Source organism: Staurois parvus, unplaced genomic scaffold, assembly GCF_062004578.1.
Source record: "Staurois parvus isolate SC_StPar_1 unplaced genomic scaffold, SC_StPar_1.0 ptg000096l, whole genome shotgun sequence".
NCBI classification, from domain to species: domain Eukaryota; kingdom Metazoa; phylum Chordata; class Amphibia; order Anura; family Ranidae; genus Staurois; species Staurois parvus.
The window spans coordinates 2,171,166-2,315,344 of record NW_028317892.1 but is presented as its reverse complement, the minus strand read 5'-3'; the positions used below and the strand labels follow the sequence as shown (position 1 = coordinate 2,315,344).

Sequence of the window (144,179 nt, the reverse complement as noted above, 5' to 3'; positions counted from 1 at the left end):
ACCAATGATGGGACACTATTCCTCCCACTGACACCAATGATGGGGCACGATTCCTCCCACTGATACCAATGATGAGGCACTACTCCTCCCACTGACACCAATGATGGGGCACTATTTCATCCACTGACACCAATGATGGGGCACTATTCCTCCCACTGACTAATGATGGGGCACTATTCCTCCCACTGACACCAATGATGGTGCCCCATCATTAGTGTCAGTGTGTGAGGAATAGTGTCCCATCATTAGTGTCAGTGGGAGGAATAGTGCCCCATCATTAGTAAGTGGGAGGAATAGTGTCCCATCATTGGTGTCAGTGGGAAGAATCGTGCCCCATCATTGGTGTCAGTGGGAGGAATAGTGCCCCATTAGTGTCAGTGGGAGGAATAGTGCTCCATCATTGGTATCAGTGGGAGGAATAGCACCCCATCATTGGTGTCAGTGGGAGGAATAGTGTCCCATCATTGGTGTCAGTGGGAGGAATAGTGCCCCATCATTGGTGTCAGTGGGAGGAATAGCACCCCATCATTGGTATCAGTGGAAGGAATAGTACCCCATCATTGGTGTCAGTGGGAGGAATAGTGCCCCATCATTGGTATCAGTGGAAGGAATAGTGCCCCATCATTGGTATCAGTGGGGAGAATAGTGCCCCATCGTTGGTGTCAGTGGGAAGAATAGTGCCCCATCGTTGGTGTCAGTGGGGAGGAGGAATAGTGCCCCATCGTTGGTGTCAATGGGAGGAATAGTGCCCCATCATTGGTATCAGTGGGGAGAATAGTGCCCCATCGTTGGTGTCAGTGGGGAGGAGGAATAGTGCCCCATCGTTGGTGTCAGTGGGGAGGAGGAATAGTGCCCCATCGTTGGTGTCAGTGGGGGAGGAACAGTGCCTCATCGTTGGTGTCAGTGTGGAGGAGGAATAGTGCCCCATCGTTAGTGTCAGTGGAGGAGGAATAGTGCCCCATCGTTAGTGTCAGTGGGGGAGAGCAGCGGCTGCTCCTTCTTTCAGATTTTCGCGGGGCTGCTCGGCTCCGCCTCCTGGCCGGTGATTGGTCGCCTGTGTGCCTTTCCAGTGCTGGCGCCCAATCACCGGTGAGGAGGCGGAGCCGAGCGGCCGCGCGACCATCGAGCGGCCGAACTGAAAGAAGGAGCAGCTGCGCTTCCTGGACCGGATCGTCGTGGGACCGGGACCGGAGCCAGGTAAGGTACAGCAGCCCCTCTGCCCACCCCTGTACTTAGTGTCCATTGAAGGAGGAGGGGGGGGCGGCGCCACGCTGCCCCGCCCCTCCAAAAAGTGCCGCCCTGACACCGGCTCGCCGTATACCGGCGTATAAGACGACCCCCGACTTTTCAGAACTTTTTCTTGTGTTGAAAAGTCGTCTTATACGCCGGAAAATACGGTATATTTTTTTCTTTCTTCTCTCCTGTTTCCACGATTGCTGTGGCACTTGATTGATTTTGCATGTAGCACGAGTGGCACATTTTCTATTATCCAAAGTTAATACACTATGTTTAGTTTTTGTTTTATTTGAGGTTTATGAAGAATTTTTGGAATTCATTATCGACCCCTTTGGAATCAAGATACATAGATCTGCTTTGAGCATTGTTTTCACATGGTGCAGGACTATTTTTTGAACTGAAAAGTTTTCACCTATATTTATTTATTTATGTTACTTATTGGTGGTTCTATATTTAAGTCTGCTGTATTATATAGTGGTTAGGCTAAGAAGTTTAGACGTAGCAGGAGTGTTAAGATTAACAGGGATGTTGAAGTCACCAAGAATGATAGTGGGAATTTCAGAAGAGAGAAAGTAAGGCAGCCAGGCAGAGAAGTCATCAAGGAAGCTTGATACCGGTCCAGGAGGGTGATAGATCACAGCAATTCTTAAAGAAACTGGAGAGAACAGATGAATACAGTGAAGGAGAGGGACAGAGAGGAAGGAGAATGGAGGACCTGAAAAGTGCTTTGAGGGGATAGGAGGATTCCTACTCCACCTCCTTTCCGTCCACTAGGCCTGGGAGAATGAGTCCAGAGGAGACCACCATGGGAGAGGGCAGCAGGAGAGGGAAAGTCAGATTCATGAAGCCAGGTTTCTGTAATTGCAAGCAAGTTAAAGGAGTTTGTGATAAATATGTCATGGACAGAGGTGAGTTTGTTACAGACAGAGCGGGCATTTCAGGGGGCACAGGAAAAAGGGAGGCTGGTTCTAGGAAGAAGAGGAATAGTAACTAGATTGTGTGGATTGCGGCTGCTGTTGGAGGATAGGGGTTGCCGGGTGTGTTGATCAAAGGAAAAAGATGGCGACCCAGGATTTGGGGAAATGTCTCCAGATGTTAGGAGAAGCAGAAGGGTGAGGGAGGTAACATGGGAGTATGACTTATATGGAGGGACAGGTTTCAGTGTCCTGGAGGTTTTATTAGTATGTGGGTTCAGAATTAGCAGGAGTTGATGAGTACAGTAATAAGGTGAAGAAAGGAGTGAGGGTGATATATATGAGCTGTGGGTGGAGAAGAGGGGTGAAGGAGAGAATGTTTGAAGATAGAGGACACAACTGTGAGAAGGAGGAGTAGGGAGTGCATTTTTACAGGAGGAGTAGGGAGTGGAGATGAAGCAGACTAGATAACAGCTGAAAGAGCTGGATGGAGAAAAGGTCACTGTGTAGTCTGATTAGTATTTGAAGTTGTCTACTGTGGTTTCTTGCTTTGTGCATTCGCTGAAGTGCAGAGCGAAGTGCAATACTTAATCCAAGATCAATATACTTTATCCATGATGATAGTTGCCAATGCTACCCCTGGCTGTGCCTCCCCTAAGGGAGGCCTAACTTTATACTGAGTTGGGTGGGGGAATTGCCAATTAATCAATCAGGAATGCTTAGCAGAGACACAAGACTAGCAGGGCAAACTTCTCACACCAAAGGAGGACTACAAGAGACAACAGGAGAGCAGGAGGGCAGAGTTGTAAAGATTAGGATCAGCTCATAAACTTGGGTTAGACAATAAGAGCAAAATAAACACCACAGTAATATGGAAAGAGTTAAAGATTTGTGAAGCAGTAAGCATTACCAATAAGAACATTGATAGTTATGAATCAGCTTCAGTTAGAGGTGGATTTTAAAAGCAGTATAGATTACCACATAGCAGTGCAGGGTGAATTAGCATTCATACATTACATGGGCGATATTACAAATGCATATTGCTTACAGACAATTACCATATAGCAGTTCAGGGTGAATTAGCATTCTTACATGGCATGGGTGAGTCTAATTATTCATTAAACAGGTGTCCAGCAGACAGTTGATTATAACAGGGCATTACTTAACAAAGAAACCCCCTTCCCATTTCATGCTGTCAGCAATGGCACCACATGGAAGAGAAATGTCAAAAGGCCTGAGAAAGAAGGTGAAGGCTACAAGAAGATCAGCAAAGCTTTACTTATTAGTCAGAATACTGTAGCAAAAGTGATCCAAAAATTTAACCAAGGTGGAACTGCAACCATCTCACAGAGTTGTCCAGGCCGTCCACAGAAGATAACACAGGAGCATCTTCTGATGAGAAGGATTGAAGAAAATTGCCATGCAAGTTCATTGCAGTTAGCTAAAGCGTTAGAAAGTAAAACTGGGGTGATTGTTTCCTGTGACACAATACAGCATACATTGCAGAGGAGTGGCATGCATGGGTGTCGTCCATAAAGGAAGCTTCTCCTAAAACCCATGGTAGAATTTGTCAGGGCCCATGCTGAAAAAGAAGACTACTGGGACTCTGTACTCTGGAATGATGAGACCAAGATAAATGTTTTTGGAACTGATGGCTTCAAAACCATATGGTGTCACAAAGGTGAGGAGTACAAAGAAAAATGCATGGTGTCTACATGGCACTTTTCCAACATGACAATGATCGAAAACACACATCTGAGGCCACTGTTAAGTATCACTCTCCATCCAGCATGCAGGCTCTAAAAGAGGTCGTTCTTGAAGAATGGAAAAAGATAGATGTTACAATATGTCACCAACTTGTTCATTCCATGCCTAGAAGACTTGGTGCTATCCTTACAAATCATGGAGGTCATACAAAATACTAGATGTAGTAGTTTTTGTTGTGGGGTGTTTTCATTTTTGCATCAACTAATTTGAGTAAAACTGAAGATTTTGTCATCTAAGTTATATTATTAACTTTACTTTCATGTAATGAGCTAAACAAATGTTCTATAAAACTCAGTTTTGTCAAAATTTTGGAAACAGTTCTTGTGTTCATTGAGATATTGATTCAAATCTTACTCTTCAAAAGGGGTGTACTCATTTATGCTGAGCACTGTGTGTGTATATATATATATATATATATATACAGTTGTGGCCAAAATTATTCAACCCCCACTGAAATTGAGTGTTTTGGCCAGTTTGACATTGCTTTTGATCATTCAGTCATCTTGCTTACATTTACATTAAAGAGGCACTTGTAGGTCAGACAAATATAACATAACAGTTATAATGAAATAACCACAAATGTCTTTTCTGTGCTCACAGCATTATCAGTTTTATTCAACCCCCAAGTGACATTCAATCTTAGTACTTAGTACAGCATCCTTTTACAGTTATAACAGCTTTTAAACGTGAAGCATAGCTTGACACAAGTGTCTTGCAGCGATCTACGGGTATCTTCGCCCATTCTTCATGGGCAAAGGCCTCCAGTTCAGTCACATTCTTAGGCTTGCGCACTGCAACTGCTTTCTTTAAGTCCCACCAGAGGTTCTCAATCGGATTTAAGTCTGGTGACTGCGATGGCCACTCCAAAATGTTCCAGCCTTTCCTCTGCAACCATGCTCTAGTGGACTTGGAGGTATGCTTGGGATCATTGTCCTGTTGAAAGGTCCAACGTCTCCCAAGCCTCAGGTGTGTGACGGACTGCATCACGTTTCCATCCAATATCTCCTGGTACTGAAGAGAATTCATGGTACCTTGCACACGCTGAAGCTTCCCTGTACCTGCAGAAGCAAAACAGCCCCAAAGCATGATTGACCCTCCACCATGCTTCACAGTAGGCAAGGTGTTCTTTTCATCATAGGCCTTGTTCTTCCTCCTCCAAACATAGCGTTGATCCATGGGCCCAAACAGTTCTAATTTTGTTTCATCAGTCCACAGAACACTATCCCACAACTTTTGTGGTTTGTCCACATGGCTTTTGGCATACTGCAGTCGACTCTTCTTATTCTTTGGAGACAGCAAGGGGGTACGCCTGGGAGTTCTGGCACGGAGGCCTTCATTACGCAGTGTGCGTCTTATTGTCTGGGCTGAAACTTCTGTACCCACATCTGACAAATCTTTTCTCAGTTCCTCAGCAGTCACACGGGGACTTCTCTCCACTCTACGCTTCAGGTAGCGCACAGCAGTCGAAGTCAGCATCTTCTTTCTGCCACGACCAGGTAGCGTTTCAACAGTGCCCTTTGCCTTGAATTTGCGAATGATGCTTCCTAAGGTGTCTCTTGGTATGTTTAACATCTTTGCAATCTTCTTATAGCCATTGCCCTTCCTGTGAAGAGAAATCACCTCTTCTCTTGTCTTCCTGGACCATTCTCTTGCCTTCACCATGTTTGTAACCACACCAGTAAATGTCTAGAAGGAGCTGAGTATCACAGTCATTTTAAAGCTGCCTAATTGGTGCTTATTATGCTTGATTGCTGCTCGGTGACATCCACAGGTGTTTTCAATACCTGATGGAAAGCACCTGTATGAACCTCTGTTCTTCAGAGTGGTAGTCTTTAAGGGGTTGAATAATTGTGGCAATGAAGAAACCACATAAGAACCATTTACTACTGTATTACATAAACAATTGATGTCATTTTAGTTGCATTTGGGTAGTTACAACGTCCTTGTAGGATTTGATTCTGAATACAATTCCAAATGTACACTATAGTCCCTAAACCCCTTTACAGCATTGGGGGTTGAATAATTTTGGCCACAACTGTATACATACATACATTCTGGCCAGCAGGATAATTAGTGTTCAATAGCAAGCAGATGGCAGATGTCAGTAGGAATAAAGGATAGTAAAAGTTCTCCAGGTGATTAGACACAAAGTCAATGTAGGCAATCACTAATGGGTCAATACTCACCAGCTCCTCTGTACTTGTAGAATGAAGCTTCCTTATTGAGATGGAGGGGGGCCTTTAGGATGATGTTGAATCTCAAGCTTCTTCCTGCAGCGATCTGACAAGTGGTGGATTTGCGATGCAACTGTGAACCACGTTGGGACTCTGTGTAGCAGCGGCAATGGTCAGCTAAACTGGTTTTGGCAGGGTTTTTTACATTTGATTTAAAACTAATGTCTTGTATCTGCTTTATAACTTTATGGCTCCATGCACACTGGGCATTTTAAAAATGCTGGTAACATTAGCTCTGTAAAGTCATGTTAAAAACGTGAGTTTTTCAGCATTTTTTAGCATTTTTGTGTTAGCGTTTAGCGGCGTTTTGCCTCTTTTTCACTTTTTTTGTGTTTGTGATTTTTAGAGTTTTATTTGACCAAAAAAACAGATAAAAAACTCTAGAAACCCACTAGTTCTGGGTTTTTTTCCAGGCAAAAAACACCATTGCCAAAAAACATTGATTACAGTCTATGTGTGCATAGACACATAGGATAACATGCTGGGGAGTTTACTTGCTATAGAAAAAAATGTCAAAAGCCAAAAACAGCAGCTGTAAAAAAGTCTGTTAGCTGTTGATGTAAAATCATTGTCTTACAAAAAAAGATTTCATATGTAGTGCACCCATGACACAGGATTCTAAAATCATTATATATATATATCAGTGCACAGCAAAAGTTGTTTGTCTTCGAACTATCCAAGATACTCAATCAGTTTTGTGTGTACATTTTAACGTGAGCTTTTTTCAACAAATCAGTTAAGAATATACAGATAAACCAGGAGAAACAAACAGGTTTAAACTACCGTATTTTTCTCTCCATAAGATGCACTTTTTTCTCCAAAAAAAATGGGGGAAAATGTCTGTGCATCTTATGGAGTGAAAATGGAGCTGCCGGCCCGGTATTCGCCCCATTGTCACCACCGTGTTAGAATACCAGGCCGGCTGCTCGGCTCTTCTGTGCAGCAGAACCTGCTCCTTGGTCGTACCTGTTTCTCGGTCCAGCGGTGTCATCACCGCTGGTTTCACCGGCTGTCTTCTCTCCCTGGTGCCGGCATCTTTAGTGTGGGCACCCAGCTGTGACAGCTTGCGGCTTCATAGCCAGGTGCCCACTGCACATGCGCGAGAAGCGCTGCGCTTTGTGAATGGCCCCGTAGTCTTCTGGGACCTGTCACGTGTCCCAGAAGACTACGGGGAGGGAGGACAACTTCCACTTCCGTTCGCCTAGGCGATCACAGCGGAAATGGGAGTGGGTACCTGTCAAATTCCGGTACCCGCTCCTCAAAAGTCTGCAGTCTCTGGTCATCTCCTGTACTATGTCCGCAGTCTCTGGTCATCTCTTGTACTATGTCTGCAGTCTCTGGTCATCTCCTGTACTATGTCCGCAGTCTCTGGTCATTTCCTGTACTACATCTGCAGTCTCTGGTCATTTCCTATACTATGTCTGCAGTCTCTGGTCATCTCCTGTAGTATGTCTGCAGTCTCTGGTCATCTCCTGTAGTATGTCCACAGTCTCTGGTCATCTCCTGTACTTTGTCCACAGTCTCTGGTCATCTCCTGTACTCTGTTCGCAGTCTCTGGTCATCTCCTGTACTCTGTCCGCAGTTTCTGGTCATCTCCTGTACTCTGTCCGCAGTCTCTGGTCATCTCCTGCACTATGTCCGCAGTCTCTGGTCATCTCCAGTAGTACATCTGCTGTCTATGGTCATTTCCTGTACTATGTTCGCAGCCTCTGGTCATCTCCTGTAGTACGTCCGCAGTCTCTGGTCATCTGCTGTACTATGTCTGCTGTGTCTGGTCATCTCCTGTAGTATGTCTGCAGTCTCTGGTCATCTCCTGTAGTATATCCGCATTCTCTGGTCATCTCCTGTATTATATCTGCAGTCTCTGGTCATCTCCTGTACTATATCTGCAGTCTCTGGTCATCTCCTGTAGTATGTCTGCAGTCTCTGGTCAACTGCTGTACTATGTCCGCAGTCTCTGGTCATTTCCTGTACTGTTTCCGCAGTCTCTGGTCATCTCCTGTAGTACCTCTGCAGTCTCTGGTCATTTCCTGTACTATGTTCGCAGTCTCCGGTCATCTCCTGTAGTACGTCCGCAGTCTCTGGTCATCTGCTGTACTATGTCTGCAGTCTCTGGTCATTTCCTGCACTATGTTCGCAGTCTTTGATCATTTCCTGTACTGTGTCTGCAGTCTCTGGTCATCTGCTGTACTATGTCAGCAGTCTCTGGTCTTTTCCTGTACTACATCTGCAGTCTCTGGTGATTTCCTGTACTATGTCTGCAGTCTCTAGTCATCTCCTGTAGTATGTCCGCAGTCTCTGGTCATCTCCTGTAGTATATCCGCATTCTCTGGTCATCTCCTGTACTGTGTCCGCAGTCTCTGGTCATCTCCTGTAGTATGTCTGCAGTCTCTGGTCATCAACTATACTATGTCCGCAGTCTCTGGTCATCTCCTGTACTATGTCTGCAGTCTCTGATCATCTCCTGTACTATGTCCACAGTCTCTGGTCATCTCCTGTACTTTTTCCACAGTCTCTGGTCATCTCCTGTAATATGTCCGCAGTCTCTGGTCATCTTCTGTACTATGTCTGCAGTCTCTGGTCATCTCCTGTACTATGTCTGCAGTCTCTGGTCATCTCCTGTAATATGTCCGCAGTCTCTGGTCATCTCCTGTACTGTGTCCGCAGTCTCTGGTCATCTCCTGTACTGTGTCTGCAGTCTCTGGTCATCTCCTGTACTATGTCTGCAGTCTCTGGTCATCTCCTGTAGTACATCCGCAGTCTCTAGTAATTTCCTGTACTATGTCTGCAGTCCATTGGTTCAGAATATTTTTTTTCTGGTTTTCCTCCTCTAAAACCTAGGTGCGTCTTATGGTCAGGTGCAGGGGCGGACTGACCATTTGGAAACTAGGGCACTGTCCGAGGGCCCGGGGTCAGTAGGGGGCCCCATGAGATGCCCCTGGTACCTTTTTCCTTTGGGCAAGGACACAGGGGCCCCATGATCCCCTATTGCCCGGGGGCCCCATGAGTTGTCAGTCCGCCCCTGGTCAGGTGCGTCTTATGGAGCGAAAAATACGGTAATCAGATTCACTTTCCTAATTAAGCACACATAGTACTTTTAGTACAAAAAGCTCCTTATGATGCTTAAGCTTACAATACATAAGAAATTCTCCGATCAGTAAACCTATTAATAACTAACTAAAGTAAGCACACCAAACTTGATATTGTTTTTCAGATATGATATGTATTGCCTGCTGTTCAACATAGATGCTAACTTTATAAGAAAGACTGTACAGCTAAATAGTAACTCTGCTTATAAAGCACACAGCACGTCTCTTACCACAGGAGATTGTTGTACTTAAAATTTAGAGTGGATCCTATATTAGAGGGCAACATGGTGTGTATACAGTTGTGGCCAAAATTATTCAACCCCCACTGAAATTGAGTGTTTTGGCCAGTTTGACATTGCTTTTGATCATTCAGTCATCTTGCTTACATTTACATTAAAGAGGCACTTGTAGGTCAGACAAATATAACATAACAGTTATAATGAAATAACCACAAATGTCTTTTCTGTGCTCACAGCATTATCAGTTTTATTCAACCCCCAAGTGACATTCAATCTTAGTACTTAGTACAGCATCCTTTTACAGTTATAACAGCTTTTAAACGTGAAGCATAGCTTGACACAAGTGTCTTGCAGCGATCTACGGGTATCTTCGCCCATTCTTCATGGGCAAAGGCCTCCAGTTCAGTCACATTCTTAGGCTTGCGCACTGCAACTGCTTTCTTTAAGTCCCACCAGAGGTTCTCAATCGGATTTAAGTCTGGTGACTGCGATGGCCACTCCAAAATGTTCCAGCCTTTCCTCTGCAACCATGCTCTAGTGGACTTGGAGGTATGCTTGGGATCATTGTCCTGTTGAAAGGTCCAACGTCTCCCAAGCCTCAGGTGTGTGACGGACTGCATCACGTTTCCATCCAATATCTCCTGGTACTGAAGAGAATTCATGGTACCTTGCACACGCTGAAGCTTCCCTGTACCTGCAGAAGCAAAACAGCCCCAAAGCATGATTGACCCTCCACCATGCTTCACAGTAGGCAAGGTGTTCTTTTCATCATAGGCCTTGTTCTTCCTCCTCCAAACATAGCGTTGATCCATGGGCCCAAACAGTTCTAATTTTGTTTCATCAGTCCACAGAACACTATCCCACAACTTTTGTGGTTTGTCCACATGGCTTTTGGCATACTGCAGTCGACTCTTCTTATTCTTTGGAGACAGCAAGGGGGTACGCCTGGGAGTTCTGGCACGGAGGCCTTCATTACGCAGTGTGCGTCTTATTGTCTGGGCTGAAACTTCTGTACCCACATCTGACAAATCTTTTCTCAGTTCCTCAGCAGTCACACGGGGACTTCTCTCCACTCTACGCTTCAGGTAGCGCACAGCAGTCGAAGTCAGCATCTTCTTTCTGCCACGACCAGGTAGCGTTTCAACAGTGCCCTTTGCCTTGAATTTGCGAATGATGCTTCCTAAGGTGTCTCTTGGTATGTTTAACATCTTTGCAATCTTCTTATAGCCATTGCCCTTCCTGTGAAGAGAAATCACCTCTTCTCTTGTCTTCCTGGACCATTCTCTTGCCTTCACCATGTTTGTAACCACACCAGTAAATGTCTAGAAGGAGCTGAGTATCACAGTCATTTTAAAGCTGCCTAATTGGTGCTTATTATGCTTGATTGCTGCTCGGTGACATCCACAGGTGTTTTCAATACCTGATGGAAAGCACCTGTATGAACCTCTGTTCTTCAGAGTGGTAGTCTTTAAGGGGTTGAATAATTGTGGCAATGAAGAAACCACATAAGAACCATTTACTACTGTATTACATAAACAATTGATGTCATTTTAGTTGCATTTGGGTAGTTACAACGTCCTTGTAGGATTTGATTCTGAATACAATTCCAAATGTACACTATAGTCCCTAAACCCCTTTACAGCATTGGGGGTTGAATAATTTTGGACACAACTGTATATAGCACTGGCAGTTTCTAACAGAAACATTGCCTGTACAATAAAAATACATATGTTATACTGGATAAACGATAGTCTTCATTTTACTTAGGAAAGCCAATGGAACATCTATGTACAGTATGTGTGAGCACTGTATAGCAGTCTTGACAAAGATCAATGATCATAGTGACACTGTTTCCTAAGCACATATGGAACAAGGTAATGAAAATCTATGCTGTTAGCAAAAGGTTAAAATCCTACCTACTGTGTTAGGTATCCCTGAAGGGTTGAAGATCAAAAAGAGAAATAGATCTAAGATTGGAAAGAGGGAGAGAGATAACAGTTTGAAATGTGTTAGTAGGAAAGAGGTGTTTTTAACAGGATGGAGAGTCTCCAACAGCTTTTAATTACCAGTAAGAGCTATGGCGGCAGAGTGAATTAATGCAGTGACACTTCACTAGCGAAAATGCTGTGTTATGGGGATTTCTCAGATGTGTACAGCACTGTACTCTCTCACATTTACATTACATATTAGTGTGTAATTTAGTTTTTCAATTATTGAATGAATAGTGACAATCGCATAATTTTCAGGCTTAAAATGAACCCAAATTATTAAAATTTACTGTAACATATGTCAATTTGCATTATCATCATGAATGCAAACATATAATGCTATAGTCAGTATATTGTTGTTATTATTATTATTATCATCATCTAAAACTGCTGCTACTGAGATTCCAGCCTAGGCACCATATATCCAATGCTCAGTTCACTTCTAGATAGCCAGAGTGGTTGCCCAGCAGTCATCATCACTATCACTAGATTTAATCAAATTTATCACTAGAATTAGAATTTTTTTAAACCAATATGGGCTGGGCTACAGAAGATGGAAGAGATAAAATTCTAGTAGGGTATACTGGAGAATTATAGAAGATTAAAGATCTTGCAATGTAGTAATAAAGGGTTTTTATTATACTAAAATAGTGGGATCTACTTTGAATGTATGGCATGGAGGGTCATACGTTTGTATTGTCAATTGAACCGGGGATGATCAACTGTATATACGTTATGTTTCTTTTTTTCTTGAACAGCAAACTATGCTCTGAAAGATTTTTTTTTCGAACATAAAAATCACACATTAGTGATTTGAAAACTGAAAACTATTTTGGATTTCAAAACTTTGAAATACAAATATTAGTGAAAACTAAATCTTAGTCCATGACATGTTTTTTAAGTATAGCTAGCAAAAAAAAAAATGCCTGTTTCTTGATATCTGATGTTAGGAAAGAAAGTATTGTATCAGTAAGGATTACACAAATGTTATTAGTATCTTCAAATGGTATTATATATATACAGTCATGGCCGAAATTGTTGGCACCCTTGATATTTTTCCTGAAAATCAAGTATTTCACACAAAAAAGGTATTGCATTAACACATGTTTTGCTATACACATGTTTATTCCCTTTGTATGTATTGGAACAAATATAAAACAGAGGCAGAAAAGCAAATATGACATAATGTCACACAAAACCCCAAAAATGGGCTGGACAAAAGTATTGGCACCCTTAACTTAATATTTGGTTGCACACCCTTTGGAAAACATAACTGAAATCAGTCGCTTCCTATAACCATCAATAAGCTTCTGACACCTCTCACCCGGAATTTTGGACCACTCTTCCTTTGCAAACAGCTCCAGGTCTCTCTTATTGGAAGGACACCTTTTCCCAACAGCAATTTTAAGATCTCTCCACAGGTGTTCAATGGGATTTAGATCTGGGCTCATTGCTGGCCACTTCAGAACTCTCCAGCGCTTCTTTGCCATCCATTTCTGAGTGCTTTTTGACGTATGTTTGGGGTCATTGTCCTGCTGGAAGACCCAGGATCTTGGACGCAAACCCAGCTTTCTGACACTGGGCCCTACAGTGCGACCCAAAATCCTTTGGTAATCCTCAGATTTCATGATGCCTTGCACACAGTCAAGGCACCCAGTGCCAGAGGCAGCAAAACAACCCCAAAACATCATTGAACCTCCACCATATTTTACCGTAGGTACTGTGTTTTGTTCTTTGTAGGCCTCATTCCGTTTTCGGTAAACAGTAGAATGATGTGCTTTACCGAAAAGCTCTATCTTGGTCTCATCTGTCCACAAGACGTTTTCCCAGAAGGCTTTTGGCTTACTCAAGTACATTTTGGCAAACTGTAGTCTTGCTTTTTTATGTCTCTGTGTCAGCAGTGGGGTCCTCCTGGGTCTCCTGCCATAGCGTTTCATTTCATTTAAATGTCGACGGATAGTTCGCGCTGACACTGATGCTCCCTGAGCCTGCAGGACAGCTTGAATGTCTTTGGAACATGTTTGGGGCTGCTTATCCACCATCCGGACTATTCTGCGTTGCAATCTTTCATCAATTTTCCTCATCCGTCCACGACCAGGGAGATTAGCTACAGTGCCATGGGTTGCAAACTTCTTGATAATGTTGCGCACTGTGGACAAAGGCAAATCTAGTTCTCTGGAGATGGACTTGTAACCTTGAGATTGTTGATATTTTGCCACAATTTTGGTTCTCAGGTCCTCAGACAGTTCTCGTCTCCTCTTTCTGTTGTCCATGCTTAGTGTGGCACAGACAGACACACAATGCAAAGGTTAAGTGAACGTCTCTCCTTTTTATCTGCTTTCAGGTGTGATTTCTATATTGCCCACACCTGTTACTTGCCCCAGGTGAGTTTACAGGAGCATCACATGCTTGTAACATTCTTATTTATCCGCAGTTGTGAAAGGGTGCCAATACTTTTGTCCAGCCCATTTTTGGAGGTTTGTGTGACATTATGTCGAATTTGCTTTCTTTCCTCCCTTTTTTTGTTTTGTCCCAATACACACAAAGGGAATAAACATGTGTATAGCAAAACATGTGTTAATGCAATACGTTTCGTGAGAAATACATGATTTCCTGGAGAAATATCAAGGGTGCCAACAATTTCGGCCATGACTGTATATATATATATATATATATATATATATATATATATATTGTGGTCAGAGCTGAGAGGCTCTGCAGACAGGCCCTCTGGAAATTTCCCCTTCTCTAGAACTTTGGAGAAAGATATAGAAGCAGTGGGTGGATCTGAGGTGTGCACTTTTGAGGGAGCTGGCCAAACCCCAATAGGAGGCTTGGCAAGGGGCCAGGACAACCCTTAAAAGTGAGTGAGCCTGGACAGTTGCAGGAGGGTATGGGTGGAAGACAGAGAGGATGGGAAGCTGAAGGCAGGAGCCTGGGAGGGGGCCCAGATGGAGAGAGGGACTCACCTACAAGCCATGGAGCTTGGAAGGAAGAAAACTCAGACCCTGACAAGACTCTCACTAGCATCAGAAGGAGGACCACCTGTGTAGCAGGGAAGGAGCAGCCCAGCTAGAAGGCCTGGTAGCAGCCACCAACCCACCAGTCACACAGCAGAAGGACTAAGTGAGTAAACATGCACCCTCTGGGCCAGATAGGGGAAGGAGCACTCTGGTGGGAAACCAGATTCACCACCTACCAGGACTGTCTAGTTTCTTAAAGTGACAGGTACCAAATCTCTTGCTCAGGGATACATTCAGACAGCTGGGTAAAGAGCATTTATCTGGGGTCTGGGGTGGTACTACAGGAGATGCTGGCTAGCTCTCCAAGAGAGAATGTTTTGCTGTAGAGACTTGAAAATAATTCCAGAAAGTTGTCCTCAGATTATCGGTTCCTTTGGACATCTCATACACCCCTTACCCTATCCAAGTTGAAATTCCCCTAATAAAACCCAAAATACCCAAGCACAAGGACTGGTTACTGACTCCTGGATGCAAGTCTGTGAAAAATGTATGTTGCCTGGCTGTGCAGGACTATAGGGGGACCCAAATACTCAGCAACTCCTAAGGGGTAGTGCTACATATATGTAGTACATTAGCAGATCTGTCTTTGCCCTCCCTAATGTGGCGGCAGACAGCCTGAGAATGAATTCATATTATTTGAACAGGTATGTCCCTTGACGTAAACCAATATAGTTGTAGCTTTAGACTGATGTATGGCCTTGTCTTCTTCCCTGATCTAGTTCCTGTCTTCTCCAATACAGTGAAAGATAACCCAGGCAGGGGATTTATCAATTCCTGTGCACACCAAGCATACACAATGCGGCAACTGAGAACACTATAAATGGGTTTTGTGAACCTAATGCTCATATACAATTAGGAAGTTCCTTTATGGGAGTTCTGCACTGCCGTAATTGGGAAGAGTGCAGTGCATAGGCACTGCTGTCAAACTGTGGAGGGCTGTCATGTACGAGCACTTAAAAGCTTTTCTGCTTCAGTTGTCTGCTGCCATACTGAAAAACATTTTTGATCCTAGTCAGGTTATCCAAGAAACAGACTTTTAAATGTGTATGTTTACATTAGAAGATGCTAAAAACAAAAGCTGCATTTATCTACCAAAACCCAGCAGTATTATTATGAACAAAATGAAATGATGTCAAAGGTCCAAGTATACAAACAGTAACACAGAGTTAGCTGAGCTGACAGTCAATCCTTCAACTGTGGAATGCCTGGGATTCCTGGCAGTGGAGTGGTTTTAAATTATTAGGGTATTCTCTGGGTTTCCGTGTGACCTTATTCATGTCTAATGCCATATTTAACACAGTCATTCCAAACATGGTATTAAATATGAAATATGCTATTAACTTGAATAAAGTTGTAGGAAAGCTTTGGGAATGCCCCCTGCAGCTAGAACTGTTACCCCAGTGATGTTGGCCATTGTTGCCCATTTTAATATGGTCCAGCATTTATTAAAATAATTTCTAACATATAAAATTGTTAATTAAAGTATTTTTACATACTACTACATACCTTCTTGGCCTGGGTTTGGGGGCCCTACACTTTTGATGTATTTTCAATAAGGCTACTACTTTTTTAAATTTCTGCATGAAAACATTTAACTCAGCGATCTCAGAGATGGGAGAGCATTGGGTGAGAGCTAATGAATGAATAGACAAAATGTCAGGAGATCAAAGACTGGGGAAGGGGTACTGCACATCTGCAGGTGAAAATTTTCCCTTACAAACCTATTTTTACTATAGGGTGTGAATATTTAACAAAGGTCTGATTACTTTCTGTATGTCCCTTGTCTGCCATCCATCTGAAATCTCCTTGTGTCATTACTCAATGTCAGTCTATCTCCTCTGTGTGTCTGATCAATATCTAGTCAACATTATGTTAACTGAACCCACTTAGGGCATCAGCTGGAGGATAAACAATATTCCTAGACAGGAAGACGCCACAGTGCACTGGTAACAAGAAGCCTGGGTTGCTATAATAGAACCAAGACAGAAAGTTGGGCCAAATGTACCAGTTATTCCCAGGAGCCTGGCCCCATTCAGATGATTTTGACTATATAGAAGCCCCCGATGAAAACCTGGGATTTATTTTCTCAAAGGTTAATAATGTACAAAGCACAGTAATGCACTCTATAGTCACATTAGGATCAGCACCAGCCCAGGAAACCCAACCTAGAAAACCTATCACGTGGTGTCAGTGTCCGTGGTGACGTCATCATGGCAAGCAAAGGGCAGAAGGCAGTGTCCGGCGCAGGGGCGGACTGACAACTCATGGGGCCCCCGGGCAATAGGGGATCATGGGGCCCCTGTGTCCTTGCCCAAACTCAAAAAAGCCTATGAAAAAGGTACCAGGGGCATCTCATGGGGCCCCCTACTGACCCCGGGCCCTCGGGCAGTGCCCGAGTTTCCAAATGGTCAGTCCACCCCTGGTCCGGCGTCGTAACCCTGCATACGCTCCCAGCTGAAGCTGGTGCCAGACACTGCCTTCCGCCCTTCGCTTGCCGTGATGACGCCACCCGGGACACTGACACCACGTGATTTGAAGCCGACAGGAGCATTCTTCGATCTCAGCTCCCTTCAGAGCGGACGGGCCGTCCTTTGGAGTCACACTATTCACTTCAGGCTGGTCAAATTTTATTATATTTGCTACTTTATCTCACTTAATAAAGATGCACCTTCATTAAGGTGCTTGACTGAGAGCATTTTCCACAGCACCTACTCTTTTCAGTTCTCTTCAACACAGTATGTGCAACTGGATTACAGGGCAGGACTAAATATGATTTCAAACTTCAAAATTCTTACAGAACATGTCAAATTCTTCCTCTGTATGAGGACAACTGTGATAAGGAGTGCAGCCATTACTCGTCTATGCCAGCATACAGCAACAGAGTGCAAGGGAAGACAGTGCATTTCTACTAAGAAAATACATTTGAAAGTATTACAAGCAAAAGTCAGACAAAAATTTGACAATAAAGAGAACAAACTGTATAAAAAAGTGGCAACTGCCTCAACCTACCAATGCACACTTACCAATGAGCCTGCAAAACAATCAAATTGACCCTGTCTAACAATTCACGTTAAAAAAAGAGGGTTTTGTTTGCACACATTTGCAAATGTATGCATAAGCCACATTGCCTACATTAAGGCTCCTCTGTGTACCTAGCTATATTTGGTGCATGGACATACTGGATGCTTTTCCTGGGCGTCACGTGCATCCCTGTGCCTTTAAGGAGGGGTGGGCTCCCTTCAGACATACCTGCCCTTAATCTATCCACTGCCATATATGTTCCAACTTGGGAGGCTCTGAAAATTATAGAGTTAGAACCGCAGTACACAGAGGAGCCATGACGTATGCACTGTGGCTTATATTTGCAAATGTGTGCAAATAAAATCCTCTGTTTTTTACGTGAACTATTATACAAGGTCAATTTGGTTGTTTTGCAGGCTAGCTGGTAAGTGTGCTGGGAAATCTTTTGTTTGTGATTACTGGGTATATGAAATTAATTTGGATTTATTGATATGAGTCACCAACTACCATTCCCCAGCCCTCACTGGCTACTAGGGCAGTTAAAGCGTAGCTAAAGGCAGGAATAGTTGCCTATGCTCCAATGGTCTGACATCTTCTCCTTGGCTTCTTCAGGCCCATGCGCAGGAGCTATGCCAGAAATGTAACCTGTGTTTGCTTGCACAGCTCAGTGTATATTTCTTAAAGGAATACAAATAGGCAGGTGGGTTTATTTTATTGCAGAAGAGACAATGCATGTCTCTTCTGCAATAAAGAGCCTATCTGTTTGTAAGTTTTTCTTTTTTGCCTTTAGTTTCACTTTAATAAACACTGAAATGGCCATTGACAATGCTTGACTATGAACTAAGACCCTATTTACAATTACAGTAATACCTCGGTTTAAGACTTTAATTCGTTCTGCAGGACTTTTCTTATAGCGAAAAATTCTTAAACCGAAACGCCGTTTCCCATAGGAATGCACTGAAAACCAATTAATCTGTTCCGGAGATCAGAAAAAAGTAAACACTAAAAAATACTGCATGAGTTATTTTATCAAGTCATGCGGCATTTTAGTAGTGACAACCATGTGTTAATATTTCAGCTGTCAGCGGGGTTCCCCACTGACAGCTGAATGTAAAACAATTGCCGGCAATTAAAAAAATAATTTAAAAAACTGCATGGGGTCCCCCTTCCCATCCATACCAAGCCCTTCGTGTCTGGTATGGATTTTGAGGGGAACTCCCACGCCAAAATTTAAAACAAAATGGAGTAGGGGTCCTCCCCAAAATCCATACCAGACCCTTTTCAGAGCATGCAGCCTGGCAGGTCAGGAAAGGGGGGGGGGAGCAAACAATGTTTATTTTTAGTTTCTTAAAAGAAACATTTCCGTTAACTTTGGGGAAAGTGACAGCTAATTCTGTGAGCTATAGTGAAGAAAAAAAGAAGAGCCAGCAATTGCATTTAAAAATCAGCACTGACATACACTTCCTATTGCGAAAAAAATTCATACAAAATTTGTAAACCGAGGCATTATTTTAATTTGTAAACCGAAAATTACTTTAACCGAGGCGTTCTTAAACCGAGGTATTACTGTACAGTTAAACCAGAGAGGAACACAAAATATACTTTTCTGGCCAGTGAAGCCAATAGTAGGCATCCTATTGTCTCCACTGTCTTTGGCAGGATGTTTATTTTTGAATGTTAAAATGCTGTACAGGTTCACAATAAAGAAAACATGCTGTGAGAGAAACATAGCCACCATAGTTGACATTTCAATCAGGAAATATTGGTTTCCCGGATGCTGTGGCTATCTAATGGCTTTAATACTTCCTAAGACAAACTGGGGGGCCTTATTCTTGTGTTAATGTAAACGTGGTGGCAATTACCCAACTTAACCACTTCCCGTCCGGCCCATGTACAAAAACGGCCGAACTGGAGCAGTGCCGAAGCGGGTGGCCGTTTATAAACAGCCCCCGTATTCACTGTCTGTGCACGCTCCCTGAGAGCGCGCGGCACCGCGATCCGGACACAGCGGAACACCGATCGCTGTACGGGTCCTCTGTGTGAGGTCCCAATCATGTGATCACTGATTGGCCAATCAGTGATCAGATGAATAGTAGTAAGCAAGATGTCACATGGTCACTATTCACAACAGCCTTGTACCATGTGACAAGCTGTGACCAATCACAGCTCTCACAGTATTTCTCAATGGCTGCAAGAATGCAGCCAGAGAGAAGGAGAAATTGATTGCTTTTACAGACTTTATGAGTGTAAAAGAAATCAGAGTAAAAAAAGAAAAAAAAAATCTTCTTCACCCCCCACAAGTAGTACAGTGTCACTATGGTGACACTGTACTGTTAGGGTGACGCTATGTTAAAAAAACAAAAAAACAAAACATAAATAATAATTAAAAAAAAATTAATAAAAATGTAAAAAAAGGTTTTGAAAAATTATAATTTTTGGTTATAAACTAATTTGCCTTTATTTTTTACTAAAAAGATAGCTGAATACATTTTGGCCAAGATTTATGAAGAAAGATTATTTATTTGCAAAATTTTATAAGAAAAACACTTTTTTTTCAAAATGTTTGGACTTTTTCATTTAAATAGCAAAAAAAAAAAAATCTCAGTGGTAAATAAATACCACCAAAATAAAGTTTTATCTGTCTCAAAAGAATGCTAAAAAATTCATATGGGTGTAGTGTTGCATGACCGCGCAATTGTCATTCAAAGTGTGATAGCACTAAAAGCTGAAAATTGGCCTGGACAGGAAGGGGGTAAATGTGTCTGGACTTAAAGTGGTTAAATAAATAAAAGGTTAAAATATTACATTGTAACATGGTAGCTCTTTTTCCCTTCTGGTTTAGACCTATTAATAGCATAGCAGGTACAAGTGGGGGAAAAAATAGGAGAAAATATTTAAGGGATTTCTATGGTCACGCATTCATTTAATAACATAAGCATTTTAATAAAGACACAAATAATAGTTATATTTGATAATCCATCATACGCGTACTTGAAAAATATTTTTTTGTGAGTTCTGCCTGTCTGCTGGTCATCTCTTTCTACAACTTTTCTGAATTCCCAGCATGATTTTCAGCTTCTCCTCTGCTTTTTACTTTTAATTTCTAAGGACTACATATCCCATGGTACCTTGCTGCCTGCAAGCAGTAATTCCTGTACTGACTCAGAAGGCAGGCTCTGTGAAATGTGTGACACAGCAGAGCCTACTCCCAGGACATAGTGAATGTGTGTCATAGAATTCAAAGAAGTGTGTGTCTTCACAACGTGCATTTACAAACTTCAAGATTGTTCAGATTAATAGTAGTAGGCTAGAAATAATTAAAATACAATGTAGAAATCAATATATGATTTCACATTGTGACCATAGCTAGGCTATAAATCCCTTTATACGTGAATGTCACACATAAGGTTATCAGACAGTCTGGTTGCTGTAACTGCTGTGTAGATCAATAATTGCTCTGCGTCTGTCTGGTTTTTCTCTGCATAGCAAACAAATCTTCGTTCATGCTGCCCCTCCTGCTCTGCTGGATGCCATTGCTGTCAGTTTACAGCCAGATCCCACAGTGGCAGTGGGCCTTCTCCTGTATTGAGTGGCAAGTCGTATAATGACATGTAAACCGGGCATAGTCCAATTGTACTGGTGATCAGAGGCAGACTGACCATTTGGAAACTCAGGCACTGCCCAAGGGCCCAGAGTCAGTAGGGGACCCCATGAGATGCTCCTGGTATCTTTTTCATAGGCTTTTTTGAGTTTGGGCAAGGGACACAGGGGCCCCATGATCCCCTATTGCCCGGGGGCCCCATGAGTTTTCAGTCTGCCCCTGCTGGTGATGATGCATTCTCAGACGGTGGATCTATGACACCCTGGGCCCACAGGAACTGGATTGATTGAGGCCAATGTCATTCAAATATAAGACTAATGGGAACAACAGGGTGGAACAGACATTTTGCTCAGGGCAATGTTGGATTAAAGATAAATATTGTAGCAAAAGTTAAATTTTTTTTTAAATGGGCAGAGCGATTAATTATTTCTAATTATTTCTTTTGGAAACTGGAGTTTTGTGTTAAAAGCTGGTTGCTTGAATTTCATAAAACCCACTCCTCTACATAAATGGGAAACAGAACTACAGTTCTTGGCTACATATGCACAGTAGGAAAAGCCATAGCTAATAACTGTGCCTTCTCAAAATGTGTAAATCACTGGGAGACGGCCCCAAAAAAATCCACCTTAGGTTGCACCTTACACCATACTCAATTGCTACATTTTCAAAGACTAGCAATAATCTTTGTTGGAAGGAGTGCGAGCAAGTAGGGACTTTGGAAGACATGTTTTGGTCCTGAATAAATATTTGTAGCTATTGGAACGCAGTGTACAGGTTGATTTCTGGGGTGACAGGTGTAATCAATAAAGGAGACCCAGCCCAAGCACTTATAAGTGTTAATTCAGACCGTTTCCAGTCTTTGGTGAGACCCTTGGCCCTTAATATTTTGTATGCGGCTCACCTAATCTTCATCAAAAAATGGAAATCTAGTGCACTAGCTAACATTTCTGAAGTTAAAAGTGAAGTATAGGTTTTTTTTTAAAATCATACTTACCTAGGTGCTTGCAGCATTGGTCTGATGCTGCATCTGTCCCCCTCTAAGGGTGAGAACAGCAAACACATGCCCACTGATTGGTGAGTTCTCACAGCCGCTGTCTGCTTTGCCCCCCCCCCCCCATGCTCACTGGAGCACTGGGCTGTGAAGGGGGCGGGAACGGCTGGCTTAGGCTCTCAGCAACTCGCTGAGAGGCTGAGCCAGGTACCACTCCAGACTCTGGGTGGATCCGACTTTAAAGTGGTTGTAAAGGCTGTGTGCTGCAGTGCCCCCAGCCCCCTCAATACTTACCTGAGCCCCATCGTGATACAGTGATGTGAATAACCGCCTCGGCTGTCCGGGGTCCCTGCCTCCTCATTGGCTGAGACAGTGAGTGGGAACCATTGGCTCCCGCTGCTGTCAATCAAGCCTGTCAGACAATAAGGAGAGAGAAGGGGCAGGGCCAAGCCACGGCTCTGTGTGTGAATGGATATACGTAGCAGCAGGTGCCCCCATAGCAAGCTGCTTGCTGTGGGGGCACCCGACAGGAGGAGCCAGGAGAGTCTGCGGAGGAACCCGAGAATAGGAGGACCCAGGCTGCACTGTGCAAAGCCATTACACACAGCAGGTAAGTATAGATATGTTTATTTTACAAAAAAAATGAACCTTTAGAATCACTTTAAATTCAGGATCTTTCCCAAGCCTGGGCCATCTGAGTGACATCAACCAACAGTGGGCTTCAGCCTACTGTCAGCTGAAAATAGGTCACAGGAGTGCAGAACGAACTGTTATCCTGTGATCCACAGGAGAAGTACAGCCAAAAGAGCTTTGGCTGTACTTCTCCTTTAAGTCCCAATTGGTTGTGATCTATGCCTACGAAAGACTGATCACATATCTACCATAGATGGGAACTGTGGAAAGATTTCAGGCGTATTTCTTGAATTGTGGAGTATTTTATAGTTTTCTTTAATGGATGGTTATATTACCTTTATCTATGTATTGGAGTCATGTGACAAAGCCATTGGAAATGAACCTTGTCATATAGATGGACAATGATGTCTAACGTAGCATTGCCTTTATTATAGTCATTATTGTGCTGTATTGTACAACCCCGATGTAAACTATTGCTATTTCCTTTGATGATTCCTTGACCAAGTTGGTCATTGTTGTAATTATTTGTGCAAAAATTCAATAAAAACTATTGGAAATAAAACCTGGCTCCTAACATTTTTCTGCTCTATCAAACAAAAAAGTGCTGGCTGGAAAATCATAACTACCTGTTCACACTTTGGGGTTTATTTACTAAAGCTGGAGAGTGCAAAATCAGAATCACTCCAGCGTGGAAAGCAATCAGCTTCTAACTTCAGCTTGATCAGTTAAGCTTTGGGAATAAAACCTGGAAGCTGATTGGTTTCTGTGCAGAAGTGAGCCTGATTGTGCACTCTCCTGCTTTAGTAAATAAACTCCATTCTGTTACTGCTTTCCTAAATCTTAATGAAATGTTTCAATCCCCTACATTAATAGTGCACAGTGGGTTAGATTTACTAAAACTGGAGCGTGCAAGATCTGGTGCAGCTGTGCATGGTAACCAATCAGCTTTTAGCTTCAGCTTGCTCAATTAAAGTGTTACTAAACCCACAACAGTAAAATCATCCTGTACATGCAGTAAAATATGCTTGTTATGTACACTGTGGAACCTAAGGGGTTAATCCTCCACATTGTGTAAAAATATTGTTATATCCTGACATCTCTGATCCTCCCCTTCTTCTAGTGTCGCCCTCTTATCTCTTGATGAGACATAAAGTGTGGAGACACTCTGCTCATGCTCAGTTTGGTGTGTATTGCTGCAGAGGTTTTTTTTTTTTTTTTTTTAGGAGAGTGCATTTGATCAACACATGGCCAATCAGCACTGTCCAGACAGAGGTCAGGGGTTCTGCATCTTCCTAGATCAGAAAGAAAACTCATCCTACAATCTTTAACCAGTTCTCAGCTGAAGTCACAAGACTGCTCTAACTGCTGATGATAAAAGGTATTTAGCAGTTTATATTTACTAAAATAATTGTATTTCCATGTTCTCAGTACTGTGGGAGATTGGATATAGTGAATGCAGGGTCCTGGGTTTAGTAACACTTTAAAGCGGAGCTCCACCCAAAACGGGAAGTTCCGCTTTAAGGACTGCTTCCCCGCTGACCATTAAGGATTGGCACCTTTGGGGAGCGGGGGAGGGAGCGGGTACCTGAATTTGACAGGTACTTGCTCCCACTTCTGATCTGATCGCCTAGGCAATTGGAAGCGGAAGGTGTCCTCCCTCCCTCATTGTAGTCTTTTGGGACACGTGACAGGTCCCAGAAGACTACAGGACCATTCATGAAGAGCAGCGCTACTCGCTCCTTGCTACTTGCGCATGCGCAGTGGGTACCCGGCTGTGAAGCCGCAAGCAGTCACAGCCAAGTGCCCACACTGAAGATGTCGGCCTCCTGGAATAAAGGACGGCTGGTGAAACGAGCTGCAGGGAACACACCGAGGGACAGGTAAGTAGCTGTTTTTTAAAAGTCATCAGCTACAATTTTTGTAGCTGCTGACTTTTATTTTTTGACAGGGTGAGTGGAACTCCGCTTTAAGCTTTGACAAAAAAAAAACTGGAAGCTGATTGGCTACCATGCACAACTGCCACCAGATTGTACTCTCTCCAGTTTTAGTAAATCATCCCCAGTGTGTGCACAAATTCAAATGAAGATCTGTTTGTCATGGTGTAATGTAGATACTCGTGACTCCACTGCCCTCTAATGGTCACATTCAAACACAGCATCTCTAATAGAGATGAATGGAAGTGAACCAACCAATGAAACGTTTTTATGTAAATTTTCCTGATCGAGAGGCTTGGAACACATGGAAATGCAGGTCGCACTTTACGGCAGTGCTGTTCCTGTAAAGTAAGCGGCAGCATGGTGGAGTCTGTGATATGTGCAGGCACTGTGAGCAGGTTAGGTGACATGGTTAGATTCATTTCTAAGTCTGCATAACGTTGTGTAAAGGGCACCACTGGCATGTACTTTGTAATCGTTACAGGAATTATTCCAGGTGTACATATATTTGTAATGTAGGACTGCTAGTTTTTTTCCTCTTTTTTTTTTTTTTTATTTCATTTTGTTTACATATACTTTTATATTATGATTGTGGTAGCAGCTAGAACTACTTGTTGTATTGGGTGTGCAGTATGGGGATCAATGACATTTATTTCCTTTATGCAGTGGTTCTCCTTTTCTCTATCTATATGTGTATATATATCTATATGTGTGTGTGTGTATATATATATATATATATATATATATATATATATATATGTATGTATGTATGTATGTATATACACATTAATTTTTAGTTTGTTTTTTTTTCAAACACTTTTTTCAACTGTCAAAGCTTTCACCATTTTTGGCCTAGACAAGGATGACGAAGCTCCAGCTGCCCACATTCTCCTGCGATACCTACATCCCCCGGGAAGCTTTGGGCACTGAACCCCACTATCTAGCGCACTGCACATACATCATCAAGGGGCCAGCAGGAGGAGGCAACCAGCCCCCAGATGATTTAAAAAGGAAGATGCAGGACGTGACATGCAGCGATGGAGCAATGAAATACAGGAGACAGCGCTGAATTCGCTGGGCAGGTGAGTATGTGTTTTTTTTGTTTTTTTTTTACAAGCCAAGGTAAAATGAGAAAAAAAATGCAAGGGGGAAGGAAAGTTCCTCTGTAGGTTAGGTGCAAACTAATGCGGTGTAAATGCAGACAGTTTTCAAGTACGATTTAAGGAGCACCGCCCGTTCAGTCATTTTTGTAATGTGTTTTTCATGCTATTTGGCTACAGGTGCAATTTGGATGTAGGGGCCTCTCTCTCTCTCTTTTTTTTCTCTCTCTCTTTTTTTTTCTCTCTCCTCTGGAAATCAGGTCAGAAACACAGCAAAGACTTATCCAAAAAATGCTGGACCTTGCATTGTATTTGAACAGAGCAGCATTTCACAGCCAGTTTATATTCAACTCCATGGAACTCTAAATCACATCGCACCCCTCCAAAGTTGTACAAGACCCTTTTTAAAATTGCACTGCAGTTGGACTGCATATATGTGAATGACTGCAGCAGCGTGAACTAGGGCTTAAAGTGTATCTAAACCCAAGAACAAAAACTGTCAGTATTGCAGCTTGCTGGTTCTTAGATGTGGTGGCTGCATTTTTTTTTTTTTTTTTTATACTTTGTTTTCTTTATTTTTATATGTCATACGTCCATTTACACTTCCTGTCCTATTGTGACAACTGTACTGAACAGCGTTGTTAGGACTATATAACATACGTAAAAGGTTTGTGCGTTGCAACTGTATAACACCTTCTTCCCCTCATTAACAGGGGGAGGTGTTTTGTAGTTCACAGAGCTAGTAGGGATCAATGTTAACAGTCTGGAGACAGAGTACAGTACACAAGATTTCTGACTAGATGAACAGATATGTTTTTGCACTTGTCAAACAGATATAATAAAACATCGCACAGTGGCGGAGCACTGAAATACAACAGACAGCATGAATTTGCTGGGCGGGTGAGTATGTTCTTTTTTTTTTTTTTTTTTTTTTAAACAGATGCCAGTAGACAAGGTAAGATGAGAAAAAAAATGCAAGGTGGAGGAAAGTTCCTCTCTAGGCTTGGTCCAAATTGATTTGGTGTGAATTAATTCTGTTTTTAAATGCGATTCAAGGAGCACCTCAAGTTCAGTCAGCTTTGCAATGCGTTTTTCATGCAATTTGGCTGCAGGTGCAATTTGGATGTAGGGGTATCACTCTTTTTTTCTCTTTCTTTCTCTATCTCTCTCACTCTCTCCTATGAAAAGCAGGTCAGAAACACAGCTGAGAAAAAAAAATGCAAATTACTCGCATTGTATTTGAATAGAACAGCTAAATTGCATTGTACCACTCAAATATTGATAGTTTTGCAGTTTGACAGTCCTTTGATATGGTGGCTGCATTTATTTTCTTTTTTTACACATTTTCCCTTTATTTGCACCTGTCATTCTGCCATTTACATTTCCAGGCCTCTTGTGACAACTGTACTGAACAGCATTTTGTGTGTTAGGACTATATAACATACATAATAGGGAGTGTGTTGGGACTATATAACATCTTTTTCCCTCCTTAACAGTTGAAGGTGTTTTGTAGTCCATGGAGCTAGTAGGGAACAATGCTAACTGATAACAGCCTAGAGGCAGAGTACAGTACACAAGATTTTTGCCTGGCTGAACAGATATGTTTTTGCACTTTTCAAACAGATTAAATAAAACACATTCAATATATATTTAACAGACCAAAAGGGAGCAAATAAAAAAGTATTGTTAGAGTTTACATACACTTTAGGTTTCTGTTGTCTGTACATACAATAGAAACCTAAAGTGTATCTAAACTTAGATTGTAAGCTCCAACCCTCTTGTATGGATCTGTATTGTTGCTGTATTGTCTCCCGTTATATTGTAAAACACAGTGGGCTAAATGGTTAGCATTTTCCACCTTGCAGTACTAGGGTCGCTGGTTAGAATCCCAACTACGGCACCACCTGCCTGGAGTTTGCATGTTCTCCCTGTGCCTGTGTGGGTTTCCTCCGGGTACTCCGGTTACCTCCCACACTCCAAAGACATGCTGGTAGGTTAATTAGCTCCTGTCTAAATTGTCTCTAGTATGTGTATGTATGAATGCAAGTTAGGGATCTTAGATTGTACACCCCTGGAGGATTAGGGACCGATGTGATTGTAAAAAAAAAAATATATATATGTGTGTGTATATATATATATATATATGTATATGTAAAGCGCTGCGTAAAATGACGGCGCTATATAAGTACCTGAAATAAATAAATAAAGCACTGAGCAAACTGTTGGCGCTATATAAATCCTGTATAATAATAAACGCTAACAATACTTTATTATACTTTTTTTTTTTTAATACTTTTTTTCAGATGGGAGATTTATTCCCAAATATTTTTTCCCACCAAGTAAATCGGTGTTCTTTTCTATGGAACTGCTAATTTGCTAATCTTACTGCAAATTGTAGCTCAGTCATTCAGAAATTGACTTAGTGAAGCCTTTAGCAGTTCTGTATTCAGCCCTGTGACTTGGCTACACATCGCTGAAGAAGAGCAATTAGTATCAAGTAACATAATGATAAATTTTAGCAACATTGGCTTCAGCAAATTGTAGCGTCAAGTCACTCCTACAACCTCACCTGTATAGAGGCTGCCATTCTTGATGTTTTGAAAATACTAGTTCATAGACTCTTATGTTGTTTCAGCACCAACTCATTGGTGTTGATTTAAAGGATAAGTTTACCTTTTGGACAAAAATAATAAATGCACATTTTTTTTGCAGGTAAAATGTGCATTTATTATTTTTGTCCAAAGGAGCCTGGAAAGCATTGTACCAGCGATCAGTAGATCGCTGATGCCATGCAGGTCTCCTGCAGACCTGTCAGAATATCTGCTTGCCGTATGGATGTACAGGCAAGCAGATTTTCTGACAGGAAGCTTCAATAAACTACCATAGCGCTCCACAGCACCGTGGTAGTTCATTGAAAACTACAAGCTCACAGCTGACAAGGCTGTCAGGACTTGTAGTTCATTCATTCACAAGGTCCATGAATGAATGATGCGGCCGTGTGAGCAGGCCCCCACATGTCCGCACTATTTTCAAATCTGACAGATAGCACGGGGAGACTTCTCAGAGGGAGAGGGGGTGGCGGTGGGCACAGCTGCAGCTATGGGAACATGTTAAATTTTCCACCCTAAAAACGGGTGGAACATGTAACATGTTCCCAAAGGTGACCTTATCCTTTAACCTCCCTGGCAGTATTCCCGAGTGAAGTTCGGGGTAAAGTTTCAGTACCACAAGCGGTAACCCCGAGCTACACTCAGGATTACCATGCGGCGCTGCTCCAGGATCCCTTCTGCACTTACCTTGTGCTGCGCTCCCGCGATGTCCCTCCTGCAGTGTCCCCTGTAATGTCCTCCGGCCGATGTAGGCATCTGTCATCCAGGTTCCGTTCCCTGCGATGTCGGGATGTATGGGAACGCAACGGCGGGAAATTTGTAAATGACAAAAAGTGACATTCACTAAAATCACATAGTAAAACATTACTGTATCAAAGCATTTCACATACATTTTGTCCCAAGTGCTTTGTCCTGTGCCCTGCCTGCATTTTTACTGTTCTTTCTTTCTGGAAACTGAAAAATGTCCATGGCGTCCAAACAGCGTCCCTTTAGGTCAAAATCGGTTTCAGACCAGCGATAGTAAATTAGAACTACTTGCAGAATTGAGTGATAATGATTTGTGGGGAAATTCATCATCAGACACTGAAAACGATTTTGCGACTTTGCTCAGTGATGTGCGAACTTGGCGCTATATTTCAAATTTCAGTGTTTTTGGTTTGATTATATTATTGAATTAAATTTATTATTATATTATTTTTTATAATTATTAAATTATTATAATTTATGATTTCATGTTTCAAATTTTAACAAACCTGGGATGTTTACTAGACTCTTGTTTGGACAGATTTCAGTGAGTTATTCCTAAAAATTACAGGCCTACAATAAAAAAATACACATTTCCATTCAAAAAATGTACCGCTTTGAGCACAGAAATATGGACTTAATCAGACCGCTAGGGAGGTTAAAGAAGAATGCCAAATATGGATATTTCATACATAGTTCCTTGTTCCAGCTTGGATCAATGTAACTATGTATATGACAGGCCTGGCTGATGCCCATAGACCCTGAATGTTCACTGAAGTAGACACCAATACTGCTGTGTATTTCAGTAAATTCCAGCTTCCAAGGGCATCAGCCAGGTATGTCATATACATGATTAGATTGGTCCAAGCTTTAACAATATACGGTAGCTATTTTTAAAATACCCATAACTGGAATTTGTTAAAGGCAAAGAAGCTGTTCAGTTTGCAAGGGAATTTTCCCTTAACTTGGTAAATCTGGTGAAAACGAATTTTGTATACCCATTCATCTGCAAGCAAACATCCAGTTTTTTTTATTTTCCTTATGTGTATTCTTTACAAAATAAATTTTCACCACATTTACTAAGCTAAGTAAAAATTCCCTTGGAAAGCGAACAGCTTCTTTGTTTTTGGTAAATCAGCCCCACTGACTCTTGTTGCCTTGTGCTTTTCTGCCTAGTAAGATTCTGTATTTTCTGTTAAATTCCAATGGAAATCTCTGCAACTCAGCCCAAGTTCATGATCCTGTGCCCTATCTGCTTTTTATCCTATTTTACTTCCATTATCTACTTTCTAGGGTTCAGTGAACCCTACTTTTATGCCATATCCTGCAGCGCTCATATAGACAGCATAAGCCAAAAGCCTATATGCACAGGCCTTTATAATGTTAATACACGACCACTTTTTTGATTTATGGTATAGTTCGGCTCAGGAGGTTTTCTCAGTTTTAGAGAATTGATTTGTGATTTGAGATCAGTCTTTTGTGCATGGTTTGCTTTGAATGGTGGAAGCTTGGATCAGTGAACCACAATGAAAAGAAATAACCAGCCAGATTGTGGAAGCAGCTTGTTGAGCTTATGGTCCATTAATATTCATATATGTAAAAAATGCTAGTAATACAGATGAATTTATAACTGTTTTCAAAATGTTCAGTCTGTGTTCACTTTCTGTTGACCAGAAGACAATGTAGAGCGAGTATCATATGACCACCTGTTAGAACAGATGGTATCCAGACCACAGTTGCTAATATGATTTATAAATATGGCTCATTGAATGAAATGGATGTTAAATACATCATGTGTGTGTGATAACTTTTCTGTTCGCTGTTCATTTCTGTAACTGCAGGGTGAGCTCAGTACTCCAGAGAGATGTGAAGCAGTTTGGCAAACAGTTCCTTTTCGACCACAGAGATGAGACTTGTTGGAACTCTGATCAGGTAATCTTTGGTCTGGCAGGTAATTTTACCACTAGATGGTATATAACTACAAGAGAGCTCCTTAAAAAAAATGATAAAGTCATAACCCCCCCTTTTTTTTTTAAGGGCCCCAATGGCATATTTTTAGTAAGTAAACATTTACTGTAAGAATATAATTAAAGCTAAACTCCGGGCAGAAATATTACGTAATTTTTTCAAAGGTTCTGTCTTACCTTAAAGCTGAACTCCAGGGGGTTGCTACTGCATTGCAAGAGTTAACTGCTTGTTTACGTCTAGGGGGCTGCAAAAAAAAATGATCCCCCTCTCCTGCAGGCTCCCTAGGCACTTTAGATCCGGTGTGTGCATTTTTTTTCTACCTTATGCTCCAGCAGTCTAAGGTCCTTTGATGTCAACAACATCGTAGGACCGTAGAACAAAGTTGTAGCTTGGGGAGCTACAAAATACTGTAGCTGCTGACTTTAAATATAAGGACACTTACCTGTCCAGGCATCTAGTGCCATCGTCACCCAGGCTAGTTCTTCACTAGCCTCTGTGTTCCCGACGTTGGCATTGCAAGTAAAGGAAACCTGCTTCACAGCCAGTTTCCTACAGAGCGAGTCGTGCTGCACCTTGTGATTGGTTGCGTAGTCCTCTCGGACCTTTGAAGTGTCCCAGGAGACACTGGGGGAAAGGAGGGGGACCGAACTTCTGACTCAGTTCACCGAAGCGAATTAAGCCGGAAGTCAAATCCAGGTACCCAAATGTGGCAGTGGAGGGCGAAAGAGTGCAAACAAGCGGAGCTTCCCCTTTTTTTAACCGCCTCCCGTCTGCCATATAAGGAAATGACGGGCACAAGGCGGTCCTCTCGTTCTGGGAGGACCTCACGCTCTAACCGCGTTTGGGTGGCTCTGGGGGCAAGCAGCGCGGCGATCAGTGGTGCGCTGTGTCCCTCAAAGACGTTGGCTTGGTCGTGTGATCAGCTGTGTCCAATCACAGCTGATCGCAGTAAATAAGGAAATGCCAGTTATCGGCATTTCTGTCCTCACGAGCTGTTCACGCTGACAGCTCGAGAGGAGAGCCAGTAATCGGCATTCCTCAGAGGGGACATGTACACTGATCATCAGGGCACTGATATGATCAGTGTAGCTCCAGCAGTGCCACCTGTCAGTGTCCATCAATGCCAGCTGTCAGTTTTCATCAATGCCATCTGCCAGTGCCACATTAATGCCACATATCAGTGCCTACCAGTGCACATCAATGCCACATATCAGTGCCCATATGAGCTGCCTTTTAGTGCCACCAGTCAGTGCCACCAGTCAGTGCTGCCTATCCGTTCCGCCCATCAGTGCTGCCTATCAGTGCTGCCTTTCAGTGCCCATCACTGCAGCCTCATTAGCGCACATCAATAGGAGAAAAATCACTTATTTACAAATTCTTATAACAAAAACTAAGAAACTTTTTTTTTTTTAACATTTTCAGTTGTTTTTGGTTTGTTTAGCAAAAAATAAAAAACCCAGATGTGAATAAATACCACCAAAAGAAAGCTCTATCTGTCTCAAAAAATTATAAAAATTTCATATGGGTACAGTGTTGCATGACCGCGCAATTGTCATTGAAAGTGTGACAGCGCTGAAAGCTGACAATTGGCCTGGCCATGAAGGGGATATAAGTGCCCTGTAGGCAAGTGGTTAAAGAAAAAGTCTATTTGAATGTGACTACTATTAAATAGAAACAAATTTTGTTTTTAAAAATAAAAAAAAGTTTTTCTTTTGCTTGTCAGGTTGTTACATTACATTGTTTTTCAGGAACACTGTTCTAAACTGTTTAGCAGCTCTATTATTTTATTTTTTTACATCAGTGGCATTTTAACAAATGGGAATTTCCAATGAGAATGTTGATTCAAAGGAACAGGGCGCTGTGCACTCTGAAGTTTTTGGGGGCTTGCATAGCACAACTGGTTAATATGTTCATGGTTGGTTTGATCTAATACCATTCGCCTCTGCTGATTTTTTTGGTTTGGGGAGGTGGGGCAAGTGAGTGGTATAGAATTGTTGTTGGATACATGCAGGCTTTGCATAATAAGCAGTGTCAGACCTGACTTTAATAAAGATTTATGCAAGCCATAGACGGGTCGTTTATCGGCCAAATTTTCGTCCGCATGAAAAATCGGCCGATAATCACTCTGTTAGTGGGGCCAGCCCGTCGGCTGTTTTTCGTGGATCTCCTCATTTATTTTTATCGGTCATGCTGGAAAATCCGCGAAAAATGGACGCTTTTCGTGGACATGGGTTGCAGTAACGGGGCTGACCGATTTTTTGTTTATCGATAAACGGCCCGTCTATGGCCTGCCTTAGAAACAACTGGGCTCCTTGTTTGTTTTCTCTCATGATATCTCCCATCAGCGTTCACTTTCTAGGGCACTTTTCCTCTCTCCTTTTTATCTAGTTTCCCTCTTCATCAACAGTGTACCCTAGTTATACAGAGTGAATTCTGTAGGGCAAGACAGGCTGTATATTGCAGCCCACATTTTATGAACTGGCAGGCCACTGTAATGCAATAATACTGCAAAGTATAGCTGAAACCGTTGGATATCTTCTCACTATTAATAAAAAGCTTAGTGTATTAAGCCAGAATGGTCAGGATGAGATACTGTGCTTTTTTTATACTGTAAACCCACTTTGAAGAGAAATTTTGAGGTTGCAAAGTTTGGGCCTGTAAGTCTTATTCTGACTTCACAATTTAGCAAGTCACTGGCCCGGAATAAGTAGACACCTGGAAAAAAAGGCAACAGTCATAGATCCCATATTTTTATTTTTAAAGGTTTCACTTAAGAATGCCATTATGGAAGGAATTACTTCTAAATCTAAATCCATATTATTTTTTTTATGTCTGACCTTTTCATTACCACCTAGTTTACCTTAGTAGACCCTAGTATTTTGGCACTGTGCCCTCTATGCACATTCAACTGTAGTGATACAGTCAATTAAATCTGTGTATCTCTTTCACCTGCAATTTTAACAGATGGAAACTAGTATGCTAGAAAGATTCATTAGCTTATGAATGTACCCTTCTTATTCCAGGGGTCATGTCAGTGGATCGTACTAGAATTCACTCAAAAAGTCAGTGTGTCTGAAATTCACATCCAGTTCCAAGGTGGCTTTTCCAGTAGAAACTGCATTTTAGAAGGTAAGAACTGAACCGTCCTCACACAGGTTTCAAGAGGGGTTACACGAGAGACTAAATGCTAATGAAGTTCGTAGAACACCAGCCAAACATGATACATATGTTGAAGGCACACAAATCAGCATGCAGCATCAGAGGTGCATTCCACCATCAGTAACATATCCTTGTGTGCAGACACCCACACCTTGAAGTTATTGATCACTGTGTTGACAATATGTTGTTAATCGTGTATAATTCAGAGGTGCAAATCACAAGTTCATTAAAGGGTAAGTTCATCTTTTTACAAGCAATAAAAAATGGTGAACTAACTCCAAATTTCCTGACCATTCCTCCAGACTCCTCTAAACATAGTAATCTTGACTCCCTGTGCTGCAGTTGCTGTAATCTGTACACTGCAATATACAGTCCTGCAGTGAGTATCCATTATAATGGTAGCAATGGCAAGCTCTCATTGGTGAGCGTGAACATATGAGAAGCTCTTCTTTCTTGTTTGACACCGTATTCGAAGAAGCCCCAAATGGGCTTCTCATTGGTCAGCATGGTCACATGGCAGCTGTGACCAATGAGTGCTTGTCATTACAAGCATTATGATGGAAACTCACTTCGTGACTATGTATTGTGGGGTACAGACCACTACAGAGGCAGCAGGACCACTATGTGTTGCAGGGCCCAGAGGAGTGGCCTGGATATTTGGAGTTAATTAACGTTTTTATTTATCATAAAAAGCTGAACTTACCCTTTAGTGCACTTTTGGTCTATACACTACTGACAAAATAATGCCAACACTTTGATCAAAATCCTTAGGGTCAGGGTGAAGGTGTCTACACACAATAACATGCTACCCTTTAACCACTTGCCGCCCAGCCACTGTAGATATACGGTGGCAGGGCGGCACTCACAGGCAAAACCACGTTTTAAAACGCGGTTCTGCAAAACAGGTAGGGGGCGCACGCGAGGCGCGTGCACGCCCTACCTGTCCCGCGGGTGTCATCAGCGGGTCCCAGCCGCCGGGTCACGGCCAGTGATTACCGGCTTTTTGGCTGCGATGATCTGTGATTACTGACAGATAACACAGCTGCATTGTTTACACACAGCCTTGTTATCTGTCAGTTGCTCAGCTCATGACAAGCTGCAGAGGGTTTCTCTGCCTCGATCAGCTCCCCCCTCCCTCCCCCCCCTCCAGCACACACCCCCTCCCCCTAGTAAAACACTCCCCTCACACAGTGAACAGTAAAAATGTTAACCCCTTCCTCCCCATTGCCATTTGTACAGTTTCAGTGGTTTTTTTTTTCACTGATCACTGTATTGGTGTCACTGGGGATGTCAGTGACCCCAAGTCAGTTCCCCCCCAGTGTCAAAATGTCCGCCACAGTCCCGCAGTCCCGCCATAAGTCGCTGGTCGCCGTCATATGTCGCTGATCGCCGCAATATGTCGCTGATCGCCACCATTATTAGTATAAATAAAATAAAAAATCCCAGTATCTTTCCCGCCATTTGTAAACGCTATAACTTTCATGTAAACCAATTAATTTACACGTATTGGGATTTTTTTTAGCAGAGACATGTCGCAGAATGCATTTTGGATGAAATTTGTGCCAAAATTAGATTTTTTTATTTTTTTTACTGGACATGTTTTATAGCAAAAAGTCCAAAATATTGTTTTTTTTTGTCTCAAAATTGTCAGCCTTTTTTTTTTATAGCGCAAAAAATTAAAAACGCACAGGCGATCAAATACCACCGAAAGAAAGCTCAATTTGTGGTAAAAAAAGGATGTAAATTTAATTTGGGTGCAGTGTTGCATGACCGCGCAATTGTCAGTTAAAGTAACGCAGCGCCATAACACAAATCTCTTCTGTAACCGCTTTCTTACCACCCTACAGCAGAAATACTGCTACAGGGCGGCATGGGTACGCAAAATCACATATATATATACGTAATTCGCGCTCCCGTGGTTTTCACACCCCTCCCAGATAGCGTCATATTGCCCGACAGTACACCAGTCATCACATTTAACCCCTTGATTGCCAGGAGCACGCCCATGTACAATAAACCTCCATTGCTAGTATAGTGTCTGAATGGGTCAATATCTTTGATCAGGTCAGCACTATACCAGCGTTCACATTAGTATAGCGTCCGCAAAAACGCAGCGTTAGCGGGATCAGCCCCTGCACCTGCCAACACCTGCGTTAAGCCCCTACGCTTACCCCCCCCCTTCTCCCCCAGCAAGTGCAGTGTCAGTAGATCACTGTCACTTGATTCATTGCACACAAAACCGCAGTGTTCCCAGAATCAGGCCTGATCTCTGTTAGCACTTGTCGGTAAATTTTGATGACTCTCATATGCAGCAGAGTGCCAGTACTAGTGCCGCTCTACCTTTTGGTGAACTGGCGAGTACCAGCAGTCTAGTACATCCTGGTCTTTCACAAACCTCCTTGATTTTTGGAGCTGTTTTTCACGGAATATCTGTATGCGTTGATTGTGGATCAAAGCAGTCTATATGCACAACAATTTATCGCCGCCAACCCAAATTCAAACCTTGCCAGACCATTCGCATGGAAACTCATTACGGTTTTCAAATTTAAATTTTTTTTGGGCCTAACCCTCATGGGCATTACTAAAAGAAATGAATTGCGGTTGTATTGGTCCGCAGACCCCATTCATCATATGCCGTGTTCTCTGCTGCCATGACCAGGCATAGATATGAGAGTATAATGTGTTTTATGCATTTCAGCGACAATACACTCTGTCATCCTCGGGGTAACCCTGAATTTGACCGGCTCCACAAAATTCAGCCCCTCGCAAATCACCTTACCCTAAAGTTTGCAGATGTCTATACTCCCCAGCAAAACATCTGCGTTGATGAGTCCCTTATTAATTTTTCTGGCCGCCTTGCATTCAAACAATTTCTCCCCTGCAAGCGTGCCAGATATGGGGTCAAGATGTAGAAGACCTGTGAGAGGGCAACAGGCTATACTTATAAGTTTTGGATTTACGAGGGAAAAGATAGTCACGTGGAGCCCCCCGGATGCCCAGACTACATGGGGAGCAGTTTGGGACTTGGTGTCATCATTTCTCCATACGGGGTACCACTTATACGTGGACAATTTTTATTCAAGCGTGCCACTATTTAGACATTTATTCAATTTTGGAACTGGCACTTGTGGCAGAGTGTGACCTAATGTGTGCCCACCATTAGAAGTGGGTGGATGCAGGGTGGTATATTCTAATGGCGGGCATACCACACACTTTTTCTGGCAGATATTTCTTCTCATTTTTTCATTCTGTCCACAGGCTGCATACAAAAAAAAAGAACATAGCATATATACCCAACAAGGACCAGCGACGTACTGGTACATCACTGGATTTGAATGGTTATACCAGGATGATGCCTACAGCTGCAGGCATCATCCTGGTGTCGTTTTTTTCAGCCGGTGATCGACTTTCACGTAAAAGCAATCCTAGTGGCTAATTAGCTGCAAGATTGCTTTTACAAGCAGTGGAAGATTGTCCCCCCTCCCCCGCTGCCTTCCACGGCCTTCTCGGGCAGTTTCGTGCCATCGGGGGAACCTGAGAATGCAGCCGGTGTTTCTGCCAGCTGACCATAGAGCTGATTGGACACCAGAATGATGCCAATCATCTCTATAGTCTAAGAATTCGGAAGCTACAAGCATTTCATCACTTTAGTTTCGCAGGATATAAACAGCGCTATTTGTAAATTGGGAAAGCATCTGATCACACCGATTTTGGTTTGATTAGATAATGTAAGAGCAGAGGAGATATCTAGAGTCTGATAGACCCCAGATTTCTCAAAAAAGAATATATGACAATGCCCATTGAAGTTATAGGGGTTATTTACATTCCCTGTTATAGCATTAAAAGTGATTAAAAAAAAAAAAAAATGAATGGTACAATGTAAAAATAATTAAAAAAAAATCAAAATAACTATAAAAAAAAAAAAAAAATTGCCCCTCCCATGTGTGCACACCTGTGTGCACAAGCCTTGACTCTGTGCCGTTATGTAAACAGAGGTTGAACCATGCATGTGAGGTATTGCCGTGAACGTCAGATCAAGGGCAGTAATTCTAACACTAGACCTCCTCTGTAAATCTAAAATGGTGGCTTTTAAAGGCTATTAAAGCGCTGCCTATGGATATTAAAAATGTTTGCAGTTTGTCGCCATTGAACGTGGCATGCGCAGTTTTAAAGCATGTCATGTTTGGTATCTATTTACTCGGCATACCATTATCTTTTATATTTTAACAAATAATTGGCCAATATATTGTGTTTTTGTGCATTAAAAGTAAAAAAAGTGTATTTTTTTTTTAAAAATTGCATTTGAAAAATCGCTGCGCGAGTACTATGTGCCATAAAAAATTGTAGTACCCACCATTTTATTCACTAGGGTGCCTGCTTTAAAAAAATATATAATGTTTGGGGGTTTAAATTAATTTCCTAGCAAAAAATACTGATTGTTTTCATGTGAACAAAAAGGCTTGGTCTTCAGGTGGTTAGAAGAGTGAATGAAGTGTGGCATAAACTTCTAATGCTGGGCATAAAACGCCCCCACCCCCCAAAATGACCCCTTTTTGGAAAGTAGTCACCCCAAACTATTTGCTAAGAGGAATGTTGAATCAATAGAAGAATTTATTTTTTTACCACAAGTTTTTGGAAAATGACAAAAATAATTTTTTTTTTTTTTTTTACACAAAATTGTCACTTAAATTATTTACTGCTCACACATGCCATGGTTATATGTGGAATTACTCCCCAAAATACATTTTGCTACTTCTGAGTATGGGGGTACCACATGTGAGAGACGTTTTGGCAGTCTAGCCAAGTACAGGACCCCAAAATCCAATAAGCACCTTCAGGTTTTTAAAGGGCTTTATTTCCTCATTACACTTCCAGACTACCTATCACAGTTTCGGAGGCCCTGAAATGCCAGGATAGCACCTAACCCCCCCCAAATTACCCCTTTTTGGAAAGTAGACACCCCAAGGAATTTGATAAGAGGCATGGTAAGTATTTTGCAGATCTCATTTGTTGCCACAAGTTTTTGGAAAATGAAGAAAAAAAACAAAAACATATTTTTTCTGTTCTTTTTTTATATTTCAAAACCTTGTGAGAAAAAATTAGATCTGCAAAATACTCACCATGCCTCTTTTTAAATTCCATGGGGTGTCTACTTTCCAGAAAGGGGTCATTTGGGGGGGTTTGGGGCTATCCTGGCATGTCAGGGCCTTCGAAACTGTGATAGGTAGTGAGGAAGTGTAATGAGGAAGTTACGCACCTTCAGGCTTTCAAAGTGGTCATTGGATTTCAGGCTCCTGTATGTGGCTAGGCTCCCAAAAAGTCTCACACATGTGGTATCCCCATACTCAGTAGAAGTAGCAGAATGTATTTTGGGGTGTAATTCCACATATACCCATGGCTTGTGCGAGAAAGAAATCATTTAAATGACAACTTTGTGTAAAAAAAAAAGAAAAAAAAAGTTTTTGTCATTCTCCAGAAACTTGTGGAAAAAAATAAATCTTCCATGGACTCAATATGCCTCTCAGCAGATAGCTTAGGGTGTCTAATTTCCGAAAAGGGGTCATTTGAGGGTGTTTGTACTATTCTGGTATTTTAGCACCTCAAGAAATGTGATGGGCAGTCAGAAAGTAAAAGCTGTGTAAATTCCATTATCTATACCATAGTTTGTATACGCTATAACTTTCACAAAAAGCAATCAATATACACTTATTGGGATTTTTTTAACCAAAAACATGTAACAGAATACATTTTGGCCTAAATATATGATGACATTTTAGTTTTTTTAGATATTTTTTATGATCAAAATGAGAAAATATTGTTTTTTTCAAAAAAAAATTTTTTCTTCAAAAATTTTCTGGTTATAGCGCCAAAACTAAAAAGGTGATCAAATACCACCAAAAGAATGCTCTATTTGTGTTAAAAAAATGACATAAATTTCATTTATGTACAATATTGCATGACCGCGCAATTGTCCGTTAAACTAGTGCAGCGCTGTATAGCAAAAAAATGTCGTAAATTGCAGTATCTATACCATAGTTTGTAGACGCTATAACTTTCACACAAAGCAATCAATATACGCTTATTGGGATTTTTTTTTACCAAAAACATGTAGCAGAATACATTTTGGCCTAAATTTATAACCAACTTTGAGTTTACTATATATTTTTTATAGCTGAAAGTAAAAAATATTGTTTTTCTTCAAAATATTTGGTCTTTTTTTGTTTATAGCGTAAAAAAAAAAAAGCGCACAGGTGGTCAAATACCACCGAAAGAAAGCTCTATTTGTGTGAAAAAAAGGACGTAAATTTCGTTTAGGTGCAGCATTGCATGACCGCACAATTATCAGTTGAATTAGTGCAGCGCCAAGTAGCAAAAAGAGGCCTGGTCATTAAGGGGGGTAAATCCTCTGGAGCTCAAGTGGTTAAGGCAAAGTGGTTCCTGTCTAATTTTGATTTGAAATAATGTATTGGAACACCATTTGTGATAGCGGCGTTTAGTATGGAGTCATTGTGTGATAGAGGTATTTGTTAAAACTGAAAAGAAAGGCGCAAAATGCTACAGTTCTGTATCCATTATTACATCATTCAAGCTGAACTTCAAAAAAACAGCTAAATACACTGATGAAATTCACATATGAATGTAGTTTACCTGCCAAGGGATTTGTATTTCTGGCCATCCAGCCGTAAGATTTATACAGCTTTTTCATACTGTACAACCCCTTCTGGGTTGGCAGAGGACCTGATTTTTTTTTTCTGCTGTAGTTAGGTAACACTTACCAGTTTCATCCCAATTCCCAGCCTGTTACTGGATAGTGAGGAAAGTAACAGCAAACTGATAACCTCAATTCTCTGTCACTCTGCTCTGACCTCCTATCAACGTAATCATTGTACTGCAGCACAACTGAGTGGCACCTTGTGCTGCTTCTCCCTCCCAGGGTCTGCGCTCTGCTCTACAGTGAACTGTAAAGAGCAGATACCAAGTCAAATGCAGGTACTTATACTAACATTAAATACATTCAATGATGTATTAATAAATACAAAGCTGCATTCGTTTGTGCCTTTTTTATCTGCCTGGATTTTGGCTTTAAAGTGATTTGTAAACCTTTTTTTTTTTTAACTTAATAAACGTCTCACACACACTTGCTCTGTGTAATGGTTTTGCACAGAGCAGCCCAGATCCTCCTCTTCTGGGATCCCCCACCAGTACTCCAGGCTCCATCTCTTTGGCGGCGCCACTATAGAAAGCTGCTTCCTATGGGGGGCACTTGTGTGGGTTTCAATCCAGAGCAACGCTGCCTGTGTCTATAGACACAGACTGCATGGCTTGACCCTACCCCGCTCCTTCATCACAGAATTTGACAGCAGAAGGAGTTCATGGCTCTTACTGCTATCATTCTGCCCTATGAGGAGGAATAGAGAGGAGAGAGCCACTGCTGGATTGCGATCAGGCTCAGGTAAGTATAACCGGGGACTGGGGGGGGGGATCCTGTAGCACATAAGGTGTTTTACCTTAATGCACAGAATGCGTTAAGTTGAAAAAAACTCAACCCTTTAGAACCACTGTAAGGGCTTATTTAGACGTGTTCCGAAAATTTAGATATCGTGACTGCTCATTAATGCACCTATCATTACGACGCATTCTTTTATGTATTTGTTACATAATGCTTGTCAGGTGCTTCCTCTGTGTTGGTTAGCTATTTTTTTTTAAAGGGGAAGTGATGTGCAGGAAGTGACCAGCTTTGAGGAGTGTTTAGTTTGTGGTGTGATACCTGGCATATTTAGTGCTTCTTGAATTGGCTGAATTTTATAGACCCAATTGTCTTTTTAACCAGCTGCCGACCGCAGATAGCCGAATGATGGCTGCACTGCGGCCGGCCAGTTCTGGGTGGACGTCATATGACGGCCTCCCAGAACGCGCTCTCCTGCGCGCCCCAGGGGGCGCGCACCCGGCGATCTCCGTGATCGCTGTGTCCTACGGACACAGCTGATCACGTGATGTGGTAAAAGGCCAATCACAGCGGCCTTTTACCACCTGATCAGCGGTGTCCAATGACACGCTGATCAGAGGGAAATGCAAGTGCCGGTTCCCGGCTGCACTTTCCTCACGCTGTCAGATCGTGAGGAAAGTACTGCCGAGAACCGGCAGTTGTCAGAGCGGGGATCGGCACCGATCATCAGGGCACTGATGATCAGTGCCCAGCAGTGCCACCCGCAAGTTCCGCCCAGCAGTGCGCCCACTAGCTCCGCCCACCCATGCCCAGCAGTGCACCCACCTGTGCCCAGCAGTGCACCCACCTGTGCCACTGTGCAGTGCCACCTACCTGTGCCCAGAAGTGCCACCTACATGTGCCCAGCAGTGCCACCCACCAGTGCTGCCCACCAGTGCAGCCCAGCAGTGCTGCCAGTCAGTGCCACCAGTCAGTGCCCAGGGGTTGTGCCAGTCAGTGCCGCCAGTCAGTGCCCAGCAGTGATGCCAGTCAGTGCCGTCTATCAGTACCCATAATCAGTGTCACCTATCAGTGCTGCATATTAGTGCCGCCTATCCGTGCCACCTCATTAGTGCTGCCTATCAGTGCCCTTTAGTGCTGCCTATCAGTGCCCATCAGTGCCGCCTATCAGTGCCCATCAGTGCTGCCTCATCAACGCACATCAGTGAAGGAGAAAAAATACCTGTTTGAAAAATTTTATAAAAGAAACAAAAACTTTTTTCTTTTTTTTTCAAATTTTTTGCACTTTTTTTATTTATAGCGCAAAAAGTAAAGCGCCCAGTGGCAATTAAATACCACCAAAAGAAAGCTCTATTTGTGAGAAAAAAATGATCAAAATTTCATATGGGTACAATGTTGCATGACCGCGCAATTGTCAATCAAAGTGCGGCAGCGCTGAAAGCTGAAAATTGGCCTGGTAAAGAAGGGGGTATAAGTGCCTGGTAGGCAAGTGGTTAAAGACAAAATTATGGATAGCTGTACACTGCTTAAAAAGTGTTCCTTTACTTTTTTTGATCAGAGTATAGCATCAATGTCAATTAAACTCCTGTGATATTAATGTGGTCAGTTAAGAAGCAGAGGGGGTTGTTAATCAGTTTCAGCTGCTTTGGTTTTATGAAATTAACAACAGGTGCAATGAGATGACCCCCAAAACAGGAATGGTTTTAAGGGAGGAGGCCACTGACATTTTTATCCCTACTCTTCTCTGTTTTTCACTAGTTTTGCATTTGGCTAGGGTGCATTAGGAGCATGCCCCAACGTTGTCAGCCATGCATACAAGCATGTGGGGCCATACAAACTACTGAGCAACATTTTGAGTTGCTGCAATGAAATTTCAGCAAAATGGACTAGCCTGTTGCATAATTTTTTAACTTTTATTTTCGGGGTGCCTTTGAATTTAGTTCTCTGTAGGTTGATCATTTTCATTTCAAACAAATGATGGGGCATCCTTAGAGTCCTAACACATTACCCAGTCCATATCAGTATAGATATCCAGCATGATATTTTTCCCCATTGAGATCTGATGTGTTTTCAAAGTGTTCCATTAATTTTATTGATCAGTGTACTTGGATTCCTGAACTATCCTCTTCCTTATGCGCAGCTTGACCTATATAAGGGCAACTACAATAAAGATAGCAATGCTGTTTAGCTAGCAGACAGTAAATGGCTGCTGTAACTTTGCTCCAATATGCTGTGTGATTTCAAATAGTATTGTGGGCTACTTGATTCCTCTGGATGTTTTCTTCAGCACCTTATAAACAATTCTCATAAGCATCTCAAACGTGTCGTACATTACAGAGTCTTTGTGGAGTGTTTACTTTGACACGAATAGAGGGGGTTGGGGGAGTGGTAAAGCTGCAAAAGCAACATGCTGGATACATTTTGGTGCAAAACAACTGTGGGGTCGATTTACCAAAATGGGAGAGTGCAAAATCTGGTGCAGCTGTGCAGAGAAACCAATAATCTTCCAGGTTTTTTTTTTGTCAAAGCTTAATTAAACAAGCTGAAGTTAGAAGCTGATTGGCTGCCATGAACAGCTGCACCAGATTTTGCACTAGTTTTAGTAAATCACCCCCCTGTGTGTTCTACATTGTCAGCTGCAATGGACATCATTGGTAGTGTTCACATCTATGCATTTAGCTTTAAAAACAATGATAAAATGTAACATATTTAATAATTCTTACCTTGCAGGATGCCTAAAAAATGAAGAGTTAAAGACAGTAACAGAGTTTTATCCAGAAGACATCAATGCCCTTCAGATATCCTTTTTTAAACATGCCAATTGTCAGATTTCAAAAGCATGATTATTTGTTAGTATTATTTAGGCATTGAAAGCAGCAGAGAATTCCTTGGGCAAGTGGGTAACATCTTAACAAAGAATTCCAGGAAAAGTATAACTTTATACACTTACTTTGGACCCGCTTGACTAAAAAAAATGGCCTTGATACAACCACCGTGTGACCAATGGTGAATTTTTACTCTACTATTACAGCTACTTATTACAGGCAGGGCGTCCTCTGCTGACAGGTGCTACTGCGACATCCTCTCCGCGCCACTGCCGCACCCGAGAAACCTTGTATTTCTTCATTGAATACAAGGCTTCTTATGCTTAGCCAAGGGGGGAGAAGCAGGTGAATGCCATCATAATCTCTGCCTCAGCCAATCAGATGAAGTTGTCTTGGCTGCTTTAAAGGATAAAATACAAGGGATAGTGGCAAATGGAACACATTCAAATGGGATCCACTACTTTTCAATCTGTTAATAAATGATCTGGCTAATAAAATATAAACATTGCTATTTTATGAGGACACAAAATTATGTGTAGGTATTAAAATGAATCATGCTAGTACATGATGTTTATGCAGAAAAACCTCAGCAGAGTGGCAACATGGGAAGTTTAAATAGCACGAAAAAAATAATGCTGGAAAACTGTTGTTTCAGCTAGGTTGCCAACAGCACTGCCTCTGGTAAATTAAATGTAATAGTTATGGAAAACAGAGCTGGAGTAGGACTTGGGAATACTGGTTAACATTAAGGCTCCCACTAGTTCTGGGTTTTTTGGGTTTTTTTTCAGCCAAAAAACGCCCCTGCCAAAAACTTCTGATTACAGTCTGTGTGCATGGACACATAGGATAACATGCAGGGGAGTTTACTGGCTGTAGAAAAAAAAGCCAAAAACAGCCGCTGTAAAAACTTCCAGTGTGCATGAGGACTTAGCTGCAGTTAAGGAAGTAAAAGTTTGCAAAGGTGGCACAAGCAAGTAAACTTTAAAAAAAAAAAAAAAAACCTTTAAAAAAAAAACAAGCTGGGGAGAGGGGGAAGGTCGATGTGTTTTTTTTTTTTCCGAAAACCTTTACATTTGTTAGGAACTTCACTTTTGTATTGCTTGAAAATGGTAAAGACTAGAATTTATTGGTGTGTATCAGGAATGTACTCAGCTACTAAGTTCCGTTGTGGACTGACAGCACACAGTATTTAAGTGGAACTAAAGTCTGATATGAAAAAACCTGCGGGCGATAGGCTCTTTTTTTCAGAGACATGCAATATCTCTTCTGCAAAACAATAAACTGACCTGTCTGCTCCTAGTGTTTTGCAGAATGTACGCCAGGCTTTGCATGCACAGCTCAGTTTACGTTCAGGTACCGTGCCTTTGTGTCAGGATGTCTGCACTCCTATGCGGGAGTCACGTCTTCCCGCTCTGACCAGTCAAGATGGCCAAAGGTCACCACCAGAAAGAAGCCAGTGTCGGCAAGGGACCTTGTGGATGTCGGACCAATAAGTCAAAGGCAAGTAAAGCAGTGTTTAGTTTCACTTTAAGTAAACTGAGTAGTGTCAGCCTTGCCATGTTGTTTGTTTGTTTTTCGCAGCTATTGAACATATAAAACAAAAGGATTTCAATAATCTATTTCAGTGTTTCTCAACTGGGGTTCCGCGAGAAGTTCCCAGGGGTTCCGCCGCAATTCACCATTGTAGAGGATGTATATTCGCCCAATGGTGAATTCAGTGTGTACTGACAGTGAGTACTGTCGGGGCACATTGATACCTGATGCCTCCCCTGTAGTTCCGGCTGCTCCCTGTGACATCACTGCAGAGGGTGGAGGGTGACAAGAGGAGAGCGTGTGTAGCATGTTTTACTTCCTCATCAGTGCCTATTGATTGCAGAATGTTGCAGCAAGGTGAGCTTTGTGCAGCATACAGTACCTGTACTGCTACTAATCCTAACTGTACTCCACTGGTCCCCGCCAGCTCGCCTCTTCTGTCCATTCCAGGCACCTGACATCACAAGGGATGGATAAGAAAGGAGAGCTGGCGGGGATCAGTGCGCCAAATCCGACATGTACCAACAACTGCCATGAGCAGCTCTTCATGTGGAAGAAATTAAACAGTACTACAGACCCCCTGTGACCCGGTGACCCTCCTGCTGTGCTCTACCCTTTTGACACCCTTGCACCCTGCCCTGGTGACCCCTCTGTACCCTGACTTGTTGAATTCCCTGTGCCCTGACCTGCTGAAACCTCTGTGCTCTGCCCTGGTGACCCATCCGTGCCCTGACCTGGTGGTCGATTGTAAATGTTAGTGACTGGCGAGAGTCATGAAGCAGTTTCCTGCAGTCGCAATCTGATGTCATCATGTACAATGCAGGATCAGCAATCCCGAATTGTAAGTGAGGATGCTCAAGTCTTGCGCACAACTCAGAGCATTGGAGGGAAGATGTGAGTGCCAGCTGCTTGGGGAGTGAGGGATAAAGTAAGCAAAAGCTGCATTTAAAGGAACCTTTGAAAAACTGAGCATTTATCCAGGGGGAGCCCCATTGCAAGGGTAGTTTAATTTTTCCCAAAGTACAGCTTTTATTCAGAAATGTTGAGTTTACAAAATCATGCCTAATTTCTATACTTTCATATTTACCATTTGCCTTAACTTCTCTGGTCCACAAATTTGTATTCGCAGAGCGGTGTGTTGAAAAGCTGCGGCTTTCTTTCCCAAGTAGCACGGATTTCTTTGGAAGGATTGTAGTTTATCACCTCGATGTACGTGGCTGCAAGCCTTGAGTATGTTACTCAGAGGCACATATGAATGCAAGTTCATTCCATTGTTACTGAATGCTACAACATTCCCAGGTGCTTATCAACCAAAGGAGTAATGAGCACTCGGTGCAAAGTCAGACATTCTGCAAAGGAAAATGTTTGGCAAAAGGGATCACATGCCTTGTACTTTGTGTACAGTCCTTTGTTTATAACCGTTGTGAAAACATTTTAATGGGTGTGATGCATGTCACAACCTGAAATACTCTATATGTAAACTCAAACACCTACATTGCATATAAGATTTTTATGTATTAATGTCATTTCAAAAGTCATTTTATTATGCATAAATATGCTTTCATTAAAATAAAAATTGGTGATCCTGCCATGACGATCCTTGATCAGGCATGTTTCGTTACAGGATGACCATGCTCTATCCGTCTTCCAGTTCTGCATTGTCACTCTGTCACATGCTCACCCAGTGCAGACTGTAAGCAGATGTATGCAGAATGCAAAGGCATAGTTCACTGTTGTATTCAACTGGAGTACATGCTTGTAGATGAGAATTACATGCAGGAGTGCTGATATGCAACAAATGATGAAAAAGGTGAAAAGTATTGTATCGGAAAAAGGTAATTATTTACGATACAAAGTGCTCATGATAGGTTAACTTTAAAAAAAAAATAGATGCACTTTTTTTGCAAGTATTTTGTTTTTTTCTAAGGAGTCTGTAAAGCATTTCACCCGCAATTTTTGCAAGCATTATGTGTATTTTTTTTTAAGCAGCCTGTAAAGCATTGCACCTCTGCACATTCTGTCCCAGAAAGAAAAGAAAGTAGACACAGTGAGTAAAACAACACACTTGCACACAGAACATTTTAGGACACATTTAACCCCTTGATCGACCCCCCACCCCACCCCAGTTAACCCTTTCACTGCCCTGTCACCAGTGTCATTAGTACAGTGTCCAGATTTTTTGCTGATCTGTGTATTAGTGTTGCCGGCGACTTCAGATAGCGTTAACGTCAGCGTTCCTCCCAGATGGCGTCAGACTGCCCATCATTACACCAGTCATCACATTTAACCCCTTGATTGCCAGGAACACGCTCACATACACAATAAACCTCCATTACTAGTATAGTGTCTGAATGGATCAATATCTTTGATCAGATCAGCACTATATCAGCATTCACATTAGTATAGTGTCCCCAAAAACGCAGCGTTAGTGAGATCAGCCCCGGAACCTGCCAGCACCTGCGTTTAGCCCCTATGCTCCCCCCTCTCCCCCAGCAAGTGCAGTGTCAGTAGATCACTGTCACTTGACACAAAAACACAGTGTTTGCAGAATCAGGCCTGATCTCTGTTAGCACTTTCCAGTAACTTTTTTTTTTTTTTTCTGTAGCAGTTCAAACAGTCCCTGACAGCCAGGTGCTTTTTTTTCCCCATGATTCGCACTAGGTACCTATGAATTTAGTGACCAAAATGTCAATCGAAAGGTAATCTATTGAAGAGGTCTACAGGATTCTGAGCGTGTCAGGTGAGAGCGAAGGGGAAGACTCACTGACACAATTAGCCTCAGAATACGACTCTGTAGACAGCAGCGGCACCCTGACAGCAGCGGCTCAGACGATGGAGAAGAGGTCCCTGCTAAGGTTTGGCGTACTCGACCCCGTTCCCAGGTTGCTGAGACGTTACAATTGCTTGATGACTCTTATATGCAGCAGAGTGCCAGTACTAGTACAGCGCTGTGAGCGAACAATTGCTGCTATATAAATACTGTATATAAATAATAGTGCCGCTTTACCTTTTGGTGAACTGGTGAGCACCAGTGGCCTAGTACATCCTGAACTTATACATACCAGCACTGCAGTATCATTTGGTGACATGGCGAGTCACATAAGTGCAGTACTAGCTGGTGCGGTGGCGAGCAGTGTAGTGTCCCGCAGCCACCAAGAATTTGCACACAGGCCCGTAGAGCCCCTAGTATCCTACCAGATATGCTTGCAAATCCCAGTTTGCAGCCCACAAATTCTGCAGCACCCGTACTTCCCCCATTCACTGTCCAACCCGGAATTCAGGTGGAAACAGCAAATTTAGGTACTCCCCTTGATTTTTTTGGAGCTGTTTTCCACAGAAGATCTGTATGCATTGATTGTGGATCAAAGCAATTTATATGCACAACAGTTTATTGCCACCAACCCAAAGTCTGTTTTTTTATTTCAATTTGCTCTCTATAATGCTTTTGTGCTTTGCAAAGCAACTGGATGAAGTGGATCCTTCCTAAAATTCCAGGAAGAGATCATCACGGCCCTTTTGTATGCAGAAGGTGCTGTGGCCCAAACACCCAACACAGATGCAGGTAGCCGGCTGCATGAGAGGCATTTTCCCGATGCCATTCCTAGTAACTCAACCCAAAGGACACCCCAAAAAAGATGTAGTGTCTGTAGCAGACATGGAATTAGGCATGGCACCTGCTTTTTCTTGTCCCTCCTGTCCTGGCCAACCTGGTCTCTGTCTCACGCACTGCTTCCATCGCTACCACACACTAATGGAGTATTAGTATAGGGTACAGCACGGCACAGTTCAGGGCACATATTTGCACAGGGTCTAGAAAGATGTTAGGTAGTCAGGAAACTGGCTATTGCTTTTTGAGAGACCCTACAGTCTGGTTAAGTTCAAGTTAAAAAAAACGTAAAAAATAAAAAGTATGAATACAAAAAAAATGTAAAATTTTAAAAACCAAAAATAGGTATTTTTTTGTTTTGTTTTTACTGTTCTACTGTTACGATTTTACTGTTTTATTGTTAACCATTGCTTTTTTCTTTGCAGGAATGCCATTCAGCTGCAGCACCAACTTGTTTATTCTGACAGCAACAGGATCTTGCACTAAGAATATACATAAATAGGTGTGTGCAGCGCTGTTGGATGAGATTTTTCATGCACAGTAAAAAAAAAAAAAAAAGAGCATATATGCCAAAGCATGGGGGCCTTGAGTGGCCAGTGGGTGGATGGCCCCTATGCTTCGGTATATTTAAAAAAAAAATGGAAGAGATTTCTTCATCCACATCGACTGATGTGAATAGAGGAATCTGTTAGGTTCTTATTTTTTTGTTGTTCTGCCAGTGGGCTAAAAAAAAAAAAAAACATTTCATGTTTGCCCACCATTAGAAGTGGGTGGATGCAGGGCAATATATTCTAATGGTGGGCATACCACACACTTTTTCTGGCAGTGGTTTCTTTTTTTTTTTCCATTCACACGCTGCATAAAAAAAAAAATAACATAACATACATACCCAACAAGGACCAGCGACATACTGGTACATCACTGAACTTTGAGTGGTTATACCAGGATGATGCCTGCACAGCGATCTATGTGGCACAAAAAATTGCAGCACCCACCATTTTATTCACTAGGGTGTTTGCTTTAAAAAATATATAATGTTTGGAGGTTCAAATTAATTTCCTAGCAAAAAATACAGATTTTGTGAAGAAAAAGTGTCAGAAAAGGCTTGGTCTTCAGGTGGTTAGAAGAGTGAATGATGTGTGGCATAAACTTCTAATGCTGGGCATAAAATGTCCCCACCACCCAAAATGACCCCTTTTTGGAAAGTAGACACCCCAAACTATTTGCTGACAGGCATGTTTTTGGAAAATGACAAAAAAAACATTTTACACAAAATTGTCACTTAAATGATTTATTGCTCACACATGCCATGGGTATATGTGAAATTACTCCCCAAAATACATTGTGCTACTTTTCCCGAGAATGGGGGTACCACATGTGAGAGACCTTTTGGCAGGCTAGCCAAGTTCAGGACCCCAAAATCCAACAAGCACCTTCAGGCTTTTAAAGGGCTTTATTTCCACATTACACTTCCTGACTACCTATTACAGTTACGGAGGCCCTGAAATGCCAGGATAGCACCAACCCCCCCAAATGACCCCTTTTTGGAAAGTAGACACCCCAAGGAATTTGATAAGAAGCATGGCGAGTATTTTGCAGATCTCATTTGTTGCCACAAGTTTTTGGAAAATAAAAGAAAACAAAAACATATTTTTGTTTTATTTTTTATATTTAAAAACCTTGTGAGAAAAAATGAGATCTGCAAAATACTCACCATGCCTCTTTTTAAATTCCTTGGGGTGTCTACTTTCCAAAAAAGGGTCATTTGGGGGGGTTTGGTGCTATCCTGGCATTTCAGGGCCTCCGAAACTGTGATAGGTAGTGAGGAAGTGAAATGAGAAAGTTACGGACCTTCAGGGTTTCAAAGTGGTCATTGGATTTCAGGCTCCTGTATGTGGCTAGGCTCCCCAAAAGTCTCACATGTGGTATCCCCATACTCGGTAGAAGTAGCAGAATATATTTTGGGGTGTACTTCCACATATACTCATGGCTTGTGTGAGCAATATATCATTTAAGTGACAACTTTGTGTACAAAAAAAAATGTTGCCGTTACTTTTCAACCACTTGTCTCTACCCACAGTATGTTTACTGAGAGTGGGCGGCAGCTGCATGCACAGCGATGTTTCCCCCAAAGTAGCGCAGTGTCACTATGGGGACACTGAACAACTCTGATGACAGTATATAAGAAAAATGTTCAAAGGAAAAAAGTTTTAAAAATTCTTTTTCCTTTTTTTTTTTTTTTACATACTGTCCCCAGTCCGTATCCCTGATCACCACCACACCAGTTACATGATGATTGCTGTACTGCACTGGTGACTATATATATATATACATATATACATACATATATATATATATATATATATATATAATAATTCTTCACCTGCCAAAAATTTATGACAAAAAAATTACAGCTTCAAAAAACTTGCCCTGCCTTTTACTAAATACCTGTCTACTTTCCAAAAAGGGGTAATTTGTACTTTCCCGGCAGGTTAGGGCCTCAATTAATGAGATGGGTTGTCAGTACATCAGAAATTATTAATTTTTAAATACATACACTCACCGGCCACTTTAGTAGGTACACCTTGCCTTTGCTTTCAGAACTGCCCTAATTCTTCGTGGCATAGAATCAACAAGGTGTTGGAAACATTCCTCAGAGGTTTTGGTCCATATTAATATGATAGCATCACACAGTTGCTGCAGATTTGTCAGCTGCACATTCATGAACTGTTGATGCAAGGCAGGATGGATCCATGTATTCAGGTTGTTTATGTCAAATTATGACCCTACCCTCTGAATGTCACAGCTGAAATTGAGACTCATCAGAGCGAGCAAAGTTTTGCCAATTTTCTATTGTCCAATTTTGGGGAGTCTGTGTGAATTGTAGCCTCCATTTACTGGTCTTAGCTGACAGGAGTGGCACTCGGTGTGTTCTTCTGCTGCTGTAGACCATCTGCTTCAAAGTTGGACGTGTTGTGTGTTCAGAGATGGTATTCTGCATACCTTGGTTGTAATGAGTGGTGATTTGTGTTACTGTAGCCTTTCCATCATTTGGAACTAATCTGCCCATTCTTCTCTGACATCAACAAGGCATTTTCGTCCACACAACTGCAGCTCACTGGATATTTTCTCTTTTTCGTACCATTTTCTGTAAATCCTAGAGATGGTTGTGTGTGAAAATCCCAGTAGATCAGCAGTTTTTTAAATACACCAGCTCGTCTCGCACCAACAACCATGTCATGTTCAGAGTCACTTAAATTCCCTTTCTTCCTTATTCTGATGCTCAGTTTGAAATTCAGCAAGTTGTTTTCACCATGTCTAGGTGCCTAAATGCATTGATTTGCTGCGATGCGATTTACTGATTAGCAATTTGTGTTACCAAGCAATTGAACAGGTTTACCTAATAAAGTGGCCAGTGTGTACCAGTGTGTAGACTCTAACTTTCACATAGACCAATTAATATACAGTTAGTCGACTACATACAAACGCTCAACTTGCAAACTTTCAAGGATGTGAACATGTGGTAGCATACACACTTTTTTTTTTTTTTTCTTCAACCCAGCGGAATGAACTAAAAAAAATCTAACAGTTTGCCATACAAACACGAGCAATGTTGTGGCTTTGTGTTCTAACGGGTATCCCCCCCATCCCCAGAACACACTGGTCAGCACTTGCAGCTACTGACTGCAAGCGCTGATCTTTTTTGAACTTACAAATGAGCTCCTGGAACAGAACTCGTCCATAAGTAGTGTGCTCTGATTTGGGATATTTTTTACTATATGTATGTATGTATGTGAGTGTGCAGCGCTACACATAAATTATAAGTGCATAAAATATGTGAATACATTAAATAAGTATGAAAAATTCCCAATACATTTCTTCTGAAAAATCTTTCTTGTGACCACTGGAGCTGCAAACACAGAGTGCACAATTCCCCCACCAGATATCTGCTCACCTCCAGCAGTGTGACCTCACATCATATAATGTTTGGTCTAACTGCACTTTTGGTCCCAATAATTGGACTCTGAAGATCAACATAAGTAGTAGCTCCAAATGGCTCACTCTAAAGAACCTCTTTGATCGGCAGTAATCCTCATGAACTAAAAACTTAACATAATGTTTACCCTTTAAAAACTTTATTAATCACAAAAACTTCCATATATGCACTCACATGTGACAGCTGCCAGACCGCACCAAGTATAACAAGCATCCACTGAGAATCTCCACAGACCCAAGAAACCTGTGCTTATCCAAGTCAGCTGACAACAGTAACGTAGGTATATGCTCCAGCCAATCACAAGATCATGAAATACAATAGCAACTGTGGGCCTTAGAATAGTTAGCAAAGTGCCTCATGATCTGGAGAGTCCTGGAGCGATTTATACCCCTGCTGTATTAAACGCCTACCTTCTATGGCCTGTTTTATTTTTTTTTTCCCCCTTTCCTCCTCCTTCTCTATGCCTATGGAAATCAATATTCCTCTGATGTAGGCTTTATGTGACTCCCACACTATTGCCTCTGACATTCCCTCAGTCTCATTTATCTAAAAAAAATTGTTCAATTTCCCTTTTTATCCTCTTCAGGATCCTGTAAAAGTGAATTATTCAATTTCCAAGATAATGTTTTATCTTCTCCACTCCCCATTTGAAACCTCATCGTGACTGGGGCATGATCTGATAATGACATAACTTCAATCTTAGATCCTTTTACTATTTCCAACTGTCTATGCTCCACCATTATATAATTCAATCTTGAATATGTACCATGGGCATGTGAGAAGGTGTAATCTTTTTCCCTCGGATGGTTTATCCTCCACACATCAACCAACTGATATCTACACAATACCCCCTTCAAAGACTGGAACAAACTCACAAAGAGGAAAAGGGGATGGATAAATATCAGAAGATAATACAAAAAAGGGATGAGTTGAAAGAACTGATGGAACAGGATTCTAAGAGGATATTTAATAGAATGGCTAAAGAAATATCAATGGGGGAATAAACCAGGAAAATATTTATTGAGAAGACTCAGGAATAAACAGGCAAGGAATTTTTTTGGAAAAAATTAGTGATGGGAAGGGAGAGAATTTGTTTAAAACATCTGACATTGCTAGAAGTTTCATCATTACTATAGTGAACTTTATAATGTAAGAAAGGATAAGTATGGGGGAAGTGAAGAGGAAGAGGAGAAAAGAATACAGGACTATTTAAGTGAAGTGGAGCTCCCAAATATAGCAAAGGAAAAACTAGAAAATCTCAAAGGCTCGATCATCCCCAAGGAAATTAATGTTGCTTTAAAAAATACGAAAGTGGGTAAGAGTCCCGGGCCAGATTGGTATACCGTAAGATACCTGAAAAAATTTAAAGAGATATTGGTTCCCAAAATATGTAAATATATGAATGTGATAGGAGAGGGAGTAGAAATGAAGGAAGAATCCCTCAAGGCTTATATCACCCTCATTTTGAAGGAGAGGAAGGATAGTTGTCAGTGTGCAAGATATAGGCCAATTTCATTGCTAAACGTTGATACCAAATTGTACGCAAAAGTATTGGCTGCAAGGTTGAAGGATCTGATGTCCAAATGGGTGCCTTTAGATCAGGTGGGTTTTATACCAGGGAGAGAGGGGAGGGACAACGGTCTGAGATCTTTGATGTTGGTACAAAAAGCTAAAAAGGAAAAAAACATCTGCGATCTTATTGTCGATCAATGCGGAAAAGGCATTTGACAGGGTCAACTGGGGGTTTTGTTTCACACGCTTGAAAAATTGGGGCTGGGACCTAAAATGAATTGGATAAAAGGATTATATAAGAGCCCATCAGCGGCAGTAAAGGTAAATGGAACCTTATCCCAGTTTTTCAGGATGAATAATGGCACTAGGGTTGCCCCCTCTCCCCCAAGTTGTTTGTGTTGTCATTAGAATCACTGTTGGAGAGGATCAGGAAAAGTAATGCCATAAAAGGGTTAAAAATAGGAGATAGGGAACACAAAGTCGCTGCTTATGCAGACGACATGCTGTTCGAAGTGGCTAACCCTAGGACAACTTTGCCCAACTTAATGAAAGAACTAAAACAATATGGAGGAGTATCAAACTTGAAGATAAGCTCGGTTAAATCAAAAATCCTAAATATCAATCTTGCAGTCACAGAAAAGCAAAGGTTACAAAATGTGTTCCCTTTTTCTTGGTGGAAAATCGAAATAGGATATCTTGGAATAAAATTAACGACTTCGGTAAAAAGCATATACCAAATAAACTATATTCCCCTGATAAATGAAATAAAAGACGAGCTGAAAAGACTAGTAAAAAGGGGGGGCCTCGTGGATTGGAAGAATTAATTTACAGTAGTGAAGATGGTGATACTCCCAAAAATACTGTATAAGTTTAAGATGCTCCCGATATCTTTACCGGGAACTTTCTTTGTAATAATTTGTAATAATTAGAAAGATCACCAAGTTCATATGGGCAAATAGGAGGCCTAGGATTAGTTATAAAGTGTTATGCAGAGTAAAAGCAAATGGAGGACTGGGGTTACCGAATATAAAGAAGAATTATACAGCTGTAATATTGTCACGGGTGATAGATTGTTTTTTTAATTCACAAGGGAAAAGTTGGGTAAAGATAGAAGGGGAATTAAGTAAATCACAATTAGATAAAATGATTTGGATACCTCACGGGTTTCGTACATTAGATGTAGAAACGAGTAAATTCACTAGGATAGTGTTGGATACATGGGACAGATTACACAATAAGGAAAAATGGGAATTTAATTCACTATTGATACCACTAGTGGGAACAGATTTTTTTGCACCAGGAAATGTTAAAATAAGTGGAAGATGGATAAAGGATAAAAACGCACGCTTGAAAGATATTATAAAAGGGGGCAGATTTATGCATGTTTCAGAATTTAAAAAAGAATAAGGATTTGTTTGTTAGAATAGATGAATGGGAGTATAACCCATTGTCTCATTTTGTTGCAAATTTACCATAACCATTTAGGGATGTAAATGTACCCGTTTGAAAAACGAATGAATGCTGAATTAAGCCCAAAACACATCACCTCTAGGATATATAAAATCCTTGTGGACTTAGATGATGTAGAGCCCCCTGGATATTTAAGTAAATGGAAAGGGAACTAGGAATAAAAATCAGCCCTCAGCAAAGGGAAGGTATTTTTAACCTAACACACAAGGTAATAAACATGCGCACAGTAGAGATGAACTATGGTGCTGGAGAGGATGTGGAGAAAAGGGCAATATGGAGCACATCTGGTGGAGTTGCCCGAGGATACAGGTTTATTGGAGGGAAATAGCGTATTATATCAAGGAAATATGTGGGGTAGATATTCAAAGGGACCCAATGAAGTGCTTATTCTACTATTCTGAGCCCATGGCGGAAGTAAATAGGAATAAAGTATTGTACCATTTAATCAGTGCAGCAAAGGGTTTGATACCAAAATTTAGTTTAGTGGCAGAGGTTCTGAGGGTGGTGGATTGGATAGAGTGGAAGGCATTTTCAGAATGGAAGAACTGAGAAGTTTAGAAGAGGATAAGATGGGAATATTTAAAAGAATATGGAGTGTTTGGTTAAATTTTAAAACCACTGAATCTTATACAGAACTAATTAAAGTAAAGGAGGTAGCCTAAGAAATCACAATGAGATTTGTTGGAATACGTTATGGGGAAATGGATACAAAAAAAAGAAAGATAAGACAATGTGGGGGGTGGGAGATGGAGGGGTTATAGAATGTATTTATTCATTTAAGGGAGAAAAGAAAAAAGTATATTTTGGAAGATGGAATGTTTTAATGTTGTTTGTATAAGTAAGAAATAAAAAGTAAAAAAAAAAATGCTGACCTTCTGTTGCAACGTGACGTCATCCGCAAGCTCCTCCCCGATGCGATTCGTCACCAATCACATGACTTTATCAAGGGGACCTGATTGGACCGTCCAACTTTCATCCACCTTATTTATAGAAACCAGCATCATTTTATAGAAGACCAAATTAGAGCACACAGTAGAAAAGGTAACATCCCGGTTTCGGTGCCATTTTGTTGTAGATCGAATTGAAAACCACTATAATAGAGGAGATAGCATTCCACCTCTGACCTAATAGAGCCTTATGGAGTGGTACAAAGCTACCTCTGAAAAGCAATAGCAAAAGCGGAATGGCCATCACTGACAGCACAGATTCCCAGCAAATAGGAAACAAATCAGATTGGATGCTTATCACACATTTTGTTACTCCTGAACAACAGTCTATGTAGCAATGAACAGATGTGGATATTATATTATATAAATATATATATATATATGAAAAATTCTATTAATCATAATACTGTACAAAAACCTAAATAAAAGCAATAGTAATATGAAATAATGATAAAAAATTGGCATTAAATACAATTAAAAGTCACTAATAAAACAGTTTAAGTCAAATTCTTTATTCATCCCTCTTGGGGCCAAAGTCTTGAGTTCATGGATCCAAAAGAACTCTCTTTTACTCAGCTCTCTGATCTTATTATCACTCCTCCAGTTGCGTTTATACGATTCAATCCCCCAAAATTGTAACCCTGAGCAATCCCTATTTTGCATGTCCCAAAAATGTAGGGAAACAAAATGTTTAGGGAATCCCTTATTAATATTGCAGGCATGCTCTTTGACCCTTTCTTTGAGCATCCTCTTAGTACACCCAATATATTGAAGCCCACATAGGCAGGAAAGGGCATACACTACTCCTGCGGTATTGCGTGATACAAAATCTTTAATATGGTACTCCCTACCTGTAGTTGGGTTACTAAAGGACTCTCTTTTTTTATTGTCATTCTTAACCCTAGTGCAACTATAGCACTGGGCACAGGCAAAAAAAAGAATACAGGCACTTTAAAGAAAGTGAAACCTAATTCTCTCAGGGGGGCAACTATATTGTGGACTAGTTTAGCCCTTCAAGTTGGGGCTTTTTTATATATAAATCTTGGTGTTTCAGAAAGAACAGAACAAAGATGTTTGTCCAGTTTAGGTATGGGCCAATATTGCCTAACAATATGCTCCACTTATTTAAACTAGTTATTAAAATCCAAAATCACTGGTACCCCTTGTATCATATTATCCACCTTATTTTTATCTGTCAACAGGGACTCTCTGTCTAAAGATCTTACTTTGTCTCTTTTAGATTCTATAAATTGTGGTTCATAACCCTTTGCTATAAATCTATGTGCCAACATATGTGACTGATTTATAAAATATTCCTCTTTACTACAATTCCTTTTTAATCTCATAAATTGGCCCCACGGAACATTAACAAGCCAAGGTTTATGATGGCAACTATGACTAGGTATGTATGTGGGTATGTATGTGTTTCTATCTGTATTTTGAAGAACATAATAGTCTTAAAACCGCTCTCATCCTTAATAAGTTCCAAATCTAGAAAATGTATCCGGGTGGCACTCGAATTCCAATATTACTCATATCCTCTAAATCTTGTGAATTACCATCCCATAGGATGATTAGGTCATCAATAAATCTGTGATAAAGACTGAGCTGGGGAGAACATACTTTTAAAACTTCCTCTTCCTCCCATTGGGCCATATAGATGTTTGCTATACTCGGTGCAAATTTTGTGCCCATAGCCACCCCCGATATCTGCAAATAATAATTATTCAGATACCAAAAATAATTATGCTGCAAAACTTTAAACATTTCAAAAGGAACTTGTTTATTGGACAAACCACTCATGTGGCTAAAGGCCCACTGAGCAGCTTTCATCGCCCCTCATGATTAATGCTAGTATATAGTGATGCTACATCAGCTGTGAGCATTATGGTATCCATTTTTATATCACTTTCTGCTAGTAATTGTAAGATGTGCTTGGTATATTTCAAATAAACTATAGTGCACTTTACTAAGGGCTGTAGAAAACGATCAAGATACTCTCCTAAACTGGCAGTTAGGGACTTAATCCCATTAATAGTAGGACGTCCCGGTGGACTTACACTGTCCTTATGAATCTTGGGAATACAATATATTACAGGTAGTCTGCAAGTGGAAGGAACAAGATATTTCCCCTCCTTCTTAGTAAGAATATCATTATCAGCACCATATCAAGTGTTCTAACTCCTTAAATGTATGGGTGGGACTACTGGTCAGTATTTTATACATAACCAAATCTGTTACTAATTTATCCATTTCATTGAGATACTGTTGTTTGGACCAAACCACAATGCCCCCCTCCCCCCTTTATCCGCAGGGCGGATGACAAGCTCCTTCCTAGTTTCTAGTGATTTGATCCCATTCCTAATAGTTTGTGCTTCTGTAACTTTTTTTATTGGCATATTTTCCCAGTCTGCTAAAACCAATTTTTTTAACATATCCACGTTTGTTATCACCTACTGAGGGATTAAAAAGGGACTTATTCCTTAAATTAGTACTACACCCATCAATCCTGTGATAATCCAAAGGAAGTGGGTTCATAGCATAGAACCTCTTCATATTTTGCTTACAAACGAGCCTCTGAATGCTAACATAAGTATCAAATTTGTTCAAACCCTTTTTAGGAGCAAAGTTGAGTCCTTGATCTAAAACTTTTATTTCTGCCTTCGTTAGCCACTAAGGTAGTCTACCACTCAGATTAAATAGGCCCTGTCCTATCAATCCCTTCTTCTTTTTTTGTTGTACCCTCCTTCCTGCCCTACATCTCCTTTTCCCATGAACTCTCCCTACGTTTGTGACCTTCCCTTGGGGTGATTCCCTTCTAAAAAAGGTGGGAGAGGATGAAACCCCGAATTTTCATACCCTATACCTGTTCATATACCTGTTATTAAAAGGGACCTGATATTGGAAATGAGTTTTTTTAAACCTCGGTCTTTGTGGATGTGAATGCTTGTTATACTTGGTGCGGTCTGGCACCTGTCACACGTGAGTGCATATGTGGAAGTCTTTGTGATTAATAAATAGTTTTTAAAGGGTATACACTTTGTTACGTTTTTTGTTCATGAGGATTACTGCCGATCAAAGGGGTTCTTTGGAGTGAGCCATTTTGAGCTACTACTTATCAAGTTGATCTTCAGAGTCCAATTATTGGGACTAAACGTGAGGTTAGACCAAACATTATATGATGTGAGGTCACACTGTTGGAGGTGAGCAGATATCTGGTGGAGGAATTGTACACTGTCTCTGTGTTTGCAGTGGTGGTCACAGGAAGAAAATTTTTTTCATTAGAAATGTATTTGGACTTTTTATATTCATTTAATGTAGTCACATATGTTATGCGCTTATAATTGATGTGTAGCGCTGCACAAATATATATATATATATTCTTGCTTTTTATTTTGCCCATATATGAGACGGGTTTTTGTGCTTTACCAGCTACCTACAGTTTTGTTCAAAATAATAGCAGTGTGTTGAAAAAAGTGAATAAAGCTCAAAATCCTTCTAATAGCTTTTATTTCCATACACACAAATGCATTTGGAACACTGCACATTCTATTCCCAATCAAAACATGTAGAAAAATATATCAAATTTGTGTTGTTCCTCTAAAAAAAATTGAAGAAAAGTGAATATTAGGCTGTTCAAAAAAATAGCAGTGTTTGTATTCTTTACAAACTCAAACATTCACTATATAAACTGAACAATGTTTGAAGATTTGCTTTCCTTTGAATCACTTAATTAATATTTAGTTGTATAAGCACTGTTTCTGAGAACTGCTGTACATCTGTGTTGCATGGAGTCAACCAACTTCTGGCACCTGTGAACAGGTATTCCAGCTCAGGATGATTGGACTACATTCCACAGTTCTTCTCTATTTCTTGGTTTTGCCTCAGAAACTGCATTTTTGATGTCACCCCACAAGTTTTCTATTGGATTAAGATCCGGGGATTAGGCTGGCCACTCCATAACGTCAATCTTGTTGGTCTGGAACCAAGATGTTGCACGTTTACTGGTGTGTTTGGGATCGTTGTCTTGTTGGAACACCCATTTCAAGGGCATTTCCTCTTCAGCATAAGGCAGCATGACCTCTTCAAGTATTCTGATGTATTCACACTGATCCATGATCCCTGGTATGCGATAAATAGGCACAACACCGTAGTATGAGAAACATCCCCATATCATGATGCTTGCGCAACCATGCTTCACTGTCTTCACAGTGTACTGTGGCTTGAATTCAGTGTTTGGGGGTCGTCTGACAAACTGTCTCCGGCCACTAGACCCAAAAAGAACAATCTTACTTTCATCAGTCCACAAAATGTTGCGCCATTTCTCTTTAGGCCAGTCAATGTGTTCTTTGGCAAATTGTAAACCTCTTCAGCACATGTCGTTTTTTCAACAGTGGGACTTTGCGGGGGCTTCTTGCAGATAGCTTGGCTTCACATAGGCGCCTTCTAATTGTAACAGTACTCACAGGTAACTTTAGACCTTCATTGATCTTCCTGGAGCTGATTGTTGGCTGAGTCCTTGCCATTTTGGCTATTCTTCTATCCATTTGAATGGTAGTTTTTCGCTTTCTTCCACGTCTTTCAGGTTTTGGTTGCCATTTTTAAAGCATTTGCGATCATTTTAGCTGAGCAGCCTATCATTTTCTGCACTTCTTTATATGTTTTCCCCTCTCCAATCAACTTTTTAATCAAGGTACGCTGTTCTTCTGAACAATGTCTGGAACGACCCATTTTCCTCAGAATTTCAGAGAGAAATGCACTGTAACCAGCATGTACAACATTTGCTGCCTTCCTTCCTAAAATAAGGGCAATAATTGCCACCTGTTTTTCAAAGAATGAATGACCTCACTAATAGAACTCCACACTGCTATTATTTTGAACATGCCCCTTTCAATTAGCGATTCAATTACACAGAATCAGCAGCATGCATGTCATGACTGTTGGGTCTGTTGGATTTCTATTACTCTACTACACCTGCTAGTGAATTATTTGCCATGTAGAAATATCATTTCTACCAAAAACAGTGATTGATCAGGTTAGTGATGTCTGACTGCTGTTATTTTGAACACAACTGTATATTTTCTGGGGGTGATATTTATATCTTTTTAAATTTTTTGCTTCATAGTAGCGCGTAAGCTTCTTTATCACATTGTATGAAGAAAGATGTTTGCAAAGTTTTTTAACACAAATTAAGAAAACTTCCAGTGTTTTTTTGTTTATATACCAAAACATAAAAGACCCAGTGGTGATTAAATACCATCAAAAGAAAGCTATTTGTGTAAAAAAAATTATATAAATTTAATTTGGGTACAGTGTTGCATGACTGAGCAATTGCCAGTTAAAATAGCACAGTGCTGAATAACAAAAAATGTCCTTGTCATGAAAGGGGGGGAAAAGAGGTGAAGCGATTCATTCTACACTTACCAGATAAATCTGGTTTACACACACACAAAAATCCAATACTTTATTTTTCAAAACATAGTCATTCTGTTTGAAGAGATAGAAAGTCCTTTTTAGCATAGGTTTTTCTTCTTTTTTTTTTTTTTTTTTTTTAATGAAGTATACATAAAAGTGATTTTAAGTTTATCCAAAATACCTTCCTATTTTCTATTTATACATTACTTTTCAGAAACATGATATCTGGGTAGCACATTTATCTTTGTTCAGTTATGTTGTGGCATTACATATCTTATGAATTTGTGATGAAACCTTAGGATTAAAAGACTACAAAAGAACTGTAGGTGCAAGTTTTTTCCCCAGAAATTATGTTCTGTGGAAAACAATGTGAGTGTATGGTATTATGATCATAGAGTTAAGGCAAGGGAAAGTATAAATTATGCATTAAATGAAATAAAGCAATATTGTATATTAAAGGTGACCCTGTCAATAATAATAAACTATTTGGTAGTTACCTCTCTTGTGCCTCACTAATCAAGAGGTATTGCTGGCTTAAATAATATGTAAACCCAGCATTTCATTTTCCTGATATGTGCCTGCTGTACCATGTACTTATATGAAAAAGTATCCTGTTCATTCTCTTTGTATTGCTTCGTTTGTGTGAAATCCCTGGTTTTCCTGCCAGTTCCTCTGCTTTCCTATCATAAAATGACTACACTGGGCATGAGAGCACAGTATGGTCAGTTCTCTAGCTGTGCTGGGAACTCTGGCTGCTCTCCTCCAATGATCAGACTTGTGCTCACATGCCCCCTTCCTCCTGCACAGCCATTCACTGGGTAGATTAGTGTAGTGCTGTTTTTCCTCCCTCACCGCTCTATGCCGCTTAGAGCAGAGGGTATGTGATCACCTATAAAAAAGGTATTTATCATATTTTTTTATATCTATTTACATGTTTTTCCTTTCATTTCTATTTTACATATACTTTGTGCAGAAACCAGCACTTCTGGGTGTGTCATATATGGCCTCGGCAGCACTCAGTGGCAGTTGCTGCTGCCGACCTCCTCATCACTACAGGACAAAGTAGTTTGGAGGCAGAAATTACTGCGTACAGTAGAGAACTAGGAAAGTTGCAATCCCAAAAATGTTTGGGTTTTTTTAGCAAATTTTTAGCAAATTTAGGAGGAATATTTTTCTGTTTTTACTTGCATTTAAAGATTGCTTTAAGTGCCAGTTCACATATATATGTGGATTGGTTGCGGTTTGAACTGCATCCAATCCCCATGACATGTGAAATACCATTGCTTCCTATGGTGTCTGTTCACATATGTCCAGTGTGGATTCAGTGTAGTTGTACAAAGAGTCATGTATGATTTCTGAGCAGTGGGTTCAGGTGCGGAATACAGGCTATTGCCTTCTATGGGAACCTTTTTCTAAACTGCGTATGTGTGAACAGGCTAAAATCTGGACCGAATCCTGTGCCAATGTATACCTGACCTGAACCTGTAAACAACTACTGTATCAATTAGCTGTGAAACCTGAGCTTTAATCCACACACATATATGTGTGAATCAGCAAAGGATTTGTACAGACAAAACAAGAATGATTGTACAGTGCTAATGTAACCTACTAGAAATTGTACAATGCTGCATGAATAAACTGTATAATTTGTTGAACAAACACTGTCACTTTTACTATGAAAGCAACAATTATTGAGGACATGTAACTGTGTCTACACCTGAAAGTCTGGAAGAGTCATGGCACCAGTGTGTTCTCCGCAAGAAGAAAGCAATTCTCAGTCTTCCCTCTCCCAGACTCATCCCATAAAATAGTGTGCAGACTAGAGAATTTATAGGATTCTATTATCTCTGCTGTGCCATCTTAGGCTAGGTTCACACTACTGCAGTTTCCCTGCTGCCATGTTTGCACAGGGTCTCATTCATTTGAATGGGCTGCTGTATCTATGGACAATGCAGGTCAAAGGTCCCTGCGCCTTTTCCAAAATCGCAGCTGCAGGGAAACCACATAGTGCTATGCGCTTCCCAGTGCGTTGGGGTGGCAATAAGAATTAATCATCTGCTAATAGCAGCACGTTTTTGATGTGAGTGTGGGAAAGTGTGCCATTCTTCACCTGCAGAAGTGTGAACCTAGCCTTAGAGCTAGTTCACACTAGATTCAGTTCAGTGAGTGTTTTCCATATATTCCAATGGCCCTAGTTCACACCAGTGCAGTCAGTTCCAGTGCAGAAAAAAAAAGTAGAACATGCTGCATTTTTTCTGGACAGAACTGGTCTAGAACATAGCAAACTGCATTAAAACTGCACCGTAACTGCAAAAATGTATCTGAAATGCTTTTGTAGTGCGTTTTTTGTAGTGTGAACTGGCCCTAAATCCCAGAAGCAAATGCTGCCCCTGGATGATGCCTAAACAAACATGTTTCTTGCATTCTAGGGAGTACGGACTATGAAAGCTTGTAAGGGAAAGTACTGTGAGCTCTTTGAGAGGCAGTAAATACAAAAAAACTTTATGTATGTATTTAACATGGGGAAAAATACTGTATATCTGAAACTAGGGCTGCTTTGAAGGAAACCTGTCCTGGAAGAAGAATGTTTGCTGCCCTCATTCAGAAAATGCCTATTACCTAGCTGTCTCTGACCCCTGTACTTTGTGAGTCACGGATCTGGCACACATATGTATATTGGGAGCTATGACTGCACTAGGTCAGTGTATTAATATTGAAGCAAATGAGCATGGCATGCAACTCTCTTTCAGAAGGGGATTGACAATGGCAAGCTATACAGTATATTTCTCATGACAGATTTACTTTAAAGAGTATTACATTTTTTATAAATAAGAAACATTATACTTACCTGCACTGTGCAATGGTTTTGCACAGAGCAGCCCCAGTCCTCCTTTTCTTAGGTCCCCTGCCATTGCTCCTGGCTCCTCCCCCTGCTGACTACCCCCAGAACAAGCAGCTTGTTTTGCGCGCACTTGTGTGTGCCCACTCCCGAGCCCTGCTCTGTGCCATTGGCTCCTGTTGCTGTCAATCACAGCTAGTGAGGAGGGGGCAGGGTTAAGCCCCATTCTGTGTCTTATGGAGTTAAGTGAGGGACACTCACTGGCTGTGACTGACAGCAGCAGGAACCACTGGCTCTCACTGCTATATCTGAGCCAATCAGGCAGGAGAGAGCTGAGAGAACCTCAACTCTCATGCACACCGCTGGATCGAGATTGCCTTTAAATCCCAACTCCGGGAATTATACAAAATTCACCCGTGCAATGATCATGTGTAATACTTGCCTTGCTCCAGCTGGTAGCTGCATGCCCTGACATTATCAAGTACAATGCAGGGGGAGGAGGAGAACAGCAAAGCTTACAAGAGCCAGGAATAATTTTACATTTTATTCCTCTACCCTTAGATTAACAAGTGCTAAAATCTTCTAGTTTATAAAAAATTATCTATTGAACCAAATCAAATTATACATATATGCTTAAGTGTCCATAAATACTGAAACAGCAGACACTTGTGCTTTCCTTTACAGGACCCTGTTAAAACCATTATTTCTGTTCACTGATATGTATGCTCTGGTATACACATGCCTTAGGGTAACTGAGTAGGTAGTAAGTAAAAGGTTGTGAGAGTCTTCCCCTGTGTAGCAAAGAAACACAATTAGGTCCATATATATTTGGACACAGGCAGAATTTTAGTTTTTTTTCCCGGTATTTAACAAAACATATTCAAGCTATAGTTCTATAATGGATATGGGCGGACAGTGCTCACTCTCAGGTTTAATTTGAGGATTTGTACGTCCAAATTGGAGGAAGGGTTTAGGAATTACAGCTCTTAAGAGTAGCCATCCCACCTTCAAGGGACAAAAAGTAATTGGACAATTGAATCAAAAGCTGTTTCATGGCCAGGTGTGGGCTACTCCTTTGTTTATTCTTCATCGATTAAGCAGGTAAGAGGTCTGGAGTTGATTTTAAGTGTGGTATTTGCATTTGGAATCTATTGCTGGGAACCTACATCATGCGTTCAAAGGAGCAGCTCCATGCAAGTGAAACAGGCCATTGTAAGGCTTCAAAAACAAAAACAAATCCATCAGAGAGATAGCAGCAACATTAGGAGTGGCCAAATCAACAGTTTGGTACATTCTGAGGAAAGAAGAACGCACTGGTGAGCTCAGCAACATAAAAAAGGCATGGACGTCCACGGAAGACAACAGTGGTGGATGATTGCAGGATCCTCTCTAGTAAAGAAAAACCCCTTCACAACATCCAGACAAGTGAAGGACACTCTCCAGGAGGTGGGCGTATAATTGTCAAAGTCTACATTCAAGAGAAGACTTCATAAGAGCAAATACAAAGGGTTCACCACAAGGTGCAAACCATTCATAAGCCTGAAGAATAGAAAAGCCAGATTACATTTTTCCAAAAAAAGCCAGACCAGTTCTGGAAAAGCATTCTTTGGATGGATGAAACTAAGATTAATCTGATCCAGAATGACGGGAAGAAATAAGTGTGGAGAAGGCTTGGAACAGCTCATGATCCAAAGGACACAACGTCATCTGTAAAACATGGTGGAGGCAGTGTGATGGCATGGGCATGCATGGCTTCCAGTCGCACTGGGTCATTGGAGTTTATTTATGATAAGACAGAAGCAGCCGGATGAATACTGCAGTGTTTACAGAGATACGGTCAGCCGAGATTCAGCCAAATGCAGCAAAGTTGATTGGACGGCGCTTCACAGTACAGATGGACAATGATCCAAAACACACTGCAAAAGCAACCCAGGAGCTTTTGAAGGAAAAGAAGTGTAATATTCTGCAATGGCCAAGTCAATCACCTGATCTCAACCCAATTGAGCATGCATTTCACTTGCTGAAGGCAAAACTAAAGGCAGAAAGACACACAAACAATGAACAACTGAATACAGCTGCAGTTAGAGCCTGGCAAAGCATCAGAGAGTAGGAAACCCAGTCTTTGGTAATGTCTATGGGTTCCAGACTTCAGGCAGTCATTGCCAGTAAACGATTCTCAACAAAATATTAAAAATGAACATTTTATTCATTTGACCAATTACATCTGAGCCTCTGAAAATGGAGGGAATGTATATAAAAATGGTTGCAGTTCCTAAAATTTGTATTTGATATTGATGTTCAACCCCTTGAATTAAAGTTAAAAGTCTGCACTTCAAATTCATTTGGATTGTTTCATTTTAATTTATTCTGGTTGCATACAGAGCCAAAAGTATGAAAATTGTGCCTGTGTCCAAATATATATGGACCTAACTGTGTAAATAATGCCAAATAATCCATTCATTTGGGTTAAAAAAAAAAGTTTCCCAGTGAAAACCAACAAATGGATAGTTTATGTGGACTGGGACCCCATAAAATCATTATTCAGAATCAATCTGGAGCCCTAATCATTCATCCTTTGTTAAGCACGTTGATAAATGCTGGATTTTTGTTTTGTTGCATTGCCAAACTTCTGCATGCATATGGCCAACATTATACCCGACTGAAACACGCATAAATATTTATGTAAATAAAGCCGTCGCATGCGCGTCATAAGTTGTGCCAAATACATATACAGCTTTAACCTAGTGATATATAAGGATGCTCTCCAGGGTTTAAAAGTCTCTAGATAAAGGGAACTATAACAGACCTCCCATCTAAAACTCTTTATACCCTGCAATTCTTCTTAAATGGAGAGTGACATTTTTACCCATATACCGCGATAATGGTTTGAAAGTTGCGGAGCGGTGCTGGAGATACAGAAGAAAATATGCTAAAATGCCACCTACACAGGCCCTCTATCGTTATAGCTGGGCAAGGCACTTTTACCAAGGGCAGCAGCAAACATTTAAGTACCATTTCTGCTGCCCAACACAAGCCATGGATTTTTTCCTTCAATATACTGTGTTAGCGAGGTTGATTAGATAAAGATGTTCCTATTCTGAACGTGCATTCTTCTGTCAGGTGCTTCAATAAAGTCTTTTCCTCTACAAAAGAAATGCCAGCTTGCTTAGCATGTTCTGTAGCATCTTGTCCATGACCTCTGTCAGATGTCTGAGCAGATGATGATGAGCTCATATATCTTGCTCTTCTTATTCCTCTCAACTGTGGGTCACACTTGACTCTGAAACAATCTCAGGATGTGATGTTCAATGACCTGTTGGACTAGAGAAAATTGTAACACCATAAGCTTGACAAAAACAATCTCAAGTCCATTAATTTCTCTGTTTTCTAACTCTATATAGGCTACCAAGGTTATGTCTGTCTTCTTTGTGTCAACAGTATTAAATATACCTTCCACGCAGAAACAATCTTATAGCTACAGAACTGTTCCTTGGCTTCCATGCAAGCGGCAACAATAGAACATGCCCAGGATCTATATAACATAGCAAGTAGGCAATTTTGTCACTCCAGCTGTTGTTGAACTACAAGTCCCATGAAGCATTGCAAGAAACAGTCATGATGAATTTTGTTTCACCATAGCTGGTGTGCTTGCTCTGGAGGCACTCAGCAGGGGAAGGGGAAAAGAGCACCGGCAGGGGATCGGGGCTGCTGTGTGCAAAACCATTGCACAGAGCTGGTAGGTATGACATGTTTGTGTGTTTTTTTTTTTATCTGAGCCTTTAATATCATCAATTTAAAACTAAAATCCAGCCCATCAGCTAAACACAGGTGAAATACAAATATGGGAGCTGTTTCATCTACGAAAATGTAGAACCGTCTATGTCCATCCAGTTCATAGATTTACACTGCTCTGGCAGGACAAGAGGCCTGATTTTTCTCTATTGCAATTAATAATACAGCTAGGACCTTGTTCCTACTGCAGCTTGTGACTGGAAAGTGAAGAGGAAGCAACACACGGAGCTCAATCTCTCTGTCACTTTGCTATTTTGTTTTTTGGGGGGTTTTTTTAGCATGCTCCTTGTTGCCAAATGAGCACTGCAACACATGTTTTTGGCTTCTTACACAGCCCCTCCCTCTCCTAGTCTGAGATGTTGTACAAGGGATTGTATGGGGCCAATATCAAGTCAAATTCAGTTACTTGAATTTAAGTTTGCATTTAAACAGCAATATATTTGAAGTAGAACTATAGGCAAATCTTTTTTTTTCATTTTGTATAGCAGTAGAGGAGGGTTATAGCCCCTGTAAGTTTATTTTTTGCCATCTGCATCCCATTGGGGAGAATTCCCATCACTTCCTGTCCCATAGCCAAAACAGGAAGTGAGAGGAAATCCCTGCAAATTAAGGGAATCCCTACAGCCCCCCAGGTCACCAGAACTAATGTCAACATGGGAGGATTTCCCCTCTATTGCTCTTCTTGGGACAACCCAAAATGTGGGATTTTCTTTAAACTTTCAATGATAACGGTAAACAGGACAAAAAGAGGAGGTGAATCTCCCTCACAGGGGGCACAGACAGCATTAACAACTGACAGGGGTTCTAATCCATCTCCACTCTATCCAAAATGAAAAAAAAAAAAATTGCCTTTTGTTGTGCTTTGAGCCTTGACACATTTGTGAACTTTTAAATCAAGTAAACTTTTTATTGAGGGGAACAGACATGCGGTCGCATTACATATTCAATGAAAACAAACAGGTCGATTAGACAAGCGAGTAATGCATTATACAGACTGTAGAGCCTTTGCCGCAGGCAAGGAAAGGAGGACCAGCATAATAACAACCAACATAATAGATTGACAGAGAGTAATCATTCCTCCTCCTCCTCCTCGTCACAAGTAAATGTAGAGTCGAGCCATTTATCCCAAACTTTGTGATATTTAGCAGGGCATCCTCTATGTATATAAATGACCTTCTTATATGGTAAAGTACTATTTACTGCAGCTACCCACTGTGAAAACGTAGGCGACAACGCCTGCAACCACATATGAGCAAGCAATGATCTAGCCACAAATAGCGTCTCTTGCAAAAAAAGGCTAAAATTTGTCGGTTTCTGAACTAGGAAGAAAACCGAGCAGGCACTGCTTAGGGCAGAGGTTAAGGGGAGAGCCCATTTTGTCATGAAGACACCAGACCACCTGAGACCAGTAACCCCGAATGAGGGGACAGGACCATATTAAATGAAAATACTGTCAGGGTCCCCACATTTACGGCACAGTGGGCTATGTTGTGGCCTGTATTTAGACAATTGAATTGGTGTCAAGTAGGTTCTACAGGTGAAACCCGAAAAAAAAAACTTGTGCAAAAGTTCATTTATTTCAGTCATGCAACTTAAAAGGTGAAACTAATATATGAGATAGATAATAAGGGATCCTCCTGCGCTCATGGGAATAATTGACAAAATACAGCTGCTGTCACTTAGCTGATACCAATAAGTGCAAAATAAAATTAAAAATTAGTGAAGCGCTTGTATCACATGAATACAATCATGTATCTCCATATAGTGTAATTATAAATCAAAGTGACCACTATATATAATAAATGTGTGTTGACTCCCTCTAGTGAAAAGAAAAAATAGTGTCAACCAAAATAGCTAAATAACACACATTAGGAAACTAAATATATAGTGCATAAATCAAATATAATGAACAGAATATATATATACGTGAAAACAGAATATTGGCCACATACAATGGTGTCTAAATTATACATAAATGATATATGCCATAGGTGAACAAGACAATATCAAAGGTGAAAAAAATATTCCATGCATGTGACTGTGCTTTAAGCTGGAACACACACGTGATCTCCACTTCTAAGTGCAAGTACTCTCCTTCAAATGGCAGCAATGCCTGCTCACCTCCCTTCCTCGACCCACACAGGGCCTCAAAGCAGTTACCACCTCAGTGGTGTATTCCTCTGGCAGACTCCTTATTCCTCCTCCTCTCTTATGCAACTCATAAAAAGACAAGAAAGCCTTCCATAGTGTAGTAAATTTAATAGGCAAAGTTAAAAATTACAAAGTATTCCACTCACATGCTCCTTTCCATAAAAAAGCGTTTTTCCCAGCCTGTGGGTAGATATGCATGCACCTGGGGGAATCCAATATGGCCACTGTGTCCGGACATACGTCACCAGGAAGTAGACAAACCGACGCGTAGCGTCACGTGCGTCGTGACTTCATCAGGGAACCCTGATGAAGTCACGACGCACGTGACGCTACGCGTCGGTTTGTCTACTTCCTGGTGACGTATGTCCGGACACAGTGGCCATATTGGATTCCCCCAGGTGCATGCATATCTACCCACAGGCTGGGAAAAACGCTTTTTTATGGAAAGGAGCATGTGAGTGGAATACTTTGTAATTTTTAACTTTGCCTATTAAATTTACTACACTATGGAAGGCTTTCTTGTCTTTTTATGAGTTGCATAAGAGAGGAGGAGGAATAAGGAGTCTGCCAGAGGAATACACCACTGAGGTGGTAACTGCTTTGAGGCCCTGTGTGGGTCGAGGAAGGGAGGTGAGCAGGCATTGCTGCCATTTGAAGGAGAGTACTTGCACTTAGAAGTGGAGATCACGTGTGTGTTCCAGCTTAAAGCACAGTCACATGCATGGAATATTTTTTTCACCTTTGATATTGTCTTGTTCACCTATGGCATATATCATTTATGTATAATTTAGACACCATTGTATGTGGCCAATATTCTGTTTTCACGTATATATATATTCTGTTCATTATATTTGATTTATGCACTATATATTTAGTTTCCTAATGTGTGTTATTTAGCTATTTTGGTTGACACTATTTTTTCTTTTCACTAGAGGGAGTCAACACACATTTATTATATATAGTGGTCACTTTGATTTATAATTACACTATATGGAGATACATGATTGTATTCATGTGATACAAGCGCTTCACTAATTTTTAATTTTAATATATGAGATAGACTCGTTACATGCAAAGCAAGATAGTTCAAGCCGTGATTTGTCATAATTGTGATGATTATGGCTTACAGCTCATGAAAACCCCAAATCCACAATCTCAGAAAATTAGAATATTACATGCAATCAATAAAACAAGGATTGTACATAGAACAATATCGGACCTCTGAAAAGTATAAGCATGCATATGTACTCAGTACTTGGTTTGGGCCCCTTTTGCAGCAATTACTGCCTCAATGCGGCGTGGCATGGAAGCTATCAGCCTGTGGCATTGCTGAGGTGTTATGGAAAACCAGGATGCTTCAATAGCGGCCTTCAGCTCTTCTGCATTGTCCGGTCTCATGTCTCTCATCTTTCTCTTGGCAATGCCCCATAGATTCTCTATGGGGTTCAGGTCAGGCAAGTTTGCTGGCCAATCAAGCACAGTAATCCCACGGTCATTGAACCAGGTTTTGGTGCTTTTGGCAGTGTGGGCAGGTGCCAAGTCCTGCTGGAAAATGAAGTCAGCATCCCCATAAAGCTTGTCTGCAGAAGGAAGCATGAAGTGCTCCAAAATCTCCTGGTAGACGGCTGCGTTGACCCTGGGACCTAATGAAGCACAGTGGACCAACACCAGCAGATGACATGGCTCCCCAAATCAAAACAGACTGTGGAAACTTCACACTGGACTTCAAGCATCTTGCAGTGTGTGCCTCTCCATTCTTCCTCCATACTCTGGGTCCTTGGTTTCCAAATGAGATGCAAAAGTTGCTCTCATCAGAAAAGAGGACTTTGGACCACTGAGCAACAGACCAGGTCTGTTTTTCTTTAGCCCAGGTAAGACGCTTCTGACGTTGTTTGTTGTTCAGGAGCGGCTTGACAAGAGGAATACGACATTTGAAGCCCATGTCCAGGATCCGTCTGTGTGTGGTGGCTCTTGATGCACTGACTCCAGCCTCAGTCCACTCCTTGTGAAAGTCCCCAACACTTTTGAATGGCCTTTTCCTGACAATCCTCTCCAGGCTGCGGTCATTCCTGCTGCTTGTGCACTTTTCCCTTCCGCATAACTTTCTATTTGATACAGCACTTTGGGAACATTAAACTTCTTTTGCAATTACCTTTTGAGGCTTTCCCTCCTTATGGAGGGTGTCAATGATGGTTTTCTGCACAACTGTCAGGTCTGCAGTCTTTCCCATGATTGTGATTCCTACTGAACCAGACTGAGAGACCATTTAAAGGCTCAGCAACCCTTTGCAGGTGTTATGGCTTAATTAGCTGATTAGAGTGGGAGACTTTGAGCCCAGAATATTGCACCTTTTCACAATATTCTAATTTTCTGAGATTGTAGATTTGGGGTTTTTATGAGCTGTAAGCCATAATCATCAGAATTATGACAAATCACGGCTTGAACTATCTTGCTTTGCATGTAATGAGTCTGTCTCATATATTAGTTTCACCTTTTAAGTTGCATTACTGAAATAAATGAACTATTGCACAATATTCTAATTTTTTGAGTTTCACCTGTGTGTATAATATATAGCTGAGTGAGATGGTTCGACAACCTTGGGGAAACCATCTCAGTCGAGAACACCACCTCCTCCCACATTTCATCATCCAGCTCCCCCACATCCACCTCCCAGCGGGTTTTACGACGGTATGCCAATAATGATGCAGAAGGTAAGAGTAGAGCATTATAGAATGTAGACGCAAGTTTCTTGGATTCCATGCCCAAAATCACATCCAAAAGACAATTAGAGTTGGATTGTAAAACAGAGTCATCGAACTGGGCACGCAAAGCATTTTGGGGAGGTCATATTCCCCTTTGAGGTCCTGAAATGATTTGACACCCGCACTGGTGAACACCTGGGAAACGTACAAAATCCCCCTGCTGATCCATAAGCTAAAATCAGCGAGTGTGCCACACTTTAGAACTTTAGCGTAGAAATATTAGGTTGCTTGGGGTAAATACCAAAGAAAAAATGATTAGTATGTTGTCTTTGTGTTCAGTAAAATTAAGTTTAGTATATTTTGTTTACTAAAAATATGGGTTTGAAAAACAGTTGTGCAAATATTGTGCGACATTACAAAAAAAATTAACTTTCAACATTTGATTTAACAAGGTCTCTGCTTTTAGTAAAGATATAAAATGTTTTGGGGATTTTAAGTAATTTTCCGTTCTAAAATGTGCATTTTAACAGGTTTCCGGAAAAAAAATTAAAAATGCAGAAACAGCTCTGGCAGGGAAAGGGTTAAAGCATCATTCAGCACCAGTATGAGGTTTTAAAACAGATTTTAATGTGTAACTAAAGGCAGCTTTTTTGGACAGCGTGGAAAGGGATTAGAACACCTACTAGTTTTGCATTGCAGTCTGTGCTGTTATCATTGAAAGTGCAAATAAAAGAAAATCCCAAAATTTTGAGTTGTCCCTAGAAAAGTAATAGAGGGGAAATCTATTAATAGGGACTTTAGTTCTGGTGACCTGGGTTCCCCAGGGATTCCTTTAATTTGTAGGGATTTCCTTTCACTTCACTTGTTTTAGCTGACAGGAAGTGAATGTAAATCTCCCCAATGGGACACAGATGGCAGCAAAAATAAAACCTGACAATGGTTATAACACACACACACTTACTTTTGCTTATAGTTCTGCTTTAATATGAGTGCTGGCTGTCACTTTAAACAAGCTGCTAGCAGGCTTGAGTTAGGTTCAGCACAGCTTAAAGTTTGTTGAAAGTCTGCAAGCAGTTTGTCTTATTAATATATATTCAAATAGTAAAGAAAATGTATACGAGCGCACCTACAAGTGCAATGTAGCAGCTGTGCACCAGGTAACCATGAAAACTTATAAAACAATATAAATCAGAAGATGCAGCACTAGTGGAGTTTCAGTGGAGTTTCGGTTCCGGCTGTTTGCTGAGTTGCGGAGGAGATAAGAGGGATCAGAGACTCCCCTGGGGAGTATCAATTCACAGCCATTCATCTCACTGCTGGGGAAGGAGCGTTTACAACCATTAAGGAGCAGTCCACAGGCCACCATCCGAGGGATCACCCTGATGTCCTAGCAATAACATCCAGGAGCACTGGAGGGAGGCTATTGGATTCCAGACCCTACCTTGACCAGCTGATGACCTCAGGGGAAATTATATATTTACAAACGCTCATTAAACTGTGCGTTCTGGTGAGTGTGCATTTCTTCTGCACTATATCGCACAGCACCTTATCACCAGGAGGATATGAATAGATGAGAGCACTTGAAGTCACTTGGATATCATCACATGAACTGCTTATTTTATATTTATTTATTTATAGTATCTCTTTTTTAGCGCTGCATCTTCTGATTTATATTATTAATATATATGTCTACACCCCTGAAACCGGAGCTGAAAGGTGTTTACACTTTCATTGACAGCAACACATGTCATACACCTGCAGTAGCAGGGCTGTTTTGCACACACTCCTGGCTGCTTCCACAGACCTCCGATTCCCCAACTTGCCCGCCCCCACCCAACAAACAAACCCCACCTATTATCTGTGTTCTGTTAGCTTTAGTGGAAACCAGGTGAGAGACATCAGGGGTCTAATAGAGTTTGTCATATTAAAATATTTGATTCCCTACGTGATAATAAAGTTACATCGAAACATTTAAACCCGCCTTGTAAAAAAGTATCAAGACCGCCACCCACCCCACATAGGAAGGTTAACATGTGTCAGGCCTGCCTACGTATGAAAATGTTGATTGCGATACACCTGTAAGAGATTGCCACATACTGTACTCTGAAGTGACAATGATAATTCTAGGGTCATTATTCACAGTTAATGATAGCGGATGGACACCGCGTACTACCCAGTATGACCAGCATGTTAACTTTATATAGACAAATGTTGCCGGTTTGTATTCATGAATACAGAAAATTATGTTTTCAGTGAAATGATATTTAATATACCTTTTTTATGACCCAATGCCACAGCAAGATCCATTGGGGTATATCCAGAATCTGCCTCCATAGTTAAGTCAGCTCCTCTCTCTGTAGGTATAAAATATGCATGTTAAAAAAAAAAAAAAAAAAAAAAAAAAAAAAGGGTACAAATGTACAAATACACTCATTATAAAACACAGTTCAGTGTGACGGATTTTATAAAAGGATCACATGTTGTTTATTTATAACCCCCTCCCTGTTGGTAACAGCATAGCTTAATGCATTACAGTGTCACAATGTGCTTTGTTGATTTCCTCTATATTTGTTTCTGAAACATGAAACAGAAATGTCACGATGTAGAAAAGAATGCTTTCATGTATTCCTGCAAATGGACCCCTCCATCCCCCAAAACAAACTAGACCAATATAAAATTACTGACAGAAGATTTCAGCCAGGGAAAAGGTTTTAAATATTACCTAGCAACACCTCCACACATTTCACATGATTTCCTCTTACAGCATACAGTAATGGCGTCCCTCCGTTCTGTAACAAAGAAAGATAGTTTAGGTAAGAAATTATTTTGGCACATTTGTGTCAAAATAACTAAAGCTGTGCTCAAAAGTTTGCATACCCTTGGATAATTGGTAATAGAACGTATGTACCATTTTTAAAGAAAACACGAGGGAGCATGCAAAAAGCACATCTTTTATTTATTATGGGATACATATTCAACTCTAGGTCATAACAGAATGGTGCAATCATAAAACAAAACACGACAACAAATAAACAAATGAAATGATCCCTGTTCAAAAGTCTGCATTCCCCTTAGTTCTTAATACTGCATATTGCCCACTTTAGCAACAATGACAGTGTGCAGTCTTTTGTAATAGTGATCTATGAGGCCCTGAATTCTTCAGGTGGTATAGCTGCCCATCCATCTTGGCAAAATGCATCCCAGTCATGCAAAGTCTTTGGTCGTCTTTCATGAACCGCACATTTGAGATCTCCCCAGAGTGGCTCTGTCAGGAGACTGATAGCCACTCCAGAACCTTCATTTTTTTTCTGTAACCAATGGATGGTCAAGCCTTGTGCTTAGGGTCACTGTCATGCTGGAAGGTCCAAAAGCATCCCATGCGCAGCTTTCGTGCAGAAGAATGCCAATTGTTTCCCAGCATTTTTTAATACCATGCTGAATTCATCTTGCCATCAATTTTCACAAGATTCCCCATGCCCAAGAGCATCCCATGCGCAGCTTTCGTGCAGAAGAATGCCAATTGTTTCCCAGCATTTTTTAATACCATGCTGAATTCATCTTGCCATCAATTTTCACAAGATTCCCCATGCCCAAGAGCATCCCATGCGCAGCTTTCGTGCAGAAGAAGGCCAATTGTTTCCCAGCATTTTTTAATACTATGCTGAATTCATCTTGCCATCAATTTTCACAAGAATCCCCATGCCTTTAGAGCTCACACACTCACAAAAAAAATCAGTGAACCACCACCATGCTTCACAGTGGGGATGGTATTCTTGTTACTATAGACTTTGTTGACCCCTCTCCAAACACAGAGCTTATGGTTGTGACTATAAAGCTCTATTTTAGTCTTGTCACTGCAGATTACTGTGTCACGATGTTGGGCATATTGTAACCGGGCTTTTTTGTGACACTGGCACAGCAAAGCCTTCTTTTTGGCAACTCGAACCTGCAGCTCATTTTTGTTCAAGTATTTTATTGTGCTCCTTGAAACAATCCCACCGTCATTTCCAGAGCAGTCTGTATTTCACCTGAAGTAACCTGTGGGGTTTTCTTTGTATCACAAACAGTTCTTCTAGCAGTTGTGGTCTTGGCTGCAAACTTTCCTGGTCTATCTGATCTTGGCTTGGTATCAAGAGATCCCTTCATTTTCCACTTCTTAATAGGTGATTGAACAGTACTGACTGGCATATTCAAGGCTTTGGATATCTTTTTATATCCTTTTCCATCTTTATAAAGTTCCATTACCTTGTTACGCAGGTATTTTGACAGTTCTTTTTTGCTCGCCATGGCTCAGTATCTAGCCTTCTCAGATCTTAGTGAGAGCTAACAAATTAATTGACTATTTATACACAGACACTAATTGCAATTTAAAAAGCCACAAATGTTAACCTTTAAATGTCATTCTAATCTGTGAGTGTCACCTTGTGTGTCTGTACCAAGGCCAAACATTCCAGGGTAAGTAAAGTCAAATTTTGATCATGGCCATTTGGTGATTTCTGTTATCATTAGGATTTAAAAAGGAGCCAAAACAACTATGTGGTAATAAATGGCTTCATAGAATCGCTATCCTTAAATAAAAGACTTTTTTTGGCATGACCAGTCATATTTCAATATCAATGCCAAAATTTCACGATTTCTGCCGGGGTAAGCTAACTTTGGAGCACAACTGTAACTCATTTGTGTTAAAAAAAAAAAAGGCTTAGAATATAATTTCAAGGTTAATTACTCAAAATCAGAAATCCTGAATGTATCCCTCATACCTCAACAAATACTTCAATCCAATTTCCCTTTCAAATTATGCCATCAATCATTAGAATGCCTTGGGATCCATTTTCCCTCTGGCCTATCTCAGCTATTCCTGTTGAACTTCCAACCTTTACTTTGGAAAACAGTAATCAATCGTCAAATCTAAGAGGTTCCCTTAACTAATCAATGGACGTCACTCCTTGGTTCTTATACCTATTTTAAACTCTTCCTATCACAATATCGCACTTGCTCCTCCAAAAACTACAGTGTCTATATACGAAATTCATCTGGGGTCAAACCGTTCCAGGTTACATCAGAAAACACTATCTCCCTCAAATCCAGAGGGGATGCAGGCACTGTAAACATTGCTCTCTATTTTAAGGTCTTTGTACTCACTAGAGTAATGTGTAAATAGATGCACATAGTACAGCTCGCGATCCAGCCTGCACGAGTGCTTTCATGGCAAGCGTCTTGCTATGGGGGCATTCAGAAGGCAGGAGGAGCCAGGGGCACTGGCGGGGACCCAAAAGGAGGAGAAGGATTTGGGCTGCTCTGTGCAAAACTATTGCACAGAGCAGGTAGGTATAAAATGTTTTCTATTTAATTAAAAAAAGCAAACAAATAGGAACCTTTACAATCACTTTAACAAAACAACTTGAGTATTTGGGATCGCTTGGTTTACTCTTCATCCATCTCCTCCTATATTGGCCCTATGGCACCACTCTTTGATGATCAGGCATTCCACCCAGCAATGCATAAATCTGTATTTGGGACTTGGACCAAATCTTCTCATAGATCAATGCGTGCTTTAAGTGCGCCACATCCCATGCCACAAATTCCTATCAATTGTCCAATTGGTTGACCTGCCAAAAGTTTAAATCGTTCTTACACTTTCTTCATGACAAGACCAAACTGATCTCATCCCTTAAACCTCTTGAAAGTGTTCTTGGACAAGAATCCCCTCCCACTCATATAGTTTCAAAACTATACAATATTATAATAAAGAAGATACACTCTGACCTACCTAAATATTCCTGTTTAGGAAGGAGAGATTGGGATCTCAATCTGAGACTGAGAAAAAGCTTTTATTCTCTCCCATGCAAAGCACAGGGGAAAAACTGCAAAATCCTTACAAGCTGGTATAGATGCCCAGCTGTCCTTCACAACTTTTACCCCTCTGTGCCTGACAGTTGTTGGGGATGCCATGCCGCAGTTGGTATCATGACCTATATATGGTGGGAATACGCTCCTACCAAACAAATTATGGGCCCACATTCTACACATTTGTGCTAGGGTAACTAATACTACAATACCAAATACTCCCACGACCACCTTGGTTGTCCATTATTCCTAGGGCAATTACATTTATTAAAAGTAATTTCCTTGCTGCCAGAAGGATGGTTATTCCTAGACATTGGGGAAAGCCAGAGACACCTTCCCTGGTTGAATGGGTTAACGAATTGGATTGCATCATGTACCTCGAACAGAATGCAATTAATTGGATAGATACACATTCATGTGGGTCTCGTGGATGATCTTTCAACATTCACACAAGAGTTTTGAGATTTATTGGCTGCTTAATGCAACCATTGCTACTGCCTGGCCGTGGATAGGTTGGGGATGCCTGCAAGTTATAAAACTGTTGTTTTATAGTCTGGTTTGTTTGTTTTCTATGTTTCTGTAAATACAGTTTACAGTCTTTTGAATAAAAAGAATTAAAAAAACCAAAAAACTTGTTTTATTTTGTTATTTTTTACTATACTAATAAAATAGTTGCTTTACAAACAAACATTTAAGACTTAAAAATGGTTCTTCAGTCCCCTGTGTGGAAATTAAAAGTCAGCAGCTACAAAAACTGTAGCTGCTAACTTTTATAACACAGCCACTCATCTATCCCACGATCTGGCTCCATGCTCACCCGAACAGATTTCTTCAGTGCTCTTCAGTCTAAAGTGCCTGCATCTTAAAAGTGGGCAGCCAACTCTGTGACTGCTTTCGGCTTCACAGATGGCTGCCCTCCGTGCTGCATCTTGTGAATGCTCACAGTCTCTTGGGGCCTGTCACGGGTCCCAAGAGACTGCTGGGAGAGAAGGGGGGTTAACTTCCGCTCCGATCACCTAGGTGGTCGGAGCAGAATTGGGAGCGGGTACCTCTCAAAACCAGGTGCCCACAGTCTACCCCCCCCCAAAAAAAATAAGCAAATTGTGACAAAGGGGGTTATGAGGAGGAACAACGGAAATTCCCCTTTTGGGTGAAGTTCCACTTTACAGTAAAACTTCACTCTCAATCAACATTAACTATTTCTAATGTTTATGCTGATAACATTAGTAAATAGATAGGAAAGTACAACATATTTACTTGTTTTAAACTTTTTTTTTTACATTTCTTCAGTTACTAATTACTAGGCTAATTATGTCATACATTCCAGGAGTCTTCAGGGAGGGGAGAAGTGGTTTTCTCAGCTAAGCACACCCTCCTATCTGCATGTCTGAGCTAAGAGCAGGTGGATACAGGAAGTAAATGCTACATGAATCATCTGCCCTTACTCATGCCATAAATGCTAGGGGGGGGGGGGGTTTCAAAGTGATTTCTCAGTGAAATAAAGCATGGAGACATGGATGGATGGGGGATTTTGTTTTGAATATTAAAAATTAATTAAAAATAGTGTTCTGTTTTTGGTACACAGGTGCAGAGTAGTTCCCAGACCACTGTTTAGCTAAAAAGACAGCTCAGCTAAAGCAGCCTTGTTTTGCCTTGGGGCACTACTTTGTCTAAGTGGAACTTCAAAGCGGCCTGTGCGATAAGGGATCCGTTATTTATTTGGCTTGTTCACTTGTGTGTAAATTTGAACACAAGCAGAAAAGGACCACGCGTTTTTTGGCCTTATCCTCATTATAGTTAACAGGTCACATAATCACTTACCCAATCATAGATGTTAATGTCTACCTTCTTGTTTAGGAGCAGGGTCACAATGTCAGAATAGCCTCCAGTGCTGGCCAAGGACAAAGCACTTTCTCGTTCTTTGGCCAGGATGTGGGGGTCAGCACCCTTCAAAAAAAAAAATGACCAATGTTGAGCATTTTGTGCAGCGGTTTTTTTTATATCTTCTAAGTATTTAGCATGTCCTTATATTTCATTCACTATCAATACCATATTGTGTAGTCAGATCCAATGTGGTGGATACATTTTTTAGGTTTTAAAAATATACACATGATCTTTACATGTAAATATTCTGTTTTCTGTAACGGAGATTAGGGCACTACCCAATTTAGTAACAAAAACTGATTTACAGGGAAAATGCACTGTAGCATTGAGATCCTACCACAAATACTGCTACAGCTGATGAAACATTTAGCACTTTCTTGGGCTAAGGAAAAAAAAGGTTGCACTGTTTGCTGCAGAATGCCAAAGAGTTTGCTTTGTACTAATGGTATTCTAGTAGCCGTTAAAACAAGAAGCCAACTGAAAATACTCTGAAAACTTGCTCACAGTGGGTCCACAAGGGTATCATGCATAAATCAGTAGATTTATTGACGAGTTGGAAGCATACCACATTACAAGTGAGATTTGATGCCTTGTTTGTAGAAGGCTCCCTGCTCATCAATAAACCTTTCAATTTATGCATGATATCCTAATGAATCCACTTTGTGTGTGCAAGCTTCAATGTTGTGGATGGACCAGGCAAGGTCTGGGTAGCCACAAGGATCATTGCTGTGTAAAGTTCAGAGCCAGTCTCCCATAAAGTAGTAGGTATTGACCTATCTCTCTATGAAAATACTCGGGGCTGAAGTTAGTCAGCTAGCAGAGCACAAGGGGCTCAAGGGGAACAGTGCACATCCTTGAAGACAGGAGAAGTTAGCCATGCCTTTGCTGAAAGTGAAAAACAACCATTCTACCAGGCCCTGCCTCCCAATTTGTATCCTGATTGACCAAAAACATTTTTGCTTTTTTCGCATGTGAAAGTTTACAAACAATCCCTCAAAACCATATATTTTCTGAAAGCATGGAAATCTGTTGAATCAAAAAGTGGTGATGCTGATTTTGTGTGTCCCACGATAGTTGGAAAAGTTTATCAAAATATGATTTTTTCTTTTCAAAACAAGATTCAGAGCACAGAGATCCAAGATAGGACTGATGCCCTCCCCGCTTTGGGCTTAGGAATTCTGAATAGGTTGAAGTACAATCCTGGAATCTCTCTATGGGAAATGGGGGCAAAGACACCTTGGTTCAGAAGACACCAGAGGACTAAATGGAGATCTGATCTGTACTGTGACATACGAAGGTTGGAGGTGAGAAAACAAACTTGGGACAGGAAACAAAACTTCAGTCTGTAGCCCTGGTATAACCATTTTCTGCACCCAAGCAACTGAGATGCAAGCTGTCTGCAAAGTTTAGCAAATATATCCCAACTCTGGATAGTGGTGGCACACCTTCGTGTGAAAATCGAAGGACTTTCAGCCACCTGCCCTTGCTGCTAGACTAGCGTAAAGCTTGGAAGGGTGCTGGGGGAGAAATAAGAGATATTTCCTAACAGATAAGTAGGGAAGAGACTTTGTTTTTTTTCTTCAGCAATATCTTGCTAGGAAGGTGAGTGCTTCTGCCACCAGTAACATCACTGATATGGGTAGGAAGTAGATTCGAAGAGACTTTGTCTTTCCAAGACCTTTCAAACCAGATGTGGGTTCTACAGTCTACCACTTTGGTCAAAGTGTCCTACACATGTGTACTTACATTAGACCCATATGGAAGAAAAGTATCCAGAAAACTGTCACAGATGAAGTACAACTATTTGCTCTACTCTAGAAATAACTACACCAGTGATAAAATCCCTTTTAAGGAGTTTCAACTAGTCAGCCACGGTCTAGCAAAGTAAAGTCACAGAAAAGATGGGAGTGAGTAACAGGACCCACCAAGCAAGAACAGTGTTCTAGAAATTAATCTTTGAATGGTACTTTAAAGCAAACCTTTCCCTACTTTCAATAAAAGTCACAGAGCTATGTAGCTCAGAATTCTGATCTGAAATCATCTAATTTTTTTTTACTTTTACTTTCCATTTTTTTGTACACTTTCTGGTTTCCCTGAGGGCAAACATGACGTAGCCCTGACCAGTAGATTCCCCCTGGGAAGGAAAGATCGCCAGTTCCTTTAGGGAGATCTCATTCCTAACTTGCAATATCTCAGAAAAAAATGGGTTTTTACAGACAATCTCATGCATGCCCCAAACAAAATTTTGCAAAAATGTGCAAGATCTAGAGGAAAGCCTTTTTTCCCTCTAGGCCCATGATGATTCCAACACCTGGCTCCATTATCTTCTGTCAGCCTAACAATGATGTCAAGCGCCTAAGATTGTGCATGCACCATACCAGATTTTTTGGGGTTTTTTTTTTTTTTTTAACGGCAGCGCGAGTTAGTGATCAGCGGCGGACACAAGTGCTGAGACTTGGGAATCCATGGGAGGCGGTAGCAGGTAAACACTACTAACGTTGTTAGTTTTAGTTAGTAGAATGTTTATAGGGGTTTTAGGTTGTCATATTTATTAAGTGTAAGTGCTTTAACAACAGGTGCATCATCCAATGGTATAATGCTTGCTTTGTTAAGGTGGGACACTAATGGATCCACAGTGGGAGTAATTCACTTAACAAAATCGTCCCCAAAAGAGTTCAAGGCTAATAAACATTTGAGGGGGGACAAGCAGCTTGTATGGCTGTTTTCAATCTCTGATAAGCTCATCTTGCAAAAAGCAGAGCGATTCACAATCAGCAGAGTCTTTGTGGGTAAATCAGATACAAACTCTGTAGGGGAAGGTGTGGGAGCCTGCTTGTAGCCTCTGAAAACAACTAGGCGACTTTGAACATGAAAAGTTGTGCATGACTGTAGTGAAAACCTCAGCCGAAAGAGCAAAGGAACCAGCCACACACAGTACAGCTAAAAGGAGAACTCTGAGAGGAAAGGGCAATACAATGCTAGGCTGCAGACATTGGCACGAAAGCAGGCATGCTGAAAAGCAGTCCTGGAGCCATTAGTAGAGTTTAAGCTGGGGGCACTCATGGCGGTAAGCTAAGGCTCAGGACATGATGCAAGGCCTCAGGTACTCATGAAATCCCAAACAGCTGGTAAAGCGTACTCACAAAGCAGTCTTCAGAGACAAGTTCATACCTGGAGCTGTGCCACTGCTCTGAACCTGGATAGTGTGACTAACTTTTATCATACACCTAAGTTTATAAATGCCCCAATGCAAAGCCCAGTGTAGCCCTACAATATCCAGTCCTAGGAGGTCCAGGTACAACAAAACAAAGTCAAGCTAAGAAACGGTTGACCTGGATAGTTGTATATAGTGTCCAGCTCAGCAGGGATGTAGTCAGAAACGTTATTGAAGAAAAAAATGTTAGCAAAAGGGTTAGTCTGCTCTCACCTGAGCAGGGAAAAAAGGTGTTCATCATTTTAAGAACTTAGCAAAAAAACTGAGGCATGCTGGGCATAGGTGAGGTTCATACTGGGCTGGCCCACAATTGTTTTGTTTGCCTGTGTCTAATCATCCTGTAGACAGCAGTCCCTCAATGAATAAGAAGGAAAAGAGCTTTAAAACATGCCAGCTCTTATCTCTCTAGCTGTTTGTATTGTAAAGTGAATTATTCTTAAAGTTCTAAAAAGATCACAACAAAAACTCTAAAGTCCAATTTCAGTCGGTTTCTAACTGCTTAGAAGGCTAACAGGCTGACAAAAGGTTGCTACAATGGAAAGCAATATGAAAAAAATCTTACATTTACGTGCCTCTGATGTGAGCTTTGAAGATGAATTCCTTCATAATGCTTATAGCTGCAGAGATGATTGAGGGTTTGTTTTAAAGTGCTTTTTCAAGCCATGTAAATACTTTCATGTGCATCCTTTGGGTATAGGTACAACTCATTCAGGTTGTTTAAATCCACATTTAAAGTTAACAAACAAAAACCCTACCACTTCCAAGAGATAACGAACAGTTTCAATCTCTCCAAAAGCAGCAGCCCACATTAGAGGAGTAAAACCACGCTCATCTGGTCGATTTAGTAATGTGTCATCTAGGAAAAAAGAAAGGGTAAAGAAACAGTAGGCTTGCACAGCCCATAATATGCATACAATTAATTGTGTAAGATGAGAGAAACATACCTTTCTGCAGATATTCTTTGAGCTGAGTTAGCTCCCCCTGGGCTGCAACCTGATGTACTGATAGGGCTGGTAAAAAAGGGACAAACAATCAACTACTAAATAAGCATTTAAAAAGCTGACCTGACTACTATTAAAATATTCACCCTCTGAAGTTAAGTGTTATATAAAAAGGATGAGGGACTTACAAAAGGTTTGCATGCTCACTTACATATCATTTGAACCTGGCCCATGCAAAGTGGTGAAATTGTAAACCTGAGAATTGCAGCTTCCCAATCCTCTAGATAGCACTGCTACTGCAACAGTTTTCTTTATTTCAGGCTCCTTTTCTTTTCATATCCCAGTAACACATTTGGGTCCTAGAGTGACAACACTCATTCATGTCTTACAGAGAAGTGCTGTCACCCTAGGCTGCTTGCTCCTGATTTAGATTACAGAACACTTCCATCTTTCCTCGTCTCCATACCATAGCAGGGAGGTGCTCTGCAGTTCAGAGGCAAACTGGACAGGGTTGATAAGAGTGTCTGAGATTTTAGTGCAGAGTGCATAGTATAACACTAGAAAAAAACCTTTTTAGTTGTATATTTACCTGGCCGTAAAAAGAGCAAATAGTAGTTAGGTGTTCCAGTTTAAACACAGCTGAAGCACCAGCTGGAAGTGGACACTTTGTAAAAAAAAAAAAAATGCAGTGTAGTACACACATATTTGTACTGTGCAAAGCCATGGTAAAAAAAACAAAATGTTTTTATGCTATTTCCTGTGCTGATTGAATGTTTTCAATTGATTTAAAAACAGACATTTAGTTAAATCCAGTGGTTTACATCAATGAAAAACATTATACCAGAACAGGAATTAGCCTAATATTATTCATTTTTTCCCCTCCATTTGAACAGAATAAAATGTACTTGCACTGTTACTGAATGATCTGCTATGTAATATTCCCTTTGAGTAATGGTCTGCAGTTACCTATACCAGACAGTCACTAATCAGCTGCCTTCAGTATAAATAATTTACATATAAGACTCTCACTCATTTTTTCTACTGCAGATTATAAAAGGAAAGAAAACCACTACTATGGCAAACCTATAAATGCAGTCTAAGCACTAATAAACATAGAAGCTCATCCAATAACTTGGGTCTTGTTGTCCTCTCATCCAGGACAGCAATGCAAGTGAACCAAAATGTAGAAAGATTATGATTGTAACAGTTCAGGCATTTCAGTTAACATTTGTTTTACCATGTAGCAGTATGGCTCAACTTTATTGCTGGCCATACACACAATGTTTTTGCAGTTTCAACAAGCTGCTGATCACAAAGATGATTCGACAGACTTAAGTGTTAACCACTTGCCCTCTAGAAGATTTAGGCCCCTTCCTGACCAGGCCATTTTTTGCGATACGGCGCTGCGATACTTTAACTGGCAATTGTGCGGTCATGCATGCTATACATAAATGAAATTTATGTCATAATTTTCCCACAAATAGAGATTTCTTTCAGTGGTATTTGATCACCTCTGCGTTTTTTACTTTTTTCACTATAAACAAAAAAAGACTGACAATTTTGAAAAAAAAAACAACCTATATTTTTTTTACTTTTTGCTATTAAACATATCCCAAAATAAATAAATAAAATTTCGTCATAAATTTAGGCCAAAATGTATTCTGCTATATGTCTTTGTTAAAAAATCCCAGTAAGTGTATATTAATTGGTTTACGTGAAAGTTATAGCGTCTACAAATGGCGGTATGTATATATATATATATATATATATATATATATATATATATATATATATATATATATATATATATATATATATATATGGGAATTTTTATTTATCTAGTTTATCTACTTATTTATTTTTTATACTAGTAATGGCGGTGATCGCCAACTTATAGCGGGACTGCGACGGGCATTCTGGAGAGACAGAAAGCAGCACGTCCATATGCTGACAGGAGAGAGATCTGTGTTGTTTACACACAGATCTCTCAGCTTTGCTGACGATCACCCAGCTGGGACCCGGTGACTGACATCCTCAGGAGTCAATAGCAGTGAGAGTAGGGTGGCGTGTGTGTGTGCCCCCTACCCGGAAATGCGAAATCACATATATTTACTTGATTTTGCTGCCCTGTAGCAGTACATCTGCTATGGGGTGGCGGGCAAGTGGTTAATACAGTCTGATTTTTTATTTTTTTTTAATTACAATAACAAACATGTTATACTCACCTTCTCTGTGCAGTGCTATTGCATAGAGCAACTTTGCTCCTCCTCATCTTGCCCCTCCCCCCTCCCCCCCACAGATGATCTTAATGATAGCAAAAATGGCTGCTATGGGGGCACACGGTGTCTGTGTGCTCCGGAGCCGTGTGTCTATGGAACCGCACTCCATAGACATACACAGCTGGACTTAGCTCCGCCCCCCACTTCCTCCTCACTGAATTTGATTGACAGCAGCACAAGCCAATGGCTCCTGCTGCTGCTCGAGTCCAGTGTGAAGTGGAAGAGAGGGGAGAAAATTTTCACAGCTGGGTCTCTTCTCCACTCTCTTCCCCTTCACACAGGGAAGAGGGAGGGCATAGAAATAAACATTTTTTACCTTAATGCAAAGAGAGAATTAAGGTAAAAAAACATTTTTAGCTTTAGTATCACTTGAAGTGTATCTAAACTTAAGAATAAAAATTGATAGTATTGCAAGTTTACCTGTCCTTAGATGTGTGGCTGTATTTTTTCTTTTTTCACATTTTGTCTTTATTTTACCTTTGTATTGTTGACATTAAAGTATAAGTAAAGGCAAAACGTTTTTTTTTGTTTTGGATAGAGTGGAGATGGAGTAGAACACCTGTTAGGTTTTTGCTGTCTGACCTCACCCATTAGGGAGATTCACCCTCTCTATCTGTCCCGTTTACCATTATCGTTCAAGGTGAAAGTAGAAGAAAATCTCAAATTTTGGGTTGTCCCCAAAAAAGTAATAGAAGGGAAATCTTCCAATGGGGACACTAGTTCTGGTGACCTGGGGAGGGGGGAGATTTAGTGATTCTCTCTCGCTTCCTGTTTTGGAAATGGGACAGGAAGTGAAGGTAAATCTCCCCAAAGGGACACAGATGTCAAAAAAACTGACAGAGATTATAACCCTTCATTACTCTATGCAAACTGAAGAAAAAAAATGTTTGCCTATAGTTATTATTATTATACAGTATTTATATAGCGCTAAAAGGTTTGCTCAGCGCTGTACATTATAGTGGGAGACAGTACATGAGACAATACAGTGACAAAACAAAACACGAGGGGTTCGAGGGCCCTGTTCTTTCGAGCTTACAATCTAAGAGGGAGGGGATAGTGGTACAGGAGGAAGTGGCTGTGGGGGATGGAGTGGTGGGAGGAGTGGAGGAGATCGGTTGTTAGGTGAGGACAGGGTAGGCTTCCCTGAAGAGATGGGTTTTCAGGGTGCGCCTAAAAGGTGAGGAGGGAAGGTGACAGTCTGATGGATTGGGGTAGTGAGTTCCAGAGGATGGGGGAAGTCCTGGAGAAGTCCTGCGGTCGGGCGTGGGAGGTGGAGACCAGGGAACTAGAAAGTAGGAGGTCTTGTGAGGAGCGAAGATTACGGGTTGGGTGGTATTTGGGTATCAGGTCGGTGAGGTAGTTTGGGGCAGCGTTATGAATGGCTTTGTATGTCTACTTTATAGTTCTACTTTAACTAATTTCCTGTACTGAGGTGGCAACTGTACTGAACAGCGTTGTAATCCTAGGAAAGGGAATGTGCTAGCTCTATTTAACACTGTGTTAGCACTACATAACACCTTCCTCTCTTCTCCATAACAGGGGGAGGTGGTTTGTAATCCACAGAGATAGCAGGGAACAATCCTAACTAATACTGGTTCAAAGGCAGCAAGTACAGGAAGTTATGGGCTCACAAAAGATAAACAGATAATATATTAATATATATAAGATTTTTTTTCTGCACTTGTAGAACAGACTTGATAATAAAACACTTTTGGTATATCTAGCAGACTATAAAGGGAACAAATAAAAGAAATGTATTTCTGGAGTTACACATTACAGTAATATAACCTACCACCATCCCTCCTATATAGATATAAATATATAGACTGTTGGCGGCAGGTTGCCTCAATCCATTTACATCCAAGTTACTTAATCTAAATATGGTTAAAAGTGGTTGAAATTGCCAGGCATTTACAGTGTGTATGGCCACCACAGGGAGTAAATGCAGAGCACCGTACTGGACCGTTACATCAAATGTCAACACATATTAGGTATAAAACCAGCAATCATGCATTAACTACATAGCTAGGGTCATTCTATTCTATACTCCGGAAAATTGATAGAAAATAGAGTAAAGTAGTAAATAAAAGAGCCACATTGATAAGCTTCTGTCAGGGCAACAAGGTGGACCCTGTGAATTTTGATGCATAAATATTAAATCATGCATGTTTACATAGCTCAGCCTAAGATATAATTAGGGAGCTCTCTCTATATAAATACATGTGAAGTGTTAGACAAAGGGACACTGCAATTCACCGTGTACTCACAGTCCAATGTGGCTGGCAATACAGATACCATGTTTCCACGCTGCCGATTGGTTAGAGTAGTTGAGTATTTCAATGGTCCAACTGTACAGAAAAGAGATAAAGCTGTAATGTAACCCTTATAGAAATCTGACAAATGTTTCACAGTCCTCTAGAGTACTCTACTTCTTAGCCACCAGCTATTATCCTCTAGATCCATCAATGCTCTTTTTCCTGGGCACATATCAAAATTACTTATAAAGAAAAAAAAAAAATCAACTTCCTGTAAACAAATATAGCATATCTTTCAGTTTCACACATTCAAAGCATGAAAAGACAGGTGTCAGCGGGCAACACTGATCTGGCAGTGTCATTAGAAGTATACGGGATCTGCTGTTGTCAATGCAAGCTCCAGAGCGGTCATCCTAATCATTGTTTTACGAATCCGAGTCACTGTTCTCAAAGAGTATGAAGTGTTGACTGCATGGATGTCTGGGGTATATGACTCGCATAGTGAAACCAGGATCAAGACTACAACCACAGAACCTTTGCCTTTAAACCTGAAGTCCAGGAAGGTATAGAAGTAGGGTTGCCACCTCATACCTTTAAAAGGGAAACATATTAATTACACAGGTTCTGAGGCTAATTTATAGCAGGAAAGGCACTAAGTGAGTTTAATTACCACCTTAACCCCTAGACGCCGAGCGGCCGCATATTTGCGTACCATTAGAACATACATATGTGCTGAGATTGCGTGCCCTGCGAGCTCCAAGCACATATATCCGCGACTTACAGAAATGTCCCGATCTCCTCTTGCGAAAGGGACCTTTTCCGATCTTGTGACCGCCATGACAGCGAATCATGGCGGTCACATGACCCTAAAACCTCGCCCGCCTCCCGGCTTCTGAAACTCTTAAAGGTCCGGGAGGCGCCAGTGCAAAGGGGTTAATCAGTCACAGAACCTGTGTAATTAACGTGTTCGGTTTTAAAGGGATGAGGTAGCAACCCTATATAAAAAGACACATATTATTTTGCAGTAGCTCTCTAATCATTACTGCATCAGTAAACGCAAGACATACAAGTACCTGAATTTGACTTGGAGTTAGCTTCTTGCAATCTACTGTGTACTGCAATGCAAGAAGCATGCTGCTTGGAGGAAAGAGCAGGGAGATGAGTTCACCAATGTGCTGCTCCACCTTTCACTGTAAGCTGAAACTAAAGCAGAGAAGGATCAGGACCCCTCCCCTGCTAAACAGGGCTGTGCTGTGGAGCAGAACTAGGTAAATATTACAACTGGATGGACAAAAATACAAAACCTTTGTCAAGCAAAATTTCTCTCATATATGCATTTCATCTGTGTTTTTAGCTATAGGCCTGAAAATCAGCTTAAAAAACATATTAGCAATAATAGCATCCATATTTATTTCTTGCCTTGTAAAAAGATATTCACCAGGGTGCACAGGTTTGTCATATAGGCTAGAAAAGTAACTAACTGCATAGAAAATACCATTGGAAAGGCTGGGATCTGTCTTTATTATTTTTGTATTGCGACTGAATATTGGTTTCACATATATGTGTAAAATCTATTTTAAGCAGAATAAATAGAATGACACACCAAACTGCACCTACTGTGCATTGCCAGTGCAGATTTTAATATGCTGGGATACTCAGTAAATCTGCATTAAAGCCCAACTGAACTTTTTACATTTGCTAAACACATTCCAGGTGCCTCAAAATAAAAAAAGCTGTGCAAAGTCTCACAATTTGTTTTCTTTCAAAAGTAGCCACAGTCTGAGTAGAAAAGCCTGACCACTGTCAGCATGCTGTAGAGAAGTACCCTTACTTTCTGTGGGGAAGCAGTAGTCTTATTTGTTGAGGTCTGTCACAGCCCCTACTCAGTCAGAGCTTGAGCTCTCCAATCAGAAAAGCTCATGCTCTCTGTTCATAGTGAAACTATAGGTTTTAAGCAGGAGGCTTTGGACCCACCCAGAAAATACTGGTTCAAAAAATGCATTAACAGATGTTACCTTCAGTTAAAATCTTGTGTTAAAAAAACCCAAATCAGTGGACCTATCAATACAGACAGCTACATTTATTTACAAATTCTACCTTTTCCTATAAAAGTTGAGCCCGGCCCTGACCCACCTTGCCATGAACCTCATTACTAGTGACTAATAAACGTCATTGTGCAACATCTATCAATTCTGTTGCAGAGCACTTCTATAGTAGTGAGCTGTATTACAATGTTACAGTATGAGTCATAAATTCTTCTCTTTGTTGCTTTAAAAGATAAGTTTGACTTTTGTAACATGTTACACCCAAATTCAAGGTATAACATGTTACAGATGTAGCTACCCCTGCACCCCCTGATCCTCCGTTTTGACAGCGAGCGGGGGATCTTCTACACTAAACTACAAGTCCTGACAGCCTTTACAGCTGTTGGCTTTCAGCTCTCATTTATTGGTTTGCTAACTAAATACACTAACTTAGTAGAATCTTTCCAGCAGAGAAATCAAAACAATAAAATCACACCATATGAATCTTTTAGTCCACTAATAACATAACATACCTTTTATTAATATGCCATTGCATGGTATACATTTCAAGATTGAAGTCCAGCAATTTAAAAATAAATAAATAAAAACAGACCCCCAGCAGTGCGAGAGTTTATTTATTTATTTATTTCAGGTAGTTATACAGCGCTGTCAATTTACGCAGTGCTTAACATATATATTGTACATTCACATCAGTCCCTAATCCTCAAGGGGCGTACAATCTAAGGTCCCTAACTCACATTCATGCATACACATACTAGGGACAATTTAGACAGGAGCCAATTCACCTACCAGCATGTCTTTGGAGTGTGGGAGGAAACCAGAGTACCCGGAGGAAACCCACGCAAGCACAGGGAGAACATGCAAACTCCATGCAGGAGGTGCCATGGTTGGAAATCGAACCCATGACCCATTTACTGCAAGGCAGATATGCTTGTTTATGATGTCTAGAGGTGCATTAATAAAGTGTAAATACGTTCCTTATTCCCTGCTACAGCAGGATCCTTTCATTGCTGCAACTGGTCCTCCGCAGCCTGCTCTGTAAACTGCTACCGACTCTAATCACACTCCAGCCTCCTCAATGTACAATACAAGGTGTCCCTGTATTGTACCTGCTGACACTGAGGCTATGCCTACAGACTGGAACTTCAAGCAGAGGGGGAGAGCGCAGAGTAAGAGTGTTGGATAAATAATACAGCCTATACTTTAACCCCCAGACATGAAAGGCACTTAACCCTTGCAGTGTGTGTTGGCCTCATTTCAATTTTGCATCCCCAACATTGATGACACCATCTCCTACAGCACTTAACAGTATATATGCTGGCTTCTGACCAGGGGTGAACTGACCATTTGGAAACTTGGGCACTGCCCGAGGGTCCGGGGTCAGTAGGGGGACCCATGAGATGCCCCTGGTACCTTTTGCATAGGCTTTTTTGAGTTTGGGCAAGGACACAGGGGCCCAATGATCCCCTAATGCCCGGGGGCCCCATGAGTTGTCAGTCCGCCCCTGCTTCTGACTGATATGTGTAACAATATCTCATCTTCTTAGGATAGGATCTTTACAGCTTATTGAAAAGTGCTGATGAAGAGCGGAGAAGAGGTTTTATTCACCAACTCAGGTGGTATGGTGGCCCCATCATGAAGGTAGCAACACTTATATTCTCAAGTAGCCTGGTGGCCATCTGGAAAGTTTGAAGCTGCTCCCTCTATTCTAGCTTCCAAATGTGAATCTGGATCTTGGTTCTTTTAAATTCATACCATTCATATGAGTCACCTCTTCCTCTGTGTCTGAGCCACTCTGACTTGCTGGGTAAAGATGTAAGATGACAGTGCTCTCATCGCTATTAAGTGGAAAGCCTGTGGCATCTGCTATAGGATCTGCCATTTCTAGGATTAAAATAGAAAGTTTAATAAACAACATGCAATAATTGTATGCACTTAGAACAAATCAAATTATTTAATGTTTTCAGATCATGTAGAAAACTTCAAACATTGCATTTCTGAGGCTTGGTAGTAACATCTTACATATATGTTAGTCTGCTACACAGTTGTATGTACTTGAGATCTAGAAACAGGACTAGTTAGAGGGAAGCATGTCTTTGTCTACCTAAGATGGCTGTAGAAACGGCTTCACTGCTGGCAGTGAAGATACCTACATCCATGCAGTTCAGTATGGATTGGGTAATCAGTTAAATTTCTCCCATTCCGGTCATATATATGAATAGCATATCTGTAGCCAAACTTTTTTTTTCTTCTAAATAGAATAGGGAAGGATTAGAACCTCTGACAGGTTTTGTTACTTGTGTACCTGCTGGGAACATTTACCCTCTTTATTTGACCTGGTGACAACAATCAACCAGTTGGCGAAACAAAAAGAAAACCAAATAGATTCCTCCATCCACCTTGTTTGGTCCCCTCCTGGGATACTGTATTCAAACAGTGGCTGTCAGTAGGCTGCAGCCGCTGATCAAGAATAGTTTTCCCACTTGTCATTTTGACAGAAGTTGATCTAACAATTGACAACACACTGAAAAAAGTCACCCCGTCCCTACTGGGCCAGTTTTTTTTTTTTTGGGATGGGGGAGGGGGGGTTAACATTTTGAATAGAGTAAGGGAGGGTATAACCCCTGTCACAGTTTATTTTCTCATCTGTCTTTCACTGGAGAGATTTTTCACTTCCATTCCTACAGCCAAAACAAGAAGTGAGGGGGAATCTGTACAAACTGAGGCAATCCCTGGGTGTCACAAAGGGTCCCTAGAACTAGTGTCGCATTGGAAGATTTCTGGGGACAACCCAATATTGGAGATTTTCTTTTACTTTCACTTTTAAGAATAATGGCAAGCAGGACAAGTAAAGAGGGGCACAGGCAGCAATAAAAAAATGACAGGTGTTCTAAACCCTCTCCACTCTATCCAAGGCCAAAAAAAAAAGTTTTGTCTTTAGTTACGCATTACATCAGAGAAATGTGGCAGGATCGTTTTTCCCAAATTGTCCAACTCGGACACGTTATGCAATTTAAGAGACTGGGTTTACATTCACTGTATTCAGTAACATTATCACTGATGGCAGCACCGTTAGAAAATAAACTCAATTCTGAGGGTGAGGGTGTGGGAATGCGTATAAATTGCATGTATTCCCGCACCTGCATGCAGCTGCACACAAAATGCTGTGCTTTAAAGAAAACCCATAGGAGTGCCATTAAAGTGTTACTAAACCCACAACAGTAAAATCCGTCTGTATATGCAGTAACGCATGCTTGTTATACTCGCTGTGGAACTTAAGGGGTTAATCCTCTGAATTGTGTAAAAAGGCTGTTTGATCTGGACTACTCTGATCCTCCCCTTCTTCCACTTTCCCCTTCCTTTCTCCTGATAAGACATATCGTGTAGACACTCTGCACATGCTCACTTTGGTGTTTATTGCTAGAGAGGTTTTTTTTTTCTTGGGAAAGAGCATGTGATCAGCACAGGGCCAATCAGAACTGTCCAGACAAAGGTCAGGGGTCCTACATTCTCCTAGAGCAGAGAGACAACTCCTCCTATAAGCTTTAACCAGGGCTCGGCTGAACACTGATAGAAGCCACAAGACTGCTCTAACTGCTGATGTGAAAGGTATTTAGCAGTTTATATTTACTAAAATAATTGCATTTCCATGTTCTGTGTACTGTGGGACAACAGATATAGTGAATGCAGGGTCCTGGGTTTAGTAACACTTTTACTCTTAAAGTGGTAGTAAACACTATCCAGTAAAAAAAAAAAAAAACACTGAGAGACAGGGTTTTTATAACAGAAGAGACCATAGGTGTCTCTTCTGTCATAAATGACCCCCCCTGCCTATCAAAAGGTAATGCAATCTGAGTTGTGCAAGTGCAACTCACACTGCATTTACATCCCACAGCGTAGCGACTCAAGGAGTGATGTCACCGCAGCCCGCCCACTCAAGCAGCCGAAAATGTGGAACCCGGAAGAAAGACCGGGTCAACACGGAAGCACCATGGACTAGAGCAGTGGTTCTTAACCTTTTTGGAGGTACTGAACCCCACCAGTTTCATATGCGCATTCACCGAACCCTTCTTAATTGGAAAAATAAAATATGATTTTTAAAATTCAAAACATAGGTATATATTTATACATAGGTGCACAAAATAAACAAAACCATTAAGAACAAAGAACAAATATAGAGTCTACAAACTAATATATGGTATACAGTATATATTTCAAAACTGATATATATATATATATATATATATATATATATAAACTAGAACTAGACATTCCCAATTATTTAAGATATAAGTGTGAAAAGGTTTGACAATTGAAAATATACATATAGTAATTCATCCCCCATAGTAATACATCCCCCATAGTAATTCATCCCCCATATAGTAATTCATCCCCCATATAGTAATTCATCCCCCATATAGTAATTCATCCCCCATAGTAATTCATCCCCCCTATAGTAATTCATCCCCCATATAGTAATTCATCCCCCATAGTAATTCATCCCCCATATAGTAATTCATCCCCCATAGTAATTCATCCCCCATATAGTAATTCATCCCCCATAGTAATACATCCCCCATATAGTAATTCATCCCCCCTATAGTAATTCATCCCCCATATTAATTCATCCCTTATATAGTAGTAGTAAGTAAGTAGCAAGTAGTAAGCCAAGTCCCCCCTGTGTCAATTCACTTACCTTTGCTCCACGCGTTCCTCTCGCCGTATTCCCGCGCCGTTCTGGTCTTCAGGGCGGACTGTGAGAGGAGCCTAGCTCCTCTCACGTTCGTCACCCTGCCCCGCCTACACACATCCTGACAGCCAATCACTGGCTATCAGGATGTGAGTGGCAGCGAGACTGGCCAATCATTGCATTTGAGCGCGCTGCCCTGGCTGTTTTTTTTTTTGGATCACACTGCAGAGTCCCTGCCGCCCGAGAGGAGGGAGGGGAGCGGGCGCCCGGCACACAAGAGCGGCATTAAAGCGTGTAAAGAGCCGCATGTGGCTCGCGAGCCGCGGCTTGCCGACCACTGGGCTAAGCGATGTTGCGTGACCACCTGCAGCCAATGATGGACAAGCGGGGCATGTCATCACGAATCATATGAGTCGGGTGTGGGTCTTCACCTCCGCCGAACCCGCGAGACTGACTCACCGAACCCCTGGGGTTCGATCGAACCCAGGTTAAGAACCACTGGACTAGAGAGAGCTGTGACAGCCCAGTGCTGGAGGGCTTGGTCTGTAGGGAAGTTTCTCATAATGTACTAGTATGCAGTGCATACTGGTACATTGTGGCTCAAACGTGCAGGGGGGGGGGGCTTCTCAGTCTCTTAATGAGACTTTCCTACCACTTTAATGGCATGGCCAGTCACTGCTGCAAGACACAGTGCGGTTTCCCATATGCAGAAACACATGGTGCAACAGCATCATGTCAGTTCTGTGTAGCAAAGCTGTAGGGATCTTTTTCCTGCAGGAAACACAAGCACAGCATTCCTCTCAAATGCTGTGCCCCTACAAATGCAACAAGCAGAGCTGCTAGGGTTGCCACCTCATCCCTTTAAAAGCGAACATATATTAATTACACAGGTTCTGTGGCTGATTAAAGTGGTAATTAGGGCTCATGTACACGGGGCGTTTGGAAAACTCTTCTGAACGATGGAAAATGACTGCTAAAAAACGTAGGTTAAAAAACATCAGTTTAGCTGCGTTTGCATACCGTGTTTATGTGCATTTAGAAGCGGTTTTAAAAGATAACCTCAGGAGACCTTACCAAATGCCCATAACACAGTGAAAAATAGTAAAAAATAACTATTTCAGACATTGTGAGAGAAATAGAGAGAGCAGAAGCAGAGAGAGCAGTATGTGTTGAGATGACCTGTCTTTTCTGGTTGTATTCACTATGGATCCCATCATGAGCATAATGCAGCACGTTCTACTATTTTTTGTTCCTTCACGCGAAAACTGGAACTGACTGCACTGGTGTAGTAGGTCCATTTGAATACATGGAACATGCTTTGCATGCATTTCTGATGATGAAAAAAGGCTCTGGACAGGATCTAGACATGGAACAGTTAAAAGACGCTTCTAAATGCAAACGCGGTTAACCGCAGTTACAAGCGCTTGAAACGCTGGTAAAATCTACTCCTGAACACGTTTGGTGCGTTCAAAAAAAACGACTGTAAACTCAATTGCCTGTAAATGACTATGTGTACATGGACACATAGCCAAACATTAGGGAGAGTTCAGGGGCTGCTGAAAAGAAAAGCTCAACAGCTCCTGAACGTGAGTTTGTCAGCTGCAGTGTACATGAGCCCTAAACTCACCTAGTGCCTTATCTGCATTAAATTATCCTCAGAACCTGTGTAATTAATATGTGTTCAGTTTTAAAGGGACGAGGGGACAACCCTAAGAGCTGCATATATGTGAACAGAGCCTGTAAACAATGCTCACAATCCAAGGTTCACACCTGTGCTTTTCATGTGTTTTTCTAATGCATTCTTGCTGTGTGTTGATGCATTTTCATGCTTTTTTTTTTTGCAGGAGGAAACTGGTTGTTAAAAACAAAACCCTAACAAAAACGCTTGTACATGTATTTTTCATGCCCTTCCATTGAAGTCTATGGACCCAAAAATGCCCCTTCCTGCATGAAAAGAGTCCTTGCACTTTTTCCAAAAACGCACTACATACATGTGAATGGGATTCTCAGTAAATCATGTTAAATCAATTGTCGTGTTTCTGCTAAAAACCACACAGGTGTGAACCTAGGCTTATAATACTCTGCAGAGACACATGATTTACAGAGAATTTACTAAAACTGAAGCAACCAATCAGCTTCTATCTTCAGCCTGTACAGCTAAGCTTTGAAGCTGAAAGCTAGAAGCTGATTGGTTGCCATGCATAACTGCTCCAGGCTTAGTAAATGCTGTAAGCTCGAAAGAGCAGGGCCCTCAAACCCCTCGTGTATTGTTACTGTCTTGTCTCATGTTCTGTCCCCCTGCTACTGCACAGCGCTGAGCATACCCTTTGGCGCTATATAAATACTGTATAATAATAATTAAACATGACTGCAGTACATTTGACACCACAGGAGTCTCCAGTGTGCTCTCCCCATAGCTGTGTCAGCCCACAGAGCCATTTCCTCACCCCCCTTTCAGTAGAATGGAGTCACCCACCCATGCAATGACCTGCTGCTGCTGAGTCCCCTCTACTTCTTCTTCACACCAGGCTCCTCTTCAGAGCTGTAAGAATATACTTCCTGGAGGCTTGGTGTAAGTGGCTTCCTGATTGGTCAGCGCCTATTTCATCTCTTATTGGTGAATTCTGTCTCTGCTTGCCATCAGTTGATGTGTGTGCAGTTTTTCATGCTGGGACTTGTAGTACCACCTGCTGCCTGGCTCTTCCTATGACTGAAGACATTATCAGACCAAGCTAGCACAGCCAGGAGACTCTGATGTGCACAACAGCCTCGCTCAGCGCTGCACTACAGGCGGAACCTTCTGTGACGGCGGAACCTTCTGTGCCAGCGCACCCGGACAGCTGTCCGTGACGGACTCATACTCACCCGGACGTGTAGAGGCGGTGCACTGGTTAAATTCAAGCCATGGAGGAGCAGGAAATGCAGATTAAGGTGAAAAAAGGTGAGGCGGTAGTGTCTTGGAAGGGGTTAGGCGATGGCTGAGCCGGTCATTCAAAGAAGTAAGTGGTATGCCAGCTGCTGTTCGTGTTGTGCTTCCATTTATTCCATTGCATGCACTGAGCTGGAACTTCCTAGCCCTCTGCTCAGTACACACAGTAATGGCATTTAAAGCCCAAACATGGGTGGTGTGGGGAAGGGTAAAAATCCTTTATTCATTTTTTTTTCCACTTGTTCTGTTTGGGCCGGTTCACAAAACAAAAACGCAGTTCAGATCCGTTCCAGATCTGTTTCTGCGTGTGCATTTTTAACGTGTTTTTATTGCATTTTTTTGATGCGTTCTGATGCATTTCTAAAGCTTTTTACCACATTCCCGTGCAGGAAAATTACAGCATGTTCTACTTGGAACTGATCACACTGCTGTGAACTATGCCAGACTTTCTCAACCACGGTACCTTGAGGGTGCCTTGGCAAAATGTCTAAAAATTGCTCAGAAATTGTATACAAGCCAGCGGGTGGAACAAGCCTGCCTTTTAGTTATACAAAGCCAGAGGTTTTCTTTGTGCACCATTATGAACTTCTAGTTGCCGGCATCCTGACAACCAATGACATCAGTTGATAAGGAGGATGTCAGCTGCCAGCCCAGCATCCCTGTTTGACCCTCCCCTGCCCCTCTCCATCTGTGCTGGGGTCACATTAGCTCAGCGATGGAGAAAAACTGAAGGGGGAAAAGAAACAATGGAATACTAGTCAGGAGGACTAGGAGGATGTCAGCTGCCAGCCCAGCATCCCTGTTTGACCCTCCCCTGCCCGTCCATCTGTGCTGGGCTCACATTAGCTCAGTGATGGAGAAAAACTGAGGGGGGGAAGAGAAACAATGGAATACTAGTCAGGAGGACTAGGAGGTCAGCTGCTAGCCCAGCATCCTAGTTTGACCCTCCCCTGCCCCTCTCCATCAGTACTGGGGTCACATTAGCTCAGTGATGGAGGAAAACTGAGGGGGAAGAGAAACAATGGAATACTAGTCAGGAAGACTAGGAGGATGTCAGCTGCCAGACCAGCATCCTAGTTTGACCCTCCCCTGCCCCTCTTTATCTGTGCTGGGGTCACATTAGCTCAGTGATGGAGAAAAACTGAGGGAAAAGAGAAACACTGGAATACAAATCGGTACCAGTGTGCAAAAGTGTATTTGCTTTGGAAGAATAAATCACCTCTAATGTTGGGTGTTCTACATGTGTGGATGTTGCTGTGTTATATAAACTATTAGAATAGTTTTTTACATTTTACAATGGGGTGCCCTTTTAAAATAATGGACAGTCTTGAGGCACCCTATTTTAGAATGAGGTGCCTCAAGACTGTCCATCATTTTAAAGGGTTCCTTGACTGAAAAAAAGGTTGAGAAACACTGAACTATGCCATTGGAAACCATATAACCTACTTTCCATGTGTTTTTGATGCAGACAAAAAATGCACTACATTGCATGTGCTGTGAACTGGCCCTTTATGTTTTTTTTTGTTTTTGTTTTTTTTTTTTGTTTTTTTTGCAGTTGAGCCTGAAAAGCAATGCAACCATGATCAATGGATGGTGGCTGCAATGCTCAAGCTCCTGCAGACTATTCCTCCAGCTGCAGGTCTATACAGATTTCTGGGCCTTTTGTTATGGGGGTGGAATAAATGATCCATTGACAACAGGTGCAGTGACATCCCACACTTCTGTTCCGTGGTGACGGGGGGGGGGGGGGGGGTTGATGTACTTGGGTTTCTTTTAAAGTGGTTGTCAACCTTCAACATGAAATACAATGCTGTGAAAAAGTATTTGCCCCCTTCCTAATTTTTATTTCTTTGCACATTTTGTCACACTAAAGTGATTCATATCATCAAACAAATTTTAATATTCCACAAAGATAACCCAAGTATATACAAAATGCAGTTTCTAAATTATGACTTAATTTATTAAGAGAAAAAAAAACTGTGCAACCCTGCCCGGCCCTGTGTGAAAAACTAATTCCCCCCCTTTTCTTCCATGCTAAATCATGAACGAACTGTGGTTAATCACATTTTTTTTTTTTTTTTTTTTTTTTTTTTTTTTTTTTTTTGGAAAGTTGGGTTAAATTTTACTTGCCACACCCAGGCTTGATTACTGCCAGACCTGTTGAATCAAGAAATCACTTAAATAGAAGCAAAAGTGACAAAGTGAAGCACACTGAAAGATCATGCTATGATCTAAAGAAATTCAAGAACAGATGAGAAACAAAGTAAGTGACATATCAGTCTAAAAAGGGTTACAAAGCCATTTCTAAGGCTTTGGAACTCCAATGAACCATGGTAACCACCATTATTCACAAATAGAGAAAACTTGGAACAGTGGCGAACCTTCCCAGGAGTGGCCAGCCTACCACAATTACTCCCAAGAGCACAACGATGATTCATCCAGGAGGTCCTAAAAGAACCCAGAGCAACATCTAAAGAACTGCTATCACTTTAAACTTTTTTTTTTTTAATTTTTATTTAATGTTTTTTTTTGTTTTGGTTTTTTTTGCACTGTTCCTTTTTAAAAAAAAAAAAAAATTGTAATCACTTTTATTCTTATCACAAAAAATGCATGCATCCCTTGTGATTGAAATAATTAGTGACAGGTCCTCTTAATGGAGAGATATGGGGTCAACAAGACCCCACATCTCTCCTCTGCAATGTAAAGCATTAAATCAAAAAAAGCATTGATCTAGTGCTTTAAAAAAAAATTAAAAATGGCCGGACCTGGATGTCACATTGCTCCAAGAGCATAGAGATGTGAGGCGGCCATCTTTCCTTCTCTCATCTCTATGCCCAACGCTGGGATCAATGGTTTCTCAAGTAAGACTGAACTATCGAGCGGTGGACTGGCGGCTTTGAGGGGTGTGGTTTTTTTCGGCACCTGTATCGGTTTTTTATTTATTTTATTTTTTTTTTCCCCTATTTCGGCCGACAGCCGAAAGGGGTGTTTTCAACCGAAACATTTCGGCCACTGGAATTTCGGTGCATCCATAATTTTTGCTATGAAATTATTTAAACCCCCCCTTACCCAGAACATATATTTGCTGAAAGAAGAGGCCCTGTAAAATAAAAAGATGATAGTTGCAACTTCTTATGTCACCTGATATTTGCGCAAATATTTATCAAATGCAAATTTTCAGGAAAAAATAAAATGAATTTTAGTGCAAACACACACAATATTATACCCGTTTTTGGGGGGCAAACTATAAAGGATGAGGTTGCTTCAAGTATATAGATACCAAGCATATCAAGTCTTAAAATTGCGTGTGCACATGATATCGCAAAAAACTACGCTACCAAAAGCTTCGTACTGTAGGTGACGTTTGTGGATGTGTGCAGGGCAACAGGGGTTACAGCATATTGTGTGTTTTGTACGTAGTACAGAAGAGGTGGGCTTTAACACCAAGTCACTGCTCATCTGTGTTCACAACTTTCACACCAACCCACATAATTCCGAGATAGAATTCATTGACATATGTTGGTTTCTCACCCTTCCAAGATTCAGTCTGAACCATAGCATATCTGTGCATAGATGTGAAAAATGCACAGAAAGAAGGGGATCCAATTAATGTTGGGACGTTTCTTTTCCTCGAAAGTCACATTACGCTCTGTTTGTTTTAGTCACAGACAAGTTTACGGAGAGTATGTATGTCCTCGCCAATGAACCTTCAGTGGCTTTGTATCGCCTGCAGGAACATGTGCGTAGATCATTACCGGAGCTGGCCCAGCACAAGGTGAGAGTGCTTTTCCTTTATCTTTTGTGTTAGTTCATTTGTGTTCAGAGAAACCTAATGGAAAAAAGATTTCAACTTTCAGTTTGTCCTAGCAGTTTGAGTAACACTGTACCAGAATGGACTTTGTATAATTCTTGCAGCAGTTTTTCTTTGTATTTAATCGCCACTAAACTTGCCATTTTGTACTATATAAAGGGGGGGGAAAAAAGTATGAAAAAAATTAGTTTTGCAAATGAAGAAACGCTGGTATTTAGATCATGAAGCACAGAACTTTGTAATCGTGAACTAGATACAGCACATCATTAATGTATAGGTTGTACACAGACAGAGGAGGTGCTGAAGGCATAACTGTACAGGCCACATACAGAGGGAGGCTAAAGATTAACGTGCAGGATAAGGGATGAGAAGGAATTTAAGGTGTACAGATCACATAGAGACAGAATGGAAATTAAATGTACAAGGAAAGGGCGGTGAAGGGGTTTAAAACATATTAAAATCCCTCAACGTTAGTCTGATTCTGCTGATCCTTTCATTTATTTTTTAATTAATAAAATACTGGCTTTCTCCCTGTCCTCAATGTTAAGAAAGGGTAGAGCTCTTGGATATAAGTGCCTATTTACATTAGAAATCACAATGCACAAAGCCACTCAGATCAGCTTTGTAAAGTGCGTCTGCGGTCCAAGTTGTCCGATGACAGCTAAGATCATAGTCATTACTCCCTTAACGCCCTGCCACAGTACATTTATTGCGGTGGGGCAGCATGTACAGGCTGTCGTGTGTGTGTGTGTATATACATGATTGAGCCTGTTGCGGTTTAGGAGTGCATTGTGTGCCTGCTGGGGTGCGCAGCACGCTCCTCCTGTGACACAGGGTAACTGGGTATCATGTGATCATATGATAAAAATGTAAACAACCTGTCGTTAATGGCTTTCCATTCATGAACAGGTTGCCTACTGTTGGGATCTGTGATTGTCCCACAGCAGTCATGTGGTACCTGGCCAAAAAAAATCCCTAATCGACCACCCCAAGAGTTGTACAGTGTGTCTATGGTGACACTGAACTACTCTGATGACAGGATGTTAACAAAAAAAAAAGTTTAAAAAAATGAAAAAAACATTTATTTTTATTTATTTTGTACGTATGGTTATTCATATGTTCGTATGCCTGATCACCACCACACCAGTCATATAATGATGTACTGCACTGGTGACAGTATGTTAAACAAAAAAAAAAATAATTTTATAATTTTCCAGGGGGGTTCAAAATTTTCAGCCCTTATGTTTTATCATATTGGCAAAAAAAATACACTTAGTGGTGATCAAATACCACAAAAAGAAAGCTCTATTTGTGTGAAAAAAATGATATAAATTTCATTTGTGTATAGTGTCGCATGACTGTGCAATTGCCAGTTAAGGTAGCACAGTGTTGAATGGCAAAAAATGACCTGGTCATAAAGGGGGTAAAACCTTCCGTAGGTTAAGTGGTTAATGGGTGCACTGGCTGCCTGAGAATGATTGATTTCTACAGTGCTGTTTACAGACATCCACCACTCCATAATCCTACATGGTACAGTAGCAGACAAGTGGTTAAAGAAACAAATGTCAGTTTAACTATTCAGGGCAAAACTACAGGTTCGTTTAGGCACTCCCCCATCACAATATTTCTGTGTCAAGTCCAGGATCCAAGCTGTAGCTTATACAAGTTGAATGTGGCCCGACGCTTGGCTGTTTAGGCCTGAGAACAGTGCATCGTAGGAGGAGTTCACATGCTTCACCATCTCCACCAAGGGTTCTGGCAAAGCAGCAGGGGAGGACAGGGATGAAAAGTATCAGCAGGAGGGCTGTTTTTCTTACATGAAACCTTATCACTTTTCCCTGAACTGATAAAGTGACAGTCACCAACAAAGGACACAAGTGCATTCTTTGCAACTGGAAAACAATTATGTTTGACATCTTCCTGCAGAATAGGTTCCTCACTACAAGAGCTGTGAACATGGCAAATGGTTGAAGTAGAGTGCTTGAAAAATGATTGGATACATTTCTAAATGCAGAAAATCTAACGTAACTACTGTATTAATGCATTGTATGATTTTGATATATGGAGTTATCCTATTTGCATGTGGGGCTAGGATTTGTTTTTGCCATAGTGGTGCAAATTAGGTTACACTTGAAGGGAAAAAAGTGTTATAGGGCATTCGGCTGTGAAAACAATGAAGCCATAAGATCAGCATGACAGCCAGACAAATAACATTCTAGGAACAGTATAGGAAGCGGTCACCAATGATAGCCTCAGTAATTCTCCCATGACATGTATACTTCCTGTCATTACATACCTGCTGCATGTGCAAGGACCCGTTTACAATGATTCATTGTGGAAATGTGCATTAACACATGATACAATGTGCAGTACCATTCATTTTAAAGTGCCCTGTGCATTGTGGGGTTACATTGCTGAAATTGCTGCACCAGCAGTTGCTTGTGTTACTCTGCACTGCACACCCTTTCAAAATGCATGGGGTGTTTGCACGCTTCATTTCATAAATATGCATTGCATTACACAGTGCAGAGTGTGAATTCCCCCTTAAAGGCACCTGCACATAAGTGCTGCAGCCTCTTACACCCTGCTGTTACAGCTGTATCCAATGCTTCTGGGTAGTGTTGGAGTTTATCCCTACTTCCCGCCCTCAAACATTGCTAGTGGGCCATCACTATGATGCCATGCCTCACTAGCCAGTAGGAATGTTGGGGAAAAAATGGGAAGTAGCAGAAAAACTTCAAAACTATCAGGAAGGGTTCTGGATAGGTCTTTTTTTGTATTATATTTGAACTCTTTTTTTTTTTTTTTTTATTTCTAATGGTTTAACGCCATTAAAATGTGTGTGGTGTTTTTGTTTTTAAACCTGGGTGACTATGTGACTATACAAATGTCCAATATTTAACCGCTAGCCTACAGGGCACTTATAGCCCCTTCCTGCCCAGGCCAATTTCCAGCTTTCAGAGCTGTAGCACTTTGAATGACAATTGCGCGGTCATGCAATACTGTACCCATATGAAATTTTTATCATTTTTTTTTTTTTGTGCCAGAGCTTTCTTTTGGTGGTATTTAATCACCTCCTGGGTTTTTTTTATTTTTTCTTAAACCAAAAACCACAGAAAATTTGGGGAAAAATTTTTTTTTATTAGTTTTTGTTTTTGTAAGTGATTTTTCTGCTTCACTGATATGCGCTAATGAGGCTGCACTGATGGCCATTGATAGGTATCACTGGCTGGCACTGATGGGTGACACTGAAAGGCAGCTCAGATGGGCACTGATATGTGACATTGATGTGCACTGATATGTGGCACTGATGGGCACTGGCATGAGGCACTGATGAGCACCGACAGGTGGCACCGCTGGGGCTACACTGATCATCAGGGCACACTGATCATCAGTGCCCTGATGATCAGTGTACATGTCCCCTCCGTGAAAGCTGATTATCGGCTCTCCCCTCTGTCAGCATGACAGCTCAAGAGAAGAGAAATGCCGATAACCGGCATTTCCCTGTTTACATGTGATCAGCTGTGATTGGACACAGCTGATCACATGACTGAGCCGACATCTTCGGCTCTTTCCGTGATCGGTGATCCGCTGTGTCTGAGGGAGAATGGGAGGACGTCATATGACGTCCTCCCAGAACAAGAGAACCACCTTGCGCCCGTCATTGAACTATATGGCGGGCAGGGGGTGGTTAATAACCGTATTCAGAATGTGAAAACCTTTATCGCAAAATGTATATAAATTCAGCACTTGCACTCCTTTTGTTCTTAAAGTAAACTAGTGTGCCTTTTGGATTTCCTAGACTGTTTCTTCGCTCTCTTAATGTGTGCCCTTTTTTTTTTTTTCTTAGTTATTCCCAAGGGCCCATATACACCAACGGCATACTTTTATGATGCATTTTTTAAATTTGTTTTGTATTTTATTGAAGGTTAACAAAAAAAAAAACACAATGCTATGCATTGTAACATTTTGGGCGCTGCATAAAAATGCAGGCACACTGCAATGCAATCCAGCACACTTGCATGGTGTAAACAGAGAGCACATAGAAAATAATTATTTCTTTCAATGTCTTTCCGTTGAACCTGCAGCATTCAAGCTGATTAACACAGCTCCTTAGTCTACTCTAGCAGTTGCAAAGCTCTAGTCATTTCTCCCCGGCTAATGTGATCAAAGCCACACTTCTGTATTTCTTTGTTGGTAACCTGCTCTGATTTACATTTGATACATCGAGATAGGTTTGTATAGATATAATGAGCTGCCAAGGTGGGCATTTAAGCAAGTCTGAGGTGCCTTTGCCTTTTTCAGTTGATAAAATGAGTCTGCATGTATGTTTGTTTTTTTTTTTTGTTTGTTTTTTTGTTTTTGTTTTTTTACCATGAAAATTCCACATTCCCTGTTTTAAGAAAACCATTCTGATATTGATATTACAGGCTGATATGCAGAACTGGGAAGAGCAGAGCCAAGGATCCATTTATACAGTGGAGTATGCTTGCAGGTACAGCTGTTAATTTATCAACTTAAAATTAGAGAATATTGGAAGGGGGAGGCCATTCATATAGAATGCCTGAGCCAGTGGGTCCAATTTGGGAGCCAATGGGCACTGAGTAAGCCAGGAAACATGTTTTCCCATAAAAGACAGTAGTTTGCACCCTGTCAAGCTGGGTCTTAGGAGGTGTTCATTTCTGGACATGACCTTCACAGTTGATGGTTAGTTATCATCTACATCCTTATGTGAAAACAACTGGCAAAATAAATCTTTGTTAATAATCAGAATCAACATTACCATAAAAGGAAAATATAATTTAGAATTTGGAAGCTTAGATGAATTACACAGCTAATGTTACCAGCATTATTGAAACTCCCAGTGTGCATGGAGCCTTAGTATTAGTTTAGTTATTGTAACGTTTGATTATAGGCTTGATAACTGCTCCTTCATTATTACTTTATGCAAGAGTCTCATACATAGACACTCTGGTCACTCGATCAAAAATATGAGTATGTATCTAACCGTTGGGCATACAGCATAATGTTGAAGCTGGGATCCACGAGACTGGCCATCATATATCAACAGAACAGTTTATAGAAAAACCGTACTAGGCATTAGACCACAAACACAAAACACAGAGGGGTGGGACCTGTGTACTTCAATTAACTCCAAGAGACATTTTTACATTAAGTACAAAAACAAGAACTCTTCTTGCATTCTGGAGGCATCACTTATCACAAGCAACGAGTCTATAATTTTAAACAAAAGTTTACATTCTGGTTCCATAAGAAAAGCTCATCCTTTAGGATCCCTCTCAGAGTGAAGGTTCACAGTCTCCTGGACTCAGAAGGTCAGAGATAATGGGTCTGCAGTGTGGTATCCAGAGGCTACAAACTGGCTACATATTTTATTTAAACCTGTTCACGGTTCCTAAGCCACACAGAAATGTCAGTCCTATTTTCAACAAGTACAGAAAGTACAGAAATTCAATATGGAGCCCACCTGGTTGGTAGAGTTCCTGTTGTCGGTAGAGATCAAGGATTCCTAGCTTCATATCTTGATTTTTGGCTTTACCAACGGTTTCTTTGCAGTGAAGTATTGCCGCTATCAAGTTGTGGCATTGCCTTTCGATTTGTCTATGGCATCAAGTGTGTTTACCAAGGTGCTGGGTCCAGTTCTGGGGTTACTGGGTACTCGAGGTATTCCTACTGTGGGATACCTGGACAACCTGCTGCTAAGGGAGTAATCGCCTCGGAAATGGACATCAAATGTTCAGCATGAGCAAGTCCTTGAGAGGTTTGGCTGGGTGATGAACTTCAGAAGTTGACTTACTTCCAATGCAATATCTGGAGTATTAAGGCTTAGTACTCAACAAGCAGCAGGTAATATGCTGGTAGAGTCCAAGATATCATTGGAAAGCTCCTTGGTTTTGAGCTGCATGCAAGTGCTGGGGAAAATAATAGCCGCCTGCGATATGGCCCCCTGTGCCCAGAGATCTGCAGCACAATAACTTGTCAGTATGGGACGAACGTTTAAGGCTTATTTGGTATCTATTTATCCAACACAACCTCAATTTTACATTTTCACAAAGAACTGGGTAATGTGATCTTTGTAATTAGCTCATGTATTTTTTTACAGAAAATATAAGCTTGATAAACCATTGTGATAATCACATTGTGACATAAAAATTGTAGCTACCACCATTTTATTCTCCAGGATCTCTGTTTACTGAAAAAATAAAGTGTGTGTATGTGGTTAACTAACCTTCAGGCTAAAAATGTACGTTTACGTGGGAAAAAATGTCTCCAGCAGCAACTATGAAACAGGGTGGTAAATATGCCCTTTAGATAGAAGATACAGATGATCTGGAAGAGCCCACAAGATATCTGTCAGGAGTCAGTTCAAAGTACTCCAACTGCCTCAGCCAGTCTGCAGCTAAGAGTATTAGTGGAATGCACTCTTTCCTTTTTTCCCCTACCGTCTTTCAGGCCAGCACTCTGAGAGACCTCGGCTCCTCCCCATCTGAGGAAACACCTCCACCTACAATAAAAAAGCTCCACTCCCCTCTGACCTCAGTTCAGGTGTTTCCTCCGGTGGGGAGACACGAGGAGGCGCAGGGGACGATAGGGGAGCCGAGGGCCGGATAGCCGGCTGTGAGGCCCGACGCAGCCGGGAGTGAAGGCCGGAGCGTCCGGCTGCATATCCTCCCAGGGCAGGCTGCCAGCAGTGAGAGTGCATCCCGGGGGACCGGACAGGGCACTTACCTGCTCTTCGCCCCCCGACCCCCTCCGGCGAGGGGGGGTGTCGGGGTGGCCGTGGTGAGGTCTGGGGAGGATCGGGGGGAGTTCCGCTCCTTCCCATGCTGGCGGTCTGAGGGCTTTGCCGGGCCGGACGTCGGGAGACGGCGGTTTCCGGCGGAAGGGGCGGGGCTTCGCCCAGGGCCGCGACTTCCGCTTCCGGTCGCGGCCTTCACACCACGGCGGCGCGAAATTCGAATATGGCGGTGCGGTGCACAGCGGTCTGGGGGACAGACCTGCACCAGGCGACCACCCTCCGGTTCGGGATGTCGGAGGCACCGGGACCAGGAGATGCCAGCACCAGCCAGTCGCAGGTAAGGTGCCTCAGTGAGGCCTCCCCTACCTGTGGGCCCCTAGCAGAAGGTAGGGCAAGGGGTCTGCGGTTTTTCAGGCCCTTGTTGCTCTGCCGGGAAGCGGGGGGGGGGGGGGGGGTGTTTAGTGTCGGACTGATTGGGCTTCTCTCCTCCCCCCTTTTCTTTTGTGTCTTGCAGGGCAAGGCCCGAGCTAAACTTAGGCACCAGGAGCCCAAGCGGAGATGCCCTTCCTGTAAGGAAGTTCTAAAAGAATCTTGGCGAAAGGTTCTTTGTGGCCCATGTATACAGGGGTTGGTGAGGGAGGAGAAGCCGGAACAGGGGGACCTAGCTAGGTCAGTGAAGGAGTTGGCTACCACCTTCGACTCCTTCAAGTCCCTCATGGAGAGGTTTGCCCTCCCATTACCTACACTTCCCCCCCCCCCCCCAGGTGGCTTCGGTGAGTCGTCGGGAACCCCTTATGACTGGGGAGGAACCAGTGGGGGACTCCCAGTCTGAGGAGGAATCAGCGGGTGAGGGTCCCTCAGAGGAAGGGAGGGGCCCCTCCCGGTATAAGTTGACCCTAGAGGAGGTTGATGAGCTCCTGGGGGCTATATACGAAACCCTGGACATTAAGGAGGAGGTTAAGGCCTTATCTCTCCACGACCAAATGTATCAGGGATTGGAGGAGCACCAGCACAGAATGTTTCCTGTGCATGACATTTTGGTAGACACGATTAAGAAGGAGTGGCAAGACCCGGAAAGGAAACCGTTCTTCTCAAAAGCATTGAGGAGGAGGTTTCCGTTTTCGGAAGACCCGGAGGCGGTCTGGAACAAGAGCCCCAGGCTAGATGCGGCCTTTTCCCAAACAACCAGGAGAACTGACCTAGCGTTTGAGGACATGGGGGTCTTACCAGACTTATTGGACAGAAGGGCAGAGTCTCTCCTTAGGAAGGCCTGGGACTCGACCCTGTACAACCTGAAGCCGGCCATGGCTACGACAGTGGTGGCCAGGAACTTAGAGTATTGGCTTACGCAATTACAGGCCCATATTGTGGCAGACTCTCCCAAGGAAAAAATCTTGGCCTCTTTTGAGACCCTTTTGCAAGGAGTGGGGTATATTGCGGATGCTTCCGCAGAGTCGGTGAGATTGGGGGCCAGGTCTGCTGCCCTGACCAATTCAGCCAGAAGGGCGCTGTGGCTAAAGACATGGCAGGGGGACATCACTTCAAAAGTTAGGTTATGCGGCATCCCCCTCACAGGAGACTGTCTGTTCGGCCCGGGGTTGGAGGAATTATTGGACCGGACAGCTGATAGGAAAAAGTCCTTCCCCCTCAAGAGGAAAATGCAGGAGGGGGGGACACGGAAGGCCCGCCCGGCAAAGAGGCTGAGCCTGCGACCGCCTGGTCAGGGTAGGTCGGCGGGACAGAGAGGTAGGGGAAGAGGGGGAGCGATTTTTCGCCCTCCTGAGCAGCCCCAAAAACCAAGGTGACTTGGTTCCTCCTGTGGGGGGAAGATTGGCGGCATTCCTCCCACAGTGGGAAGCCGTGGTCACCAGCCCCTTCATTTTGGATGTCATCCGAAGGGGTTACCGGTTGGAATTTCTGAGACCGCCACCCGAGACTTTTCTGGTGACGACCCGTCCAAGGGATCCGACGAAGGACGCAGCTCTGGTGGGCGCTTTGGAGATTCTGGAGTCCCAGGGGGTCATCTCCAGGGTTCCGGTAGCGGAGCGAGGGAAGGGAGTTTATTCCCATGTGTTTGTGGTTCAAAAGCCGTCGGGGGCGTTCAGACTGATTTTGAACCTGAAACCCTTGAACAAGTCAGTGCGTTACCGGAGGTTCCGCATGGATTCCATTTTTACGATCAGGTCCCTAATCCCACCAGGTGCATTCATGGCATCCATAGACTTGAAGGACGCCTACCTACACGTGCCCGTGGCGGAAGCCTCTCAGAGGTTCCTCAGGTTGGCAGTGGGGGGGGAGGAAGGGGTTCGACACTGGCAGTTCAGGGCTCTTCCATTCGGCCTTTCCTCCTCGCCAAGAGTATTCACCAAGGTTCTGTCGGAGGCACTGATTTCTATCCGCTTGAGGGGGATTTCAGTGGTGGCCTATCTGGACGATTTGCTGCTCTTCGCGGATTCAGAGGCTCACTTACGGCAAGACCTGGTTATAGTGAGGAACCATCTGGAAAGCTTGGGGTGGATTTTGAATCTGGAGAAGTCCTGCCTGGTGCCTTCTCAGAAGGTGATTTACTTGGGCTACACTCTAGACTCGGTAGACCAAAAGACCAGCCTGACTTTGGAAAAAGTCACCAAGTTGGAGGCCGGAGTCAGATTACTGCAGGGGAGCAGGTCGATGTCCATAAGACAGGCCATGTCGGTACTTGGATTGCTGACAGCGTCCATTCCGGCAGTTCAGTGGGCAGGTCTGCATATGCGTCCCCTCCAGTTGTGGATCCTGAGGGTTTGGGACAGGAAGTGTCACTCCCTAGAACGCAGGGTCTTGGTGCCCCCCAGTGTGAAAAGGTCTCTATGGTGGTGGAGGAGATCGTCCAGCATAACTCAGGGGCTGTTGTGGTGCTTTCCGATTTCCGCGGAGGTCACTACGGATGCCAGCGCCAGGGGCTGGGGAGCCCACCTGGGAAATTTGGTGACTCAGGGGGAATGGTCCTTAGGGCAGAAGGACAAATCCTCGAATTGGAAGGAATTGAGGGCAGTGTGGGAGGCTCTGCACTCCTTCCAGGCGGAGGTCACGGGCCAGCACGTGCGTGTCCTGACGGACAATGCCACGGCAGTGGCTTATATAAACAGGCAGGGAGGGACGCGGAGCAAGGCCCTCGGGGCCTTAGCGGCGGCACTGTTGTCCTGGGCAGAGCTGAATTTGGCGTCCCTGTCTGCGATACACTTAAAGGGGGAGCTGAACCAGAAGGCAGACTTCCTGAGCAGAACTCGGCTCAGGGAGTCGGAATGGGCCTTGAACCCCGATGTCTTTCAGGAGATTGTGCGAAGGTGGGGATCCCCGGATGTGGACCTTTTTGCCTCCGGAAGGAACAACAAGGTCCCAAATTTCTTCTCTCTATCCCGCTGGGACGGGTCCAGAGCGGTGGACGCATTAGGTCAGAGGTGGGACTACCGGCTTTGTTACGCCTTTCCCCCGGTTCCTTTGCTCCCCCTGGTCCTGAGGAAATTCAGGACAGAGGGGACCTCGTTAATCCTGATAGCTCCCTTCTGGCCGCGGCGGGCGTGGTTTGCGACCCTGAAGAGTTTGGCCTCTCGTCCACCCTGGGAGCTGCCTCCAAGAGTGGATTTGTTAACACAGGGGCCGGTTCTTTGCCCCAGCATAGGAAGATTGCGGTTAACGGCCTGGTTTCTGAGCAGCAGCTCCTCTTAGAAAAGGGGTTCTCGCCTAGGGTGGTGGCGACATTACTGGCCAGTAGGAAGGAGGAGACCCAGGCCATTTATGGTAGGGTCTGGGGTTGCTTTACAGCCTGGTGTGACCGGACAGCTGTGGCAACCCATAGTTTGGTTTCTGTGTTGGAATTCCTGCAGGCGGGAGCGGACAAGGGATTGTCTGTCAGCACGCTCAAGGGCCAGGTCTCGGCCCTCAGTGTGTTCTTGGAGACGCCCCTGGCCAGGGAGGCGTTGGTGAGTAGGTTTTTCAAAGCTCTGGTGAGGCAGAGGCCTCCGAGGTCCAGACCATTTCCAGTGTGGGATTTGGCCAAGGTGCTCGGGGGGATGACTAGGGCTCCGTTCGAGCCCTTGGAGTCCTGTCCGATAGGTGAGCTCACCATTAAGACTGCTTTTCTGGTGGCGATTACCACGGCGAGGAGGGTGTGTGAGATGGAGGCCCTCTCGATCAGAACACCCTATCTCCGTATTTTTTCAGACAGGATCGTTTTCAGACCAGACCCGTCCTTCATTCCGAAGGTAGCTCGGAGTTTCCAGAGGGAACAGGACATTGTCCTTCCCTCATTTTTTCCTAACCCGGTGGGGGTAGATCAGGAGAGGTATCATTGTTTAGATGTCAGAAGGTGCGTTCTCCAGTATCTAGAGAAATCTAGGGAGTTCAGAAGCACCGAATCCCTTTTTGGTTTTTTTAAGGGGGCTAGAAGAGGCAAGAAGGCGTCTAGAAGGACGCTGGCCAGCTGGCTGCGGCTGGCGATTACAGGAGCATATCAGGCAGAAGGCCTGGAGGTCCCGGAGGGTATCAAGGCACATTCCACCCGAGCTGTGGCGGCTACCCAGGCAGAGTTAGCAGGGGTTTCCCCAGGGCAGATTTGCAGAGCGGCAACATGGTCCAGCTATGACACATTTGCCAAGCATTACAGACTGGACCTGGTCTCGGTGCAGGAGCAGGACTTTGGTCGTAAGGTCTTACAAGCAGTTAGCCCGCCCGAAGGGTGAGTACTCGCTTATCCTCTCAGAGTGCTGGCCTGAAAGACGGTAGGGGAAAAACCAAGTTACACTTACGGTAACGTCTTTTCCAGGAGTCTTTCAGGCCAGCACCGGTTTCCCACCCACTGTTGATATTGGTTATGTGAAGATGGCTTATTGTGATTATGTTGTCTCGCATTGTGTCTCCCCAGATGACCGGAGGATGCTTGGAGAACTGAGGTCAGAGGGGAGTGGAGCTTTTTTATTGTAGGTGGAGGTGTTTCCTCAGATGGGGAGGAGCCGAGGTCTCTCAGAGTGCTGGCCTGAAAGACTCCTGGAAAAGACGTTACCGTAAGTGTAACTTGTTTTTTTTTTTTTTTTTTTTTTTTTTTAAACCCAACATCAGATCTATACTGAAAAAAGAAAAGATACATTACACAGCCATGACCACAAACTGAGAAAGGAAACAAAAACAAGGAGCAAGGTGTTACAGTGCCATTACACTGACACGGGCCCAAGCCATATATACAGTACAGAAGCAAAACAGAGTTACAAGGAACAAACCTATGCATAACACTTCACCCAGCATTATCCCTTAAAAGCCTATCCATGAGCACAAGCCCGTGGACATCCAACCAATTCCCCAAAACTATTTCAAATTTGCCCGGGCGCCTTCCATGTAGATAAATATAGTGCTCTAGCCTGAAGGGGTCCCTGATACAATTTACCCATTCGCTTAGGGTGGGCAAGTCCTCAGATTTCCATTGAAATTGTATTTGGATTGCATGCCTGAGAAAGGCCTCTGTATGTATGTATGTATGTATGTATTTAATAATTAATATATTTATTATTTATTTTAACACAGTGCTGTGAAAAGTATGACATTTAGCAGCGTGCACTTTAAGAGCATTGAAGGTTTACTGAAGCAAGCCATCAACTTGAAGCACCAGTTGAACACCGTTCAGAGTCGCAGGTAGTTCATCGGAAACCGTTTACATTTTCCACCACAGCCTTCACCTATAAACGGAAGACAGACAGGAGCAACAACAAGAAGCAAAGAAAATACCCCTGCTTAACAATAGTGGCATTGTTTCGTGAATTTCTGCTTGGAGCTTCTGTTTTTTGGGGGTTTTTTTTACAATGTATAGGCTGGTATTAACTGTATACAATGTAAATAGTATCTGAAGTAACAAGGGAACTTGTAAGAAAACCAAAGGAAGCACCAAAAGTAACAGCTTGCATGAAAATATATCAAACTGCATTATGTAACGTGATTATATATTATCTAGTATGAGGTTTGGAAAACATGCTCTTCAAACATTTGTTACTTGTGTGTTCTTTTTGTAAGTCCCCATATACACTCTTACAGTGATATTCCTATATAATGCACTCATACACAGATATACATTACCTTTCTCGGCATAGTAGGAGAGTAGATTGTGGTAGCTGACTGTGGTTTGTAAGCAAGCACACCAGGCTGGCATAGTCAGATACAAACTCAACTGAAGACTTCTTGCGTTGAAGTTGATTAGACCTAGATCAGCTCTGAGCATGCTGTTTAAACAAATGAACAATTATACGGCAACACAAACTGCATGCTTATACTCTATCTCTTGGAAATGCATGGGCCTGAGTCTTCAAGTACAGTATATGGTATAGTGTATGACAGTTTTAAGCTATCATGATGAAGATATCAGTACTAGTGGTTTTTATTTTTTTTCTTTAACTCTTTTTATAAAGCTCTTTTTCTTTTAGTTATGAAAGATGGCATCTTTACTTAGTGAAACACAGACCCAGATGTGGTTGGATGCTGGTTTGTTCAAGGATTCTTTAGGTAATAAACCAATAGAATCACTAGGACTGCCAAAAAACTAGCAACTTGAAAAGGCAGCAATTTGTCTGTTTTGCATTGCTAGTTGCCTGGCTGTTTCAATATTTCATTATCTTAAGTGTGGACCTTGAACAAGACTGAAGTTGAGGGCTTCTTATGCTCTTTTTTTTTTTTTTTTTTTTATGTTCCTGATCTGTATACTTGTTCCAGGTTAGTGACAAAGTATTGACATCAGAGGTTCTGCATAACAGCCAGTCAGCTTGAATTCAGAGTACAGTAAATGTGGTAGCATACCAATTCCTTTAAGATTATGTTCTTTATTGTGCATGAAGCCTTTTTTTATATTTCAACTTTAATGCAGCCTTTTAAAAACACAATGTACCTTTTAATGCAGTATCAAAAAAAAAAAAAAAAAAAAAGCCCACATTGGTATACGTAAAAAAAATTCTCAATTACAAAGGTTAAAGTATATCTAAACCCAAACCCTTTTTCTTTTTTTTTTTTTTTTTTTTTTTTTTTTCCCATTTTTGCTAGAACAAATTAGGTTTGAGTTGCAGAGGGTTATACTCCGTGTCAGAAACACCAGAACAAGTGAATTTCCATCTATTCCCTTGTTCTAGTGACTCAAACCTTTGCATTTTCCTATCAGTACAACAGATTCTCCTTTTGCTGTTTATTCTTTCCGAGTCTGGGTTTTGCTGTACAGGAATGGCAAGAGGTTGATGCCAAGTCAAATTCAGGTACTTACACTGTTTGCATTAAAAAATAAATATATTTATAGTTGCATTAATGAATACAGCTTTGCATTAATTTGTGTCTTATATTTCTTGGGTGTTTTAGTTTTTAACTGTATGATGTTTCAATTGTAGAGCGTATGAAGTAATGAAAAATTGGGAAGAGTAACTGTTAATTTAGTGACAATATGCCTTGATACATTTACAAATAAAATGGTGTCACTTGTCCATATTTTAATAAGTTCAAATGCAATTGGTTTTATTGTGTAAAGAAGTTGCTTATTTTTGTTTGTGAAATCTAATTTTATGTATTTAATGTCATTAAACATTTTATATCTTAACTCATTCATTTTGCAATTTTGAAACCTGTTATATAAGTTTTTAAGACTGACACAAATGAAGAGATTTTTTGTAATTGGGCAAATGTGGCGTGCATTCAGGTTTACATAGCTTGTATGATATAATGTTGGGGTTCTTTTAGATCCTTTACAAGTTCCTTTTAGGGCTCGTTCACATGTGTGTTGGTTATGAAGAAAGAAGCAATGCTCATTAACACTCCTATTGCATTTATGATGTGCTTATGACGTGTTTTCATTGTGTTTTTGAAGCATTGAAACTGCTTCAAGAATGCTCAACAAACACACCCATGGAAGCATTGCTTTTCTAGCGGGAAGTGATGTAGAGGAAATGATATCATTTGATATGTTGATTTAGGACAGCCTTTTTCAGCCAGGGTGCCGTGGTGTCCTGGTTGAGAAATACTGTCAGATCCAACTGAGTTCACGCTCCGCCGAATGTACATTGGCACAGCAGAACCATGGTCAGGACAGTGCACTGAATAGCAGTGTAAGGGAGAGGCAGCTTCCTGAGCTCTCTGCCTCCCCCCACAGGGCATTACTTGAGTGCAAGGCTGGGATGGAAGGGGGGAACAGAAGGGGTGCGTGCAACATACTACTTAATGCCACAGATTCCTAATCTGCAACTGGCAGCCGATGCAGAGCTACACCAGCCATATGTCCCTTGTCAGCCTGGCAACACTCGCTCCACTTGGCCAGCACCACCCACAGCCTTGTGGATTGTAATGGAAGACCGGTCCTGGCCTGAGGCTCTGGTGAGAAGAAAGCAGGGCGCAGATGGGATCAGAAGGTAGGGTGGGGGTTGGCTTTTAGCAGAAAGAGTGAGATACAAAGGTGTGCCAACGGGGAATTTGAGGTTTGTAGACGTAAGTTTGAAAAATGTTATATGTTTGGGGAGTCTCCCTTCTAGCACTGCACAGTTGTATTTGTATCTCTTTGGTGTTGTGATTTTTTTTTTTTGTGGATTAATCTTTTTGTGTTCAACTGCTTAGTATATACACTGTTAACATATTTTTTTTTTTTTTTGTCTGCGCAATGCCACATTATAATTGACATTTCCTACCCAGTACTGTCAGTATTGCTGTCTGGCTGATGTTCTTCTACAAACAGAAGTGACTGGAGCTGCTCTATCCTATTTCCCAATCCCCAGCTAACACTCCATAAATGCTTCACTAACACTCCATAAATGCCTTAGGTGATGTAAAAGGCCATGTAAACCCAACATTTCATACCATGTACTTGTATGAAAAAGTATCCTGTTCTCTTTGTATTCCTTCTTTTGTGGGAAATCCCTGGTGGTCCTGTCAGTCTCTCTGCTTTCCTGTTAAAAATTGACCACACTAAGCAGAAAAACATACCTTGGTCAGTTCTATAGCTGTGCTGGGAACTCTGCCTGCTCTCCTCCAATGATCAGACTTGTCCTGGCACCCCCCCCCCCCTTGCACAGCCTGGGAAGATCAGTATAATGCTGTTTCTCTTCCCCTAGCTCTTATTCACCTGCAAGCAGAGTAAAAGTAATCGCATATTTAAAAAATATAGAATATGTTACGTCTATACACAGATGTTTTGCCTTTTCTATTTAAACCACTTTTGGCCCTGGAGCGTTTACTCCCTTTATGACCAGCCCATTTTGTGCTGTTTTGGCACTGTGCTACTTTATTGCACAGTCATGCAACACTACACAAATTAAATTTTAGATAATTTTTTCCCCACACAAATAGAGCTTCGTTTGGTATTTGATCACCACTGGCTTTTTTTATTATAGAAATGAAAAAAGACTGCAAACTTAAAACGACAATATCTTCTACTTTCTGTTGTGTTGCATGTTCAATTAAAAAACAAATTTCTTCATAAATACAGGCCAAAGTGTATTCTGCTACATTGTATATATATACTGGAATTTACGCAGCTGTAACACTATACTGGCAATGCCAGTGATCAGTGACTTACAGTGGGATAGTGTGGTGGGAAATCTGGCGCTAGCTAACGCTGGCTGGGAGAGACACTGACACATCAAAAGTAACACTAATACTATGATCGGTGCTAATACTGTGCACTGTTGTGGTACTAATGGCACTGGCTGGGAAGAGGTTAACATCTAGGGGCAATCAAAGGGTTAACTGTGGATAACAATGTGTGTTTAATGTGCTTCTTTTACTAATAGATGTGGCTGTTTTTTTCTCCCTTTTGAAGGGAGAAAAAGTAACCAGATTGCTGTTCTCTGCACAGAGCCTTGTGTTGTTGATCAGCAGGTCCTGGCCATAAATCATTGACTGGGACCTGCTGACTGACTTATGCTGTACTGAATGACAGCACAGATCGGGCAGGCACAGCCTCTACCCTGAAATGCTAGATCAGAGCACGTGTATGTAATCCAGCACAGCGGGGCCTCCATCCCGCAGTATGTATACTATGAATGGTCTTTAAGTGGTTAAACTGAATGGGTCGTTTTCCAAGGTGAGGGTTTACAAACGCTTTAAGGTGCAGTTATTGGGCATCACCATTGAAATCAGTGGAGGTGGTCGATGCCTCATGAAAGTGACATGCTAACATGACACAACACAAGGCCACTGTGAACAGTTAAGTATCAGAGGGGGTTAATCAGTTTCAGCTGCTTTGGTGTTAATGAAATTAACAACAGGTGCACTAGATGGGCAAAATGAGACGACCCCCAAAACAGGAAAGGTGGAGGCAACTGACAATTTTATTCCCTTCTGTTTTTCACTAATTTTGCATTTGGCTAGGGTCGGTGTTACTATTGGTAGCATGAGGTGATACCTGGACCCTACAGAGGTTGCACAGGCAGTCCAACTCCTTTAGGATGGCACATCAATTTGTGCCATTTCCAGAAGGTTTGCTGTGTCTCCCAGCACAGTCTCGAGCATGGAGGAGATTCCAGGAACAGGCAGTTACTCTAGGAAAGCTGGACAGGGCCGTAGAAGGTCCTTAACCCATCAGCAGGACCGGTATCTGCTCCTTTGTGCAAACAGGATGAGCACTGCCAGAGCCCTACACAATGACCTCCAGCAGGCCCCTGGTGTGAATGTCTCTGACCAAACAATCAGAAACAGACTTCATGAGGGTGGCCTGAGGGCCCGACGTTCTATATAGGGCCCTGTGCTCACTGCCGGGCACCATAGAGCTTGATTGACATTTGCCATTGAACACCAGAATTGGCAGGTCTGCCACTGGCACACTGTGCTTTTCACAGATGAGAGCAGCTTCACCCTGAGCACATGTGACAGACGTGAAAGGGTCTGGAGAAGCCATGGAGAAAGCTATGCTGCCTGTAACATGGTTCAGCATGACCATTTTAGTGGTAAGTCAGTGATGATCTGGGGAGGCATATCCACGGAGGGATGCACAGAACTCTACAGGCTAGACAATGGCACTCTGACTGCCATTAGGTATCGGGATGAAATCCTCGGACCCATTGTCAGACCCTACTCTGGTGCAGTGGGTCCTGGGTTCCTCCTGGTGCACAACAATAGGCAGTTATTACATTAAGCACATTTTATCCACCAGATGTTGGTGGATGCCAACAACGACCATTCATATGTATGGTAAAGGTGCATCGGAAATAGAGTGAATAGCTCCCCCAGGTGATACATTTTCAAATATGCCTCTACTCTTTAAAATGCTTGCCAAGGTTTGAGAATGGAAGAATTTGCAGCTATACTTGTGTGTTCTGCAGTGCAACCCCACATTCCTGCATGCTATAGATTGTGTATTTCTAAGATACCTTATTAGCACACTTACCAGTGTGTCCATTATACACTCACCAGCCACTTTATTAGGTACACCTTACTAATGCCAAGAAAATATCCCCCACACCATTACACCACCACCAGCTTGAACCATTTTTACAAGGTAGGATGGATCCATGCTTTCATGTAGTTTGCTGCAACATTCAGGTGGTAGGGACAGAATTTGGTGTAACTAGTTTTCCCATTCTCCTCTGACATCAACAAGGCATTTTCATCCACACAACTGTTCACTTGCTCACTGGATATTTTCTTTTTCGGACCATTCTCTGTAAATCCTAGATATGGTTGTGCATGAAAATCTCAGTAGATCATCAGTTATTGAAATACTTAGACCAGCCCATCTGGCACCAACAACCATGCCATGTTCAAAGTCACTTAAATCCGTTTTCTTCCCCATTCTGATGCTAAGTTTAAACTTCACCAAGTCATCTTCACCACATCTACATGTCTAAATGCATTGAGTTGCTGCCATGTCATTGGCTGATTAGCAATTTGTGTTTCCAAGCAATTGAACCTATTAAAGTGGCCGGTGAGGGTAGTTCTCCATATGAAAATACTGTATGTGATATGGTTTGAATATGGACTAAGAACAACACACATTAAAAATGTAACATAACACAATGTTTCAACAGATATCTATTCGGTTTATTCAAAATACTAAAACACATGCATTTGGATTTTTGTTTTTTTTTAACTGGTACTTTTCAGTCCTTTCAAATACACTTCACTGCCTTCTGGGTACTTTTGCCCAACGTTCAGCAGTCTTTATATAGCTCAGTTCATCAGGGTAATATCCTTAAAAAATATAAAATGTTTGTAGGTATAGGTCTCATTCACAATTGGTGTTTTCCATAGTATAGATAAATGTCCAAAACACTTCTAAAATATACATGCCTTAAAGGAGCACTAAAATGCACAAACGTAACCTGAGCAAATATTAAAAAATTCAGCAATGGAAATTTGCTTTCAATTTTTTAAAGGTAAAAATGTAAAGGTATTCCGTGATGTGCACAGATGGTGATATATCAAAGCCATTTGTGGTATCTCTAACATTTTGGCCAAATTATGACCTTCACATTTTATTGAGCATGTGAGACATCCCATTCCAAGACCATAGGCATTAATATGCTATCCAACCCACCCTTATCCTTCTAAAGCCGGCCATACATGGATCGAATTCTGAAAGAATTTTCTTTCGAAAATCTTTTTTAAGAATTTTCATTCGAATTTCGCACCATTAGTGGGTCACAGAAATGGCCGATTTTCATGTGCCTATCAAATTTGAGTGATCAGTCATGTGGCAAATTTTTTGAAAAACAAACAAATTTCGAATCAATGATGGAAGAATCGTGCGAGAAATATAAAGCTGTGACCTGGACAGAAAAGAAAATTCTTGGCCACGAAAATTATTTTCTGAGAAGAAATTGAAGGCTTGGTTGGTTGAATTTCTAAATCAATGGTGGCACCATCGCATTGCAAAATTCACGTAATTTTTCATTTTCTAAAGAAAATTTGTACGGAATTCGATCCATGTATGGCCTGCATTACTCTTACAGCCATCAGTTTTTTGGCAAGGCGTTCTACAAGATTTTGGAGTGTATGTGGAGAAGTTTGCTTTCACCCAAAGGGCATGTCTGAGGACAGGGGTGGTGTTGATACTGGACAAGACCGGGCTCGCAGTTTCAGTTCATCCCAAAGGTGCACAATAAGGCCCCATGCATACAGGACATCTAGCGCCTGTGAGTGCAGTCTTGGTTTTCTGCATTCCAGGCATTCGCCCCTTGAATGCATAGGGCCCTAAGGCAAGGTTCACACCTCTGTATGTTGCGATTGATGTGTTTTTTCAGCATGTTTTGCGGTGTATCTTGCAGTTTTTAACACATGTTTTGCCATGTTTTTTATGTGTTTAACATTTTTTAGTATTGACATTGATACCACTTTGATGTGAATTTGGATGGGTGAGACTTCGATGCAACTTTGATGACTTTGATGCTGCTTGAGTGCCAGAGAGTGTAAAGTCGCATCAAAGTTGCACTACATGAACAGAACTGTCATATTTTCCTATTATAAAAAAAAAGAAAGTCGCATCAAAGTTGTATCCATCCAAAGTCTCAACGTTGCATCAAAATGGCATCAAGTCAATACTTTCCTATTGGCAAAGAAAAAAAAGGTATTAAAAACATACATGCATTTCTGCCATGCGTCCATTGAAGTCTATTGAACCAAAAATGCAGCGCGTTGCGTTTAAAGAAGTCCATGATCCTTTCCAAAAATGCAGCAGATGAAAAACGCATAGATGTGAACATGACCCATAGGAAACCATGTTAAATGGACTGCAGTGCGTTTCTGCAAAATGCACTAAAAATGCATAGTTGTGAACCAGGCCTTAATGTAAGTACCTTTCATTACACCCTTCAGCCCCATCCAGCTGCAGTGCATTTCAGCGTGCTATTGGCTTTGGCAGGCTACAGGCAGCAGGGCTGGACGCTACACCTGCTCCATCCTGGCACTCTAAAACACCAGCATTGCACTTACAGGGGCTAGATGTCCCCATGTACAAGGGGCTTGAAGTAGAACTATAGGCAAAACTTTTTTTTTTTTTTTTTAATTTTGGATAGAGCAAGGGAGGGTTATAACCCCTGTCAATTTTTTTTTCCTTCTGTGTCCCATTGCAGAGATTTCCCTTTACGTCCTGTCCCATAGCCAAATAGGAAGTGAGAGAAAATCCCTGCAAATTTAGGGAATTCCTTGGGGACCCCCAGGTCAACAGATTTGGTGTCCCCATTAGAAGATTTCCCCTCTATTACTTTTCTGGGGACAACCCAAAATGTGGGATATTCTTTTACTGTCACTGTCAATGATAATGCTAAGCAGGACAAATAGTGAGGGGGAATCTCCTTAACTGCTTCCGACTGCCCTATAGCAGATATACTGCTACAGAGCAGCAAGGGCATGCAAAATCATGTATATATACTTGCTTTTGCATTTCTGGGTAGGGGGCTTGTGGAAGGCGCATGCGCGCCCTACCCGCGCCGCCATTTGCGGCTGCAGCTGTCAATTACTGGGTCCCAGCCGGTGATTACTTGCCGGCACTCGGTGATTGCCAAGCATCTTCGACAGGGAGAACTGTTTGTAAATATAACAGTTCTCCTCCCTGGCAGCTCGTGCACACTGCTTTGGATGGCTCTGCACTGCACAGCCATGCAAAGCAGTGTGCTTACAGTGAAGCACCCAGACACAGCACTATGTAAAACAGCACACAGTTGACCCTTTGATTGCCCCTCTTGTTAACCCCTTCCTCCCAGTGCCTTTTTTTTTTAGCACTGATCACTGTATATGTGTCACTGGAGATGTCAGTGACACCAAGTCAGTTCCCGGCAGTGTCAGAATGCCAGGCGCAGTCCCGCTATAAGTCGCTGATTGCCGCTATTACTAGTAAAAATAAAAAATATATAACTATAACTTTCACATAAACCAATTAATTTACACATATTGGGATTTTTTTTTTAGCAAAGATATGTAGCAGAATACAATTTGTTCTAAATTTATGATGAAATTCGATTTTTTTTTGTTTTACTGGACATGATTAATAGAAAAAAGTCAAAAATATTGTTTTTCTCAAAATTGTCACTTTTTTTATAGCGCAAAAAATAAAAAAACCGCACAGGCGATCAAATACCACCGAAAGAAAGCTCAATTTGTGGGGAAAAAAGGACATAAATTTCATTTGGGTGCAGTGTTGCATGACCGCGCAATTGTCAGTTAAAGTAAAGCAGCGCCGTAATGCAAAAATGGCCTGGTCAGGAAGGGGGGTAAATCCTCTGGAGGGCAAGTGGTTAAAGGGGGCCCAGACAGCAATTAAAACTTGCAAGCGTTCCAATCCATCTCCACTCAAAACTAAGGCCTCATGCACACAGGGTGTTTTTACAGCCACTTTTAGGGGCGTCAGGCTTTTTTTTTGTTTTTGTTTTTTTTACTGCTTCTAAACGGCCCTCCACGTTTTCCTATGTGTCCATGCACACATGGACTATTAGAAGCTTTTAGTAGCAGTAACATTTACCAGCAGGAAAAAAAACCCAGGACCAGTATGTCCAGAAGCAGCAGTGTTTTGGCTAAATGCACCTAAACGCGTCTAAACACTAGTCGCGTTTAGCGCTTGAGTGTTAGTTCATTTCAATAGCTAGAATAAATTATCATTATGGCTAATGAAATAAATTAATGCCCAAGCTGTTGACTCTGGTAAACGTGCCTAAATGCTTGTAAAAGTTACTTTTACAAGCGTCGGGCGTTTTTTTCTGCAAAATCGCTACTGCCAGAAGGACAGCTTCTAGGAGAGTTTTTTTTATGTGCTGTGTGAATGCGGCCTAAAAAAAAAGTTTTGCCCTTAATTATACTTTAAAATTGAAGTCAATGCTCTGTGCAGGCTGCTCAAGTTCCCCCATGCCAAACTTGCCAGACCTTGTCTTTATTAAGCTGTGCATTTGAACTCAGTAAGGGATGCGCACGTATTTTCGGACATATACTTTAGTTCCAGTAGTGAAACCAGACTTAGTCACCTTCATACATGGTGTAACGGGAGTCACTTTGGGGGGGGGGGGCCCATGGAAACCTAGCTTACTTTGGAGAGGTGGAGAGACCACTGTCTCCGCTCCCCATATCCCTATTATGTGTAAGTCACCCTGTGCCTGTTAGGGGTACAGGGTGATCTGTCCTAATATTTTGTAGACATGTCTAGGAGATAGGTGGGGTGGGGGTTGTGGATTGTTTGGTGTTGTGTGGCTGCATCCCATTTTTCTATTGTTTGTCTTGCTTGGGAGCAAACTATTATGGGATGTATGTGTTTATGTGTATTAGCTTAGTGGGGGAGTGTCTCCAGCAGCCCTCCCTCCTGCTGGGACTGTCTGCTGGTGTGAAGTCTGAATATCTATGTGTCTCTTGTTACTAAATGTAGATTGCCCCACCCTGTGTAATTATGCAGGGAGGAGGGATTGCCCCCTGAGTGTATGTATATCTTGTATATGTGTTCAAATACAGTAGTCTACCTCTGGCTTACTTCAAATCTGGTGTTGTCTGGATCTTGGGGTAACAATAGCCAGATTCACTGGTCTCGTGTTCCAGAGCCTGAGAAGCAGCTTCGTGATGGAGATACCCAGTTGTGGGTATCTGGGGTCCGTTGCACTTATTTAAAACTATATTTATGGATATGCCCAGTTTTCCATTTTGCAAGAGATTCATGAAAATGGATTTATGCGTTGCACATCTCCACATGAAAAGATTTCATTTAAATATCTAATTTAAATGAAATTTTAGCTCATATTTCATTTAATACCAATATCAAAATGCCTTTGCAATTGTAATTTTTGTAAAAAAAAAAAAGTTTTGAAAAACAGTCTTTTTTTTTTAGTTTGGTAATAGTTGATGTATTTACACTAATGTTGAGTCTTTTCCCACCACTCCTGGTTTCCTTAATACCATAGTTCTCATTTCCTGAGTTGCCCCGTTCCAGGGCTTGGGGTTAGGCTGCATGAGGCCAGATTCAACAGAAAGCGTCCGTTGCATTCGGGAAATATTGTAGCGTTCATCTCTGCTGCTGTTGCACATACTTTCACTTTGTTTCACCATAGTAGGTACATTGTTAAATTGTGGGGAAATAGGCTGGATTTTCTGCTGTTGCTGCTGAAGAAATTGAGGGTAGGAAAACTCTCTGTGGATCTCAGGGCGCGGGCGAACCGGTGACATATCTTTGTCGTTGTTCAGGTCAGATGATGGAGTGGAGTCGTTAAGGTCTGCCTCTTGTGCGGAGTCATTTTCATAGAGTGTACTGGGGACATGTTCATTATTGTGGCAGGAAGCTTGCGTGGCTTTATTGAACATGTGAGCCACTGTGACTATCATGAAAATGGAGCCCATACAGAGGATACAGGAGCTGGCTATTCCCGTTTCAATTTCAAACAAGATTAGCATATAAAGTGAGAGAGCTGGAAACAGAAGTTGGGAAAATATGGAAAGAGAAGTTAGTAAAGTGTGTAAATGGTACACGACTGCTGAATAAATGTGTTTGAGCTAATTAACTAAATTTAGGTCATAAAAGTGAAAGTCTATGCAATTTAATTTTTGCATATAGCTTGGAAGGGTTATACCTCTGTCAATTTTTTATGGTTGGCTTTGTCCCTGCTGGGGAGATTGATCCTCTCTATTAAACCTAATGACCATTGTCACCAGGACATAATGTGATGAAAAAACCCAATCTATATGGTTGTCACCAGACTGGGGCCATTGGGAGTAGAAAAAGGTCCCAAAGTCAATGGGGAGAAACATGCTCCATCTTTGATGTCAGTGGAGGGAATAGTGCCCCATTGTTTGTGTCATTGGGAGGAACTGTGCCTCATCATTGTTGTCATTGGGCCCCATTGTTGATGTCACTGGGAGGAATTGTATCCCATCATTGGGCCCCATTGTTGGTGTCATTGGGAGAAATTGTGCCCCTTCATTGGTGTCAGTGGGGGGAATTTTGCCCCATTGTTGGTATCAGTGGATCAAATAGTGCCCCAGGGGCTGGATAAAAGCAAGCAAAGGGCCGCATCTGGCCCCAGGGCCACAGTTTGGAGACCATTGTCTTAATGCATTCCTTGCAATAAGGTAAAAAAAAATGTTTTCAGTTTTTCTGTCTTCTCCCTTCCCTGTGTAAAGGGGAAGAGAGGGGAGAATAGAGCAAGTGCTGTGCATGGCTGCAACTCTTCTCCCCTCTCTTCCTCTTCACACAGGGACCCGAGCAGCAGCAGGAGCCATTGGCTACTGCTGCTGACAATCAAATACAGTGAAGAGGAAGTTGGGGGGCGGGGATAAGTTCCGCTTTTTCTGTGACTTCATAGACACACAGCTCGGGAGCACCATGTGCCCCATAGCAAAGGGCTTACTATGGGGACACACAAATAAGAGGAGGAGCCAAGATCACTGGCGAAGGACCTGAGAAGAGGAGGATTGGGGCTGCTCTGTGCAATACCACTGTACAGAGCAGGTGAGTATAACATGCTTATTTAAAAAAATTTTAATTTAGACTTTAGTAACCCTTTGTCTGGTATATCTGACCTGCAGTTAACCTCCATTTGACCTGCTTAAAGCTGCTTTTGTGTTTCCATAGACTTGTATGAGAAGAGGCACAGTGCTAATTCGAATAAAAGCCTATCAGTATATCTGTTGGTTTGCCATGAGTTGCTGCAATTTGCACTACCTTACAAACGTTTTAGGCACAGTTTCCATGGGTATTTAGCCACGCTGCCACTGACAGCCTCTCGTTACAATGTGTGTATGAGTTTGGTGGCTGAGGTTATGTGTGTGTCCAGCCACATACATAACAAAAGTCTAACTAAATGGTTAGCACTTCCGCCTGGCAGTACTAGGGTCACTGGTTCACATCCCAACCACGGCACCACCTGCCTGGAGTTTGCCTGTTCTACCTGTGACTGCGTGGGTTTCCTCCGGATACTCCGGTTTCCTCCCACCTCCAAAGACTTGCTGGTAGGTTAATTGGATCCTGTCTAAATTGGCCATAGTATGTGTATGTATGAATGTGAGTTAGGGACCTTGGATTGTACGCTCCTTGAGGGTTAGGGACTGATGTGAATGTACAATATATGTTTGTAATGTGCTGCGTAAATTGCTAGTGCTATAGAAGTACCTGAAATAAATAAATAATAAAATAAGTCAGGTACAGGTAAGAAGACCCTCCAGATAATGAAGTCCTCACACGGCTTAGAGTGGGCAAATTTTCAATCTTGTCAGTAACAGCAACAAGTCTCCACCACTGAAGATTGCCACCATAAGAACTGTATGGCCTTACTGTACTCATATTCAGGGAAATCCAGTACTAGGAAGCAAGCAAAAGAAGGCGGTGCACCAGCCTACTGCAATACCGTAGGACTCTTTAGTAAATAAAATGAATTCCAATGTACTCACAAAGGAAATAATTCCCATCACATCATCAGACGCTTGTCCACCAAAGGGGTGCATGTTATGTATTTCAAGAGCTCTGAGGAAGAAGTCCTCACCCTTGAAACGCGTAAGCTGTGACCCTTTGGTGGACAAGCGTCTGGTGGTGTGATGGGAATTGTTACATCCACTTGACTTTATTTCCTTTGTGAGTACATTGGAATTTTTTTTATTTAATTAAGAGACCTACTATAATGCAATGGGCTGATGCACTTCCTTCTTATGCTTGTTTTCTAGCTGTGTGTGGATAGCTGCAGCTGCCAAACCCGTACATTTCAATGACAGGCTGTCGGTGGCCACAGGCCCACAGCTATCCACACACAGCTGTCAATCCCACCCACAGGAAACAGTAGATTCTTGCTGCTGGAATTTGCAGTGTGGCTAAACACCCATGTGAATGCAGCCTTATACTTGGCTTTATCTCATAGCTTGCAACAAACTTACCCCTAGTTTTGCAAAAAACAACCCATCTCATGCAGGAATTTATTTTCTACATGCCCTGACATTGAGTCTGCTTTGATCTATGCAGATCATTACAGCTCAACTGATGTGGTGTTAAGAAATCCTAAAGAATTTGAAGGAACTTTTTTCCCTACAGGAGCAAGTTGGATCATGCTTTGCTGGGTTTTTTTGCCTTCCTCTGGATCAACTGTGGATATAGGATTATAACTTTTTACTGGTTAAACTGGATGAACTTTTGTCTTTTTTTCAGCCAAACTATGTAACCAGGGGCGGACTGACAACTCATGGGGCCCCTGGGCAATAGGGGATTATGGGGCCCCTGTGTCCTTGCCCAAACTCAAAAAAAACCTATGAAAAAGGTACCAGGGGCATCTCATGGGGCCCCCTACTGACCCCGGCCCCTTGGGCAGTGCTCGAGTTTCTAAATGGTCAGTCCGCCCCTGTATGTAACTATGTAAAGGTAATTATTTCAGTAAAACAGGCCTTTTATCTTTAAACTGGCCTTTTTATGACTTGTTCTTCTGCTTTAATATATTTTCAGTGTACATATTATATCATATATACAAGAACATGTTACTAAATGGTTCTAGGAGTAATTAGACAAAAATAAAACATGCAACCCTTTAACTAACAGATGAGAAAAAATAACCATAAACCCTCATGTACACTTGACGGTTTGAGAACGCTGGTAACATTAGCTGTGTAAAGTCACGTTACAAACTTGAGTTTTTCAGCTTTCTTTAGCGTTTTTGCATTAGTGTATTGCTGCGTTTTGCCACGATTAGCGGCGTTTTCCCACGTTTGCGGATTTAAGCATTTTTTTATCAAAAAAAAATTGGGCGGGGGGTCAAAAAAAGTCCAAACACGCCAGTTTTACCATGTTTTGCCACGTTTTTCAGTGTTAGAGTGTTGTTACAGCTAACAAACTCCTCTAGAAACCCACTAGTTTTGTTTTTTTTTTTCAGCTAAAAAACGTCCCTGCCAAAAAAACGTTGATTACAGTTTATGTGTGCATAGACACATAAGATAACATGCTGGGGAGTTTATTGACTGTAGAGAAAAATGTCAAATGCCAAAAACAGCAGCTGTATAAACGACAAGTGTGCATGAGGGCCAAGTGTGAATTTCATAGACCTGGTTGCTTTCTCTATATCTCAACATAAAATCATTTTATTCTAGTTTCTCACCACCTGTATGTATGACGAATATTTACATTCCACATTTCGTTAGTTACCTGTTAAATATAGTGAGATTCCAAGGCAAAAAATGCACAGAGCAGACTGGCGAATACTGCGATTATCCAGCAGGAACCAATCACACCTACACAGACACAAGACAAAATTTTCAGTTGTCAGCCCTGGTTCACACCGGTACAACTTCAGATTTGACATGTGATTTACAATTTGCATCTGAAGTCACATCTAATGTATTTCTAAGGTACTGTCTTAACCAGTGCGATCTGAAGTAGCGTGATTTTAAAAATAGTTCCTGCACTACCTTTTTCCATTTTCATTGCGACTTGCTTTGACTTCTGTTAAATGAAGTTGCAAGCCACAGTGAAATTGGAGGTACAAATTGAACTAATCTGCTGCTTTGAAATTGCACTGCAAGTGAAGTAGTGTGGTTTCAAAGTTGCATTCAGTGTTAACCAGGGCTAAGTCAGATGTTAGATCATCAGAGCTTTCATCAGAGCAAAAAGTGCAAATAATGAAAAATTAAAGTGGAACTTTACCCATAACAACTTGATAAAAAATAATGTTCTTTAGCAAGGAACATACATTCCTCATGAATAATTATGCTACCAAAATTAATGTGTGCTGTAAATTGCCCCCAGTAGTGTCCCTGTTTCTTCTTGCTGGAGGCTGCCATTTTGTTGAAGCCCAGAGCCCCTGAGCAGCAGTAAATCTTTAGACTATCAGCAGATCAGCCTCTACAAATTTGGCACAGTGCCTAAAAATAGAGAGCAACTGAGCATGTGCAGAGCATGGTGAGAGAGTGTATTACTGGATTTTAAACAGTATAGGCACTTATTTTTAATGTTTTACATAGTTATACCTGCAAAAGGGGCCAGCATGAAGTGATGTAGCAGGACTTAATTTTCTGTCTGAAGTTCCACTTTAAGAGCCACTGTGTTACCAATCCAGTTAAAAAAACAAGTACTTCTGTATATGGGGTAGATGGCTTTAACAGTTGGGATTTAAAATCTGTATGCAACACTTTCAGACTAGAGAAACTCAGCTCAGGGAGCCACTGACATTTTGTTCCCTACTCATCTTTTCTGACTATTTTTCACTAGTTTTGCATTTGGCTAGGGTCAGTGTCACTACTGGTAGCATGAGTCGATACCTGGACTTTACAGAGGTTGCACATGCAGTCCAACTCCTCCAGCATGGCATATCAATACGTGCCATTGCCAGAAAGTTTGCTGTGTCTCCCAGCACAGTCTCAAGAATATCCAGGAGACAGGCAGTTGCTGGAGAGCTGGGGAGCGTAATAGAAGGTCCTTAACCCATCAGCAGGACCGGTATCTGCTCCTTTGTGCAAGGAGGAACAGGATGAGCACTGCAGAGCCCTACAAAATGACCTCCAGCAGGCCACTGGTGTGAATGTCTCTTACCAAACAAATCAGAAACAGACTCCATGAGTCTTCTAGTGGGTCCTGTGCTCACTGCCCAGCACCACAGAGCTTGATTGGCATTTGCCATTGAACACCAGAATTGGCAGGTCTGCCTCTGGCACCCTGTGCTTTTCACAGATGAGAGCAGGTTCACCCTGAGCACATGTGACAGACGTGAAAGGGTCTGGAGAAGCTGTGAAGATTGTTATGCTGCCTGTAACATCGTTCAGCATGACCCTTTTGGTGATGGGTCAGTGATGGTCTGGGGAGGCATATCCATGGAGGGACGCACAGACCTCTACAGGCTAGACAATGGCACCCTGACTGCCATTAGGTATCAGGATGAAATCCTTGGACCCATTGTCAGACCCTACGCTAGTGCAGTGGGTCCTGGGTTCCTCCTGGTGCATGACAATGCCCGGCCTTATGTGGCAAGAGTATGCAAGCAAATCCTGGAGGATGAAGGAATTAATACTATTGATTGACCCCCACGCACTCCTGACCTAAATCCAATAGAACACCTCTGGGATATCATGTTTTGGTCTATCCAACGCCACCAGGTTGCACCTCAGACTGTCCAGGAGCTCAGTGACGTCCTGGTGCAGATCTGGGAGGAAATATCCCAGGACACCATCCGTCGTCTCATTAGGAGCATGCTCCAACATTGTCAGGCATGCATACAAGCACGTGGGGGCCATGCAAACTACTGAGTACCATTTTGAGTTGCTGCAATGAAATTTCAGCAAAATGGACTAACCTACTGCATCATTTTTTCACTTTGTTTTTTGGGGTGTCTTTGAATTCAGTCCTCTGTAGGTTGATGATTTTCATTTCTAGCAAATGATGGGCCATCCTTACATTCCTAACACATTACCCAGCCCATATCAGTATAGATATCCAGCAAGATATTTTTCCCAATTGAGACCTGATGTGTTTTCAAAGTGTTCCTTTAATTTTTTTGAGCAGTGTATTTGTGAATATATAAAACAGAGACCCATAACATTAAAATGGCATGGACTGATTCAGAAAAACACTGCAAAGAGCAAAACACTATCTGCAAGTGCTGCAACCCAAAGCAACTAGTCTGCATCCACCTTGTACTGATTCAAATTGTTATTGCTTGCTATGGGTCACCTAATATTTAACACAGTAGGATTGATTTACTAAAACTGGAGAGTGCAAAATCTGGTGCAGCTGTGCAAAAAAAGCTGAAGTTAGAAGCTGATTGGCTACCATGCACAGCCATACTAGATTCTGAGTGATCCAATTTTAGTAAATCTCCCCTCTTGCATCTTGTACTGCTTGTTCTTTGAAGCTTTACAAGGTTTTCCTTAGGTCCCCTTTACTGATTACAGGACTTTTGTTTGTTACATGCAGTTGTCGCACATTACCTCTTCCAATTTCAACTCATGTATGTTATCAATTGATGAGCTGCCTGTAAGTTAATTGTCTTATCAATTATATGCAGGGGCGGACTGACCATTTGGAAACTCGGGCACTGCCCAAGGGCCTGGGGTCAGTAGGGGGCCCCATGAGATGCCCCTGGTACCTTTTTCATAGGCTTTTTTGAGTTTGGGCAAGGACACAGGGGCCCCATGATCCCCTATTGCCCAGGGGCCCCATGAGTTGTCAGTCCGCCCCTGATTATATGTACTTATTTTATTGATATGCATTTTAAAATAATGCATGTACTAAAATATATATGACACCACTGTTACATATCTTTTCACTTTCACCTGATATTTACTGAAAATTTCTAATGCATGTAATAATGTTATCTCCAAAAATATTTCATTTTAATTTCATGTCTGGTATAAGTGGGTATAGAAACACCACAATTGCTTTGTAAACTTGACACATTTTGTAGGCATGGCACAACAGTTTCCTACTGTTTATGCATACTGTTAAAATGCAAAAGTTGGCCAAAATAATCTACTTTGAACAGTTCACCTGACCCATCTATGTTACATTTTTGTAAAATATATTAATACTTTAATCCTATTTTTACATTAAGTATGCAATTAAGAAGCTGTATACAAGTATACCATTGAAAAATGTATTTATAAATTTGCTGACTTTTTATTGTTACAGTAGTTGTCTGCTTGTAATCGTTTGTAGCATTTTGTAAGCTAGGACACTTTTACGGATTGCATCTCCCTTCTCTCTCTAGCACTTGCTACTCAGATTGGGACAATACCCTGTTATTGACCGTTAGGAGTTAATAGTCACATGGTCTTCAGCAAGCTGGATGAAGTTCCATGCTGGGTCATTGTTTTCTATAGCTGGTTAGAACAAAGGGTGAGCATCTGAAATCTGGGGCAGAGACTGAGGGAGGCAAAGATCAGGCTCTTTAAATGTAAGGTTGGAACGTGAGCTCCATGTAATGAAAGGGTTGGTTGAGATTACTGTGCACTGCGCTGAGAAATTATGTTTCTGAACACGCTGATTTTAATGACTAATTAAAATGGAACTGAACCCTTGTAACAGCAAAAATCAGCAGTGCTTGGCAATATTAAATAATTTTAATATAAAGGATTAGTTAGTCTCTTAGATTGTAAGCTCCAAGGAGCAGGGCCCTCCTAACCCTCTTGTATTGAACTGTATTGTTGCTGTATTGTCTCCCGTTATATTGTAAAGCGCTGAGCAAACTGTTGGCACTATATAAATCCTGTATAATAATAATCTGAGATTGTAAGCTCCAAGGATCAGGCCCTCCTAACCCTCTTGTATTGAACTGTATTGTTGCTGTATTGTCTCCCGTTATATTGTAAAGGGCTGAGCAAACTGTTGGTGCTATATAAATCCTGTATAATAATAATAATTACTTATTATTTAGCCAATTAAACATTTTCTGGATTTTTTTGCTCTATTTCTAGCATTTGTCTGTAGAAAGCTACATTGCATTGCTTGCAGTTTTAGGCCAATGTATTTACAATACAAGGTAAAAGTTATTTTTTATAAGCCATTTGTATTACCCATAGTTAGGAGTGTGGCTGAAAAAAGTACATGCAAACCATGTCTATCATACATTTTCCAGTGCTTTCTTATGCCTGGGGAGCCATGTATCCAAACTATGCGGAAAACACAGGGGACTCACAAGCGCGGGCAAATGTCCATGCAAGAAACCATTGGTGTTTACAAGAGTACTGTTACTTCCAGCCATTCGTTTGCATGGCAGGCTGTAAATGGCACCTGCAGCTCCCCGCGCCAAGAAATTACACAAACATGGACTGTTCACAGCAATGTCTCTGTAGCTCAGTCAGATTAACATGTGGTTGCATAGTCTAGCAACAACAAACAGTCTATCTGATAATCATTTCTTCAGTAAAATAGTACAGAACACAGCTACTTGCATTCATCCTCATAAACAGCATCCTTCTCAGTAAAGTCCAGGGTATCTCTAGTAACAGGTGATCAGTTGGAGGGATCAGAGGCCCAAGAACAAAGGGCCATCCCTCTAAAACTGAAGTACTCTGGTAGGAAACTGGGAGGGGGGCTCCACAGTAGCTGAGTCTTCTGGAGAAGCTGTGTGCTATTAGGCTCCTTCTGGGCTGCTTGTACACGGGTTATGATAGTGGAGGTGCTCTCACCTGGCTACAGATCCCTTGCCCAGCTACCTCTGTATCACCAGGTGTGGCCTCCCTGAGCTGCTGAGAGTGGCGAGCTAGGAAACTTATCTATCCTGGGAATGTCCAGGAACACATGTGGAATTAGGCTGCATTCACACTCAAGCATTTTGTAGCTTGAAGCTCAAAGCTCCAAAAACGCTCAAACTTAAAAAATCAATTGTTCTCTATGGTGCCTGTTCACGTGATCAGGTGTGAACAGGCACCATAGAGAACAACTGATTTTTTTTTAAGTTTGAGCTTTTTTGGAGCTTCAAGCTACAAAACGCTCAAGTGTAAATGCAGCCTTATGGAGGCCTGCTCCTGTATTTCAGCATAGTAAATGGCACTCTGGTTACAAAGCCATCTGCCATGAATGTATGGAAGTGACAAGCCATACGTCTACACCAAAGCATGATACAGCATAAACAAGTGACTGCTTTTCAAGTGCTAAAATGAATATGCCAATAAAAGATATCCATGTCAACCAGATGGCAAATACCTGTGCTGCTTCCTAATGTTACTGTAATTACATGAAATTGCCAACTGAAACCTTTTAAGAAAGCAACACTCCCGGGAATGTCATTCTACTGTGTCCTTCACTGTGCTCAGTGGTTCTTCCCGATGTTACTACAGAATACAGTAGTGACATAAGGGTTAGCAGGAGGAACTACTGATTATAGAGAAAGACCAGGCATCCAACATTTCCATGAGTGATGGATTCTGAAGAGACTTTGGGGAAACTTTGCTCTTAGCCCCAAAAGGAAGGACCTGCCCCACCCCCTTTATGGCCCAAATAGGCAGGTCTGTTTCCTCCCTTAAGAGTACATTCTCCTTGTATTCATGTGGGCATGTGACGTTATTACTGTTCCCTATTTAGAGTATCACCGTTCCCTAAGTAGATCTTCATAGAACAATATGGAAAACACACTTCAGAGAGGGACCCGATAGTTCACCTCCCAATACAGCCTTGGATTCCATTACCATATTGGAGATAAAACTCTATTATAGGGCCACTGAAGGTGGAAATCACAAAAAAAAAAAAAAAACCGAGGTATAGTCTGCTATTAATTGTATTATTAATTTTATTATTTTGACTTGATTATGTTGCTTTCAAATATTTATATGAAGTTTCTATGTTTTTAAGTGAAGATAAAACTGATTAAGATCATTATTAAACACAGATGTTTACTCTGATTGTGCTTTGAGAAAAATAGAGGTAAAATACACTTCCATGAAAAGCAGGATCCTTAAATTGTATAGAAATGTTAGTCTATTTTTAGTCTCTAATAAAAGATATTCAGGGCTGGTTCAGCCTGAATTGCTGGAGACCACGTTCCTGTCCAATTCTTATGCTACTCAGTGCAATGCAGTTTCGCCCCATTCATTTGAATGGGCTGAAATCTCACTGGTCGCACCAAAAGTAGTGCAAGCACTACTTTTCAAAAACGCACTACACTGGATCGCATGGTACTGTGGTACCATGCAATCTGGTGCAGGCAAATGCACTGCATTTATGATGTTGTTAGGATTATATTGACACCTACAGCAATACGCACACTCAGTTGGTTTTGAACGCAGTTCAGAAAACATGCACAGAATGCAGGTTTTATGCACTGCTTTCGGGCATGAACGATGATAATAAAATGTTATTTTGCTTATCTTGTTTAAAATTAACCTGTGCTGAGACTATAGGCGTTCAAGTATCTACATATTCTTAAAAAACAGTAAATGAGTATAAAAACAAGCTCTCACTGGCCTCTGTAGCTTCAGACATTGTGCAGCAATTCATCCTTAAAATTATGTTTTATTGCTGTTCCTGCACTGCTTAGGAGGATTCTGCCTTTCTATTTGTCATGTTTACAGTAATAGAGGGGAAATCTTCCAATGGTGACACTATTTCTGGTGAAAACCAGCTCTTCCCTCACTTTGGAAGAATTTCCTCTCACTTCCTGTTTTGGGCATGGGACAAGAAAGGGAAAATCTCTCCAATGAGAAACAACTGGCGAAGAAAAAATGAAAGGGGTTATAACTCCCCCCTTCCTCTATACAAAATTATGATTAAAAAAAGTCTTTATTTCTACTTTAACAGCAGAGGCCCTAATGTAATTTAAGTCATTGTTTCCATAGCTTAGCTCATCTTGCTCTGTGTTTGCAGCACATATTAGATGGCTGGAAGGCTGCCAAGTCACTACTGGGAGGGAAGCAGAGTAAGCTGGGCTGGCATAGACAACAATTTCTGCTCTTTTGAGGATGAATTGTTTCACAGTATCTGCAGCTCCAGAGATCAGTGAGGGTTTGTCTTAAAGCTACTACTGGCTTCTATTTTATAAGAATATAATAATATTTTGAATATCCATATTCTGAGTTATTCCGTTACTGTATGCTGTACACTTTTACTGTAACAGAATTTTACATGTACTTGACATATGAGAATATTAGAAGATTAGCAGTAGACACTTACCTCCTGGAATCTGGATCCTCACGGCAGACCTCAGCGGTGAAGTAGGAGTGAAGAAGGCACAGTAGGAGACAGCTGGCATTTAGGGCAAGACACAAAGCAGCCAGTACTGCAGAAGCTGGTAGTAGGATCCTAGCAGCCACTGGGCCTAGCCCAGCACTCAGATCTCCCTGCTTTGATGCAGACTGCACCTGGAATATTAATATGACTGACAACGAAGCCATGATGGCAGCCAAAATGCCAAAGAGAGCTAGGGCCACTATAGAATGGTGACTGTAATGGGAAGGCATTTTTGGTTTTTGCGTATATAGGTACTCTCTCTTACTTTAAACTACTCAGTAAAGGGTGAAATGCCACTATTTATTGAAATCACTGATTCTGCAAAAATCTATAACCTATTTGCTAATTCCCTCCAATATTTGCACTCCCATGGCATTAGAGTACTTTGCTTTACCAGTGATATCTGTCTTGTTTTAGTCGCCAGTACCACAACTGATATTATAATATCTATGCTACACTAAATCAACCTAAACGTCTAACTCAAACAAATTATTAAAAAATATGCTACATCTTTTCATTTTGCAGCAACATAGCTATGAACGATCGATCAGTGACAAATTCATTAATAAAACTATCTGGACAATAAGGCAAATACTACACACAAGCAACTACTAATGAAAAACTGCAAAATATAAGCATTTCATCTCAACTGAAAACTATATTTACATGCAAAACACCCACAATACTTAAAATATATCAAAAATAATTTGAGACTCACCAACACGCCTAAGAAGAATCTATAAACTGTCCAGAATACAGAAGACTCATCCACTCTACCGGCTCCTTTAACATCAATATCACAGACCACCTAAAATCCTCCTAATCTAGTTTTTTTTGTCTTACCCTTTAAATAAACTGCCCCTTTAACTTCTTCGTGGTCCCCAAAAATGTTGTGATTATTGGCTGAGCTATGGGAAAGATGTATATAAAAAAATTGGTAGAATAAGAGAGAGACTTGTGAAAAGATTGCCTCGTTCCTCTGACTCTTAGAAACTCTGGGGTTTCCAAGAGGATAAAAGAAGGAATCTTTGAACTGTTTGGTACAGGACAAGGGAGGAGGGGTATGGGCGGGAATTTCAACCGTCTTTTTAACCTCTCTCCCTGGCAGCAGTCAATATGGCCAGTTTGGGGTTAAAGGCAATTTTGATTTGAACGTGAAGGATTCAAAGTCTTTTTTGGGTATATTGTGAACATGAGCAAAAGTGCACTAAATACTTGGCAATACTTAGTTTTACGCTGTTCTTGAATTTTCTGTTTGTTAAAATAAAACTATCTATGTTTTAATTGTGTGCGTCACATTTATTACAGTAATTGAATATTTCATGAAGTTTTTGCTCATCTGGAAACTTGGCTGACTCATCCCTGCGAGTCCTCTTTCTACACACTGGCCCCTTACACTTGTCACACTCTGTTATGAGCAGATGTTCATCCGAACAAAGGGAGCTTAATTACAAAACAAAAAGTGTGAGCCATTATTGTGAAGAATGTGCAAGCTGACTGGGAGCAACATCTCAGTTCAGCCATATGTGATGCCTGCGCTCCTTTTGTAATTTGAATCTTTCTTCACATAAAAACCATGGGGACACATTAGAAATACAGAAATTGGCCAATGGAATTGCACTGGTAAATGAGGAAAGGAGGAAAAGAAATGCTGGCTCTGGACATAGACCAGAGGGGGCGCTACATCTTAATGTCATACTATGACTTGCCTAGTTACTGCACATAGTGTGATTCCTGCCATCATATAGATGGTTTCTTTACTGTGTAAATATGTTGTGCACATGAGCTTAAAGCCGAGTTCCACCCATTTTTCATACTTCACCTAATAATGTTGTCCCTGTGAAATAACGAACAAGTTGGATATTTTTTTTTTTCGTAATATACATACCTTTAGATCCACTGCAAGCCTGTAGTTCCGGTCCTGGCCACCTAGGCGATGACTTCGTAAGGCAATTTGCAAGGTCTCCTGGGATGTCGTTTTCTGTATCCCAGGAGTCCTTCGGTTTCCTGTAATCGTGGGACTTGGAAACCGGAAATGACGCGAATGAGAGGCGTTTCGCACCATTTTACCGGAGTCCAGATTACAGGAAGACGTGGATGCTGTATCCTGCTGTGTCCTACGCTGTAATCTATGCTGGAATTGCAGATGTGTACATCGCGCTGAGCAGTGTCTGTACTGCGCAGGCGCGAGAACGAGTGGTGCATGCTGGGATAGCCAGCAGCACCGATTCCCAGAAATAAATGCCTGCGGGCTTCAGATGCCCACAGCCATTATGGCACCTGCCTGCGTCCGAGATCATCGTAAATTTTTAATAATTACTAAGTAATTACAATGCTTTTACTTTTGAATTATTCCAATTATTAATGATATTTGAAAGGTCATCATGGATCTGCTTTTATCAACAATTTATTAGGGGGACTGGGGCTCCGCTTTAAGACCACTTAAAGTGTAATTAAAAGCAAACTTTTTTTTTAGTTTTTTTTTAGTGTGGAGAGGAATTAGAGTTCTTTTCAGGTTTTTATTGCCGTCTGTATCTCTTCAGTTTGTACAAAAAAAAAAAAAGATCCTATTCCCCCATCAACATATTCAGTCCTTCACACTGTGGTATTGTATTCTGACATCAGGAAGCCTTCCCTGCCGGCAGAACATAATGATTAGTGTTGCCAGCTACAACCATTCTCTGCATTAAGGTAAAAAAAATCTTGTGTGCAGCCCCCTCTTTCCAGCCTCCTCTTATACTTAACTGAGCCTAATCTCAATCCAGATATGTGCCCTTTCGACTCTCTCCCTCCTTATTGGCTCAGAGACAGCAGGGGGAGCCATCCAGCTACTGTCAATTACAGCCAATGAGGAGGGAGCAGGGGCCGAGCTGTGCTATGTGTGTCTATGGACACCAGCTCAGGATTGAGCACACACAAGTGTCCCATTGCTATGGGACACATGGCAGGGGAGAGGAGCCAAGAGCACTGACGGGGAACCCCAGAAGAATCAGGGCTGTTCTGTGCAAACCATTGCACAGAATGGGTAAGTATACCATGTTTGTTATTAAAAAATAAATAAATAAATTAGGTTTACAACCGCTTTAATGGCCTTCTATCAGAGGGCTTAAAGCTCAACAATGTGCACCAAGATTTTTATATTTTTAGAGGTTGAAGTATTTCTATTTTAGCTCTGTGGATTTGTATTTGATTTTAGTCCATTCACACACTAGAACTCAGTGTGGGAAAGGTGTGTTTCCATGCTGTTAAACATATGTGAGTGCCAATAATTGTTAATGGCACCCCACATGCATTTAACAAACGCAGTGCATTTGTGGCCACCAAACCACATGGTACCAAAGTACTATGCAGTTTGGTGCATTGAAATTTTTTTTTGCAGCACCATTTTTAAAAGTAACGCCTGCCGCATTTTTAGCATGTTCGTGTGCGTTTGGCAGCCTATTGAAATTAATGGAGTGTCAAAAACACAAAAACTGATGTGAACTGGCTCTTAAAGTTCTTTATGCATCCAGCAGAGTCCCAATAGCATTGATACAAAGACATGCAAGAGAGTTTGTGGGGACTGTTCTAGCCCTTTCCAAACATGAGCACTGCAGGTTTTATAGATGCATACAGTAAAAGAAGTCAAACAGTAAGCTGCTTTAGCAGCTTTAACTTCAGCTGGTGGATATGGTGACAGGAGCTCTCCGTTGTGCTGAGATTGTGGTTTCACAGCTCATCGAAAAAAAAGGAAACAATATTTCAAGTATTCTGTTTTAATTATTGCTTTTTAACAGGCTCTAAAAAATTTTTTTTAATTTTGGATAGTGTGGGAGGGTTAAAATCTCTGTTAGGCTTTTAGTGCTGTGTCCCTGCTGCTATCATTCTCTCTTTTCTATTCTGAACATTGATACTGGGTCAGACAGTAATGGGAATTTATCATCTTACAGTTGTACTGTAAGTCAGGAAATGAGATAAAATCTTCCCAGTGGAATACAGACAAAAAAAATTCAACAGAAAAAAATAGACTGTAGATACACTATAACCTCAAACCTAGTTTTAAAGTCCTCACAAGCTAACTTGCATGTCTTTTTTTCAATGCTACTGGGGCTCTGCAAGAGTCATACCCAAACTATGGATTGTTTTTTCCACATGAAACTTCCAGGAAATTGTGCTAGCCCAAGAAAGATATGTTTGTACTCATCAGGAATATCAAATCTATTGATATCAGATGAGTATACGAGTTGAAAGTCAATACAGGCTAGGTGCACACTAGCCCATGCTTTGAAAAGCGATTCATGGTAGATCACTTTTCAAAGAGCGATTAAGCAGCCTCTGCCATGCATTAAGGTGGAGATCCTGCCACCTTCTTAACACAGCAATTTACAATGGGGCTAATGTGCCGTGAATACGAGGCAGGCATTTGGTTCGCGATAATGGCACAACCCCACTGATTTGAATGGCCAAGTTTGACAAGCACTGCTGCCT

General features: G+C 41.6%; 5 protein-coding genes across 10 annotated transcripts; 3 read left to right on the top strand and 2 right to left on the bottom strand.

Moving 5' to 3' along the window:
* The first annotated feature begins 24,967 nt into the window (after positions 1-24,967).
* On the top strand, positions 24,968-47,700 carry NR2C2AP (nuclear receptor 2C2 associated protein). 3 transcript variants are annotated; one of them, XM_089670820.1, is made up of 6 exons: positions 24,968-25,068; positions 27,636-27,760; positions 30,965-31,055; positions 34,115-34,220; positions 44,428-44,497; positions 47,173-47,700. In XM_089670820.1, the coding sequence occupies exons 2-6, from the start codon at positions 27,690-27,692 to the stop codon at positions 47,195-47,197; spliced, it is 363 nt and encodes a 120-aa protein (XP_089526946.1). In that variant the 5' UTR covers positions 24,968-25,068; positions 27,636-27,689; the 3' UTR covers positions 47,198-47,700. The 3 variants fall into 3 exon arrangements, with proteins under 3 accessions (XP_089526946.1, XP_089526944.1, XP_089526945.1); XM_089670818.1 differs by having other exon boundaries at positions 24,975-25,068; positions 44,428-44,496; positions 47,170-47,700; XM_089670819.1 differs by lacking the exon at positions 27,636-27,760 and having other exon boundaries at positions 24,976-25,068; positions 44,428-44,496; positions 47,170-47,700.
* A 15,161-nt stretch (positions 47,701-62,861) lies between these two features.
* RFXANK (regulatory factor X associated ankyrin containing protein) lies at positions 62,862-100,471 on the bottom strand. 2 transcript variants are annotated; one of them, XM_089670813.1, is made up of 9 exons: positions 100,131-100,471; positions 94,708-94,836; positions 90,920-91,000; positions 86,377-86,442; positions 86,188-86,288; positions 82,156-82,281; positions 77,210-77,276; positions 76,761-76,841; positions 62,862-69,163 (listed from the first exon to the last, which is right to left on the bottom strand). In XM_089670813.1, the coding sequence occupies exons 2-9, from the start codon at positions 94,832-94,834 to the stop codon at positions 69,111-69,113; spliced, it is 702 nt and encodes a 233-aa protein (XP_089526939.1). In that variant the 5' UTR covers positions 94,835-94,836; positions 100,131-100,471; the 3' UTR covers positions 62,862-69,110. The 2 variants fall into 2 exon arrangements, with proteins under 2 accessions (XP_089526939.1, XP_089526938.1); XM_089670812.1 differs by having other exon boundaries at positions 100,119-100,469.
* Positions 100,166-118,736, top strand: BORCS8 (BLOC-1 related complex subunit 8). Of its 3 annotated transcripts, XM_089670817.1 has the most exons (5): positions 100,166-100,583; positions 102,682-102,834; positions 104,234-104,346; positions 108,813-108,877; positions 116,696-118,736. In XM_089670817.1, exons 3-5 carry the CDS (start codon positions 104,257-104,259, stop codon positions 116,805-116,807), a joined length of 267 nt encoding a protein of 88 aa, XP_089526943.1. In that variant the 5' UTR covers positions 100,166-100,583; positions 102,682-102,834; positions 104,234-104,256; the 3' UTR covers positions 116,808-118,736. The 3 variants fall into 3 exon arrangements, with proteins under 3 accessions (XP_089526943.1, XP_089526941.1, XP_089526942.1); XM_089670815.1 differs by lacking the exon at positions 102,682-102,834 and having other exon boundaries at positions 100,171-100,583; XM_089670816.1 differs by lacking the exon at positions 102,682-102,834 and having other exon boundaries at positions 100,538-100,641.
* Positions 111,100-116,175, top strand: LOC149467943 (uncharacterized). Its single transcript, XM_089670811.1, has 2 exons — positions 111,100-111,479; positions 111,657-116,175. Exon 2 carries the CDS (start codon positions 113,989-113,991, stop codon positions 115,858-115,860), a length of 1,872 nt encoding a protein of 623 aa, XP_089526937.1. The 5' UTR covers positions 111,100-111,479; positions 111,657-113,988; the 3' UTR covers positions 115,861-116,175.
* Positions 118,737-123,141: 4,405 nt separating the features above from the next.
* TMEM221 (transmembrane protein 221) lies at positions 123,142-140,736 on the bottom strand. Its single transcript, XM_089670810.1, has 3 exons — positions 139,656-140,736; positions 132,204-132,289; positions 123,142-128,496 (listed from the first exon to the last, which is right to left on the bottom strand). Exons 1-3 carry the CDS (start codon positions 139,940-139,942, stop codon positions 127,943-127,945), a joined length of 927 nt encoding a protein of 308 aa, XP_089526936.1. The 5' UTR covers positions 139,943-140,736; the 3' UTR covers positions 123,142-127,942.
* Between the last annotated feature and the right edge of the window lie 3,443 nt (positions 140,737-144,179).

What these genes read in the sequence shown, in the direction of transcription:
- NR2C2AP (XM_089670818.1), top strand. Translation starts at nt 27,690, where the DNA reads ATGTTCTCCCTGTGCCTGTGTGGGTTTCCTCCGGGTACTCCGGTTACC. An exon ending in CACACTCCAAAGACATGCTG is followed by an intron (nt 27,761 to 30,964) that starts GTAGGTTAATTA and finishes CTGTAACTGCAG; the next exon opens with GGTGAGCTCAGTACTCCAGA. An exon ending in AGACATCAATGCCCTTCAGA is followed by an intron (nt 44,497 to 47,169) that starts TATCCTTTTTTA and finishes CTCTGGTCCACA; the next exon opens with AATTTGTATTCGCAGAGCGG.
- RFXANK (XM_089670812.1), bottom strand. An exon ending in ACATTAACATCTATGATTGG is followed by an intron (nt 77,277 to 82,155) that starts GTAAGTGATTAT and finishes TCTTTGTTACAG; the next exon opens with AACGGAGGGACGCCATTACT. An exon ending in ATGTGTGGAGGTGTTGCTAG is followed by an intron (nt 76,842 to 77,209) that starts GTAATATTTAAA and finishes TTATACCTACAG; the next exon opens with AGAGAGGAGCTGACTTAACT.
- BORCS8 (XM_089670815.1), top strand. Translation starts at nt 100,547, where the DNA reads ATGGAGGAGCAGGAAATGCAGATTAAGGTGAAAAAAG. An exon ending in CGGAGCTGGCCCAGCACAAG is followed by an intron (nt 104,347 to 108,812) that starts GTGAGAGTGCTT and finishes TTGATATTACAG; the next exon opens with GCTGATATGCAGAACTGGGA. An exon ending in ACAGTGGAGTATGCTTGCAG is followed by an intron (nt 108,878 to 116,695) that starts GTACAGCTGTTA and finishes ATTTTAACACAG; the next exon opens with TGCTGTGAAAAGTATGACAT.
- LOC149467943 (XM_089670811.1), top strand. Translation starts at nt 113,989, where the DNA reads ATGGTGGTGGAGGAGATCGTCCAGCATAACTCAGGGGCTGTTGTGGTG.
- TMEM221 (XM_089670810.1), bottom strand. Translation starts at nt 139,942, where the DNA reads ATGCCTTCCCATTACAGTCACCATTCTATAGTGGCCCTAGCTCTCTTT. An exon ending in GAGGATCCAGATTCCAGGAG is followed by an intron (nt 132,290 to 139,655) that starts GTAAGTGTCTAC and finishes GTGTCTGTGTAG; the next exon opens with GTGTGATTGGTTCCTGCTGG. An exon ending in AATCTCACTATATTTAACAG is followed by an intron (nt 128,497 to 132,203) that starts GTAACTAACGAA and finishes TTCTGTTTCCAG; the next exon opens with CTCTCTCACTTTATATGCTA.